Below are 133,171 nucleotides of genomic sequence, written 5' to 3' on the forward strand. Positions count from 1 at the left end.
CAGGCTATTTGTTCATCCAGGCCAGCATTGTGTACTTTGCCTGGCATTGGCTTTCAAGATTCTCAGGCAGACAGAGGTATTTCCCATCACCTGCTGGCACTTGATTCTTTTGACTGGAAATGCCATGGAATCGGCCTGGGACCTTTTACGTGCAAAACATATGCTTCATCTCTGAGCTACGGTCTATCCACCAAACACCTCATGCCACATTCAGAGTCATAAGAACAGAAGATGAAAGCCTCCAAAAGCCCATGCTGCAGTGTGATTATAAATGGAACACTGCATTAGATGCAACATCAGAGGCCCAGATTAAATCAAATGATTGGGAACGACTGTAGCTCAGTGGTAGAGCACCTGCTTTGCATGCAGAAGGTCCCAGGTTCAATCCCCGGCTTCTCTAAGTAGGGCGAGGAAAGAATCCTCCGTGAAACCCTGGAGAGCCATTGCTGCCAGTCAGTGTCGACAATACTAAGCTAGATGAACCAAGGGTCTGACAAGTATAAGACAGTTTCCTATGTTCCTAAGTAGGCATGTGCTCCGCTCCAATTAGGAGCGGAGAAGCAGTAGCAAATTGGCCTGCTCCGCCTTACCCAGAGGCGGAGTAGAAGCGGACCGCAGACCCCTAGAAGCAAGGAGAAGAGAAGCGACCACTTTTCAGAGCTCCTCTTTCAGGCGGAGCGCTCCGATCGCCATCTTGAAAACATTTCGCCCATAGGATTGCATTGCGGGAAATAATCGCGGATAACTGGGTTGTTTTTGAAGCTATCGTTCTGAAAATTCTTGTGCTCAGAGAGTCGTGGATGGGGGTCATTTTGAGACTACTCTCAGCTCTCTGCATCATGCGGGTCGCGTGCTAGAATTTTTTAAAAATCAGGTAAACAAACGGACAGCGCGGGTCAAACGGCGGTTTTCGCCCATAGGATTGCATTGAGGAAAAGAATTGGGGATAACTGGGTTGTTTTTTAAGCTATCATTCTTAAAATTCTTGTGCACAGAGAGTCATGGATGGGGGTTTTTGAGACTACTCTCACCTCTCTGCGTGGTGCGGGTCGCGCGCTAGAATTTTTGGAAAAATCGGCGGGAAAAATACCTTTTTCAAAGGACTGAGGGGCAGAGTCAGCTCCCAGTCATGATGATCCCAAAGTTGGAGGAGGGGATAGGCAAAACGGGTAACTTGGGATTCTGGGAAACTTCTCTTTCTTAATCTGAACGGACTTTTCCCAGTGTTTTTTAACACAGTAGCCCCACCAAATGCACAAACACAACCTGAAATCATATACTAAGCCAAGAATAAGAGATAGAAACACAGCACTGCTACCCACCCTAACTTTGGGGAACAACTGAAAAGATGTGGTGCAAGGGGATGAGCTCCCCTAGGGCATCTCATTGTGGACGTGCCCCCACTCTCTCCTGTACTGGAAGGCCATCAGAGCCTTCCAAAGAGAGTAAAATGGTGGAGCAATGCCTATCATGAGTCGAAGTGAGCGTTTACTTCTTAGTGGTGGAGCAATGTCTTTCATGAGTTGAACTGACAGTGTTGCTTCTTAAAAGACTGGTCACTAGGACCAGTCAAATTGACAGCTGCTTCCCCCTCCCCCGGGCACGTCCCCCTATTACTGGTAAAAGACAGATATAGCCTTTTTAAAAAAGTTCTTCTTGTTGTTTATTCAGCAACACTGCTGCTTTTAATTCCACCCCTCCTTTATTTATTTATTTATTCCATTTTATATGCATTACTGGCTTATCCTTGGCTCACTTCCTTATGCCCCCAGAAATGCCAGCTGCATGCCTGCCTGCCTTCCCTCCCTCCTCCCCTGCCCACCTCGCAGGGATGTTGTGTGTGTGTGGCTTTGACTCAGGGGAGAAGTCCTTCCTGCGCTCACTTGGAGTTTTGGAAGTTCCAAATTTTGCAGGTTTAAGCCCCGCCAAAAAACAGGGGATGATGGGACTGCCTTGAGTCTCGGCGTGCATATGTATCCCTGGATAAGCTTTCATGGTGGTGAGTTTGAGGTTTTTTTTTAACGGAGCTATGGAAAGGGGTGTTGGATTTTCATAAATTCCCCAAAAATCAGGGGATGATGGGACTGCTTTGAGTGTGGGCGTCCATGTGGACACATGAATAAACTGTCATGGTGCCGAGTTTGAGGTTTCTAACATGCAAATTGACGGAACTATCCCAAGGGGTGTGAATGGGGTGCCCGATTTTCAAAAATTCCCCAAAAATCAGGGGATGATGGGATTGCCTTGAAACTTGGCGTGCGTGTGGACACGTGGATAAGCTTTCATGGTGCCGAGTTTGAGGTTTCTAACGTGCAAATTGATGGAGCTATCCCAAGGGGTCTGAATGGGGTGCCCGATTTTCAAAAATTCCCCAAAAATCAGGGGATGATGGGATTGCCTTGAAACTTGGCATCCATGTGGACACATGGATAAGCTATCATGGTGCCGAGTTTGAGGTTTCTAACGTGCAAATTGACGGAGCTATCGAAAGGGGGGTTATGGGTGGTGCGTTAGAGGTTAGAGCCACGCCAAAAAACAGGGGATGATGGGATTGCCTTGAGTCTGGACGTCCATGTAGACACATGGATAAGCTTTCATGGTGCCAAGTTTGAGGTTTCTAACATGCAAATTGACGGAGCTATCCCAAGGGGTGTGAATGGGGTGCCCGATTTTCAAAAATTCCCCAAAAATCAGGGGATGATGGGATTGCCTTGAAACTTGGCGTGCGTGTGTATACGTCCATAAGGTGTCATGGTGCCAAACGTGAGGTTTCTAACTTGAACAGAAAAAAAGTTGTATAATTTTTTAGCTTTCAATGCAACCCTATGGGGGGGAAAACAGAGCTCCGATCCGGATCCGGAGCTCCGAGCGGAGCGGAGCGGAAGTGGGCGGAGCAGGGGCGGGGCGAAGCGGCCCGCTCTGAAAATTGCAGATCTGCAAGTGAAGCGGAGCGGGGGGTCCGTGCACACCCCTATTCCTAAGTATCATCAACAGAGGTGAACGTAGTAGAATTGATAGTGGATTTTTCCATTCGGAAATCCATTGCTTAGGACTAGAGGAAACTCATCTGGCCAATGGCATCTATCGTCTGCATTTTGCCTGTCCCTTTGTGTGGCATTCGGCTTGCCAAGAGAGAATATGAGAGGGTATAGTGAATCCTTACATGCCACTTGCATCTACCCATAATCTCTTTAGCTCCAAATTCCCTGTGAGGGATCAGTGCTGAGCTGCTAATCGCCTTTGAGATTGTGAAGTGATTTTGATACAAGCTGGAGGGTGTGGGTGTTGGGAGAGCAGTTTTGGGAACCCAGTACTCCAAAGGGCTCAAAGAAGAGGCTGTGCATAACCAGTCCCAACACACCACCATGCAAAAGTACCCACTTTTTGTCACTGTATCCCAGCCTCAACTCCCATCTCCACAAATAATGATAATTTACAGCTGTGTGGGGGAGAGGGAGAGGGAGGGGGGAGAGAGAGAGAGAAGTATCTCAATAGAAACAGAACCCTGGTTCATTTGGAATCCAAATCCAGTTGGGATGGAATGGCTAGGCTAGATCAGTCATGCATACTGTTGGTAAAAAAAAGAATTTGGCTCGGCTGAGTACAGGAACTGGAAAGAGAGGCCAGAGAGAAGAGTAGCCTAATGTACTCTATGGTTTGTGAAATCTGAGCCCCACTGTGCTAGGGTGGCCAGATGCAAAAGAGGACAACCCTCCTGCACCCTTAATAGTTGCATAGACAAGGGCATTTCAGCAGGTAAAGCCAGCAAGGCAAGCATACCTACTGAAATTCCCTCTTCTACGCAACCATGAAAAGTTCACAGTAGCTACTTTGCTGCCTAAAGCACAGGACAAGATGCTCTCATCCACATACTGAAGGCAACTGGACATTCAGTTTACCCTTACTTTATTATTGGCCATGGGACTGCTTACTTCACCACACCTGAGGGAAGCAGGTTAGCTTAAGGAGTGCAGGGGCAGGTTGTGTAGCACACCCAGGTCTTTTTGTCCCACAAAGGAGAATGGATGGAGAGGGCTCAGGAAGAACGTCAGGGGGTGCTGCCACTGCTACTCCCCACCACACTCTTTAGCGTCGGCCACCTGAGACAGCTGCCCTACTCTACCTAATGGTAGGACCACTGGTCCTGAAGGTTCCGGAGCCCTGTCCTCTTTTGCATCTGGCCAGCCTAGGCTGTGCTAATGCTTCTTTAGATTTAGAAGTGTCTGTGCTCACTACAACATCTGTATAATTCCTTTTCAGCCTCTGTTTACATAGAGATTTTTTAAAAAAGGTATTATCAGACAGCACCCACTCCAAAAATGACAATGTTAACGATGAGGCTATTTGTATCCCGTGCTTCCTCATGTATGGAGTTATCTAAGGGTAGGCAAAACTTTTTCTATCCCCCCACCCCATCCCATCCAATTTCTGCCTCACCAGAAAGTGACATCATCTGTTTGGGACACTTAACTACAAAAGCAAATATGCAGTTGTCATGACGGTAAGATTTCCTAAGTTATTACTTTGCACTTTACTTTGGATCCTATCACAGTTTCACATTGTTCACTATTAAAAGCATGCAGGCCTCACTCGGTTGTGAATGGCTCTTCTCTGAAAGGCACTAAAAGCAGCTAGCTATCCGTCTTATCTAATTACCATGTATTTTTTTCTTGCTCTTACCCCTGTGTCATGAACAGCAGCCCAACACACACACACACACACACACACACACACACACACACACACACACACCTGAAGCATGGAGATAGGTGGTGGTTAATAAGCTTAACCTGCTTCAGGTCTGTGTGTGAGTGTGTCAGTGTGTTAAAGGCATAGGATCAAGACAGTGGGAAGAGGGAGAAGTGGTCATCCTACATCAGACTGTCAAACCTCTTTCAGTCCAAGGGTGACCATATGGAAAGGAGGACAGGGCTCCTGTATCTTTAACCGTTGTATAGAAAAGGGAACTTCAGCAGGTGTCATTTGTATGTATGCCGCCCCTGGTGAAGTCCCCACTTCATCACCACACTTAAAGCTCCAGGAGCCCTGACCAGTTTTTCTGTATATGGTCATGCAGCTTTAACTGTTGTGATGAAGAGGGAATTTCACCAGATGCTGTATGCATACCAATGACACCTGCTGAAATAGCTTTCTCATCATAACTGTTAAAGATAACTGTTCTGTCCTCCTTTCCGTATGATCACCCTACAGGGGCCATATTCCAGTGATGAGTGGAGCCAAAGGCAGAAAGGGTGGGGCCAAAATGTCAGAAACACCAGTATATTGTAACGTAAACGTCTTACTGCCAGTAACTAAGCCTTAGGAGAGGCAATTTGACCTTTTAGTATGGGGAGACACTGTACAAAATCTGGGAAACCACTAAATGATTAGTGGTTGGGGGAAAGGGGTGGAGCTACAGAAAGGGGGCGTGGCTTCTGGGGAACACTGAAGGGTCAGATTGGGACCCCAGGAGGGCTGGATTTGACCTACAGGCCTGAGGTTCAACACCCCCATATTGCATTGTTGGGAAAACTGAAACGGAATAGAATTTCCAGTCCCCTCCCATGAGCATGCATGGAAAGGACAAAGAATCCATTTTCACCAATCTGCTTGTGAAGAAATGTTTCTTGCTCTCCTTCTAATCTTCCTTCTTCTGCTAATGCTGCTAGCCCTCCCCCCTTGTGTATGTGTGTGAGGGCTCCTGTGCATTTAACACCTGCGTGAGAGATTCAGCCTCAGCAGCCTTCTGCAGCACAGGTGCGAACATGAGGGTTGGGAGCAGGGAGCTTCTCCTGTTGAAATCCTGCTAATTTTACTTTAAACACAGCTATTTAAAGGCACCAGGCATCTGCACGGGAAAAGAGAGATGGTATTCCTACCAGCTGTAGATGGAGGGATCTAGGGAGACATTTTCAGGGACCTGGTTTCTCTTTGGGACGACTGGATACTATGCAACCTGGTGTCCTTCCATTGGCCCCAGCCAGCATTCCCAGTGCTTAGGGATGATAGGGATTGATAAATTTAAAAAGCAGGGGGGTTTATTGCTAGGAATGATAAAAAGCAGCATCTTCGACTGCTAAGGACACCAGGGCTTTTGTACCTCTTAGAGCAGGTGGAGTTTGTGTTCATGAGCAAAGATGCACCTGCCCTATTTCCCTGTTATGCAGCCTTTGAAAAAAAGCAGGGGCCTTTGCCCTCCTTTGTTGCACGTGGTCACCTAATTCCTCTCAGGCTGCTGGACTCTTCATCTTAAAGCAGTGCCGTGACACCTCCTTCTCTTCCATTCCCCGTAGGCCCTGCTGCCCTCCTTTCTCCTGTGTACCACCCACTGTGTGGAGTCAGCGATTAATATTAGTGCTGACTTCATGCTCAGGGCCCCTCTCTCTCTCTCTCTCTCTCTCTCTCTCTCTCTCTCTCTCTCTCTCTCTCTCTCTCTCTCTCTCTCTCTCTCTCTCTCTCATCTGTTGCTATGGCAGCGCCGCAGCCTTCCATCCCTCCCCTTTCCTTGCCCCTCCCTCTCGTATTTGTCTCTCACGTGGTTTTCAGGAAGAGCCAGGCTGGAACGCAGCCTCCCACTTGGGATTTATGAGGCGGAGCTCACTCCGCCCTTGCCTGCCTTCAGCCTTCTCCACAGCTTTGTCAGCAGATCTCTCGCTGGGCTGGGGCCTGCTGCTGCTTGAATCGCTGCCACCGCTGTTGCGGACCCTTTCGTAACAGGGGTGGGGGAAACCACCCCATTGACACCTGTTCTCACTCTCTTTTGCCCCTTGCAGTTTTGGGCTGAATTCCCCATACAGGGTTAGGGAGGGAGGATTCTACCATTCACCCTTCAGCATCCTATGTTGGATCTGTCTTTTGGTGCATTCAGACTGCAGATTCCCCCTCCCCGTGACTATTTCTGTGTTTATGATCTGCCACATGGTAGTAGACCTAAACTCAAGATTTTGGGCCTCCCCCACAGACCATTACTGACTCCCCTCCTGGTGAGGTAATTTCATTCTTTCATCCCAGTCACCAGGGCCAGCCCTACCATTAGGTAGGGTGAGGCAATCACCTCAGGCAGCAGATGCTGAGAGGCAGCAACAAGGTGTTCAAGGAGAGAGCTGTGTGTCTTCCAGCCTACTCTGTGCCCCCTAAGTTTGCCTGCGGCCTTCGACTTCAGTGGAGAACGTCATCCCAACATTAGTGTTAGACAGATTCATCTGCCAGTCCAGTCAGCTTCTGTACATGGAAAGGGGAGGGGGTGCCATCTTGTCTTTATATTCTGCATTTATCCAGAACAATGTCCTGGACAAACATAGTTAAAGCTAAGTAGAAAGCAAAGACCTTGGTTGAGGGGAGGGGTTGTTTCCAGCTTCTGATCTAAATGAGCCCCATGTTAATCTTGGGTCCTAGCCTGTGCTCACTCTCCATAGATGGTGGAAGCTCCAAGGACCTATATCATAATCTGAGTCAACTGAGACCTGTGACAAAATGCTGCAGTGGGGAATGCTCTTACCCTGCTCTGCAGCCAAAATACGTCCCCAGAGTAGCTTCTAAAGATTAATATTAAGGCATCAGTCTTACTAACTAAATGTCACAATACAAAAGGAAAAGGGATTGGGAGGGAGGAGGAATAAAGCAAAACACAGTCACTAGTTCTTAGTTGCAAAGTTCTTATAGGTGTACTTTCTGGCAGAGAAGGGCAAGACAAGCTCCCTGGAGCTGTTCTCTGTTCGATGTATGGGTCCAGGTTGGTCTTCCCCTTACCATGATGTTCTTCCTGGGAGGCACGGGGTGCATCCTCCTAATGGCCTCTGGTTCTCTGGCTGATGTATGAGGCCAGAGTCTTCAGTCAGCGGAACAGTCTTCTTCTGGATATTCCACCCCCACCAGCATGCCATGACCATGAACTTACTCAGTCCTCACTGGACTATTGTGTGGTTGTTGTGTTTTGTACTTCTTCAAACTTTGCAGTTTCCCAGATCCTGTTGATATTTCCCTCTTGTACATGGATGGTGCTGTTTTCACTACATAAGCAACACCCATTCCTAACATCAGAAACAGAAGGAATGATAAGCAAATGATTGACTTGGAGATTATCATAGTTTCCCCAAATCAGACGTGGTGTTTTTAAAAAAAGCTTTCTGGAATCTGAGTGGGTAGTATCCAATGTTAGTCCTACTTAGAGTAGAACCATTAAAATGAATGGATCTTAAGTTAGTCATGACTAACTTAAAATTCCATTTATTTCAAAGGGTCTAGGACTAATATTGGATACTACCCAGTGGGTTGCAGAACTGTCCCTTCCAAGTAATCTTGTTTTGTGGATCCAACTTAATGAGAGTTACAATTACCACCTAGTCTTTGTAAAAAGGGGCAGGTTTGCTTGCTTTGGAAACTTTTTTCAGGCAGTGCTTTAACCACTGGACAAATTCAGCCATCACTCCATCTACATGCCAGGAAGAACTTCATCAGCTGAATTTCCGTTCTGTCACACAGCTGTCAAAGTCACAGAAGCCTCGGGTCTTACCTGTTGCAAGATCAACAAAGGAACACCTGCCTTGTTATCCATACCAGTGAGGGTGACTGGCTGCAAAGAAAGATGAGGCTTGTACTTTAAACAGTGGTGTAGCACAGGCAGATGCAGCTTCTCAAGTAGAGGTCGGGAAAGTTACTTCACCTGTTAACATTTCCCTCTTCTACACAACTATTAAAGTAGTGTGACCATATGGAAAAGAGGACAGGGTTCCTGTATCTTTAACAGTTGCATAGAAAAGGGAATTTCAGCAGGTGTCATTTGTATGCAGGCAGCACCTGGTGGAATTCCCTCTTCACCACAACAGTTAAAGCTGCAGGAGCCCTGCCCTCTTGTATACAGTGACCAGATACAAAAGAGGGCAGGGTTCCTGCAGGTTTAATTGTTGTGGTATTGAAGAGGGAATTGCACCAGGTGCTGCATGTATACAAATGACAGCTGCTGAAATTCCCTTTTTTATACAACTGTAAAAGACATAGGAGCCCTGTCCTCTTTTCCATATGGTCACCCTAATTAAAGGCACAGGAGAACTGACCCTCTTTGCATTTGATCACCACTTAATGTCAGTTGCTGTTTAGACAGATGGGGTTGCTGCTTTTTTTTTTAATGTGCTCTGCTCCTGTGCCTTTAATGTAGAGTTGCAGAAACTCAGGCCCTGGGGCCAAATCTGGCGTTCCTAGGGTCCCAGTCCAGCCCTCCAGGGTTCTCCAGATGACCATGGCCCTTGTACTGGTCCTTTCCCCCCAAACACTGCTTGTTTGATGGTTTCCCAGCTTTTGTGCAGTTTTTCCCCCATTCCAAAAGGTTGAAATGTCTCTCCTAACGCTTGGTGACTGACAGTAAGAGCCCTAAGGTAAAATCTGTTGGTTTTTTGGGCCCACCATTTTGCTTTCTGCCTGTCTCCTTTGTCTTCAACCCTGCCCACCACTGGAATACGGCCCCTGAAAGCTTCTCTGTAATGGAATCCGGCTGAAAGGGGTTCTGTACCCCTCCTTTAAAGGCAGCCTTGCATGCAGAAATGTAGCAGGTCAAGCTTTTCCTGGCATGTGAACAAAGTGGCCTGCTTATATTGTATGTATTGAGGTGCTATTAGACACAGAGGAGCAGGGCAGCTAATAAAAAATAAAAAGGCTGCAGCCCTATTTGTATCTGCTGTGCATTGTGGGCCAACATGGAAGCCACCACCTTTTCCAAGGATGAGGGAAGTTCTTCAGTTTACAATTTGCTTCTTTTGTGAAGGCCTCGTTGGTTGCATGCTGAACTATTGCTCCCCTCTTTCCTCTACCTCTCCCCCACTGCCCCGCAATTAGATTCAGGAGTAGAGGCAGTGCAGTGGAAGTCACCAGGACATGATTTCACCAGGAAAGACCTAGCAGCTGAGAGCTCCCTGCTGTATGGTAGCTCACATTGCGCATCCCAAGGGTCTATAAGGAGAAGCGCCAGAGTAGCGGCCGGTGGGGAGGAGACACCAGACTTGGGCATATGGACAAAGGCTCCTTGGCCCTTCCCATCCCTACCCCCACCATGATGAATCATACCCGGAAACGTAAGCAGCACAATCATCCCTGCATCCCAACCTTCCCTTGGGGGAAAGGGCAGGCTTTTTGGGCAAAGGATGAAGTCATCTCCTAGATGTGATCACATAGTTGACCTTCAGTCCTCTTAAAAGGGAAGCATCATAGTTTGGGGGCCTCACAGGAAGGTAATAATTTGGTGGCCTTGTCTCCTCCTCGATCACTCCTGCCACAGGAAAGGAACAGTCAGAGGTAGATGCTTTATTCCATCCCTTCATTTCATCCTATAGCCCTCCAAAGAGCCAGTGTTATCAATACTCTACCCTAGGGTGACCATATGGAAAAGAGGACAGGGCTCCTGTATCTTTAACAGTTGTATTGAAAAGGGAATTTCAGCAGGTGTCGTTGGTATGCGTGCAGCACCTGGTGAAATTCCCTCTTCATCACAACATTTAAAGCTGCAGGAGCCCTGCCCTCTTTTGTATCTGGTCACTCTAGGATAGCTCCTGCAGCTTTAACTGCTGTGATGAAGAAGGGATTTCACCAGGTGCTGTATGCATAGAAATGGCACCTATTGAAATTCCCTTTTCTGTGCAACTATTAAAGATAACAGGAGCCCTGTCCTCCTTTGAATATGGTCACCCTACCCCATCCCCTGCCCAGCTCTGGCACCTTGTAGTGCAGTTTAGTTATATTGCATGTACTTTTATATATTTTATTTATTATATTTTTATCCTTCAAGGAGCTCATGGTGGCACACATAGCTCCCTCCTTTATCTTGAGCCGTTGTTGTTGTTGTTGTTGTTGTTCTGCTCCTATGGAATTGCATTGTACATATACCCTGTGTTATCCTCACAACTGTCTTGCAAGGTAGTTTGTGTGTATGTTTATGTGTGTGCATACTATAATTCCATGGGATTGCAGAAAGAAGCTCAGAATGTACTATAACACAAAGAACTCAGCTTTTTCAGAACCTCAGCTTTCATTTTAGAAAAAGTCAAGCAAGTTTCTAGTCCTTATGGCTGGAAAGGTAAAAAGTCTATGAGCGATGCCTGGAGACTTTTCTTTCAGTCTCTCTTCATAGGGCTTTGTTTTGGAAACAAAGCCCTATGAAGAGAGACTGAAAGAACTGGCCATGTTTAGCTTGGAGAAGAAGATTGAGAGGAGACATGAGAGCACTTTTCAAATACTTAAAAAGTTGTCACACAGAGGAGGGCCAGGATCTCTTCTCGATTCTCCCAGAGTGCAGGACACGGAATAACGGGCTCAAGTTAAAGGAAGCCAGATTCCAGCTGGACATCAGGAAAAACTTCCTGACTGTTAGAGCAGTGCGACAGTGGAATCAGCTACCTAGGGAGGTTGTGGGCTCTCCCACACTAGAGGCATTCAAGAGGCAGCTGGACCACCATCTGTCAGGGATGCTTTAGGGTGGATTCCTGCATTGAGCAGGGGGTTGGACTCGATGGCCTTGTAGGTCCCTTCCAACTCTGCTGTTCTATGATTCTATGAGAAATCTCCACATTATGTTGGAGCTTCATATTTGCAGCTCCCAATGTAATTTTCTTTTTGTCAAAACAGCTGCAATCCTCTCTACAACTTACAGCAGGGTTAGACCCCCCCCTTTTCCCCCCACACCACAGCCATAATCCAAAGAGGGAGACCCTACAGCTTTTGGGGGGGCAAAATTAAAGTTATAATGGGACTGCTAATGTACTAGGTAGTTTGTTCCTAATATTTTCAAGTAGGAATTATGCAGATTTCCATAATTGGTGTACTTTACAAAATTCAGCTTTGGGGGAGGGGGGGCAGTGTTGAATTTGCATTATCCAGACACAGAATTTTATTTATATCAACATGTGGCACACGCAGTCCTGTCCATAGTCCAATGCATGAAATGAACAATCTCCTAATTACCTTGTGGGATAGTGGGAATCTTAACATTTAATAAAGAACAGCCATTTCCATCAGCTAATAACTCAACTCCATTGCCTTCTTGAATCAGCTTGCAATCTTTGAGCATGAAAGCAAATGCAGCTACTGCCTTGGTTGTATTAGAGTCCTTCGCAGTATCCAATGTTGGTTCTATATAAATTTGGCCCATTAACTTCAATGGGTTTACTCTGTGTAGGAGTACCATTGGATACCACCCCTTAGCTCCGTTCTTGCACACAGTTAGGCTGCTTAGCTCCCACTGATTTGAGTAGGATTTTATTTAAGCAGCCTGTGTACAAGATTACAGCCCCTATCTTTTTGAAAATAAATAAAATACAGAATGAAGTATAGTGAGTCGAAATTGAGTCCTAAAATGTGGGCCTTGTTTCAAGGTAGGCTGTGTAGCTGATCCTCTATTACCTTTGTGCCATACCTGCACAATCCATAGCTAATTTATGGGTAACCTCATGGACACCAAAATGCTGAGAATAGCTATCTTTGGTAAAGTGCAGATCCCACCAGCATTAGCTGGTAACTGGTACTTCCAATAGTGATAAACCAGCATTAAACTGGATTCACATGGCTATGCAGTAGCTGCTTTAAATTAGGGCTGTGCACTGCTTCAGTTCCAGATCTGAATCTCAAACCAAAGCAGGCCAAATTGGACTGCCTTGGCCCAAATCTGAATCAGGCCTGGATCGGGTCTGAAGCATTTCAGCCCGATCCAGGGCAATGGCGAGCTGCTGCCTGAATTTTGTCACATGGCACAACGTTTCCATTTCTCTGATAACTTTGTTGGATGAGCAATAAAAGTAATATTTCCCCCCTCCAGTCAACTGCATTTTATTCCCAGAAAATAAAACCCTTTTACGGATACTCTTATCCGCACTGAAGCTGCACTTTGATTCGCTCTTTTATGAATATGGCAGAATTGTTGGATTTTGAAATGGTTCCGGGTTTTATGTCTGTTGCTGCTAGAATTACTTTGAACACTTGCTTTGGCAAAGATGAGCAGTGACAGCATATTACTTACGAACTGCAGCCTGATACTGACCCCTGCGGTTTCCTAATGCCACACAGAGGTATTTGCTGCAACCTGATTGCCCTTCCTTAATAACCAGCACCTTGGACAGCAACTGAACACAAAGACAGCTGCTTGACTTCCGCTGGTGTCAGATAGAATGTTTTCAGTGATTTCCCTCCAACTGCTTGGTTGCTGTGTCCCCAGTCCAGCCTTGTAAACTGGACTCCCTCTGAAGGATCAGGTTTACAGATCAGGTTCATATAGGTATGGTGCTGCATTTGGAGGCCCAAGTGGATTCTGCAGTGCGAAGCTGAAGCACTTTCCACCAGTGGAGACTCACGTTTGACAGAGATAGGCTAGCCACAGTCATCCCTGCTCTGGTAACATCCTGTTTGAAGGGACCACAATGGTACAAATATTGATTTCCAGCTTTCCTCGTGTAAAGACTTCTACCATTTTTGTCTTCTAATGACCTAAATAATAACATTTCTGACTGGTCACTCTTTTTAAAGTATTATTATATATCGCTAACTGGGCTTCCACTATTAAAGCTCTTCAACAATCTGGTGCCCTCCAGATGTTCTGGACTGCAACTCCCATCAGCCATAATCAGCATCACCAATGGTAATGTTGGGAGTTGTAGTCTGAACCCTCTGGAGTTCATCAAAATGAGGAAGGCTGCATTATTCTCTCTCCCAGCAACATTATTCTCCCGCCTCCACTTTGTCTGCTCTCTTCTCATTTTATCATTGTTGTTGTTACACTTAACATTTTTTCTATGTGCTGTACAAAGTTTAAAGAATGACACAGACTCTATCCTCAGGCTTACAAACTTAAAGACGTGATACAAAAAGGGAAAGTTATGAGGAGGAAAGGGAAGGTCAACGGCAAATTCAGGCACAAAATATTTCCAGTTACATAAATGCCAAGTTGAGGGAGGCAGTTTCAGGTCCAGTTGGTTTCAGTTGGACCAGTTTCAGGTCCAGTCCTGGCTCCAACCTCAGTTCCCAGAAACTGAGAAATCCTATTGCCATCTAGACAGTGTCTAGTTGCCATAGGATTGTGCCTTTAGAGACTTAACTTTTGCGCATACATGTGTGTATGAGAGTGAATGAGAGAGAGAGAGAGAGAGAGTGAACTTAGCCCTCTTCTGCATCTGTTCTCTTTCTCTCACAGCTGCACTCTACACCACTGTGTTTTGGGAGAGAGCCTGAGAGCAATAGAGCTGCTTAAACACTCTTTTCCTTCCCCACTACTCCTGCCCTTTGGGGAGGAGCCATAGCTCAGGAGTAATGGACATTCTTTTCATGCAGAAGGTACCAGATTCAATACCTGGCATCCCCAGTTAAAAAAAAGGACCAGATAGCAGGTGATGTGAAAAAAAACTATTTGAGACCTTGGAGAGCCACTGCCAGTCAGGGTTAAGTTGACAATCCTGGGTAGTGGAGAATGGTGGCTCCAGTTTCGGTGGGGCCATGAATCTATTCCAGGTTTCAGTCAGAACCAGCCAGAACTCTAAAAGAGCTATCCAGGGTGCTGAATCCATTTTGGAGATAGGGTCCAGCACTTTGGATGGCTCCTCTAGAGTTCCGGCTGATTCTGACTGAAATCACAGTCCCTCCAAAATCAGAGCCACCAGCCTCCACTGGTCCTGGGCTAAACAGACACGCCATCTGATCAGGTATAAAGCAGCTTCTTATGTCCTATTTCAGGCAGCAGCAGCCCTCCCCTGGGTGTATCAGCTATCCCTCTCACCTAACCTGGTTTAAAGAGGTGTCGCGTTTCCCCCTTTCTCTGCCATTTTCTCCCCTCGCCCAAATCTGCTCTCCTGCCAAAGATACATAAATAGCCTTTTCCACTCTACTTCACTTCCTCAGCTGTTGTTTGCAGAAAAGGGAAGCAGGATCCAACTCACCTAGACAAACGGAGAAGAAAGAGAGACCGACAGAAGCCCCTGCCCTCAAGAGACTGCTATTACAGTAACTGCAGGTGTGCGGGGATGGCGCCAGGCTTGAGAGGACCCTGTGCAAAGAGCCCACTAGTGAGCCTACTACTACTTCGGTGATCCCTAGAAGTAGCAACACTCTCAATCAGTGTTAGGTGGCTAAGGATGCAATCCTATGCACATTTAAACAGGGGGGAAAGGCTGAAATCCCACAGCATTCCCCAGCCAGCAGGGCTGCCTGAGGCATGCTAGGAACTGTAGCACCTAAACATGCATAGGATTGCTCCCTAAGAGCCATTGTTTCAATTTCCCACACTACCTCTGTCCTGGGCATTATGGGAAATTAACATGGTAGCTCCCAGGCCCAGCCACTCTTTGAAAGAGGCCTGTAGGGCAGATGCCAGCGGTGGGATATGCCAGGGTGCTGGGCTCCAGCACCATGCCTGAAGATGCCACATGCTGACACCAGGCCCGAAGTGATATTCTCCTTTGCATGGGGAAGTTTGGAGGCAACCATAGACCAAAAAGCAGAGAAAACTCACCTTCTCTCCTGCCATTCAGCATAATCTTTCCAGCCAACATAAGGCACTGCTTCCACTCTGCCCATGTTGCTGCTGCAGCACTGAGAAGCCCTGAGCACTCATATCTTTCTGTGAGTGCCGGCACAAAAGGTCTTACACCTCACCCAGTGGTCCTTGATCATCATAGGTGTACGAGAATTCTCATGCGCCTGGCAACACAGTTTTTGCGAGGATGTTCCTTGGAGGCTTGTCCTTTTACATCATTCACTCCAGCTGCTGTGTTTCTCTTTAAATCTCAGGACACTCTAATGATGAATAGCCAGACCAAACGCCTGCCAAGAATGTAGAAGTACCCTGATTAATTACCCCTGGCCAGCTTTAGCCAATTTAATTTCATTTCCGTTTGGTGGGACTTTATTGGCCAGATGAGGTAGATGGCTGTTGCTAAAGCTCAAGAGGAAACCACAGCCCAAGAGATATCTCTGCAAGGGGTGTGTATGTCTTTAAATGTATGCAATGCACGTGCGTGTATGAGGGAGAGAGAGAGAGAGCTAGAACAGGACCACACATATGGGGCTGTTATACATACTATGCAAATGCAAGGCCAGGTTTCCCACCAAGGGTCCATTCAACAGAGAACTGCAATCGATCACAGCGCCCTAATGAGCGTACCTGTGTGATACACCAGAACACGTGTCTTTGTTGCATTCAGCAATTCATTAATTTATCTATACCGCTCCCTATCAGAGGATTTCGGAGCAGTGAACAAATGAGGTAAAAGAATAAAAACAGAATAATAATATAATTAAAAATTACATTTTAAAAGAACAGGTGCAGATTAAACCACGGCCGGCCATTCTGGGAAAACTTCTTGGAACAATGTTTTCAGGAGGCGATAAAAGCAATACAACATTGGCGCCTCCCTGACCTCTAATGGCAAGCAGTTTTATAAGAAGGGGGCCACTACGTTGAAGGCTCTTCTCCTGGTGGACTCCAGTCAGGCCATAGCTGCATGTGGAACCACCAGGAGCATTTTAGGTGTACACACAAAACTGAAGTACACCTCAAAATGCGTTGGGGTCTGGTTCTCTCAGCCTGTTGGTCATTCTTGTGCATTTTTTTATTAGTGCTAAAACGCATTTGAGAAAATGTCCACTAATGTGGACATTTTTGAAATTGCAAATTCAACCAACTACTTAAAAACTGGGGCAAGGGTGGTGATGGAAAGAGGTGGAGCGTTGAAGCTCAGTGTTGATTTCTTGGTTTCAATTCAGCACAGATTTAGAGATTTCCAAAGTTTTCAGAATTTAAAGGTTTTTAAAATCCTAATTTCATCCATGAAATTCACATTTTACTTGGTTAAATCAAGGCCATTGACCTGGATTGGTCTTATACTATTTCAAATGAATAAAATTCTTCAGGCCTGTACAATTTCTTTTCTTCTCCCCTTTTTTCTGGGGGTGGGTGGGGAGATATTGTATCAGTGCTCTGTAGTTTGGTACCACTCGTGTCTCCGTGTAGGACCATTATAGATTTTATTATTATTTCATGGTTGAAATTAGGATCTTAAAATCCTTTGGATTTGCAGTTTCAAAAATTCACATCTGTAGACATTTTCTCAGGCCCTCCTGGTGCCAACTTTTTGATACCAGCTTAAGACTGCCCTTTACTCTCAAGCATTTAATGGCATTTAGTGGTATGCGACGGGGCATTTATGCCAGTCATCTAAACAGGCCTAATATTTCATTAAAACTGTTTTTAGCTGTCTAAATTGTAAATATGTAATTTTTTATGCTGCATTTTATTATTATTATTATTATTATTATTATTATTATTATTATTATTATATTTATTTGTATCCCGCCTTTTGCCCAATGCAATTTTATGCTCTATTTTTATATTGTATTTTATTACTTTATTAATTGTTGCAAACCACCAAGAGAGCTTTGGCTATTGAATGGTGTAGAAATGAAATAAATAAATAAATGATATAATATAATTATTATTCATTTAAATATTATTCAAATAATATATGCTACCATTTTTATAACTTATTTCAAGTGTTCATTCCATATCTTATTGCACCAATCCTTGCAACAGCCCTGGTATTACACCCATGTTGCAGATAGCGAACTGGGAGAGGGAGAGAGAGAGAGACTTGCATAAGGTCAACGGCTGAGGTTGTGGCTAAGGTGAGATTTTAACTGAGGACGTTCTTGTTCGCAGTTCATACTTTTAGCCTCTACTTTACATTGCCTTGTTTTAATGAGCTGCTTTCCCTCTTGGTTTGAAGAAACATCCCATAATGTGCCAACTTTATTATGGTGCCTGTGAGGGGGTCAGTTTGTGTAATTCCAGCCCCAGTCCAGTGAACTGAGTGGATCCCATAAATCACTCTTCCCTTTCCTCTGTTCCTTTCATTTCATAAAATAAAAATGTCAGCCCCACTTTTTTTTTTTTGAAGTGCAAATATGCACCATTCCCATAGCCTCAGCCCAGTTAGAGTCCAAAAATGCAGACAGCTGTGTTGATCCACTAAGAAAGAAAAAGAGTGTGTGGTTTTGGCCAGTAAGATACTTTATTTTTTTTCTCTTAAGAAATTTCAGGGTAAAGGTGAAGGAAGAATGAGCAGTTTTTCAAGGAGTCCTGTGGCACCTAAAGTCTGAACTTTTTATGCGGCATGCCTACCACCCAATGCATAGTTACCTGGGAGTAAGCTCTGTTGAATCATGTGGTGCTACTTTAATAAAAGATCAACCAGCTGAAATGCAACCTTTAGCTTTTAACTAAAAATGCAAACAACCTTGCAAAGAAATGTTAGCAATTAAGCTGCTAGCATGAAGTATGAACTCCATCAAAGTAAAGAGAAGTCATATTCAGCCTCTTCTTTATTATTTTCCTCATTCTCCAACTACCTCTCTCCATACCTTTTGGACTTGAAGTATTCTGTCATAAACAGCAGTCCTCCATCCATTTGCCAGAGCAAAGAGAGTCTGTCAATTATCCTGCTGCTCTGGAAAAAAAAAAGTTCCAGAGCTTTGCTCCCCTGTATTCTCCCTCCAATATATCACTGCTAGCTAGACTAAGTTTAATTTCAATGGCGGTCTGAGGTGAGCCAGGAAGCAGGGCCAGCCCTACCACTAGGCAGGGTGAGGCAGTTCCCTCGGTCTCCAAGAGCTTCTCTGGAATGGAATTTGACCTTGGGCTGAAAGAGGTTCTGCGCCTGTAGTATAGTGGTATTGGTGCCAGCTGAAGGCATAAAATTAGAGTGACCATATGGAAAGGAGGACAGGGCTCCTGTATCTTTAACTGTTGTGTTGAAAGGAGAATTTCAGCAGGTGTCATTTGTAGGCATGCAGCACCTGGTGAAATTCCCTCATAAATCACAACAGTTAAAGCTGCAGGAGCCCTGCCCGCCTTTTCATATAGTCACCTTAATAAAATAGGCTGGGCAGGGTTCTGACCCTTCAGTGTAGAGGAGCAAAGAATGGCCTTGTGGACTGCAAGAGCCAGCAATGAAAGAAAGAAGTTTTGAGGAGAAACCTGAGGCACCCTCAAAGGAAAGAAGGTGTTTGTAATTGAAAAAGACAGGGTGAAAATGGAGTTCTATCAGTTCTGTTAGTATCAGTGGCATATATGCCAGACTAGGATGCTGAGGTAGAACTAAGGTAAGAAATGACTCATAGCTCTTGGTGCTGCCGCCTAGGAAAGGCTGTTCTATTTTTGAGTGTGTCCTTTGGCTCCTGGGATCTTCCCTAGGCAGCTTTACAGAGGAGAGAGAAAGCAAAGAGCAAGTCACTAGTTAAGGTCTACTAGGCCTGGGCAAACTTCCGCCCTGGCAGGGTGGGTGAGGAATCAACTTTGTGTTTACCTAGACCTCCAAGGTCCAGAGAGCTTCGGCTATGGGGCGCCGGCGGTATATAAACTTAATAAATAAAATTTAATAAATGAATAAATGGGAGCCAGGGGCAAAATAGTGACCAAGGGCAACAGAACCAGATGCAAGATGGTGGCCGATGGGACAGCAGAATGGGGGTGACCCCACATAAGAGGTCAGTAATACTTAGAGTGACCATATGGAAAGGAGGACAGGGCTCCTGTATCTTTAACCATTGTATAGAAAAGGGAATTTCAGCAGGTGTCATTTGTTTGCAGGCAGCACCTTTGAAAATTCCCTCTTCATCCCAACAAATAAAGTTGCAGGAGCGATACTAGAGTGACCAGATACAAAAGAGGGCAGGGCTCCTGCAGCTTTAACTATTGTGATGAAGAGGACATTTCACCAGGTGCTGCATGCATACAAATGATGCCTGCTGAAATTCCCTTTTCTATACAACTATACTGTCCTCCTTTTCATATGATCCTCCTAGTCAGTAAACTTTGGGGTGAGCTGCATATACCAATACAAATTACATCTGAATTACTATGGATCAGAGAGAGTAGCTGCCTAATTTAGGGAGGGGGATCCTTTTTGTTGTTGTGATTGTTAAGCCGTTCCTCACCTATTGCAAACCACCTAGCAATCTATCTAGCAATCTGCCTTCTGCTCATCCCTGAAGTATAGGACTAATGCTCTTACACTCGCTTGCTTGCTCTCACCTGTTAGTTGGTGACTTGCCACATCTAGGTCAAATTTGCTGCTGGTTACCCCTCCAACTGAAGGAAGACGCCTGTTTGATATTAAAGCAGCTGTAATATTACAGGAGTGGCAGCCGTGATGGTGGCAGCTGCATTAACAGGGAGCAGAATCGAGGGTTTCCTGGACTGCCATGAAAGGGTGTAGCTGTCCTCACAACCCTCTGCTCTAAACTGCCATGCTAATTATCAACTAGATCTCTAGTTCAGTGGTGGGAAGCCTGCAGCCTTTCAGTAGGACTCCAACTCCCATCAGCCCCAACCTGCCTGGCTGTGGCCAATGGTCAGGGATAATGGGAGTTGTATTCAACAACCTCTGGAGGGCCATACATTTGCCACCCCTGCAAATGTAGAGGAAACATATGTATTTATTATATTTAATTCGTTTAATGTCGTTTTATATCATAAAATCTCTAAGCAGTTCACACTCAAATGCATATGCAATACAATGGCACATCAATATATAGGTAAGGCCTGCCATGCATAAGGTCTAATTAGAATCATCATGGATAGTTCGTTGGTGGAATTTTCTCACACCTCTGCAATTATTAAACTATATGGCCAGGCTATTCAATTTTGACATTTCTATGTGCATGCAATTTTGAATGTTAGTTCTGATACCTGCTGTGGATTCAGAAGTGTAGCATTTAAGAAAAAAAATTAAGACAACCCCAAGGCTTATCTTCATCATTTTAGTTTTATTCTTACTCTTTTTGCATATATCTTACTATTGGGGGCAATTACGGATGTGTATCAGATTTTTGCCATTCTATCTGTTGATATCTGAATACACTTGCCTATTTGACTGGTAGAATACCAATTTTTTCTTGGCATCGGTCTTAAGTCTTCCTGGTTTCTAGTATATACTGAATGCAGATATCCTGAACGTTTTGGTATTTGGGGGATTGAATTATGTAGCATATTGATGATTACTTTTTTAAATGAGTTTTTCTTTCTCTCTTGCATTGGTAGAGATATTCAATCCTATGGGATGACCTTATTCCTACCACTTATTGTCCACTCCATTATAAAGAACAATGTCTTTGAATATCAGGTGCTGGAAGTGAACAGTAGGTTACCTTTTGTCCCCTGTTTATGGGCTTCCCAGATGCCTCCAGTTGGTCATTGTGGGAAACAGAATACTAGATGATATGTGCGTGACTATTCACTCTTAGCTAAAATACAGACTGAACAGTTTTCAGCTGACAATTTTTTCTGGAACTCTTAGTTGGCTTGGGAAGGGGACGTTGCAGATGTTTTCACTTTTTTTTTTAGGTGGGAAATTTTCAGTGACACACCCTAAGTCTACATTGCCCCTTTCTGTGAAGAATCTCAGGACACCTTTTCAATTTTGAACAGACTAGCTTCTAGTCTTCATTACTAGAAACTTGTTTTTGAACCTCCAAAATTAACATTTTAAAAAGAGTCCTCTATAGCACAATGCTATTCATCATGTCTTCTCAGAAATAAGTCCCATTGGGTTCAATGGCGCTTACTTCCAGATGAGTGGGTACAGGATTGCAACCTTATCAATTGGCAGTGTATCAGTATCCATATACATGGGCCATACCTATTGCTTAGGTTAGTAAATATATCAGGCTTTGTGTACCTGCAGGTATGCAGATGAACAAAGCATATGGAGAAGACAGGATAATGAAGGAAGGTTTACATTTGATCATCAATGTTTAGCACAGTATTGAACATCTGATGGAAGACCACAGGGGAATGGATCTGAGGCTGATAGGGGTCCCAGTGTGTGTGCGCACGTGTTAAATGAAGGCCCCATTTGCCCCATAAGCTCTTTCAAATAGATCAGTTTCAGGTGTGTGTTGATGCTGTCAAATATTTGTACAGCTGAGGTCCTCTGCTCCAAGGAGGGCTCCTCACCAGTTCCTTTCTTTCACTGAAACTGATTTTCCAAATGAAATGTGAATCTTGACTAGTTTCTACAATTCCCACTTCACTGGGAAACACAGTGTGCAGAGAGCTAATTTAGTTTTTCCGCGTTGTTGGTGTCTTCTTAATATGCATGTTTCCAAATTTTGTTTCAATGTTTAAACCAAGATTCCAGACATAGAATAGGTGTTGCTTAAACGTTACAGCTTTGAGCATGTGATGTAATACATGACTAACGCATGTGTGTGTGATTGTTGTTGTTGTTTTCAAATTTACATTGCAGGAAAGCTAGAGAAACTCTTGATCAGAATTTAATTTACTATGTTTGCCATTTCTTAAGTCCTACCTGGACCATTTTGAATTTGGTCAGTAGGTGGTGCTGCATTAGGCCCATATCTGGTCAAGAGGGCAGGGCTCCTGCAGCTTTAACAGTTGCGATGAAGAGGGAATTTCACCAGGTGCTGCCTGCATGCAAAGGACACCTGCTGAAATTTCCTTTTGTATACAACTGTTAAAGATGCAGGAGCCCTGTCCTCCTTTCCATATGGTCACCCTATAGCTGAATAAGTCACATAACATACATCATTGTGTTCAATGTCCCCTCATTCTGCTTCATTGGCTGTTCCTTGTAAGGGCACAGAAATGTTGAAAAGTGCCTCATTTGTCTTTTTTCAACTACATGTTACCCAGTAGTTGTGGCAGGGGATGTGGTGTTGACACAACCACCCGTCTCCCATAATGCATAGTTTGATAGTAGTAATGGTTGTAGTACTACTGAGCGTGGTAGTAGTACGCCGTTTTAAGTTACACAAAGGGCTTCTTAATGAAGGTGCGTGTGCCACAAAAGTCTTGATATTTCTATCCCGGTAGGAGAAAATACTACTTTAGAGTAGAAACATTTAAGGCACAATCCTAAGCTTGTTCAGACAAAACAAAAAAGGCCTAAAATTTCCAGCATTCCCCAACCAGCATGCTGGGAGTCATAGGATTTTTTTCCTGCCTAAGCCATGCCTAAAATTGCACCCAAAGTTGCACATTGCAATGTCAAAAACTGAATAACAAATTGGATGAAGCATGCAAAATTCTTGGTAAATCCGTGAACTGGATTCATTTTTTAAAAAAAACATCCAAGCAAACAAATACTTCCATTTGAGTTATGAATTTGAGAGCTAGAACTGTTAGATTTTGGACAGCGGAGTCCTAAGCTCAGATATCACCATGCCAATGGATCCACCGGATCATAAAGTTGTAAACCGCCCAGAGAGCTTTGGCTATGGGGCGGTATATAAATGTAATAAATAAATAAAGTGCAAGTCTCAAATCAAGTTTCCCATCTCTATAATGAGAATTATTTCCCCCGATAATGTTTTGGAAAGAATACATGCCTGGCTAGTTTCATCTCCATTCTCAAGCCTGGTTTATGTGCATGTGTGGAAGCGATGCACATAGCTGGCCCATCTAATGACGAGATGAGATATGTCTCCTGAATGCAGAGAGTGAAGAGCTAAACTGCTAGACAGAAGAGAAGGGTCTGGAAGGTCTCAAAGGGAAGAAAGATTCTGGTTGAGTCTTCCTAGAAGAAAGTACAAGAAGATAGTGCAGGGACCACAATCAGACAAGACAAGAAGGGATGCAGAACCTGGATAAGGCATGCTGGGAATTGTAGGACTTTTTTCTGGTCTAAACATGCATAGGATTGCATCTTTAAGAATGGCTATTGGGACCTGTCTAAACCACTTCAGCATGCCACTTATCTGTCTAGCCATGGTGTACAAGGGGGGAGGGGTTTGGTATGAAGGGTAAATAGGATAAACAGTCCCTGTCAGGGGCAGCGCTAGCTTGCCACCCCACTCGCTGCCCCATTGCTGGTCTGCTGTCATCACTTGACGGAAAGGTATTTTCACATATACAAGTGCATTCCTGTATTAGCATCTCTGTAGCTCTTCTCCAGTTCAGATACAGCTCTGGAGCCAGCAAAGGCTACGCCTTTTGCAGCTACTGACATACCCTTCAAGATGCCCACAGACCAGTGGCCATCCACTGAAGGGAAAGGGGAAACTCCTTACATGCAGGAGAGAGACTTAACTTAATGTGTTATTTATATATGGGATGCCGAATATTTTTTTTAAAAAAAGGTGGAAGGAGGGAAAGAAATTCTAACCACAAATTAATATTTTTCAGAATTAAAATTAATAACCGTTTCCCCATTTATTTCAGAAATAATAGGTTTAGGATGGAAGCTTTAATGTGAAATCTACCATTATTTTTCTTTCAGTGATCTTAACATATGGGACACATTTTGCCCACCTAGAAATGCACTTTGCTCCTTCTGTGTCTGTCCCCCGCCCCCACAAGATTTTTTTTTAGTGCCACCAGGCTAGGCGTGCTTTCAGTGCCCATACATGCTGTTGGCTTATAGTTTCTTTTATTATTACCTGCAGACCTTTATAGTACTTGTAGTTCTTATAGCAGATGGTAACGTTGTCCCAAGGTAAAGCAGTGTTCCGCTGATCTTTATCTGGAACAAATGACCTTAAACTGGAAATAGAAGGGGAGTGGTGGGGGGGGGGGAAGGAACATACTTTAAAGGTAACTGGTAGAAGTTCATTTTTGTACTGAGTGCCCAAACAGCCTGTAGAACTTGGGGCTGGGGGAAGGTTAAAGACACTTGCTGCTTGGCTGTAGCTCACTGCAGGCTGTTCACTCAGCAAACACAGTGACTGAGTTAGGACGATCGCATACGGCAGCCTTCCTCAACCTGGGGCGCTCCAGATGTGTTGGACTACAACTCCCAGACTGCCCCAGCCAGCTCTGCTGGCTGGGGCATTCTGGGAGATGCAGTCCAACACATCTGGAGCGCCCCAGGTTGAGGAAGGCTGGCATAGGGGGAGGAAGCCATCGTGGCATCTCCCCCTGCCCCTGCGCATGCCACACACACAGCCACCGTCCTACAACCCATGATGAGCAGTGGGTTGTAGGACGGTGGCTGTGCTTCCTACCATGATGGGTAGGAAACACTGGGTTCAGACGACACAGCACCCTGCACTGCAGCATAGGGAACAATGCAAATGGTGGTCTTCGCTCCTACACAATTGTCCAAATGTCCCCAGACTCAGCTCAGTGCTCCTTTCAGCTTGGCGTCCTGGGCAAGCGCCCAGCTCACCTGCCTGAAAGACTGCTCCAGTTAGTCTGTTCATCCCCTTGACCCCTGGATCCTTACTGTTCTTCTTTAACACCATCATTGCATCCAGATCTGTCCACTGGGAATGCAGTCTCCGGGATTTGTCCTTCTCCCTTTGCATTTAGGGCTGGATGAGGCAGAGGTTTCATTTGTTTGCTTGCTTGCTTAAACTATTTCTGTACCACCCTTCACCCAAACTGTTTCCAGAGCAGTTTACACAATTAAAATGTGATGCAGAAGCTGGTTTCCTCTCGAAAGTTTAAACACTACAGGGAACCAGTTAGGAACATAGGAAGTTGCCTTATACTGAGTCAGACAATGGGTCCATCTAGCCCAGTATTGTTGACACTGACTTGCAGCAATGGCTCTTTGGGGTTTCTTGCAGGATTCTTCCTTTGCCCTACCTGGAGAAGCCAGGGATCGAACCTGGGACCTTCTGCATGCAAAGAATGTGCTCTATCCCGCTAAGCTATGGTCCCTCCCTAGAGCTTGAGAGAGCACCTTCTTCCTCATCAATCGGCCTGGTCGCTGAGGTCATCAGATGGGATGCTCCTGGTGCTTCCACATAGACCTATGACCTGTTTGGAGCCCACCTGGAGTAGAGCCTTCAGTAGCTACTACTGTTGGCCATATATCTCCTCCAAATACCAGTTGCCTCTAGCTAGCAGTTTCTGGGGAACTGGAGCCGAAGGGTGCTATGGCCCCCATGGCCTGCCTGTCAGCTTCCTATGGACATCTGCTTGGCCAATGTGAAAACAACTTGCTGGATTAGATAGACTGGTCTGATCCAGCATGGCTTTTCTTACGTTATGTTGCTTTATTATTTACAATATTTAAATACCGCTCTACCACATCTAAACAGATTCTGGAGCGGTGAACAATAGTAGATGAAAATAATAAAACACCATATTAAAAGTTAGTTAAAAACAGAATACCAATTTAAAAAACTGGCTGACCAATTGAGGAAAGCTTCTTGAAAGAAAGTTGTCTTTAGTAGGTGCTGAAAACAACACAATGTTGATGCCTGCCTGTCCTCCAAAGGCAGGGAGTTCCACAGAAAGGAAGCCACCACTCTGAAGGCTCTACTCCAGGTGGACTCCAACTGGGTCATAGGTCTATGCAGAAGCATCAAGAGCAGCCCGTCTGATGATCTCAGTGACTGGGCAGGTTGATAAGGAAGAAGGTGCTCTGTCAAGGTCTAGGAGACGGCCACAGTGTCTATCTGATCAGATCTTCCATCAGTTTTTCATAAGGCAGAAGGGAGGGGAGGGGATTCAGACTGCCATGCTGGGTAAGGGGAGAAAGGTCTCTTCACCCCATTCCATCAAGCGAAGGCCTGAGTTTGCTGATCATGATGCATTGATTATTATTTATTGTATTTATGGTGTTCGGGATGGAGGATCTTGCCAAGTTGCTCATTGTTGGACTAGACAACCTTCAGATATTTCCAGAGAGAGAGAGAGAGAATCTGAAGGTTATCTATCTTTATAAATCTTAGCTTCCCAAGGCCCCTCCACAGCCCTACCTTATAAGCCAAGCTTGTTTATTTTAAATAAACCTCCAACTCTTAACAACCTTAGAAATAACAACAAAGAAGAGAGTGCCTCTGAGCTTGTACAAAGTGCTTTTCTTTCACTACATCCTGCTTTCCCATCTCCTGGGCCAGCCTTCTCTGACTGGTACCCTCCAGCATGATGATGGGATTTGTAGTCCAGCACATCTCAAGGGCACCAGGTCGGGGAAGGCTGCTGTGAGCTGCGCCTTCTTCCCCAGCCCCTGCTCCTCCCAGCCCCCGACCCCGGCAGAAACTTTGAAGCCTTCTGAGATGAAAAAAAAAATATTCTAGCTGGAAGCATGAAAGCGGAGCAGGAGGCAGTTTTTCCTTCTGGCTCCCCCCCCCCCCCCATCCCCCTGCCCGCAAGAACTATTACAGAAAAGGGAAGTGAGAAGACAAACCCCCAACCAAGGGGGCCGGGAGAGGGTGGAATGGGTGCTTCTGTCCTTCCGAGCCCCCTCCTGCCTGAGGCCTGATCCTGGGTCCGTAAAACCCCACATGGCACCACTTCACCTTGGCTCCTGCATTCCGCTGCGATGACATCAGTACCCGAGCCCCTGAGCTACCTGCAGCAGAGGCGGCCGCCAACGCAGCCCATTGGCTAGAGCCCGGTTGTGTGAGGAGGGGAAGGAGTGGAGAGATTAAGTAAAGAGAGTGGAGGGGAGGGGAGGGAGGGAGGGACGGAGGGAAGAGAGAGAGAGAAATTGGAAGAGGCAGGCAGCCAGCGGAGCCCAGACTGCAGCAGCGACAGCACATGGGTAGGAGAGGAGCGAGGCGGGAGTTGTGTGACACGGTGTGTGCATGAAAGGAAAAGCGCCGTAGGTTTTGATTTCTGGATGGAAGGATGGATGGATGGCTAGACAGATCGGAGGCACGCTTGTTGCTGAGGTGGAAGCATGGCTTTGTGAATGGCTCATGTAGGTGGTAGGCAGGCCACCCTCACTGACCCCACGCATGTTCGTCCAGAAGGTAAGCCCCACACTGTCCAATGGGGTTTCTTCCCCAGCATGTGGACAGGATTTCAGCCTTCAATTATTAGGTCAATCTCTATGAACAGGAGGGGCAGGTAGATTATGTCATAGATGCACAGTGTTGGGGAGAGCTGAGTGGGGAGCTGGCTCTACCCTGCCGCTTTCCGAAGAGGTTTTAGAAAAAGGGCCAGGGAGAGGCGTGCAGCCCTGAAGTTCTTTCCCACCCACCCCACGTTGAAAAGGAGATAAACAAAGCCGCATGGCGTTGACACCTTAGCTCATGTGAGGGCAGTTGGAGTCCTCCTAAGGGGATGATCTGTCGGAAAGGGGAGATCAAAAGGTAAATTGCCAAAGAGAATTTGGAAGAATACAACTAAGGATAAGCGCTGCTGCTGGCCACGGTTGGGGAGAACTCAAGGGCTGGACCAGCTGGACAAAGCGCAGGTGAGGAGGATGCGCTTCTTTTGCTGAGGGTTCTGACAAGAGGCTTGGAGCTTCGTTTTCCCCACCAGGATTGTTCCCTGGTGGGTTTTTTTAGGCTGCAGCCCAATGCCCACTTACCTGGGAGCAAGTCTCTGTTGAACTCAATGGGACTTACTTCTGAGTAGGGCATGCATAGGAATGTGCTGTTAGACACCCCATCCCCAAACCGGGGGGGGGGGGGCTGGTCTCCAATGGCTTTCGTAAAGGATGGGGGAAATCTGACCACCCATTGGGAAAGCTGAAATGGTGGAAACTGAGATGGTAAAGAGTATTGGAGTGTTTGCGAGGACAGAGCGGGACTTGGCTAAGTTGGCTGGGGGGGGGGGGTATTACCCACCAGAGGAAACTGCACAGGGAGGGCCAAGGGGCTTTTGAAGACGTCGTCCCATTCAGAGATGGCAGTGAGTCTATATTAAGATTTCAGTCCTAAGGAACCACCTGCTCCCTTGCACCCCTTTGTGCTTTCTAAGATCACTTGAGAGCACCATCTCAGAGAGGTCTCCTGAGTGATGGCATCTTCCCACCATTCTCAACTGTGAAACTCAGAGGGACAAAGGGGGTGCAGGGAAGCAGCATCTGTGACAATGGGACCCTTTGAGTGGGTTCAGCACAGGACTTTGGCCTGTGATCACGCCCTCCCTTGTCACAAGTGACAAAAAAGTACTTAATTCCTCTGTCCAAAGCAGCTGCTACCAGCCTTCCTCAACCTGGGACGCTCCAGATGTGTTGGACTACAACTCCCAGAATGCCCCAGCCAGCTGGCTGGGGCATTCTGGGAGGTGCAGTCCAACACATCTGGAGTGCCCCAGGTTGAGGAAGGCTGTGCTAGACCAAGGAGCTGTCTTGTAGTGAGTCAAGACGTTGGTCTATCCAGCCCAGCGTCAGCTACTCGGATTGGCAGCAGACTCTCCGAGGTTTTGGGTCAACATCTTTCCTTGCCCTGATTCCTGAAATCCTTTTTAACTGGAGATGGCAGAGATTGAACCGGGGACCTTAGATATGCAAAGCAGAGACTTTAACCCCTGGTCTATGGCCCGTCTCCAAGAGCAGCCATGCATCAGGTTGAACAAAAATAGGAGCTACAGGGAGTTATTCTCTTTTGCCAATCCGCAGCTGTGGAACTCCTGCAGCTCCGGAGATTAATCAGGTGTTGAGCCTCAGTACCTTTTGGAAATGTTTGAGCATCACTTTAAAGGGTCTGGGATAATCCAGTGTGAGAGTGGGTGTATTTCACATGTATGTACTTTTCAAATTTACAACCTTAATCGCGTGCTCTATACTCCTGTTGTTTTTAAAGTTGTTGGTGCCGACACAGAGCTTTTGCGATGGTCTGAGTTATATATTTGAATGAGTGGATCAATTAATTACTTGGGGGAGTGGGGGAATGAGAGACCCAAGTTCAAGATAGAGGTTTCAGAATTCTGCGTCAGGGTGCTGAGCACAGGGATTCTTGCATCCATACCTCTTCAACGCACAGCCGATTTGCAGGGACCAACCCTGGTTTCTCCGACCTATTGCCCTGGGTTCCATTATGCCACAAGGAAGCTGAAATACTTGGCTCTGCTCCTTTATGGCTGCATTGGCCCTGTTAGTAAGCAGAGGAGGCCCCGTCCCAGTTTTGCTATTACTCTGGGGAAGTGAATTTGGATAGCAATAGAAGTGTCTTTCCAAAGGGTGGAAGCACTTGGACGTATACAGGACTATGGGCCAAGGAGAGGGACCTTTGGTGATGAGAAGGTCTCCACCTCCTATCATTCAAGAGGAACTTGGTCAAATCTGGGGAGTCAGGAAGCAGGGACACTTGGAAAAAAAACACCAGGCTTAGGGAGCACTGCCTGCCTCTGTCTATTTGATAATATTTATGGGTTGGATGCAGACACAGACATACTTAGAGTAAACCCATTGAAATCCATTGGACTTAAGTTAATCATGACTGATTTGTCCCATTGATTTCATGTCAATTGTAAAGACCCAATCCTCTGTCTTTTCCGTTTGTATTTTGCACCAATGGGCAAGCCAAAATGTACTCTATCTTTCTATCTGTCTGAAGGGGATTAGCCAGCCAGCCATGCTTCTCACTGTACTGCAGGGCTAGGCAACATGGAGCCCATGGGCTCCAATGCACACTGGACACCATTCTTGGTGCCCAGGGAGGTACCCTAACACTTATATATATGTCACACATTTTTAAAAGGCAGCTGGGATTTATGTGAAGTCATTTTCTGTTGCTGCTGAAAATTTTGGGCTCAAAGAACTTGTTTAATGTGTTGGGGCTCAGACTTCCCCTCTGCCTTGTCCTCAGGCAGGTTACTTGGCCTTTGCCATGCCTCCCACAGCAGCCATTTTGTGGCAGTGCCCAGGACAGTGACTTCAATTGCCAAATGTGCCCACAGCCAAAAACCTACCACTGTGCTACTGTGTCTTGGCAGAGCTACAGACAGAGGGCTCAAGTGAACCCCATTGTGTTAGGAGGCAGAACTCCGAGAAACTTTTGTGAGTCCTTGAGTGCACCCTCAGATCTTTTGCTACTAAGCTGATGTCACAAAAGGGACAGAAAATCCTATTGGCAACAGCCCTGTATCTCACCATCAACTCTGTAGGCCTGCTATACCGCTCTGATTTAGTATATATGTTTGTCTGAGAGTTAGCAATGTAAGAAGAGCCCCACTAGATCAGACCGAGGGTCCATCTAGTCCAGTACTCTGTTCACACAGTGGCCAACCAGCTGTTGACCAGGGACCCACAAGCAGGGCATGAGTATAGCACCACCCTCCCACCCATGTTCCCCAGCAATTGGTGTATTTAGTCTTACTGCTGCTGATACTGGAGGTAGCACATAGTCATCAGGACTAGTAGCCATTGATAGCCTTCTCCAACCCCCAGTTGAATTTATCCAACCCCCAGTTGTAGACATCTGTCTGACTCCACTCTCACTCTCCCTTATCTCACAATTCTTTCTCCACTAGCAGTGCAATCCTATTGCCATATATCTGGGAGTAAGCCCCTCTGAATTCAATGGGACTTACTTCTGAGTAAACATGCATAGGATTGCCCTTTAATCTACATTTCCATCCTGTCCATCTGTCTGTCCTTCCACCCATCTTCATTTTTTTTACTTCTCTCTCTCACTGCTCTCTGTCCTCTTCTTTGTCACGCCACTGACATCCAGCCATTCGCAACCCCTCCTCCAGTCAAATTTTATCCTCCTTGTTTTTTTCTCAGGGCTGGAGTCTCCCGTAAAGAGTGGGATCCATTTAGTTGCCTCTCCAGAGGTGGACGAGAGGGGTTGGCTGGAACTGCCAGGCGGGGAGGGCTTGATTAACAAGAGGATGTAGTGACTACACTTGGGCTAATGGGATTACCTAAACTAGAAACTTTCCACCTCCAATCCCCATATGATATATTGCCTTAGTGAGAGTCAGCATCAAAAGTGGGCTTCTGTCAGGTTCTTGCGTCCCCTGCCTCATTTGCTTCCATGCTGATGAGAGAGGTGAGATGAGGGCAAGGCAAAATTAATCTAGCGAGTCACACCGTCGCCCTGTGCACCGCCCTTGATGGTTCTACAAACACCAGCTGCAAGGAGGGACCCACAGGGGCACTGGGCTTCATTTGCATACACACAGTTCCAGAGCCAATCACTGGCCTCACCAGCAGAGTACAGGACAGGCGCATCATTGGCGAGAGAGCGTGTGCAGCCCATCCATCCCACAACGACCAACCGGAGCGAGACGAGAGCACTTACAAAGGGGGCTGCTATTTTGGATCAGCCCAGATCTTGGAATGCAATCCAGTCTTCTGTTATTACTGACACAGCACCAAGTTTTCTGCAGCCACCCAGGGGCAAAGATGAGCTGCCACCCCCTCCTGTTTTGTGCATTGTCGGGAGACTGAGCTCTCTCTTGCGCTCGCACACACGGCATAGCCTGTGGTTCTATCAGAATTCTATGGAGAAGATGGACATGGGAGTTATCTACCCCCTGGACCAAAACACACTGCTCCGCCACAGTCTGTTCATCTGACCTTGGGCAAGTCATGCAACTGGTCTGGCCCATGGGATAATATCCCAGGTCCTGCTTCTTATTACAGTACAACAATGAGGATAGAATCATTAAAAGACTATGAGTCAGTCCAGCCTTAAGGAGATAAAGAGCTGTGTAAGCCTATTAAAGAGAGAGTGAGAGAATCCCGTACACTAAGAGGGACAAGCAAAGGAAAAGTCAAAAGAAAGGAGTCCTAAATATTACCGTGCAATAGGAAATCTGACACCCACCCCCGACACAGTAATCAATGTTCTGTTGTCTCTGTGTTTGAACAGGTGAAAATCTTGGCTGTGTTCCAGCTAAAGTGAAACACATGGAATGCTAAGCCATAATGTTTAGCTCAAAATTCTTAACCACCATGGCTTAACGTGCCATCTGAACAGGGTCATAGTTAAACTTGTTCTGTCTACTCTCTCTAAAGTGAATAGAAATGCCAGCATTATGAGATAGCACCACTTTCTATAGAACTCAGAATTAGTGGCCTATACATTTAGCATTTTGAAAATCTCTCCCTAACGCAAAGTCTGCCATGCTTATACACCAACAGATGTTGACCCTCAAACATTATCTCCTTGCCAAGATGCTTTCTTCCAAAAAAATCTTTGAATTCAAAACTGGTTCTGCTCTTTCCTATACTACAGCTGTACAGAAATACATTCTATGTTCTTCTCCCTTCTGCCTGCTGAAGAATTCTGTGTGATGCTAGAAATGCCCATACTGCATCTAGGAAAGCGAGTTCATTGTAATACAGCACCAACAAAGTAGACCCAATAAAATTAATGATGTCACCTTGCTCACTCCTCCCACCCTATCTTCTCTATAACCAAAATGGATATTTTCTGGCTAGGATGCTGCATGAAAAAAACAAATTGAGCAGGGATGGGATTAGAAGGATAAAAATGACTATTTGTCTCCTGCTCTTATGACCTAGTCTCCATCTCAAGGTTTTTCTTCATGGTCTAAGCCGCCTATTTTTAGGCTTAAGCACTGGGTGCCTGTGCAACCTTTCTTTATGTCCCTTCTAAGCTCTAGCTTTAATTGTCTCAAACACAAAGATCTTTCAATCATGTCTACACTTCGTAAGGTTAAGTGCATATGTGTGCACATGCGCGCGCATCACATTTCAAGGACACTAACGCTTCCAGAGACCTCATGAACTGTACCTTGTGTGTGCCTAGCTTTCTTATTATGGGCTGTGCAGCTGTCAGTGAGAGGGAGAGGAGCTTTCCAAGCACAGAGAAATAAAAATGAAGGACAAGTGGAGTGATTAGACTGGCTGGGTTATGCTGATGTCTTCATATCGCCCAGTGACATGATATTGGCCACTAGCAAGGTCTCCTTTCAGTAATGCCTTTGAATCCATGGCCAGCTGGCAGTTTGCTCTGAGAGCAGCCCAAGCTGGAAGGGGAAAGGGAACAAGTTCCATCTAGAGGTTCCCCATAGGTTTCCTAGTTCCCTGGAATGAAAGATAGGGTAGCATGGTCTATTTTACAGGACCAACTTCAGTTCGTGTAGAACAGCCTTCCCCACAACCTCACACCCACACGATGCATTGCACTATACCTCCCATCATCCCCAGCCAGTGTGGCCCTTGGTGGTGCTGGCTGAGGGTGATGGGGGTTGTAGTCCATCTAGAGTTGCCAGTTTGGGGAAGTCTGGTATAAAACTATGGCCCTGTTCAGACAACACGCCAAGCCATGATTAGGCCACTAACCCTTTTGCAGAAAATTGTTAGTGAGCATGTTTAAACCGTGGTTATGTAGCCACCATAGTTAGGAATAGTTCACACAACATGTTAAGCCATAATGTTTAGCTCAAAAGATTAATCACCAGGCTTAGAGTGTCATCTGAACAGGATCAATGTGTGTTTGTGGGTGTTGTTGTTGCTATTCATTTCATTTCTACACAGCCCAACAGCCAGAGCTCTCTGGGCTGTTCACAAAAGTAACAAGTTATAAAATACAGGACAATAAAATTTATTAACATACAAAATTTAAAACAATTTAAACAGCTAAACAATTTCATTAAAATGCTAGACCTGATAAAGACAGCTGACATAAGTGCCCCCTCATATGCCATTAAATGGCCGGGAGTTGAGGACAGTCTTAACCAGGCCTCAGTGGAAAGATTGTACCATAATTGGAGTGCCACGACTAAGAAGGCCATCTCCTTTGTTGTCACTCTCTGAGCCTCCTTCAGAGGAGGCACTCAGAGGAAGGTCTCCAATGTTGATCATAATACCTGGGTAGGTTCACGTCGGGTTCCACAGAACTCTTCATCACAGACAATGGCTAATTCTCCCCTTTGACTTAGCTGAGCTCTGCACCCCTTGCCCTCTTTCTCTTTGTGGCTGCCAATATGTAGAAAATGTGAACAGCGCTTGACTGTTAAATGTTCAGGACTTCTTCTGATTCTCATTGCTTCTATTTGCCCAATTATGCACACATCTTCATCATGTCTTAAGCATGTGTTCAGCTCTGCAGAAGTGTATGTTTCTGACGTTCCACATATGGTTAGCATGATGTGTGTTTTCAAACCTGTGCATGCGTTCCCCTCTGGACAGTCTCTACTTTAAGACGTGAATAGGAAGGAAACATGTATCAGAAGCTGCAAACCCACCGGGAATACTCTGACAACAAAGAAGGCAGATGGTTGATGAATTCAGCACCATGGAGAGAGCCTGTGCCTTAGCAAGGCAGAGAATGAAGGGCATAGCTGCTACACAACAAATTTAATAAACCGGTTTCAAGTGGCTGCCAACAATTAGAGACGTGTGAATACCAGGGGTGCCATTTAGAGATGACCCCACCCCCAGTTTTCAGACCACTTGTGATTCTTTCTCAGAAGCACCTATATTTGTGGTTAAGCCAACTCACGGGTTCTACAAATGGACAGACCATCGTTCCAAATGAAGCTCACTAAAAAAATGCATGTATGTACTGGATAGGCATGCCAAAGGCACACATTCCCTTGCTTTAAAAATTAAAGAAAAGTGGCTGATCTGTGTTGGCAATTTTGTATAGTTGTTAAATATTTAAAAATGCAAAAAAAAAAATCTAAATTTTGAATATATTCAACACGGGGCCTTTAAAACTTTCTAAAAATCTTGTCATTTTCCCCCAATTGAAATCTGAATTGGCACCTGTGATTTTCTGTTTCAATGCATAAACCTCATAGTCGTTTTTGCAGACAAATATCCTGAACATGCAACAGGTTTGAGAGTGGGGGGGGGGCATGGAGGGTGTTTTGCAAAGTTAAACCAATTGTGGATAATAATGTGGGAGTAAGAAACAATTATTCAGATCTACATTCTCCTGGTTCTGGAAAAGTTTGTGTTCTGGAATAGGGAGCATGAGGCACAAAGCCAGTTGAGGATAATAATGTATGTGTGATGTGCAGCAATAATTGTGATCCACATTGTAAAAACTTAAAATCTGCATTTGTGCATAAGTACAGTGAACAGGGAATGACAGGATGCAGGAAGGCAAAAGAATCCACGGAAGTGATGGGAGAGATTTTGCGCATCACTAAAGAGAACCCTTGAAATTTTAGTCTGGGAAAGAAATGAGGAGCAATCCCACAGGAACAGGCTCTGCTGCTGGCTGTTTTAAATCTGAACACATGTCACCTGGCTTTGTGTGGCAAGCCATTTATTAAGAACAACCCACTATGGGAAGAACAAGGCTTTCACCACACTTCCCCAAAGCCACACTTGGGTGAGTTTGCTGAATGAGGGCTGTTCTGCTTATGCTGATAGTGCCTAGCTAGCAGGTTTTTGTTTTATTTTGTTTTTGCTCGCTTGTTTGTTTAGTACAGGGGTGGGGAACTGCAGACTCAGGGGCCAAATCTGACCCTCTCAGGTCCCCAGACGCCCCACCCCCTTTCTTCAACCATCAATCATTTGGTGGTTTTCCTGGATTTTGTGCCATTTTTCCTCATCCTAAAAGGCTATCACTGTCATTCCTCAAACAGAAACAGGATTAGCAGAGTTCCATCATATCTTTCCATTGTGCCAGTGGCTACACATTATGTTTGTGCAAGCAGTTGCACATGCATAACACACGAGTGCTTGCACAACCAGTGGGGCGAGTATGATGCACAACCTATTGTTGTAGGCCTAATGTCTAACTGGTTACACCACCAGATGTACAAGCATGATGCACAACTGGTTACACCCCTGTTCTTGCACAGCCAACTTTAGTTCAATTTTCCTCTTGCGCAAAGTTCAGAACCTAGTTTCTGCTGCAACAACATCATTTGCACTAGCAGAGTGACACAGTTGGATACTGTTCTATATGTTTTTGTGAATCGCCCAGAGAGCTTCGGCTATTGGGCGGCCTAAAAATGTAATAAATAAATAAATAAATGTTTCACATACTGAGATATCTTACATGAAAGTTTTGAACAAGTACTATGTAAATGCTAAAAGATTATTAACGTTTGCAGGAAAGGTCATCTAACTTAGCAGGTGCGTGTTACGTAAAGAAGAGGTAGAAAATCACACTCCTGGAAGATGTTTATTATGATGTGAGTAGCACCATCGATGTGCGCTGTTCAAATATAAAGATATTATCAATCTTTTGTTAGTTCGGTGCTTAGTTTTGGTCCTGGTTCTCTTTTCCTTCTCAAAAGGCTGAGATACATTGTGTCTCGTTTTGTCTGCAACTCTTTAAATAGCAAGGTAGCTTTCTTTTAAAATAATGGCGACAGTCTTGGGGCATAATAAAGATTCAGCGCTTTGGAGTCCATCTAACACCAGACACAGATACAGTGCCTCCTTTATACACCATTGAAGACTGGCCTTGATCTCCCACAAAAGGAAATTCCACAGCCAACAAAACCTACCTCTCTGCGGGCTCTCATCATGCAGTCTTGACACACAGATGTTTTAACCAAAAGGCTGCTCCCCACTGACTTTTTCTTTTCCAAATCTCCCTCTGTTCTCTCCCAGTGCCCTCGCTTCTCACTGCCCAGTGCACTTTGAATTAATTCCCTTCTTCCAATGTATGCCGTCATCTTCTCTTTCTCCTTGGAAATAAAACATCCCAAACCTGATTGTATGTTTTTCCTTACTGCTTTACATCCAGGAAGGTGGTCAAGACATATCTTTTTAGTTTTGCTTTTTATTTTTTTAAAAAAATCATTAAAGTTTTTAGGAATGTTTTTAACTTTTTATTATGTTTTTATTTATGATTTTTTGTTTTCAGAATTTTTTCAAACCGCCTTGGTTAATTCCAGAGAGGCGGTACAAAAACACAAGCAATCATTTCATAATTGATTGATTGCAATTATTTAATGATTAATTGATTGATTGTATTCTGACTCCATCTGCAATCACATACCATTGGAATCTTCTCTTAGGGCTAAAAGCAGCTTCAGAGGAGAGGATTTTCATTGAGTTAAGCCTAACCCAGGCAGGATCTACACTACTGCTTTAAAGCACCTTAAAGCACTTTATAACAGTTTTGACAACTGTTGGGGCCCAGGACAGTTTTCAAAACTGCATATACAGTTTTCAAAACTGTTATAAAGTGCTTTAAAGCACTTTAAAGCAGTAGTGTAGATCCAGCCTCAGTCCCATCCCCATGCGCCACAGTTCTGATCCTGATCCAGTCTCCCAGTGGCTGCTATCTACCGTTTTTAAAAGATCCATGCAATGATACGTGATGCATTTAGCTTTACATGTACTTTGGCCCTCTGCTTTTCATTCATTCTAAATATTAAAATTTCTGCTTTAAATTAATATTCATGAAGTGACAAATAAATGAATTAAAAACACGTGTTTTAAATGGCAACATTATGATTGATTGGTTTTATTTAAAATATTTATATCCCCTTTTCCCTGTTACAGGTGTATATGAAATAGAATTCAGAGATATATTTATTTTAAATGCCACCAGACTAAAATACTTTTTTAAAAAAAACTAGATTCCTAGAAAACTAGGAGAGGAAAGGCAACACTTGCAGTTGAACCAGCATTTTGTTTCAAGCTGCAAAGGTTGGCAGAGTTGCACCCCACAGCTGAGAGATGCGCCACGCGTTCTCCTTTTATTGTTACGTCTGTCTTCATTTTCTGATGCTGAACTGCTTTTTCTTGCTCACTGCTCTGATCGTGTAATCCCTTTGGCACTTTTAAGACCGTCTTTGTTGGCTTTGCCATGCACTATATTACATTAAAGCTTCTTAGTGTCCTTTCTAAAGGTCTCTTCTTGTTGTCTCCCTTTTCTTCTGGCCTCCCATTAAGCTCCCATTTGTTCCAGTCCATGAGTTCCATCTCCTTAATCAATCCATTTGACTGGGGCTCTCATAGATGTCTCTGTGGCTTTTCCCATGTTACCTCTCCCACCCACCACCCACGTCCGTGCCCGCCCCTCCAACTTGTTTTTACTCTCCCCAATCTCTTTTGATAAGATTTCTTTTAATTTGCCCATGTTTTAAGTCCCTTTTAGAGACCTACTTTTGTTAGGCTGCTTCCGGGGAAACTGGATTAGAAGACAATGTGTTTGTTTACCTAGCAGCCACATTTAACTTGCATTCGATTGGGTTGGTTTTGTACTTAGAACTTGCTGCTGCCTCCGAAATCAACACTGTACTACAGGCTGCACCAAAGGGCTTGCAATCTACTTTAGATTGACAAGAGAGGGAAGGTGCAGGGGGACGTTAGTGATGGGCACTGAGGCGTAGGGATTGTGTAAGACTGAGGAAGCATCAGTTAGCTGTGAAAGAGCAGTTAAGATGGTGCAGGAAAGGGAGGAGGTGGTTTTGAGAAAGCACTACAAGAGGGAAACCGCATGATCAATAAAGAGATAGAGGTAGTTTTAGGAGAGAAGGCCAGAAATGGGAAGAGAGAGTGGGCAGCTACTGAGTTTAGGAAGAAGGGGTGAGAAGGGGCATCTGGGGAGGCAAGGGTAGGGGAGAATACAGGGCTTGCACATACAAGCTACGGTGTGTATGTGTGATATAAGGTTTCATTAGTGGAGCCAACATGTACCATGTTTGTCCTGCCCTAAAATAATAAATATTTGGTGGATGGTAAAGGATGAAATTATGAAAATTATCAGTGTTGAGCTCTCTTTGGGCCCATGCATGTATTATTATTATTATTATTATTATTATTATTATTATTATTATTAAAAAAATACAGTCCCGACCAATTATGTGGAAATGACTCTTCTCCTACTGAAGGCTGCACATATGGCAATAAGCTTTAGGTGGAAGAGAGTTAACCTCCCAAGAATTGATGACTGGTGTATGAACGTTTGGGATATGGCCTCAATGATGAAATTAATATGATAAGAATTAGAGAGGGACAATCCATAAAAAAAAAATTATAGAAAAATTGAGTCTCTCTATTTTATATCGGAATGAGAAAGTTCAATATGCAGTACAACTTATTTAGTGTTAGGGGCAATTTAACTGGTATGTTTGATTATATTTATAAGTCTTTGTTATTTTTTGTATTTACGAATCAATGGAAGATAATAGTGATGATGATGATGATGATGATGATGATGATGTAAAAACAAAAGTTTTGCTAATTCAAAAACAGTTCCTGTGTTACAGGGGCCCTAGAGCACCCAGAAGGCTCAACCCATTGGGGACTGGGGAGGGCATAGGTTGTCTAAAATTGGAAGGAGGGAGGATATGGATCAATGTGGCCATTCCTTTAAAAGGAATTTCAGTGTTGCCTTCCTTCTTTGGTTCATGTGGAATGTGTTAACTTTGATAAAACATGTACTTTCTTTTCCTGTTCACATACGCTTGGTGATTTTCCTCCAGTCTCCAAGCTTTGGCATATAAGACTGTAGGTGCTATAACCTCCTGGATCATGACAGGAAGATTTTTGGTATACAGTAATAGGAGTACAACAGGATCTAAATATATGTGGGGTTGGAGCGGGGGAACATGGTCTGAAGTGTTATTTTGAATATTGTGTTCCAAATAGGCAGGGTATTTCAACCAAGATTCTTCCTTCCACAAGAAGAAGGGTTCTGCTCATGTAAGGTTCCTCTGTGCTGTTTTGGGGGATCCCCATTCCCCCAAGCCACCACCCCATTCAACAGGGTCTCCTCATTCTCTGTGTAGCATTTCCTTGGGGCTGGAGGGGCTGCCGTGGAAAGGATGGGGCAGGGAAGTCCACTTCTGCCAGTAGAGTTAATTCAGCTTGAGTCTGGATCCAATCCATCAAGTTTCAATCTCGTTGCTGACAGAGGATAGTGGATTTAACATATCCCCCCCCCCTTTACTTCACAGGCAAAAATATAGGTGGACTCCATTGGCTGTTTGGAGATTTTGTTTACATTTCTTTATAATAGCCAAGTATATTTCTCTTTTCCATCATCAGGGGAAAGGCTTGGATAGATGTTGCTGCACGTGTCGCTGATCGTATATGAAATAAAATCATACCATATCCAAATCAGATATTTAAACTTTGCCTTTAGCTAATTTAAGTTGATACATCCATTTTTCTACCATGGCTGTTTCCCACAGCTCCATGTACCAATACTTCAGTGTTAAAAGTTCTTCAGTTTTCCAGCTTTTAGCTATTACCCTCTTAGGTGCCATCAACATGAAGAGTTCTCTGATACTCTTGGATTCTGTGAGCATCCTCCAGAGTTTCTGCAAAATTTAACAACCTCCCACCTCAGGCATTTTCTTTGCCTTCTTGTGCCAGCCAGCCACCCCCTCCTGATTTTTCATAATATTCCAAGTGATAATTATTAATTTGTACGAATTTAGTTCTTTGGATTTTGTCATTATTGCATAAGTAACTTATTACCTCTTTTTAAGTTTAGTTTCTCCTTTGTGTATAGGGAAGCGGAGAGGTGTAGTGAGAGGGAATTAGGGTTTTGCAGGATATCCTGACATGTTGCAGAGGTTCCACAACCCAAAAAAAGGGGTTGAGAATGATGCATTAGACCACTACCTTTGAGCATCTAATCAAGAGGTAAAAAGTACCATGCTCCTTCTTGCATTTCCAGCAGAGTGGGTTATGGGCTTTTCTACATGAGGCATTTATTGTGCATTTGTCATTCCCTACTCTCTGTTTGGGTCCTTTAGATGATGTTGTGACCCTTCTGTTTCACCTCTGTGCCTAATCAGCACTTTCAGTGAGGTGTTGTTGTTGTAGAGCAGGAAAAATATGGTATTTAACTACGAAAGAGAAAGAAAGCACAATTTCCTCTTGTGTATTTGCAGTTTTCCACAGCAACACCCCATCTCACCCCGCCCACACACATGGTGCCCTACACATGTCTTTACTCTCACAAGCATATACATGGAACCCTATAGGGGAGCAGCTTGGCTGGGGGAGTCACTGCAGAAAAGTGCTGGGTGGGAGAAACTTTATGCACCGCTCCCCCATTACTTTTCCACGGGAAATCACACCCTCCCAAAGCTTCTTTTCACCATACAAAGTGAAAAGAAGCATTTAGGGTTTAAACACATGCACTTGGGTGCAAGATGGAATGTAGCCCTTGAAATGGTCCCAGTGGAAAGTTCTGTGGTTAGTGGGGTAACAAGGACCAGAGCTGGAACTGTTGCAGTAGGCAACAGCTGGGATGGATTATGGGATGTATGTGCAACTCACTCTATGATCTAATTTCCTTTTTGATATGCTACCTCCAGGTATAACTATAACTATAACTATATTAGTAAGTCAAAATGTTGGCCTACAAATCCCACAAATTCTCTAATACTGTTAGTAATCCTCTTCCGGCAGGCCTACCCAGTTGAATTTTAAGATGCCCCTTTCAATAATTTGCTGCTTTTAATAATGTATTAGTTTTAAATGTTTTAATTAGTTATATGTATTTTATGGTTTTTCATTTGTGTTGTACCCCACCTCGATCCAGAGGGAGAGGCGGGTAACATATTATTATTATTATTATTATTATTATGATTATTATTATTATTATTATTATCATCATCATCATCATCATCCATGATGCGCTCTCTCACTCTTTCTCCTCACTCCTTAGGTACTAGCTGCACAATACCCAAAGCCACATCATCATGGCCTGCCTGCATGAGACCCGCACCCCTTCCCCATCCTTTGGCAGCTTCAACACTATCCTGACCGAGAGCTCCCTCCGCAAGCTGGATCCGGACGGCTCGGACTGCACCCCCGAAAAGGACCTCACACCTACGCAGTGTGTGCTGAGGGATGTGCTGCCCATCGACGGGGGCGGGGGTGGGGGCAGCGGACAAAGCCCCACCCCCAGCGAAGAAACGCACGACCAGTTTGCCAACAGCGTGCTGCAGCTCCACGAGAACGAAGCGGGAAGCGGCGGGGGAGGCGGGGCTGGCGCAGGGGCCGGCACTGGGAATCCTGAGGTGCGGCCCACCCGTTACCATGCCGACCAAGTGCGCATCCACTGCCAAACAGGAAGTGGCTTCCTGGAGGGGCTGTTCGGTTGTCTCAAGCCTGTCTGGACCATGATTGGCAAAGCGTATTCCACTGAACACAAACAGCAACAGGAAGGTGAGGAGATGGGAGTCCCTGGGTGGCGGTGGAAGGCCGCTGGGCGTTAAAGGAACTGAACCGCGGGGTAGGAACAACCCTAGCCTCAGGATGTGGCCAATAAGGGAGGAGAGCATAGCTCAAGTGGTAGAGCTGCTGCTTTGCACGCAGAAGGTCCCAGGTTCAGTCCCCAGCATCTCCAGATAGGGCTGTGGAGGATTCTGATCTGAAACCCTGAAGAGCCACGGCCATTCAGTGAGGACAGGACTGAGGTAGATGGACCAATGGGCTGACTCGATATAAGGCAGCTTCCTGTAGTCAAGGTATGTTCCCTCATGTGAGCGTGAAGCTAAATCAGACACAGCGGCAGTGGAGAAGTAGGAACAATTTTGAGCAGAGGTCTTCCGCCAGCCACAGTCATCAGTTTGCACTGTGATCTTCCTACTTCGTCGCTGCCCACAAGAACATGGTACCTCCTGATTCGTTTATCAGGCTCAGTGGTAATATGTTATGACTTGGTACGCTCAGGAGAACAGGGCTCTGGCCGCAGTGACGCAGGCAATGGTGAAAGGTTGCTGCAATATGCTTTGTCTGGGTACTAATGCCTTCCTAAATCAGGGGAAGGCACCACCAGAAGGAAGAGGCATGTGGAGGGAACTCTCTCTGATGAAAAGTGGCAGGTTCCCCAAGCAGGGACAACGATCGTTTCCTCCCTCTTGATTTTCTGATGATACTAAAATTTCTGATGATATTTCCCCTGCCCATATCAGCATGAAATCTTGGGAGGTGAAAGTGAGCTGACAGGCTCAAAGAGATGTGGGATGCTTCCGCACTAGCACTTTAGTGTGGAACTGCCATGCTTCTTCATTCACTCACTTTTTATGGACCACCCACACAATGCCGTCATCCTGTGTTTTCCCTGTGGTTCTTCCACCTTTTCTTAGATTGTGAAAAGCCCGACTTTTATATTATATTTTATATATATGCAGTCTCCACAAGTTTAAATGCTTTTACTGCTACCCTTTCATCTTTTTTAAAAGCTTAGGGTTTTCACACTGGCACCAATATATTGGGAAAATAAACCTGTCACAATGCAGAATGCATTCATTATCACCTTTGTGGTGGGTGCCGTTTTATGACCCCGCAGCTACACCATACACTGGTGTGGGCAGAACACAGTGGAGGATGGTGGGTGTGATTTCAGTGGGTCTGCGAATCCATTCTGCGAATCCATCCAGATCACAAAGGCCGTTTCTACACCAGCCCAAAAATCTAGGCTGGTCACGGCCAAGTCCCTGTGTGTCCAAATGACATGCAGGGACTCCCAGGGCAGGGGAGGATGAGCGCGGGTTTTCCCAGGGATAAATAATCCCTGGGAAAGTCTGATTCTTCCCACGGTCTCAGGAGTGTCCTGAAACCACAGGAGGTGTGGCTGCCCGTACCAGCTTCTTCCCTCCTCCCCGTGAGTAGTGGGGAGCAGTAGATGAAGGAGCCAGGCCAGGAGGAATCGGGGTTGGGGGGGGAGACAGGTCGGGGCTTTTTTTTTAAAAAAAAACACTCACTGTTCATTGGTGCGCACATGCGCTCAGTTCCTTTTTAAAAAAAATTAGCGGGTGCAACACCCTCCTTCCTCCTGGGATGTTGTGCCCACATGTGGACTAAGGGGAGAATCTCGCAGTCAGGATATCGTGAGATCCTCCCCACTTCCTCCCTCTACACCAGGCTGGTGTAGAAATGGCCAAAGTGAGCTATTCAAGGTGCTGAACTTAGTTTGGGGATAGGGATAGTTGGATAGCTCCTTTAGAGTTCTGGCTGAAATCCAGACTGAATTCACAACCCCACTGACATCGGAGCCGCCAGCCTCCACTGACAGAACATAACGGGATATACACACAATTAACGCATAATACTCCCAATAGTCTGGAAGGTTAACTGCAATTCCGCCTGTAGTTTCAGTAGCACTAGGAGCCACCCGTCTGGAAGCAGATGACATTATTATAGAAGATTTGATTTATGTCCCACTTAATCCAAAAACATGCTATGGAGTGAATTTCAAGCAAATCCAAATGACAAAACAGCATCCTCTTAACAACAATGTCATGTCAAATCAGACATATTCATAACAAAACCCATCACTTAAAGGCCTTCCAGAATGAAAGATTTTCCTTTTGCAGACAAGGAGGCTTAGGCTGAGGGTGAACCTAGAAGCCAGTTCTAGATGCATACAGTGATCTCAAGTGAGCCTAAGGAGACTATGTTACAACCTTGAAAAGTATTAGCAGCAGTTCAATAGGCTTTGCTTAAGAAAAGGAAAGGCCCAACTGCCAGATATGGGTTCCAAAGCAGCTTTGTCTGGCCCCCAGTAGTTGTAGTCCTACCAAATTCTAATCAAAACATGGCAGAACATTAATTTAACTTGCAATAAAATGAAACAATGAAACTGTGTGTGTGAGCCTCTGACATTGATTAGCTGAGCTGCTGGAGTAGCATGGAATGTTCAGAGAACTGACCAGTTTGCAATCCAGCTTCTGTGAGAGAAAGGGAAGTTGTCACTTTGGCTGGGATTCAAATGAGGTCCCATAGGGAAGCTAAGGGACAGAGAGCCCAAAGGAAACGTTCCTGAAGGAAGGATGCAGAGTAGGCAATCAGCAGAGAAGTAGGAAATTGAAGGAAGCTGAGTGGAGAATGAGGCTTGAGAAGAACTGAGAAGATAGAGAATTGAGTCAAGCAGTGGCTAATCAAAGAAGGGGCCCTGAGAAACAAACATGCTAAAAAAAAACTTTAATAAAAATTCAGAGAGATTTTGGGCCGTAAAGGAATGAGAGAGGGGTACTAGGGAAGCTGATCAAGAAAGGAAGTGCAACCAAGTAGGAAATCACCTGAAAAACTGGGATCTGAGAAATATTTGGGCGACAGATACATGGAATTGAAGAAAGGAAACATGGGGAAAGTAAGAGCAAAGCAGAACCTCGCATAGGGGCAGGAGGGTCCATGTTCTATAGCAGAGGTGCACAACCTTTTGGTCCCCTCGGGCCACATCCAGTGTCAGCTAGCAGAGGCGGAAGACAAGGATCTCAGAAGTGGGTCGACTGAGGGCTGGGAGAGACTACTACCTTGCCCATCCTCCACCACTCCCCAGTGCGATTGTTATTCCTGCCCCCATTCTGTCTCCCCCACACATGCAGGGAGAAGTGAGAGGGGGTCCCTCTAGATTCACAGGCTGCATCAGGAGCAGCCTAGGGCCCTATGGGGCCATTGACTGCAGGCTATGCACCCTCGTTTTATTGGTAGGAAGGACATGAGTGGGTAAGAGAGGTTTGAGGACTGTGAGCCAAGAGGCCAAATGGGCATCAAGTGGTTAGATTTCTAGAGTCTACAGATGCTAACAGGGAATTCGGCTAGTTGAGACTTCCACAGGCATTGCCGCATCATGATCTGGCAACCGTAAGGGGTGATAACTAGGAAAAACAAAACACCCTGTGGTGGCAGGGTTGAATTTCTTGTATTGATTTGAACAAACCAGCCAGTTCTTTGCCTGCAGGTCTTCCAGCATGAGGGCACAATCTTATGCATATTTAGACAGGGAAAAAGGACCTACAACTCCGAGCATGTCGGCTAAGGAATGCTGAGAGTTGTAGGCGTAGGACTGTGCCCTAAGTGTTGTTTAATTGCGTTGTTGTGCTCATTCTAGAACAGCAAAGGACCACCTGCCAGTCTGTCTCGTGAAGGTGTCTTCCAGGGAACACATGTGTTCCTTAGGCCCTCTCCCAATCCTTGACCATCCAAGCACATGCGATCCATAGATTTAGGGCTTCCATCACTATTGCCCGGGCCATTTTCTCTCAGTAGCTTTCTGCTACCAACAGTGCAGTATTTATTGCTGTGAACACAGCTCAATGCCTTTTCCATCTTTCCTTGCCCTTGGAAGACACATGTGGCAGTATCCAAACCTGCCATTGTGCTTTGGTTTGTGCTGTTGCACCTATGGAACCCACCTACCCCATTCTGGAAACAAGCATTTCCACTTGCTTCAGGAACTATTAGCTTCCAGTTGCCCTAGTGTTAGGTCCCGCTCACCCGGGGGCAGTGTTGGATGATGCCCAAAGATGGATCAGAACACTTGTCAAGCTTGAAATTTTCAACGCCTAGATTTAATGGTTTGTTTGTTTGTTTTCTTTGTTTAATGCCTTCCTTCCAATTCCATTTCCAATTTTCCATTTTTGTTTACCATTTCTATTTTATTTTAAACTCACTATTGTTATTGTGTTTACATTAGCTCACCTTCTTACTTGTATTCTATCTTTCTAATTATATCAAATTGTGATAGCTTATCAGTTTTAGCAATAAAGATTTCATTCATTCATTCATTTTTATTCTCCTGCACACATACCTCCAGCTTCATTGGAACGGCTTTTCTGTGACCATCTCTGCATGGCTGGGATTTAATTGTACCTATCAGATGGCATGAGGTGGGTGGGTAACTGCCTGGGGGAGGAGCTACCAGCTGTGCAGATTACTGGCATCCCAGCCCCTCCCTACTGGAAATCCTCTCCCACCCCTCAGTCACACACATCCAGCTTTTGAGGTTTCACTAGGGATTGGCCACACACTTTCAAGCTATTGTCACACCCATAAGGGCTAGAAACGCTGCGTGTTTGCTTTTTTTTTTTTAATGAAAAGCCAAGATTCTCCGGATGCTGAATGCTGTGTCCTTGCAAGGTTTGTATGCACCACTTTGGTGATTCCTGCATGAATATATGCCTCCCAAGTCCTGTGATCTTGGGGGAAGAAGTTTCTCACTTCTGCGTTGACCAAAAGCCTTCCTTCCTACTTCCCCGGGATGATTCTTGGCTCTCTTTCCCCTTCCAATGCAGACCCATGGGAGGTGCCCTTCGAAGAGATCATGGACTTGCAGTGGGTGGGCAGCGGGGCCCAAGGGGCTGTTTTCCTGGGACGCTTCCACGGGGAGGAGGTGGCAGTCAAGAAGGTGCGAGACTTCAAGGAGACGGACATCAAGCACCTGCGGAAGCTGAAGCACCCCAACATCATCACCTTCAAGTGAGTGTGGGGCAGGGCTGGCAGGATGCCTTGGGGGTTGACCTGGCAGCTTCTGGTAGGGTGGCACCCAAGGGTGGGATTGCAGTGCCTTTTTCAAGAAAGAAATCCACCTGCTGGAGGGTTCTTGGGCTGACCCTGGTGTTTGGCAAGCATCATACAAAACAGCATATAAGCATCGTGCAAAACAGCGTATAAGCATCGTGCAAAACAGCGTATAAGCATCATGCAAAACAGCATATAAGCATCATACAAAACAGCATATAAGCATCGTGCAAAACAGCATATAAGCATCGTGCAAAACAGCATATAAGCATCGTGCAAAACAGCATATAAGCATCGTGCAAAACAGCATATAAGCATCATGCAAAACAGCATATAAGCAGCTGTGTGCACAGCAATACACGGAGTAAAACACCAACGTCTGCAAGTACCATTGAGCTTCGTCTTGTAGATCAGCCTCTGTTCCTTTAGCCACACTGTTTTGTCGCCCATCACAGATATGGGTGAAATATTATGTACTGTAGCCTTCCTCAACCTGGTGCCCAGGACTACAACTCCCAGCATGCTGGTTGAAGGATACTGGGAGTCGTAGTCCAACACATTGAAGGGTGCTGGGTTGGGGAAAGCTGATATAAGGGAAGTAATCTTTATCCCATATACTAAAAGTAATTTTTGCTGTGTGGTTTTATTCTGGTTGTGCTTTTTATATTGTATTTTGTATGTGTGTTTTAAATTTGTTGGTTGTTTTTATGCTCTTCATGGTTTTAATTTTTGTGAACCTTCCAGAGAGCTTCAGCTATTGGGCAGTATAAAAATGGAATAAATAAATAATAAATAATAAACTCAGTTTGTCAGGCATGCATCTTCACATAACCCAAACAGCACCAGCCACATTCAAGAGGGAAGAATCAGCAGTCTTGGGGATACCCCAAGATTTAAAGATGTACCCCCCTCTCCCGAAAAAGCTTTTACAGGGGGGGGGGAACCCCATAAGAGGTTAGAAAACAAAAAAACAGCCCAATAATGACGGAGTATGTACATCAGCTATGGACTGACTCTTGCAAGGCGGTGGGAGGGAAACCAGGTGCTGGTCGTCAGGGAATAGAGCAGAGGTGAGCAACACGTGGCATGAGGGGTGAAAGCTGCCCTCGCTACCCCCTGGTGCCACTGCCTCCATATGGCAGCAAAAACCATGAATTTTCAGTAAACCACTAATGCAACAGTTAGGTGGCCATATGGAAAGGAGGACAGGGCTCCTGTATCTTTAACAGTTGCATAGAAAAGGGAATTTCAGCAGGTGTCATTTGTATGCCTGCAGCACCTGGTGAAATTCCCTCTTCATCCCAACAGTTAAAGCTGCAAGAGCCTTGCCCTCTTTTGTACCTGCAGAAAGGCTCCTGCAGCTTCAACTGTTATGATGAAGAGGGGATTTCACCAGGTGCTGCAGGCATACAAATGACACCTGCTGAAATTCCCTTTTCTATACAGCTGTTAAAAACACAGGAGCCCTGTCCTCCTTTCCATATGGTCATCCTAAAACCTAAAGTGTTCAAATCTCGCATGGTTTCAAGTGAGAGTTGGACATTTTAGGCCTCCATACAGAAACCGCAAACTTCCAAAACTCACTTGAAAACACACAGGATTTGCATGTTTTAGGCTTCCTTAATAATGGTTTGCTGCTGAAAACTATTGGCCAACCAGCATTTCCCCCCGGTGCCTCACAGAGTGTGCAGTGCCCTGCAGAGTGTGGTCTGCAGTGTGTGTGTGTGTGTGTGTGTGTTGTTTTACAAAGGGCAAAAATGCCCCCCCCCCCCAACCCAGCCAGTTCCTTGGAACAGAATATCCTTGAAAAGGGCCTGGCTGGCTGAAAGAGAAGCACTCCACCTTGCAACACCTTGTTGCAAATCCTGCTTGTTACGTCTTTGTTTTGAAGATCTGTGCCCCTGCCTTGCAATCAAATGGTCCTCAAACCAACTTACACCAGATTGCAACAATGCAAAACGGTGGCAACAAACCTCGGCAACACAGCTGCGGATGACGTTTCCCTTTGGCTCTGCAATTCCAGGGCAACCGGCTGTTGGAGCGGAGGATTCTTTCTGGCAAGGAGGGGGAAAGCAAGGCCCCAAAGGATGGGGCCAGGCTGGTTTCCCCCTGGTTTATCATGGGGGATAGAAGGTGCAACCTCACAGTCACCCTCAGGTACCTTAGAGCATGCACAGAATGCCTTTTGCGCATCTTTGAGCAGCCGCCGCCCCCACCCGTCTCACTTAGAATTAAGGAGCGGGGTTTCCTTCTGAGGCACGTGGCGGGGCTTTCAGGCAGGGCTGGACTCTGCACCTCTTTTCAAAAACTAAACGGCCCTCCCCCTCCTGTGGCAGAATTCTGAGAACACAGAGCAGTTTTGTCTTTAAATGTTTTAACACCTGTGGCTTTGGGCAGTATTTCTGTACCACTACTAAACATTGTGCTACAGCACACCTTACCTGAGCGTCCTCACTTGCTCTCGCCACTGCCACCACATGGGTCCCAGTCAGCACCTAACCCTGTGTGCTTTCCCCTCCGTCGTCTTAGGGGCGTGTGTACCCAGGCTCCCTGCTACTGCATCATCATGGAATTCTGTGCCCAGGGCCAGCTGTACGAGGTGCTGCGTGCCGGGCGCAAGGTCACCCCCTCGCTGTTAGTCGACTGGTCCATGGGCATCGCTGGCGGTATGAATTACCTGCACCTGCACAAGATCATCCACCGTGATCTCAAGTCACCCAAGTAAGAAGGGGAGCCGTGCAGCACCGGGGAATTATCAGAGGGTGGGATGAGGAGCCAGAGACAGCGGGGATAGTTTGGGTGAGGGTTACTGGGGTACGGGGAACCCAAGATGGGATTGGGGTAGACAGCTAGATTAGGGTGACCATCTGAAAAGGAGGACAAGGCTCCTGTATCTTTAACAGTTGCATAGAAAAGGGAATTTCAGCAGGAGTCACTTGTATATATGGAGAACCTGGTGAAATTCCCTCTTCATCACAACAGTTAAAGCTGCAGGAGCTATACTAGAGTGACCAGATTTAAAAGAGGGCAGGGCACCTGCAGCTTTAACTGTTGTGATGAAGAGGAAATTTCACCAGGTTCTCCATATATACCAATGACACCTGCTGAAATTCCCTTTTCTATACAACCGTTAAAGATACAGGAGCCCTGTCCTCCTTTCCATATGGTCACCCTAAGCTAGCTCACAGCTTTCCCCTCTGTTTCCCTGTAAAAAAAGTCACCACTGCTTTTGAAGTTCCAGCAGGATCTGGGCTCTCAAAATGTCACAATTGCAAGGGCACGGTGTGCTCTGCCTCCCTGCCAAGTTACCGTCTTTTCCAGTAAGGCAGAGGTGGGGAATATGTTTTGGGCACAAGTGCCAAATGAGCTGGCACATCAGGGAGCTGTATGCCAGCAGTGGGTGTGGCCACAGCCCAGACTGGGCGGGGCCACCCCATTATTAGCGTGCAGACCTCACACATGCACTCACTGACACATGTTCCGTTTGCCCCATTCACAGCGACATACGTTGCACGGAAAGGTAGCAAACAGCCCCATTTTCTTCCCACATGGTCTCTCCCTCCATGGGCAGTTTGCCATCTCTTCTTTTCCCTGCTGCCGGTTGGGTCTGGGAAAACACACATTTTTAAAACTGCCTGAATTGAACATGGTTGAACATGGTTCAGGTCAATGCTGAATCGATATACCCAACTGAAAGTGTAGAGTCCACGGCATGGGTGAAAAGCAGGGCACGATGCCTCCCAGATGGAAGAAAGAACATTGGCCTTGTGCCCTGTCAGTCAAAAAGCAAGACAGGGGCCAGTATAGTGCTGGGTGAGTTGCACAGGTTGGGTGGAGGAGGGTGTCACTTCTTCTCCCGGTTGCGCCGCACAACAAAACTATGTTTGGAGAGGTTTCAGAGGGGAGTGTGGATTCCCCTAGGAAGGCAGCCCCCACACTTTGAGGACCCTGGCTGGCAGCAGAGGCATCTGATACATTCCCCCAGGGTCAGCTTGTCTCAGGGGTGAAAAAAGGCCCGTCCTTCCCTGGCCACCAGGGGCGTGTCTTTCTCTCCCTGCTGCTAAGGAGCATCCTAGAATCAAAGTGCTGCTGCTTCACCTTATTCAGAAAGGAAGTTATATTCTTACACGGCTCCCCCTGCTGACGATGGGGAGCACTGCATCGCTTTCTGATCCTGCCCCTGCGCACCCCGGTGGGGAGGGACACTGCCCCTCACACTTCTTCTCTGCCTGCCTCTTTCCCTAGCATGCTGATCACTTACGACGACGTGGTGAAGATCTCTGACTTCGGCACTTCGAAAGAGCTCAGTGACAAGAGCACCAAGATGTCTTTTGCCGGCACCGTGGCCTGGATGGCGCCGGAGGTCATTCGGAACGAGCCTGTCTCTGAGAAGGTGGACATCTGGTGAGGACAGCCAGGCCCAGAAGAGGGGACAGGGTGCGAGGGACAGAGTTAGCACAGGGACTAAAACGAGGTTCGGTCTCTCACAAAAGCGTCTGAGGACCACCACCACCGCAGAACAGAACGGCCTTCCCCAGCCTCCAGATGTGTTGGACTACCACACCTGTCATCCCCGCCTACACACACATGAAGACCACCACTATGCATGGAACAGAGCTGCCTTCCCCAGCCTGTTGCCTTCCAGTTGTATTGGACTGCTACACACATCATCCCCACCTGCACACATATGAAGACCACCACCAAGGAACAGTTGCCTTCCCCAACCTGTTGCCCTCCAGATGAGTGAGACTACAACACACATCATCCCCACTGGCACACACATGAAGACCATCACCAGCATAGACCACAACCCCCTCCATACCTTGCCAGCATGACCACTAGCTGTGCTGGGTGGGGATGATGGGAATTATAGTTGAACACATCTGGAGGGCAAAGGATCTGGGGACAGTGCAGAAAAAGGAGGGAAAGGGCTAGGGAGGCAAGTGAAAGAAGAAGCGGAATGGAGGCAGTTGTGCATTCACATGCAGCCTCCACCCCAGGTTGAGATTTCATTCCTCCACACCTGCAATAGGTCCTTTGGCGTCGTTCTCTGGGAGCTGCTGACCGGAGAGATCCCTTACAAGGACGTGGATTCCTCCGCCATCATCTGGGGTGTGGGCAGTAATAGCCTTCACTTGCCTGTGCCCACCAGCTGCCCCGATGGCTTCAAGATCCTCCTAAGACAGTGCTGGTGAGTCCGTAGCTATGGATCCTCTCCCTGCATCTGTAGTGAGGCCTCAGAACTTGCATGGGCCTCCCGCCCAAGTTGGGGGCCAAAAGGTCCAAATCAGCCTCTGAAGCGAGTTGGGAGATCCCTGCACTGTCCTATGTGCTACCACCCCCACCCCACATACACACACCTCTCGGAAAATCACACAAATCTCATGAGTCATTACTTTACAAATTTCATTACTTTACAATTAAGCTGAATATGTCTAATAGCATGGTATCAGTATTAGTATTAGCATTTTTTTAAAAAAAAACATGTCTGTTTTCTTCCACTTCCTGGATCCATCAAATAAAACGAAGAGCTCAAAATCAGGCCTGGGCAACCATAAGACCAACTTAGAATAGACCCATTGAAATGAATGGGGACTTGAGTGTCATTCATTTCAATGGGTCTACTCTAAGTAGGACTTATGATGGATTTTACCCTCTGTGTTTGTTCCATTCTGAATACACCATGTTCACGTCAATTATCTCCGGGGTCAGGGAGAATGGGCTGTAGTTCAGCAGTAGAGCGCCTGTTTTGCACACAGAAGGTCCCAGGTAGGGGTGTGAAGGACTTTTGCCAGAAACTCTAGAGAGCTGCTGCCAGTCAGTGCCGACAATACCAGGCTAGATGGACCCTGGATCTGACTCGGTGCAGAATGGTTTCCTGTGTCCCTATGCTCCTAGTTTGTCTTCCTTCCTCAGGAACAGCAAACCCCGGAACCGGCCGTCCTTCCGCCAGATCCTGCTGCACCTTGACATTGCATCTGCCGACGTGCTGTCTACACCGCAAGACACCTACTTCAAATCCCAGGTGGGCTTCCTTGGGGCTATGCCATCCCCCAACACATTAACAGGGTCACCGCTTCCTTTTCTGCCCTTCATGGTACCCCCTTCTTTTTAAAATTTATTATTGTTATTAATAATAATAATAATAATAATAATAACAACAACAACAACAACAACAATAATAATAATGATAATATATATACTGCTTCATAGCCAAAGCTCTCTGGGCAGTTTACAAACATTATTTAAAAACAAATATACAAAATTTATAAGCATAAAAACAGATTACATACAATATCCATCTATTCTGGGTCAGTTTTTCCTCATGGAGAGGGTCTCTTCTCTTTCTCACTGATCTATGTGATACAATATGTATTGATCTACTGCATTTATAAAACACCTTTCCTCCAAGGAGTTCAAGGGGGGGTTTAAACTTGCTTCTCCCTCACCACCCCATCTTATCCTCACAACAAGCTTGTGAGGTAGGTTAGGCTGAGAGATGCAGTGATTAGCGAAAGTGAGAGGACGCTCTTTGCCCCACACCAATTAAAGCCCCAATGTGTGAAAACACTCTTGCAAAGCTTCTTTACTCAGAAGTAAGTCCTCTGGAGTTGAATGGGACTTCTTCTCTAATAAGTGCACTTAGGATTGCCATCACTTTTGCCAATTCTCATGGTAGGCATGCTCATTATTTTATTTTATTTTATTTATATCGTGTCTTTCTTCTGTCAAGAAGCTCACGGTGACGTGCATGGCATCCCCAGGGTAGGGGTCTCCCATCCAGGCTCTGACCAGACCCAGACCTGCTTAGCTTCAGCCAGGCGGCTGCATCATGTGCCCCCAGACCATGCTGAAGCACCGATGTGTCCTGTGCCTCCACAACAAAGCCAGCCTCCAATAAGCATGGCCAACAGAGCTGCAATAGATGCTTGTGCCCTTTGGTGGGATTTTCACAGCCATCATTCATAACACCCATTCCAAGAATTACACACCTCATGCCTTGATGCAGTTGTGGAACTATTTTTTTCACATTTTTCAAATTCATTTAATTTTCAGCGCATTCGAGGATAAAGTGCTTATTTACCTATCCACATGTGAGCTCATGCCACCTTTTAAGAATTAAAATAAAGCACAAGGCAACTTTGTCCTCTCCTCAATGTCCTCTCATTCTAGAATTTTAAAAAAAATAGTTCTCAAGGGTGAAATTGACTAGTCCTGACAGGGTTGCTCTCTGGTTCAGTCAATTTCATTACTCCATTTTCTTGTATGGGACTAGAGAAAGTAATCTGCATAGAGACGCTGATTCCAGCTTTCTCCCTGTTCTTTTTCCCGTTTTCTCCACTGGCCACACTGTTCTCTTAAACTCCTCTTTGAAGAGATTTATGCCACTCAGGCTGGGGGAGGAACTGTCAGATGCCAGGTGGTTCATGATCCAGAAATGCTCTGTGTGTGTGTGTGTGTGTGTGTGTGTGTGTGTGTGTGTGTGTGTGTGTGTTGTATATCCGTTACATTGTGTGTACACCTTTCCTTACAGAATACTGTTGGAAGGACAATGTGGAATTGTTGCTTGTTCTCAGTGGGTTTGAATTGTGTTGGTTTGGTTCAGGATCCAGGGCAGAAGCTTATGGCTCTATCATCTCTCTCACAGGCTGAATGGCGGGAGGAGGTGAAGCTGCATTTCGAAAAGATCAAATCCGAGGGGACCTGTCTGCACCGCTTAGAGGAGGAGCTGATCCACCGAAGGCGGGAAGAGCTCAGGTGAGGGGGACACGGGAGGGTTAATGATAAAGATACGGAGATCACCTCCCTACATGCTGCTAGTGATGGGCGCTTCGAAGGAGGGCTGCCTATTCTGGGTTGGATCCCGCTATGGCGTTCCACCCCCAGAAGAGATGCTGCTGGCGGAACGAGAGCTCCCCATCCTCCCCTACCTGCTGTACACCCTCCACGTCTGCTCCAGAGGGTTGGGAGGCCCACCAGAGCAGATTTGGAGGGTGCACCAGAGCTGCAGGGGCAGGGTGAGGATGGGAGAAGTCCCGTTCTGTTCCACTGGGAGAACAGCGAAGTTGGATCCTACCCGTTCTGTGCAACTGCGGTAACTTGACCTCCTGAAAATATCAGCGTTCATTTTTTTCATGCACACCCCGCCATGTTCCTAGCCCTCATGATAGCACAGAAAATGTTGGCAATTTCTCCACACCCCTCCCTTCATTTCCCCACCACCCCTTTATTTAAATAAAAAACTAAATGTTTGAAGCCTGTAATTTCGGAGGCCTGAGTACATGCAACTGCCTCCCTCTCTGGAGCCTCAAATGCTGCAATGACATTCCCACCGATGCTGGGGGAGCCTGGGATGTGCAATTTTGCAAGGGCACCCAAGTCTACGGCTGTTAGCCACCTTGGAACCAACATCGTCCTGGGGCTCTTTAGGCCAGGGAAGCTGATCAACACGGAGTTGGGGAAACATTCAGACAGTGTTAATGTGACCGGGAGCACAGTTTCAAAACTGGACTTCGAGCTGGGGGTGGGGAGAATAAGCAATTTTCAGATATTTGGGGAAATTGCTTGGGTTGCTGACCTGAATTCCAAATCGAGCCTTGGAGGAGTTTACCCGTCACTTGGGAAGGCAGAGAGAGTGAGAGAGCATTGTTCTTGTGGCCTATCTTGGTAAGTCAACCGGCCACTTCTTTCCTCCTCTCTCCATCCTCAGGCACGCATTGGACATCCGGGAGCACTACGAGCGCAAGCTGGAGCGGGCCAACAACCTCTACATGGAGCTCAACTCCCTCATGCTGCAGCTGGAGCTCAAGGAGAAAGAGCTGCTCCGGTGAGAGGAAAGGGAAGCTCCCAGCAGAAGCTGCCAGGGATGCGGCACTTTGTGACGGAAGTTGAACAAGCAGCCTTATCTTTTTTCATTGAGCAGGGGCAGAAGGGCTAGCAACTGTGTCCCTGTGCACCACTTCATTCTGACAACAAGCTCTTTCACCCCTTCTTTCTCTGGTTTGAGTGGCAACAGAGAGCCATTGTGGTGTAGTGGTTACAGCGTTGGACTGGAACTTGGGAAAACCAGGTTCTAGTCCCCGCTTGGCCATGAAGCTCACCGGGTGACTTTGGGCCAGTCACTGACTCTCAGCCTAACCGACCTCACAGAGTTGTTGTTGTGAGGATAAAATAGAGAAGAGGAGGAGGAGGAGGAGGACCATGTAAGCGGCCTTGGGTTCCTTGCAAAAGGAGAAAAGGGGGGATATAAATATAATAATGGTGAAGAACAGAATGTCTGGCAGAGCCCCTTGCTCACCCTTGTCTTGACCCACCCATGAGAGCGAGCAGCCGCCAAAGCGCATAAGCCGCCTTGAGTGCCATTTGGCAGAAAGGCGGGTCGCAAAATTAACAGGTAATGAGACAACAGGAATAGATGGGAAAGCTCAGCTGAATCTTCTGTTGCTGTTCGCTCTGGGGAGGTGTGGGTTTAAGAGCCCCTTTGCCTCTATTTTGGCTTAGGGAAAAGCAAATGAGGTGTCTAAGAAAAAGAGACCCCTCAAAAAGGGAGCTAGGCTGGGCACACTGGCTGCCTATTATTTATTTCATTTTATTACAGGGTTTTCTTTAATAAAGGTTTTATTCATTTTCCAAAACAAATTCAACCAAACCCACAAGAAAAGAAACAGAAAAAGAAATGAAGTAAATAAATACAAATAAATACACTGAATTTAAATCAAATTATTGACAGAACATATTACATTTATATCCTCCTGCAAGGAGCCCAAGGTGGCTTACATGGTCCTCCTCCTCCTCCTCCTCCCCATTTTATCTTCACAACAACCCTGTGAGGTTGGTTGGGCTGAGAGCCAGTGACTGGCCCAAAGTCACCCAGTGAGCTTCATGGCTGAGTGAGGCCTAGAACCCGGGTCTCTCCAGTCCCTGTCCAACACTCTAACCACTACACCACGCTACACTACATCAAATATATACACCACGAAGCTGTCGGCTGCCCTTGGGGCGGTTTACAAACAACAACCCCCCAAAACAATACAGTAGCAACCAAAACAATAAAAACAACACTAGAAATATTAAAACATTAAGGAGCCAATAGTAAAGTTACTAATCAGAGCAATAGATTGAAAACCATAGGCCTGTTGAAAGAAGAAGATCCTAACTTGGCACCCGTATAATGAATGTCTATATTTTCTCTCGCTCTCTGCATCCACTTTTGTTCTCAACCTTCCCGCCCGCATCCACAGGCGGGAGCAAGCGCTGGAGAAGAAGTACCCCGGGCTCTTTAAGCACCATCCGTCACGCAGCCTCCTGCATGGCAACACCGTGGAGAAACTGATCAAGAAGAGGAACGTGCCTCAGAAGCTTTCTCCGCACAGCAAGAGGTGGGAGAGTCTACGAAGGACCAATGGAGTTGAGAGTGGGGAGGGGGTGTGTCTTAGGGAATGATTTTCATTGGCTGACAAAAAAAACGTTGTGTGGCCTAGTGCGTATAGCATGTTTCCACGGGAGTGCAGACATAGGGGGAAATGTAGGCATTGGGTGCAGAACTCAGATTCTTGAGAATATCAATTTTCTTTCTTTAAAAAAATACATGCAGGTTTCTAGCCCTTATCGTTCTGAAGATCTATTTGGAAGTGTGTAGGCAATGCCTCATGAAACTCAGAAGCTAGAGGGGGCTACTGCTTACCATGCCCTGTGGCTGTGGCTTCAGTGTCCTGCATAGCTGCTGGACTCTTTGTCACCCCTAGCAAAGCCAGAATAAATTATGCACAGTATTTAGAAGTGTGGAATAAATTTGACAAAATAAGCCAAATTATGCAAATTTGGTTGGTTTGCATAATATATACAGGTTGCAGATTTCAGCTTTTCTGGTGGCAGAATTTAGATTTATTGACCACAGAATGTACAGATATGGCTAGGGTGACCATATGAAAAGGAGGACAGGGCTCCTGTATCTTTAACAGTTGCATAGAAAAGGGAATTTCAGCAGGTGTTATTTGTATGCAGGCAGCACCTGGTGAAATTCCCTCTTCATCACAACAGTTAAAGATACAGGAGCCCTGCCCTCTTTTTTATCTGGTCACTCTAGTATAGCTCCTACAGCTTTAACTGTTGTGATGAAGAGGGCATTTCACCAGGTGCTGCCTGCAAACAAATGACACCTGCTGAAATGCACTTTTCTACAAAACTGTTAAAGATACAGAAGCCCTGCCCTCCTTTCCATATGGTCACCCTAAGATATGCAAGACGTCTAAGTTAAGACCCGATTTAGGGAATATTATTATAGCCTAGACCAGGCTCTAATGTATTTATTTTATTTTAGGCCTTTTTAGATATGTTTCCAGGTGGCTAATAATATAAAATTCAATAAAAACATTAGAAAAAGTAAAAGTAAACAACCTTATTGTGAAATCAATAAAAGCAGGGCAGGAGCAATGAAGTACGAACCGACAATGGAAGCCAATATCCTAAAAGGCTAAATTGAAATATAATAATGCTAATTATTCTACTACTAATAAATTGTTGTGCTTTTTATCCTATATTTTATAGCATGTTATACTGTTTGTTTTATACTTTGAATAGTTTTAATTTTTGTGAACCGCCCAGGGAGCTTCAGCTATTGGGCGGTGTAGAAATGCAATAAATTAATAAAATAATTGTTGTTGTTATATTTGCTGCTGTCGTTATTGTAATACATATTACTTCCCTTCTGTAGCCCTGACATTCAGTAATAATTTAATATTGATGATGATGATGAAATCTATTGTAGCCATTGCTGCTGCTGCTGCTGCTGCTGCTGCTATCGTCCGTGTGTCTTCTCTTCTGTAGGCCTGACATTCTGAAGACGGAGGTGATCATGGACCCAACCCTGCCCCAGCTGGCCATCCCCGTGTGCCAGAAAGGGCCCCCATCCCCCGGGCGCAGCCGCCGGGCCAAGTCGCGCTACCGCAAAGTCAGCACCCGCGGCAGTTGTGGGGAGCTGGCCGAGCCCGGGGCAGCCAAGCACTTGGAGCCCTGCGCGGCCTTGCGGGGGCTCCAGCACGACCTCCTCCTGCGCAAGATGTCGTCTTCCAGCCCCGACCTCATCTCCACCACTCTGGGAGCCGAGGGCCGCAAGGGGGCCGCCGGGCCCGAATCCCCGCCGGCGGAGCAACCCCGCAGCGAGACGCCCAGCGAAGACGCGGCCTCCGTGCCCTGCTCTAGCAGCCCCGAGTCACCCTCTTCTCGACAGGGTGCAGTGGGGCCGCCGGGGAAGGCAAGGCTGCAGCCAGAAGAAGAGGCGGAGCGGGAACAGGGCAGGGGCAGCCGGGCAGGAGCCACGCCCCAATCCCAGCACCTCACGCCGGCGGCCATGTTGTATCGGGCAGCCGTCACCCGGAGCCAGGTAGGCCAGGACAGGGAGTGGAGGCCCTTCCTTCCTTCCTTCCTTCCCAGGGCCGGTGCCAGACTATTTTGCGCCCTAGGCAAGGTGAGCTACTTTCACACACACACACACACCCAAAAAACTGCCAACTTTGATTTTTAAGAACATATGTTTCCTGGAAAAAATAAGAAGCACAAAACTTGAAACTGCTAAATTTATTTTAAAGTGCAAGAAATACATCATGCCAATTATAGCAAACAAATTGGAAAGGAACGTCTATGGGTCTAAAATGCATTATTTAATAGGAATATCACCTCCAAATCATCCCCCCAACTCACACGCACACACACACACACTCAGCATCACTCACTCCAAACAAACACACGCATGAACACATGCATTCACTCAAAGACCCCCTGCACCCCATTCACCCATACATTCTCTCTCTCTTCCGGGCGCGTTCCGGAAGTCCAAATGTGGAGCCGCCCCACCCCCACCCCAGCCTCCCTGGCTTCACTTTGGCTGGGCAGGTGCGGGGCGCCATCTCACCCACCCAGGCCCAGCTGAATCCTCGGGCCGGGCCGGCTCACAGCCAACACGCGTGAGTGCTGCACCCGGCACCCCTCTTAGCTTGGCGCTCTAGGCGGCTGCCTGAGTGGCCTCTATGGTAGCACCAGCCCTGTTCCTTCCTTTTATTTTTTTGATAGAACAGGTTTTAAAATGTCTGGGCATTTCCTAGTGGCATCTAAAGTGGCCAGGGATCCTCTTTTACAGAGGACAGTCCTCTATTTGCAAGGCTGCCAAGGGACCATCCTCTATTTTAAAGGCTCCTCTGTCCAATTCCAGTTTAAAGGAAAAGAATAATCAGAATTGGCATTGCCCTTCCACAGCGACCACCTGGACAGCAGAGGCAACGGGCAGGCAGACGAGTCAGCTGGTCACATTCTTCCACACAGTGCTGAAATGCACTATACTTCCATTCAGATTTTAAGAATTACTTCTAAATTTGCATCTGTACAAAGAACTTAGCCTATGCAAATGTTGCACAAATCACTGTCCTCTTTTGACCTCTTTTTTGGTGATGCATTTCCTCTTTTGGGGTGATTCATAAGCATTTAGCACCTGGTGAAATCTCCTCTTCATCACAACAGTTAAAGCAGCAGAAACCCTGCCCTCTTGATCAGATACAAAAGAGGACAAGGCTCCTGCAGGTTTAACTGTTGTGATGAAGAGGGGATTTCACCAGGTGCTGCGTGCATACAAATGTCACCTGCTGAAATTCCCTTTTCTATACAACTGTTAAAGATACAGGAACCCTGTCCTCTTTTCATATGGTCACCCTACCTTAAACAATTTAGGGTAAGCAAAATATATTAAAGCGAAAGCTTTTGGATTTTGAATGTTAAAGCATAAGAGATGCTTTTTAAAAAATCTCAAGGCCTGTTGATTAATAGTGTTGATTGCTAAATTCAGTTCTTTTACACATGGGTCCTGGCTCCTTCTGATTTTTATTTTATTTAAATTGTTTATTCCCTTTTAAACTGGGGGGGCTGGCATGCTGCCAAGCAAATTGCTGCCCACCCTACACTGTCTTTAATTGGATTCAAAGGAGAGGTTTTCCCTTTCAGAGCTCAGACCTTCCACTTTTGCCTTTTACTTCAGTGCTTCGGGCAAAGTACTTTCCCTTTTAGCCCTACCAGTTTGCCTTCTGGGAAATGAGTGCCTTGTGAGTGGCCATGCCTACCATAGTAGCTGCTTTTTGAACAGGCAAGCCTTGTGAGTGGCCATGCCTACCATAGTAGCTGCTTTATGAACAGGCAAGCCTTGTGAGTGGTCATGCCTACCATAGTAGCTGCTTTATGAACAGGCAAGCCGCCACCCCACCCCAGGACAGCCATTTTGTGAGAGCACTATCTCAAAATATCTCAAAAAGGTAGGGGGGTCCCTGTTTTGCACCTTCTGAACATCCCCTCCCCAATTCAGTGAGGGCCACAACTGTGTATTTAAATAGGAGCCTTGTGTAGGGTGACCATATGAAAAGGAGGACAGGGCTCCTGTATCTTTAACAGCTGCATAGAAAAGGGAATTTCAGCAGGTGTCATTTGTATATATGGGGAACCTGGTGAAATTCCCTCTTCATCACAACAGTTAAAGCTGCAGGAGCTATACTAGAGTGACCAGATTTAAAAGAGGGCAGGGCACCTGCAGCTTTAACAGTTATGATGAAGAGGAAATTTCACCAGGTTCCCCATACTGTATATACAAATGGCACCTGCTGAAACTCCCTCTTCAATACAACTGTTAAAGATACAGGAGCCCTGTCCTCCTTTTCATATGGTCACCCTAGCTTTGTGTCTGCTTTCCCTTCCTGAACCATCAGCCAGAGCTGTATGCATGTAGCCCTGAGTGGAGATTTTGAATGTTGCCAGTGAGAGCGTGCATCCAGAATCACCTTCCCACCAGCAGTATCTGGATCCAATCTGGATCCAAACCCAGCCATTTCAGGTTTCGATTGGGGTGTTTTTTTGGTTGACCTTTGATTCAGCTGTGATCTTGACGGCGCTCCTTTTTCCTTCTTGGCTTAGAAGCGTGGGGTCTCCTCAGAGGAGGAAGAAGGCGAGGTGGACAGCGAGGTAGAGCTTCCACTCCGGCAAAGGTGAGTGTTTTGCCTGGCTTTGTGTCTCACCTTGTTGAGCATCTGGAAGGGGGATAGGGATTGCCAGGTCCTTTTGAAGGCCTCTCCAGGCAGTCTCCTTTTGCGCAATTGCTTTGTATAAAGGTTTGTTGATCTTGTGCCATTAAGAACATAAGAAGAGCCCTGCAGGATCAGATCAAGGGACCATCTTCTGTTCGCGCAGTGGCCAAACAGCTGCCCATGGGAAACCCACAAGCAGGACATGAGTGCGAGAGCCCCCTCCATTAGTATACATTAGTATACTAGTGTACATTAGAGTACACAAAATTGACAGAGCAGCAATCATAATTTGGGTCACAGGATTTTTCAGAACACTGCACAAACTCTGACAAAACCTTTTAAGCAATTGCTGCCTGTGAAAACTACGCTAAATAATACATTGAGTAAAACTGGGGATTTGTCTGTGTCTTTCCGTTCGAGGAGCATTCATATGCGAGACTGCTTGGGAAACCATGTATCCTGCCTTCAGCTCCTTCATAAGGGAAAGATGGAATCTGAACAAATAAAATACATCCACACTTCCTAAAGTCATTTGATACTGGTTGGTTTAAGCTATACCTTTTTAATTAATCACTCTTTTGTTGGTTGGAGCATCATAACAAGAGAGAGTTTCTCTTCATTCTTTCTATACATATTTACAAGTGTGTTCTCATAATTCTGTTAATCCCATTGTTGTTGTTTTTAAATGGTGTAAATTAATTTGGATTAAGGTTGATCACTGAAGCAGATTGTCACTGAACTGTCAAAGGCTTTTTAGAAGAATGGAAAATAATAGATACTTTTACTTAGGGGCCAAACCTCAGCACTGCTTAATGTCAGGAACCTGGGTTTGCACATAACACTAACCCATGGTATGGGCTGTTGAATTCTGGGTTGTTGTGACGTGGGAACCAAGCCACACTAACAAACCATGGTTTGTTAACCACAAACAACTCAGAAAGTTAGCCCATAGTTTGTTGTTGGTTTGTGAACTCTGGGTTGTTTAAATGATGGGTTGTCTTTACATGTGAACCCAGAACTGTGGGGTTGTTCATGGGTTGTTTCACCAGGCTACAAGAGCGCTACATGCCAGTACTACAGCACTGCAAAGGCGTTTGGGATGCAGGGAGGGAACTGGCAAAGGAGGAGGGAAACAAACAACACAAGGATTGAGAAAACAAATCATGATTTGTTTGATTGTTTGCCAATCAAACTCTGAGTAGCAACAAACCATGGTTTATATAAACCATGGGTTAATGTTATGTACAAACTAGCCTTCCCTTCCTTGTCACATCATCTGGCCCCAAGGTAAAGAGAGTTAGACTACCCACTGTCCCAGCTGCCATTCTCTGCCCTGTAGTCCACCACAAAGCCAGGCCATGATCCAAATTCCAGCTGCCCTCACCTTAGTATCAACTAAATACTGTGAAGCCCCCTTTCTAGATAGGGACAAGACCTGGCCCCCTCCAGATGCATCAGATGACAACTCCCATCATCCCCAGCCAGCATGGCCTTTGGGCATGCTAGCAGGGGGTAATGGGAGTTGTAGTTTGATATATCTGGGGGCAGGTTGGAGAAGTCTATCTTAGACACATTTTAATGGTGTCTAGAGCAGAAGGAGATTTAGAGTCAAGTGATCGAGTTTCTTGAAGGGGGGTGACTTGGACAGTTTAATAACCCCCTATTAATTTGGGCATGTTGCTGTATCTCCGGAAGGGAGGAACCCAAGAACCCAGATTACTGGGTTCCATGTTTGGTCCTGCAGCCAACGTCCTGTGTGATGCTACATACCTCCCCAGGCAGGCCTGTGCGTTGGCCACACATGATGGTGGGAGGGTCTCCACAGCTCCCCACGACTGACAGCCATCTCTCTTTCTCTCTCTGCCCCAGGTGGCCTCAGGCTATGAGCAAGCGGCAGTCGCTCTCCACCTTCAGCTCCGAGAACTTCTCTGACGGGGACGGCGAGGAGGGCACCGGCAGCGAGGGCACCACGGCTTCCCACAGCGGGGGCACGCCTGATGTGGCCAGCACCAATACCGATGAACGGCTGGACGCCGAACGCTCTGACGACGACATCCTGGGGCACTCTGATGGGCTGTCCGAAAAGGAGGCGGCCATTCGGCTCGTCAAGCGCCAGCTCAGTGCTGAGCAGAATGTTGGAGAGGTGGGCGCAGCATAAGAACGCAAGGAGGGTGCTGACGCCGCTTTCGTTGCCATGGGTACCCCGGGGGCTGTGGGCCTACTTTGTTTTGACTCAGGATTATCCCCTGGTGGCGAACATAGGCAATGCAGGGACTTTGGGAATGCTGCTGGGCAACCTAGTTCCCTATTACTGTAAAATTGGGTTAGGGTTAGGGTTCACACAACATGCTAATCCACCATGGGTAATCGTGCTGTCTGAACGTAGCAAATTTCCCGCAGGGTAGCTTGTTAACTCTGCAGTGTGGTTTATTTGTCTCGAACAAACCACATTTGAGAACCCATGGCTTGTTGAGAGTGGTTAACAAGTCACACTGCATGGTTAATGAGATACCTGTGAAAACCTCGCTGTGTTCACACAACGTGATAACCCACAGTTCAACAAAACAACCACACTGGGTGGCTTAGCTGTTGTGTGAACCCAGCCAGTAAGAACATAAGAGGAGCCCTGCTGGATCAGACCAAGGGTCCATCTAGTCCAGCATTCTGTTCACACAGTGGCCAGCCAGCTGCCCACAAAGAGGAAGAAGCCCACAAACAGAAACATTAGTCAACATTAGTCAACATTACCTAAACCTGCTGAGGAGGCCATGGCTTGTGCCTGCACCTCTTGCTCTTAATGTGTGTGTGTGTGTGGGTTTTTTTAAATATTTTATTACAAGATAAAAATATATTTACAGTTATTTCTACAAAGCGTGATTACAGTCATTATTAAAATACTAAAAGGTTTATGTATGTTAATGTATAGGGTGACCATATGGAAAGGAGGACAGGGCTCCTGCAGCTTTAACTGTTGGGATGAAAAGGGCATTTCACCAAGGGCTGCATGCATACCAATGACCCCTGCTGAAATTCCCTTTTCCATACAACTGTTAACGATACAGGAGCCCTGTCCTCCTTTTCATATGGTCACCCTATTAATGTACAGTACCATAAGCAAACATGGACGTGGCGTGCATCGACTTGAGGGAACTGGCTTTCTTTTTTTAATTTTCAAATTATCAGGTTTCTAGCACTTGAGGTTACAAAGACAGTCTTAAAAGTATATGGACAATTTCTGGCAAAATCTCCAAAACCAAAGAGCTCGATTTCCCATGGTCAAAGGGCACAGCATTCATGGCCCTTTCCCATGACCGGCAGAAAGGACCTAAATTATGCGACATAAGCAACTGAGTGGCAAAACTCCTTTATTTGCAGAATGTCTTAGGTCTGTTTTCAGCTTTTTTGGTGTAGAATGTTTGCTTTTCCAAGTGCGGAGACTTCTATCTTGCCATGTAAACTGGGGCCTAGTTTTTGGTGGCGGATCGGGCTTCATTTCTCGCTTTCTCCCACGCCTGAGTCCTCTTTTTCTCGCTCTCTTCTTCCCTTTCCAGGACCCAGCTGCCTATGAAGATTCGGACTGCGACAGTGCCGAACTGGACCATTCAGGCAGTGGGGAGGTGCAGAGACTTCCGGACATGCCCAGTTTGTGATCTCACCCGCTTGGCGTTCCCTTCCCTGGGTTGTACAGCTCCCCGCCCCTCCTCTGCCTCCCTGCACCACCACCTTCTCCCCAGATATTTATATAAATAATCTATAAAGCTCTATATAAATCTCTATTATCTCATAATCTCTGGAAGGAGAGCCAGCACGCCTCGTCCTCCCCGCCCCCTTCCACCCCTCTCCTGTTCCTGCATTCTCTCGGACTGGGGGGGGGTGGCAGTTAAGGGTCACGTCCTGCCACCACGGCTTGCCGTTTTCACCCGGGGCAGCCGGAGACGTAGAACACATGAACCTGCAGGCGTTGGCCCCGCAACGAAGCAGGAAAGCCTCCGACGTATGACGCGCAAGCAGGCCGCGATCCCTTCCCTTCTGCTTCCTCGAGAGTCCTGAACATTGCGGGATCCAGCAGATGACCAACCAGCATTAGCCAGGCCTGACGAGCCACCGACGGGCCCAAGGGGCGGAGAGCTCGAGAGAAGACTTGGGCTGGGAAGCCGGGCTTTCGTCTGCCAAGGGAAGGCGGGCAAAGTGCACTCACTGGCGGGACTCGTAAAGCCCTTCTCTCTTGGCTGGACGAGGCCACATCCCATGCACCAGACGGTCTCCGTGATGGACTCAATGCATGCTTGGGCCGCAGTCAGCACGGAAACGCCCTCCCCCGCCCACACGACCCATAGCTTGAAAAGAAGTTGTTTCCCGTCCCCCAATATAGCTCTTCCCACAAGTGACAACCAAAGCCAAGGTGCAACAACGCCCTCCTCTTCCCAACACACAGACGCGCCACCCTGAGCTTGGGACCTGAGTTCAGAGCCCAGCAACTTTGCACCATGCTCTTCCTTCCCTCACCTCCCTGCACTCCTTCGCTCTCTCGCTCTCTCGCTCTCTCTCTCCACGTGGCCCCACTTTAATTTGAGAGTTTTGGGTGCGGGGGAACAGCTCCATCCTACTCTCTGCTGGCACCAACATGCACTGCACTTTTTTTTTAATTTATGTATTTATTTATTTATGTTTTAATTTATATAATGAGGAATGTTTACATTTGCACTTAACGTGTGTCTGTATAGCAGGGGGCGGGGACTGAAGGGAGGGGGTGGGAGGGGGCGCACGCAAAGGGGCAGGAAGTGGGATCTGCAAGGCCGATCCCGATTCTGCCAGACTTCTGTAATGCTTAAAAGGGGGAAAGGGGGGTCCGTGGAGTTCACACTTGCAAGGAAAAAACCCCTTTCTCTTGGTTTCTCAGGTGAAGGTCTTGGCTTGGAGAAAGATGTTCCCTCCCCTTTATATTTGTTGCTTCTTTGTTTGACAAACCCTGGGGAAGTGAGACTGCAGGTTAGGGTTAGGTACAGGGGCAAACATCAACGGTCCTAGGAAAGCCCCAAGGTTTTGTTTTTTGTTTTAAAACAGGCAACAGTGGTGCAGGCCAAAGGTGATCTCAGTCATGAGTTCTGGGGACAGTGCAGCTTGTCTTTGTGATAAACCAGCCTGTTTGGCACGTGCCCCCCTGGAAACATCCCCCCCCAGATGTTACGAAAGGCAAAACTCCTGAAAGGGAGGTGAACTTGACTCTATGGGTAGCTTGTCCCAGATGTGTGCTTGGCTCCATCAGTGCTACAGGAGGGGGAGGGAGGGATTCCTTCTTGTGCCCCCTTTCCGCACCTCTTGGAGCGTTGTTCATGGGCCCTGCCAGAACACCCTTGGAAATGGTAACAGCACACCTGAACATGTTCACAGGTCCGGCTTAATTTGTGGAGAGCTGCAGGGCAGGGGATTGCCGCCCTGCAGGAGCCAGCTCTGGCTTGCTCCTTCACATCCATCGCAGCCCTCTCACCTTTTGTATGGATTCACATTTTCTCAGAGGTGAGTCCTCGGTCCCCAAAAGAGGTTCCACATTAAAACCGTGGTCTGGCTCAGGCTCCAACGTGAAGATCTTTCCGGATCAACACAAATATTGCCCTGGTGCTAAGTCCTTTCAGGCCACAAGGGGGCAGGATTGCCTCAGGTGCTTAGGCAGAACGATGTGCTATCATAGCCGTTTCCAACCTGGCAGCCCTCTCTAGATATGTTGGGACAACACCTCCCAACATCCCCACCCAGCATGACCATGTAGGCTAGGGGATGATGGGAACTGCAGTAAAAACACTTTTATCTAACCCCCCTTTAAGGCCACTAATTTGGATGGCTTTAAAGGGGGTTAGATAAATTGCTGGAGAAGGCGGCTATCAGTAGCTACTAGCCGTGATGGCTATGTGCTACCTCCAGTATCAGAGGCAGTAAGCCTGTGTGCACCAGTTGCTGGGGAACATGGGTAGACAAATGCTGTTGCACTCATGTCGTGCTTGTGGTTGGCCTCTACGTGAACGGAGTGCTAGACTAGATGGACCTTTGGTCTTATCCAGCATGGATGTTCTTATGTAGAGGGCTGCCAGGTTGGAGAAGTCTACAGCAGCTTTAGAGAATTCACTGTAATCACAAACAAGCTTTTGTGTGGTGCTACAGCCTTACAGCCTATGTTGTACATGCATTAAGACACAACGGCCCTGTTCAGAAGACACCTTAAACCATGGCGGTTAAGCCAGAAAGCCAAGCCGTGTTCAGAAGACACCTTAAACCATGACTTTAACCACAGTGAATAAGGCTTAGACACCATGGTTAAAGCTATGGTTTAAGGTGTTTTCTAAACACGGCCCAGCTTTCTAGCTTAACCACCATGGTTAAAGCTGTGGTTTAAAGTGTCTTCTGAACGGGGACGTTCAGTCCATGCTGAACTTGGGTTGGAGGTGGGGAGTTGCCTAACTACCCTGGATTTGCGATATCCTGCCAATCAGGGTTGGTGGTGCTAGAACAGATAGCCTATCGGCATATGTTGCAAGGCAGCTCATCAGAGTCTCATGAAGCTCTGCCTTATACAGTACTTGCTGCTCAAATTCTGTGTGATGTTGGCAGTTGCGTACTGGTAATTTCCCCCCAATCCAACCTAAATCCTTAGGCCTCATTTCTACATCACCTTTGCTTTAGGGACCAGCAATAAAACATTGTTTTGCTACACCGCTTAGCCCTTAGGGATAACCCACTCCTTAGCTGGGCTCATGGGGCCAGCTTCTCCTCTCCCAGACTCCTAATCCCAAGGCAGATGTGGGCATTTCATCGTGCTCTTTGCTTCATTGTATGTATTCTATGTAGCTGTGGCTTTACCATGCAAACACTGAAACTGGTGCAGAATTGGACATCTTACAAAACCTCACCTTTTATTGAAGGGAGGAGAGTTTTACCTTGCAGGGTTGCAGAGAAATAGACATGAAGGGCAATAGAGGTGTGAGGTTAGGTAGGTGGAACTGGTAGATATAAAGAAATCCAAAGCTCTCCTCCCTCCCAGTGTTCACTACAATATAGTCACAGCTGTGAGGACTAGTGACATCTTCCAAAAAAACCTGTCCAAATTCTGCACCATTTTCTGAGCCTAAGTGGCTCCCGTTCTCATAAGAGTTACTGCCTTTTGGAGAGGGCAAGAAAGGCAATGTCCTGCTTAAACATTCGTTGATGTATTGAAATTTGCTGGGCTTACAAAAAGCAGGACGCAAAAGGAAAGGAGGAAAAACCCACACTACAAAGAGCTGGCCAGGCCCCTTTAAAACTGCCAGCCTGGGGGATAATGTGGACAGCAGAGTTCCAGCCGGGGTCGATTAGGCCATTGTGCCGTGTTTTCATGCATCCACCCAGCAGATGGTGTAAGCAGGGAATGAAAGTATAAGGCCTAGCAGTTTTGTGTGATCGCCTGGGCCTTCAGGGACCATTTTCCCCAACCAACGTGAGGGTCCAGGGAATGTGCTCCGTCTTCCAGGCCTGGGCTGAGTGACAGGCCGTTTAAACAGATGGGTGCAAAGGATTCTGCCAAAAAGCCCATTAATTCCAACAGCAGGTAGGAAGAGCATAAAATCTGCCAGCTCTGCAGGAGGCACACAAGACATTGAGCAAACCAGCCTCTAAGCTGCTAGCAGTTTCCACTGGGTTAGCATTCAGTAATACCAAGTTGCTCTAGCCACAGACCAAAGGAGGCAGAATTCTCCTCCCCAATCCCCCCTGGCCAGTAAGCATAGTGCGCCAGCAGCTCTTCCTAGGCCCACAAGAAGAGCCGTCTGTTCTTTTGCCAATCTTTCAAGCAGGGAGAGAAAGGAAGATCTCACTAGAGCTGGCGGGAGCAGGGAGGACATGAAAAAAGAGAAGAAAAATGGACTTGAAAATGCATCTGCCCATGGAGCAGTGGGAGCTTTTGCAAAGACCCAAAATCAAACTCCCATCAGGTGGCTCAGAACCTCACTTTTGTTTTTGTGAAATGTATGGCCCATCACCTGCAGAAGACTTGTAGCAGGCAATAATTGTGTTTAAATGGTCTGTTAAAATGCAATGAAAAATGAGTTTAAAAATCACTCCGCACCATCACAGTTCCTTGCCTTTTCCCTCATGACTAGCCTGAAGAGAATAAATTATGTGATTTAGGGAAGTGCACATAATTTAGACAGAATTCCATGCACAATTTCCTGTGTGCAGAATTTAAGGTTTTGACCCACTTTTAACATAGAGTCCAGTGCACCTTAATCCAAGTCCCTAAAACCCTGCCCCCAAAATTTTTACAGCTATCCCAATACACTGAAGCTCCGGCAAATCTCCAGAGGGAAAGCAGGAAGACTTTCTTTTCCATGCCCATCCAAACATGGTACATTGTTGTTAAAAGAATATTCTTGGCAAGTCTACAACACAGAGGTACCATTTTGAAAGACAGGAGGAATCAGGCAGGGAAGATTCTCATTAAACGTTCTTGACAAGGCAAATATTTCATCTGATCCAGCCAGGGTAGTTCCTAGGTTCTAACCACAGTGAGAAGTTCCATTTTTTGACACAAATCTCTTTCAAAGCCAGAGTTTTGTAAGGAACCCTTGCCACATAATGCCATGCTTTGCAGGGACTGAAGACTAACTGTTTTCCTCCATTTTTAATGCTAGAAAATGTTTCCTTTTGAACTTGCATTTATTTCAGCACTAGATTTCACATCCAGTTACTGGGTACGACTGAAGAGGCCACCTATGTATAAAAAGACACTTGCTTTGCTCTGTGGGTCATGTGGGGTTGCAAGCCAATGTTGGAAACTAATTAAGATAAAGGATCTTGGAATTCCTGCAAAGAAAGAGCCCTCCCCCCCCAAAATGCAGACTGAATATCTAGTTGTGGCCTAGGCACTTGGTGAAGTACATGGCAATGGAACAGATTAGCATGGCACCATAATTTAATGATAAACCACATGCTTCTGGTGCCAATTTTAAGCACTGGCACTTCCAGTTCAAGGACATCAGGATGCACAGCTAGGAGACAGATCTTGGCCTCAGATTTTGAGAGAATTGCTGCCAGTCACAGCAGATAAATACTGGTTTGAGAGCAGAAATATGCATTTTAAAAAAAATCAGCCAAAAATCAGCTAATTCACATTGTACTGACAGTGAAATCACAAATTAAGAATGAATGAAGCACTCCTTAGAAATAGCCCACCTCCCTTACTGAGGACCAGTCTCTGTAGACGCTGCATGCTCTTTGGAATCAAGCTGGCTAGAGCCCTCCATTAATCCTAACGGTTTAAGCTATTTTTGGGTTGACTTCGGCCTCTCGTATCATCTTCCAAGGGCTCCGTTCAGGCTCTTCATGGCTCCATTCATTCCCTAGTCCTCGCAGACAAGCTCTCACAGGCTCAGCCCCCTAGAAAAGGTTGCACTGCAGTGAGCATGACCTGATCCATCCCAAGACCACTCCCAGCCCAGTTTGTCATTCTTCCTGTGGAAGGCAAGTTCTCAGTCCCTTAGGTGAAGCCATACTTCCTACCACTTTGGATCTGTGCGCCCTCTACACTTTGTTTTAACATCCACCCTTGTAAAATAGATCATGTCTGTATGGTAATAACATTGCTAGATGAGTAATGGCACTGCAGATTTCAATTAAAGACCATTTTGTATTCAATGCTTGCATGCTCCTTAATGTAGCCCTGTACTTTACTCAGATTTCCAAACACAAGTGTATGTGTGCAAGGGAGCAGGATGAGAACATCAGTAGACTTGAAATGAAATGTTCCCCGTTTGATTGATATGCTATTTCTGCTTAAAACAGCCAATGAACAGTTCATTTCCTAAAAACATTCAGCTTTGCCCCTCCCAATAAGAAGAATTAAGAGCAATTTACGCAAACCCACATTTATTTCCGTAGCAGTATACACAGCCCTGAGTAGAACTTCAACCTGTTTTATCATCCAAATGAATACTCAAGAATAGTTACTTAAACACACCTAGTCTGGGCGATACTACTTCCTATAGTCCAGTTCAGAATTTTTGGCAAGGAGTGTCAAAGAAGAGGGAATACAGCAACAGCATGAGGACTGGAGTTAACCAGCTGCCACAGGAAACAGGAGTTGAGAGAGAAGGCAGGGATTTGAGGAAAATACAGAGCCCAGGCCAACTCCTTCTAGAACCCAACTAAGTTGTTGGAAACACTCCCAGCACCAAGGAGGTACCAAGGAGGTCGTTTCGAGCAGGTGACTTGTGCCTTTGGTGCGTCTACGGCCTGACAGAGCTGGAAGGACCTTATTTGGCACCACTAGGCTATCAGTTCTGTGTACAAAAGTGCAAGATGTTTGCCAAAACTTTAGGAGGCAGCTTGAAGGGAGGGACAGTCTTCCAATTGTGCCAGAGAGAGAAGCTTAACTTGGTGTGTGTGTCCTGGTCTCTCCTCACTTTCTTCTGGAGATGTTATTACCACTGCTACTTATTTTCCAGTGCTTAACACTGCAAGAGGTTCAGAAGCTCTACGCTGCTACACCCTAGGATTCCATAGACCTGGTAGGGAAGGAGATGGGTCTCCGCAGTACCAATGGGAGAAGAAAACCAGGTTCATGCTCTTCAAGACCCTGGCACACTTTAAATTGCTTGTGACAACTTGCACCCGGAACAAGGAATCCATGGAAATGCAGAGGTGTTGTGTGTGCTTATTGGGCACAGCAGCCAGCTTCCCAAGCATCACAACATCCCATAACTGGGGGGGGGGGGGGGGGGCGGCGGACCTTTAGTGGACAAGTATGCTTGAGTGGTATGGGCAACGCATGTTGAATAAGATTTGTAATTGTCAGTGTTGAGTCCTCCATAGCTCCATACTTTTCTCATGACTCAAAGGAGCAGACCGATGTAACCAAGATGAATCATATAAGTTTTATGGTGCAAAAAAATTCTGGTCACAAAACTTCGGTTTGCTCTGGATTGGAATCTTGCTCTTTTTGCACCATGCACAAACAGGCCGGCTTATAGTACCAACAGGTCTGCAATACAGATGTGTCTTTCAAAATAGACACGTTAATCTTTTCAGATAGAAATATCACTGCTTTTCCAAAGTAGGTCTGGTGAGAAGGACAATAAATAGTTTTTATCATGTTGTAAGAGCACAGAGAGCTCATACCCATGCTATAGGTTCCAGATGTCCTTCAAGGGAAAGCATATCAATGACAAATTGACATCTACTGTCCAGGCAATTTTTGTAATCTTGTCGAACTATCAACATGACTTCAAGGTTGTACCTGCAGCCATGAGATTTCAAAGTGCTTATGTTAAAGCCCTAGTTTTTATGGTAGCTGCTGGATTTTACTTTCCCAGATATTAGGAGGTTACATGTCACACTACTGCAGCACCTAGATTTCCAAACTAGGGTGAGGGGGGAAACCTCACTTTCTATCATGGGTGCAATCCTCTTCCTCTAAAAGTAAAGCAGCAAACAAGGATCTTCCCTGCCACCCACACAGGACTGCAAATAGTTTGAAGAACAAGCTCCCTAAACAATGCCCCTTGGTCAAAGCCTGGAAGAATGACGTAAGCACTGTAAAGTCTCCTTTTCTTCTGCTACCCTCCTCAGCTCCACCTAACAGATCTTTCTCACATTTCCAGACAGAGTGGGCAGGCCTATGCCTCTCCCCCTGCCATTAGTGTCAGTCCCACTTAGCATCAATCCCTCTCTCTTCTAGATCTATCCAGGGTATCGTGGAATTTTCACAACAGAAGTCCAATATTTGGCCCTGTGGGTGACATCAAAGAAACCCCCCACTATTAATACAAGGCATCCCAAGAGTGAGACTGCTGTGTCTTTCAGTGTTTTGCTTCGTGTCATAGCTACAAAGCTGTGCCTGCTGTGGTAGAATTTATCAAGACTTTTGGAGTTCTCCTTAATTTCTCTGAGTAGATGTTTATTGTAAAAGGAAGGTGGTAACTTACTTCAATTAAAGTGGTAATTTGTTCAACATTAGAGATTGTCTCAAAAACCCCGAGAGGTAGAAGTCTACATAAAAGACGTGTAACATGCATTTCACTTTTTACACATCTGGGATACGCCAAACTAGAGTCAAACAAGCATCTTACGCATAGTCTACAGCAACCTTTCCCATGGATGCTGGGAGTTGTAGTACAACACATCTAGAAGGTGCCAGGTTTCCGAAAACTGTTCTACATTCTGAAATTGTTTTACACGTGAGTCTGATCTAGAAAAAAATAGTGCAATGTGGACTCCTATGGAATTACTTTTTATGTTTAGAATACCCTCTGAAATCAATTGGACAAGTTTCAGTGGGTGTATTCCAAGTAAGACTAGTTTCTCAACTAGCATTCTGTATTTATAAGCTTTTAAAACAAAATTTAAAGTTGAATTCAGTAACATCAATGGGGTTAAGAGTATCCCCACCCCCAAATGAAAGTCTGGACCCTATGAAAACATTTGGGTGGCTTGAAGATTTTTAATGTCATACAAACTGCTCGCCTTAAAGGAGTTAAGTAGCCACCAAGTTACTGCCATTATACAAGCTTTATAAAAGTTCTTTTTGTCTGTTTATTAGGGGAGAGCAAGGCTTTTAAAACACTTCAAGGGAGGGTGTAGGCTGCAAAGTCATCCAGTAACATACAGGCTGTCGACATCTGAACGCAACAGGCCTTCCTTTTCCCCCTAAGCAGCCAAATTTACCCTGCTTAAGGTTAGAAACACTCCCCTCCCTAACCCATATAGGCCATAACAGCGAAAGCTGTTTAAAGCATTTCAGAATAGACAAGCTTCTTGAAGGTTCGAGGAGTTAGGAGTTGCAGGTGGTTAATATAAAGGCCAAAGATAAAGACTCAAGAGCACCACACATTTCTATTCACAAGGAAAAAGCTCCAGTCCATCTTTTTATTTTTTTGAAAAATTTCTGACATTACAGAACTAAACTGAAATGTATTAATTCCACTCTTACATTTCATGACATAACAGAAAAACTTCATGAGCCAAGAAGGGGGGAGAAGCTTATAAACTAAAATATGAATCAGCATTTTAACAGCTGAACAGAGAAAAGGAATTAAAATGCTGCAATTAAAAAAATCATGAGTGGATGGGTAAAGCATGTAGAACTGAAAATTTACAAACTAGTTAAAACCTGGAATCGCTGACTGCTCAGAAACTACACAGATGGATCATGGGGATGAACGGCAGAAACGGGTAATGAGTGAGGCGGTTGCATTGTCCTAGCTGCTTCCCATTCCACCAGTCTCCGAAGAAAGCCTACAACGAGAACAGAGGTTAAAGGCCTTTTAGCAAATGCAGACCGGTTGAGGGCCACAGTTCTGACACGAAACCAAATCCTCCCCAGCTTTATAACATAACGTTTAAGACACCCAACAGTCTATTGTTTAATCAGAAGCTGGTACTGGCTTGTAGTCCTCTTTGTTTGAGCTTCGCAGGAACAGATCTGCTCGGCTACCCAGAGGTTAATGGCAGCCAGCCCCACCCCACTTCACGCCAGAGTGCCTTGTTGTCACTTAAGATGCCCAGAAGGAAAGTCTGTCCCAGGCTGCAGCGACAGCTTCCCCTGCCCAAGCAGACAATCTGCTCCCTCGTGTCAAGTGCAGCTGCAGTAACTTTAGAGTGCCCTAAATATTCAGTGCCTCTTGCATACGTTCATGCTAGGCCATGCAGCCTCCTCCGCTCACTCACTGAGCTTTGTTGGCAGCAGGCACAGAAGAGTGGCCCCTGGTTCGATTAGCACTGGGCAGATATGCAGCCACTAAGCTGTGGCTCAGCTGTCCTACAAAATGAGTGCCCTGCCCCTGAAAGAAGTCACTAATACACACAATAATTATGCAATTATGTTCTGGGGTTAGGAGGGAAGGGAAGAGTTAACTAATCAGATCATTAAGAGACAAGCCAGATACTGACTTGGCTTAAAGGCTAGAGTAGGAATGATCTCTTCCTTCCACCATCACCAGCTACACCTTGAGGACTCAGGAGCCCTGTACGATCAATTCAAAAGCAATTATACACCTTTTATGGTCACCTGATACTTAAAAAGCCCAAACCCAAGCTATATTTATTTTTCCTGCAAGGTTTTAACCTATCCTAAACCAAGTTACTTGGATCAGAAGAGTTCACCGTTCAAGGAGTGCTGATTTAAGAGCCCTTTACTCAGGATTTACATTTGCTTTAACCAAAACTGTGCCGCTGACACCACCACAAAGGCACAACCTTGGTTCATTGCTGAAAATCCTTAGTGAACAAGGTATCCTTAAAGGACCTCATTAACAAATTTGAATTGTATAAGCGTTATGTCCATGGAAAACCCTGCAGAAAAGGCCCAAGGCCCAACTTCAATTTAGACATTTCAATTCTTCAAAGATTTGGGGTCTTTCTATCCAAGAGGTGCAAGCTAAGCTATTAAAAAAACCCTTACCTTTTATGTTTGAGGCTCCAACACTGCTGGGAAAAATGTTTAGATGAACCAACCACATGGGTGGGGCCTAACTGTGTGGGTTTTCCCCACAAAAACATGCTGGGCAAGGAGTTAAAAGAACCACGTTAGACTCTGCTCATGTGGTCAGATCACTGGAACATTCTCCCAGCCCTATTAGAATAAGACGAAGTATTACTGAGGTACCCTAAGAGACCTAAAATTGAGTCCATTGACAGAAGGTAGAATTCCATGCTAGATGCATTCAAGTGTGTAAAGGTAACAGCTTATGCAAACTAAATAGATGAACAAGTTTGTGCACTGTGTTGTGCTGAACTTTGGGATTTTGTGCATCATTCTCCCAGAGAGGAAAGGGAGAATAGCAAATGGAAGATTGTAATGTTGTCTCACCATTCTACACCCATCCTCAAAATGTAGTTTAGCAAACATTGCAGATATCCACAACCAAGGACTTCGACTTTTTTTTAAGAGAAAAACAAATGACTAGATTCTGCTTTAGTGCTGTCTTGCTTTTAAGCAGCAGGACAAAACATATGTTTTGTCTTTGACCCCTTGTCTGTGAAGGTGGGTGGTGAGGTGGGGATTTTTTGAAAAGAACTGCGGAGAAAAACCACTTCCCTACTCAAGCTGAACACCATATATGCCCATAATATCAGTAGTGCACTTCAGTGCACAGAATAGCTGTTTGTGTATGCCCTGGGATGGGTGACTGTCAAGTGAACATTTCTCAGGTAAGGCCTTTGGTACTTGGACCACATAGTGATAACTTGCAGACAAGGGCATTGTCCCCCAAAAAACAGGTACAGTTGAGGTAGACTTGTCATTTTAAAGCAAGTTTACTGGCTTTAAAGTAGTAAAAAAATTCCAGTGTTTTTATCTGCAGAACATGCAGCTAGTTTACTTGGGGTCTTGAAGCAAGATGATGGCAAATCAGGTTAAAGCAGAAGATTCCCACTGCATGAGTGAGCAAGTCGTGAACCCGAGGAGGAGGCTGCCAAGCGTAATTAGGCTGAGAGAGAACAGCATGCGGCAGAGCCTCACTGAATGAGTCTCTACTGGAGCTCAAATTATTTGCATTTCTCTGAAAGGGCCAGTTCTCATAAGCAGACCCCAAGCCCTGGAAGTATGTCTGCTCTGCATTATCCTCCAGCTATGACTAAAGCAATTGCTTCAAAAGCTCTAGTTCTTGCATATGGAATGAAGATGGGCTGGAAGTCAGCTGAGAGCAAGGACAGGATTCTAAGGGATGTAGTGATTGCACAGACCTTTGGGAAGGCAACCAGTACCCTCCAGATGTTTTTGGAGTATAACTCCAGTAAGCCCTGACCATTGACCATGCTGACTTAAGTTGTAGTCCAAAATATCAGGGTGGGGGGCACCAGGTTCGCCTACCCAGTTTATCGCATTATTGGGCAAATCATTCAGCAATAAAGCATGCTTAGTGCTTCTCCCCATTAATAAAAGTGAAATACCTCTCTCCTATTTTAACACAAGGATTAAAGGATGGTACAGTAGTTAAGGCCCATATGGATGCCAGTTGGACAGAAAACAGGGAGCAGAATTAAGCTCAGATTTCCCATTTCCCACCTTTCTGAGCTCCGTACGGTTGCTACTATTGGTCAGGGGTGCTGCATGAAAAGGAGGAGATTTTGGACAACACACAACCACACTTGTCAGTCCAGAACAAGTGATAGCCCATGGAGTCAGCTCCTATAAGACACTATGAAACAGACGGCCAGCCCAAAAACTTGGTTAAGAGTGGACAAATTTTACTTAATGTGGTTACACTACAGAGCAGAACAGTTTTTTAAAAAAAGTTACAATTGTGAAAGTCAAACTGCAGAAACAAGTACTAAAAAAAGACTCCTGCTACTTAAAGAAAAGTGTTTGACAGAACTACATAAGTCAGCCAGTTGACGGCTGCACCCCTCCCCGCACACACGCGCAACAGGATCAGATCCGACCCTCCATCTCCCTGAATGCAATGTGTGAAATTGTGCAGCCCCCAGAATCTAGCAATCAGCCACCATTTTCAGATTTGTTCCAATAACTTTTGTTTAAAAAATACAAAGAATAAACACAAGATTCTTAGCAGTTCCAACTGTCACCATTTCTTAACTCAATGTTGCCTCAGTTTTTGAAAGTTTATAAGCACCAGAGATTGCTCAAAAAAGAAAAGAAAAAAGGAAGCATCTGCAGTGTTCATGTGGCAACCCCAGGCTAAAGATCAAGTGTACTCGGGTACAGACAGGAAGAGTAAGAATGAACCTGCACCATGCTAAACACCAGAGCATGCCACCCATCCCATTGCGTTTTCCATGTTGTCTGCCCAGCTTTCCAAGAGCCCTTAGTGGGAGGGGGGGGGGGGGAAGCAGGCAGCTGCTGGCCTCAAAGACCAAGCAGAAAGACTGGGACAAGCGGAGTTGACTGGCCAGCCTCTACCAATGACCATCTTTCAATACAAATTACATGCGCCAAAAAGCATCTGTTAAGAAGTCAAAATACTGCCATTGGTAGACAGGAGATTTTAAAATACATCTCTAGACTACTCAACTACCGACACCAAAAACTAAATATCAGACAGCTGAGCTCCAGAAATGTCATTTTAGAACGTACTATATTTGCTGCTGCATGGTTACAGCTGTTCATTGCAGTGTGTGCTTTCCTCCAGGTGCACTCACCTCTTTAGCGGCTAACATAGTCCTGGGTGTGGAAAAAGCCAGGTAATTGAAGCACCACAGCTTTTCAGAGGACTGCCCATTTGCACAAAGGGGAGGATGTGTATGCAGAGAACATACCCCATTTCTGCTGTGCAGAGGAGTTATAAAGCTGGCTGAGAGGCAGTTTGTATGAGAGCAGGGCAGGATGCAAGAACTAAATCTCTCCTCCCACCGCAACACACACAAATCACCATTACAGCTTGCATCTTCACATTTGTGTATTAGGTATCAGAGCCTCTAAAGATGGAATTTATATACTTAGTCAACTACTAGGGCAGGTTACCTCAACCTGGTGCCCTGCAGATGTTTTAGACTACCATTCCCATCAGCCTCAGCCAGCATGGTCAATGACTAGGATGATCAGTTATAATTCAAAAACTCCGGAAGGCACCAGGTTTGGGAAGGCTGTTTGTTCTAGGGCAATGGTTGGCATCTCTTCAAAGACTTTAGCCTGAGGGTGCAATGCAATATTCAACCAGCTTGTGGTCACATAGTTGGGTCCCAATTCAGGCACACCTGTGCATGTTTTCACCGTGACAGCTTTATTACAAAGACAGACATTGAGACAGGTTTGGCCAAAGTAGCCTCTTTGCACAGCTTAAACCAAGGAATCGCAAGTGAGTACTTTGTTAACAGACCCTAGCATTCCCTGCCCACCCACTCTCCCTCCCTCCCCACCCACCTTATTCCATGTAATAATGCAAACGAAACTACTAAAGCAACAGCTACAAGCTACATAATCAAGATCACTACTGGACTCCAGAACTGATTAATACACTTGGCTCAATTGTCTTTGACCTAGTGGAGGTCGCCAGCAAAAAGAAACTCCATCCTAAAGGAATCACAAGCTCACTTTTGTTTTTGAAGTTTTAAAAAAATCTCTTCCAAGTCTCCTCTACAGGATCCCCATTGCTGAAAAACAATCTGCTGTTCCTCTAAGGCCACAAGCAGACACTCAGTAGGGAGAGAATCTCTGTTTTTCCGTTTTCAGTTTGTTAGTAACACATGGCACAGCTGAGGTGGTGGAGGCACCCTTAGCAGCAGACACAACATTTAGAGCCAGGAGAGGGACGGGTTTCATGCCAAGCAGACTGGAGACACAGGGGGCGGTCGGAAGAGGGTTGGGGAGGCTGGAGGGTGCGTCGGAGACCCCTGCTGTCGCAAGCGAGGGGGTGGTGGTGGAGGAGGAAGAAGAAGAAGGGGTGGAGGGTTGAGAGAGGTTGATGCTGAGGTGGTCGGGGATCGTGACGGAGGCTGCCTGGGAGGAGGGTTTAGCGCTTTCTAAACTGTAACAGAGGAAAAAAGGAACAAAAATACGGGTGGGTGGATGGGAACACCACACAAAAAGCACAGGACACAAACAGCTTAAATAGCATGAACCTAGCCTGGAAAGGTTTGGAAACAGCATAGCCAGAAGAAAGGTGGGATGGGGGGAGAATGCTGGCTGCAAGGGAATCTCAACATTCTCTAGGTGTACCAAGGTCCACTAATAGCCCCCAAAACAGAGCCCACCATCGCCCCAGTCCCCAACCCATTACAAACAGTAGTTACAGCTTTTGCTTACACAGAAGCAGCGATTTGGTGGGCTTCTGTACTAAACTACGGAGCACATTTTGTTGAAATTGCAACAAACTACTTTAGATAAAACATAATGCAGGCAAGTGTTCCTATCTGTTCTACGGAAGATCTTGCAAGGCACCCCTCTCCATTTCCTTTTCCCTTCCCCCTGCAGCTGTTTCCTTCAGCTTTAACACGGGCAGCCTGTACAGTGCCTGCTAGTATTCAAAACATGCACTTAAGTAGCAAACCAAGTCTAACAGCGTGCTGCATTCCACTCAGAGGTGGCCATAATCAATTGGGGAGCCTTGATGGAACAAACCCTCTGCGCAACTATCAAACGTTTAATGCAAGCCAGTTTTCTCAGTCCTAATAGAAGAAAAGTCACTGAACAGAGAAAACTGTTCCTCATCTAGCTAGAGGGTCTTTTTTTTTAAAGAGATCTGATTCAGAAAGTATAAAGCCAAACACCAGAGGAAAGGCTTAATTTACTGTGTTAGAACAAGGAAGGGATCACTGAACTTTTCCTGGCTGATGTTCTCAGCTAGGCTTTTCTAGTTATGGTTATGACCATTATTCGCTTAGAAGAATGCCTGCACTGACTTAAGTTTTACAGATGTTACAACATTTAGCCCCATGCGAGTTCCTCACGAGGTAGAACATAATCTACAAATGTCAAAACAACACACATCTCTCCCCACCCCCCTCCCCAACCCGGATTCATTTCTTCTAATGCCACCCAGGGATAGAGATTAGAAGTAGAAGGATTGTGCCCTCTCCCAGATCTGCTGCTTAGTGACTGATCACTATCACTTAATGTTAGGCCAGCTCCATCTAACTGGGAGCCTTGCAAATAAATCTAGCAGTTCACATCATGTTAACATGATTTAGAGGGCAGCTGTAAGGATGACAGAACACAAAACACTATAAGGACTGTTATTTATATAGCATTTTCCCTTTCTCTCAATATTTTATATTGTAATTCTCTTTTTCAGTATTTTATGCATAGCACTTGGTTATAGGCACTACATAAATAATATTCCAATTCCTTGACAAGTTCAGACTGCAGTAGTTTACACCATTAGCAATCTTTGATTCCCACAATAGCCATTTGCAAGTGTTAAAAAGCTATCACAAAGCAGCCTTCCTCCTTGCAGGGTTCCCCCCACCCCCGCCCCCACAGGACACAATAGGCCAGTCGTGGTATAGCTTAGTTAGGTGGTATTTGCCTCCCACAATAAGAAATACAATGTCTGAGCCTCTAAGGAGGACCTCTCAAATACACGACTGCCTATTTGTAACTGGCAAGGCATCTAAAAGATGCTGCACAGCATTTCAGCTTTGGCGGAAGAACATTTATTTCAAATAACTTCCTATACCAAGGTTCTGACTGTTTCAGCAAGATGCCTGGGACAGTGAGATAAACTGAAGCAATTGTTTCCTGGGCACTCTAAAATGGCCACTTCTGTTCCAAGAGTCTGGAGGTCACCTTAATTCTTCAGGGCAAGGGATCAAGGAGAATGCAAACAGTGTTGCTTTACGTGTCCTAGCAGGTGCATATTCGGGTACACCTACACAAACAGCCCATGTGCTTCTATGAACCACCAACTCTTCAGTGGGCAGTTAAGGTGGCTGAGGGAGACGGGCTTCCCTGCTGGCTTTCAGATCTAACTTAGCTACAAAGTTAGGGCAGGAGAAAGGTATTCATGTAGGGGCAGAAGGTAACCCACGGATTCTAAACATTAGCCTGCCATTTTGCAATGAATGCTTAGCTATTGTGGAGATGGAAGGGAAGAAATCTAGGACACGCAATGCCAACAGATCAGGCCTGGGTTATTAATTATTGAAGTCAACGCTCTCCATTAAGCTGATGCTTTTACTTTTGCCTTATGAGATCATCGGATCCGCTCAAAAGCTGCAGATGGCCACTTGCCAAGTAGGCTCTTTAAGGACAGGGCCCAAGGAGCAGCCACTGCTTGCTGCAGAGCACTGCTGCAGCCCATAACTGAAGCTTTGCTGCTAGCAAGAACACTCAGGGAAGAAAAGAAGCTGCACAGCCTTTGCAGTGCACAGAGCCACATCCCCTGGAGCACTGCTAGTTCTTTATTTTCCTGTCAAGCTACAATCAACTGGCCTGCAGAGCTTCCAAAGCTCTCAAAAACGCAGGAGCTGTCTTTTTAGGAACCCAGTTAAGTATCTTATCTTTGTACAGGCTCAGCTTAGCAATAAGACTTGCAGTTTGCTCTACCTCCATGTAGGAACAGGTCTTTTAAGAAGCATTGTTGGCTCTTATCTTTTTCCCGAGCCAGGAATAGTCTAGTAAAAAAAGCCTCCCAAAAGCTGCCAGCTACAGAGAAGTATGTGTTAGGTATTCCGTTTATCTCCTCCTTACTCCAAGTTGATTTCTAATGCCTTCCTGGCCTTAAATATCACACTTGCAAGGACAAGAGTGGGGTCTGGTGCACAAAACAGCAGCTTTTACACTCTGCCCAAGGGGACAGTCATGGGTGTTCTATTTCAGCTCTGAGAAACAGCCTTTCAGAGAGCTGCCTTGGTTTTAGAGATCCTTCATGTTCCCCAGTTCAGCCAATTGATATAGGCATTAACAAGCAGCATGAGATTTGAAGAGACTTACCTGACATTAATTAGATATTGAGCCAGGCTAATGCTGGCTGCAGATCCAGTTATGGTAACCTGCCTGTCAGTAGATCCTTCCACTGGATTGGCAATTTTGATCTGCGCCCCAGACATCTGGCGAATCTCATTGATCTTGGCGCCTTGACGCCCAATGATACAGCCAATCAGCTGGGGAACAAAAGAAGTTACTGGTCAGAATGCAGCTTAAGATTCCAAGAGTATCTATGATTTTAGACCACCATTTTCTTTCCAAATCAAGGACAGGAGCAACGTGAGAGAAGCTGGGTAAGTGCCAACTCACAGAACACACATTTGGTACATACCCCTTTCCTACACTTTCACTATCAGGGAACCATACCGTTTGCAGATTTGAACAGCTGCTCCAGCAACTCTATATTCTCTCATACTGCAGACACTAGACTGGTTTGCTTGTTGTCTGTGAAACACCAGGCATCCTCACAGTACAGCTTCAGCATGAGAGGCAGCTTGCAAGGCTTCTAACTTTCTTTCTACACTCTCAGCACAGCTGTACTGAACACACGGAGCAATCCAAAAGAGTTGCAAGGCTTGTGCATGCTTTGTACCATTAGGACACACTCTGGATAGTATTCTTTGGTACAGATTTGAAGCCATTCATCAATTTCATCCAGAAAAGGCAATAGAACTCATTGTACCCATGATCTAAGGTACCTGAAATTGTGACCATACAGCAGCTGAAGTATCAATCTAGTCACATTCTCTATACACTTAGGAAATGTTAAAAAAACAACCACATTACCTAACACTGGGGGTGGGGTAAGACATTAAAGAATCCTTTAACTCTGCAAGTTTAATCAGCAGCCTGCCCATTAAACAGGTTAGTCCATATGATCTGCAAGTTCCAGAGGCAACTATTAAAAGTCCCTTTTCTGGTACTGAAGTTCATGTATTACTCAGTAATTTGTTTTCTATTCCAAAGGTGGAATTGCTTCAGTTTTGCATGGAGGTTTTTGTTTAACTAGAATTCCTGACATCCACCGATATCTTGTTTTTAAGAAGCAAGGGTGCACTCAGGAACTTTTCAGTTAAATCTTAAATAATCTGGAGTACAAACTAGTCCAGCATATATATATATTGCAAGAATCCCAACAGCAACTAGGCAACACACCAATCTCGATCTTCTGCTCTACTGGAATGCCATATCAACATTACCCATGGGGAACATAACAGAGAATGCTGTTTGTAAAGAGTAATATAAGCACTACTGCAGCTCTAAAGTGAGCAAGCAAAACACAGGTGTACTATGGACTAAATAAGCCCTTTAAAGACTTGGGTTGACCAAATAGCCTGCCCAGCTTCAGCATTTACTGTTGAATACATTGCGATGGACTGAAGTCACCCCAGAGAGTTGGCTGCAGAATTCTGACAGTGAGACAATTGCATTGTCTCAATTGTTCTCTTGCCTGCAACACTCTCCCAACAACATGAAGAGGCCCCTGCATTGTCCTCAGCCGCATGCGGCTCTTAATGTATTTGTATGCTCAAGGCTTCACTGCGCAAGATAACCATATAGTACCCAGCAAAGTATTCAACATCCCACAAGCCTCCACTGCTATGTTTTAATTCTTATGGGTGAAGAGCAATACTGAAGTGTCTGGGGAACACTCAACTTAGTACTTCGCATAGCTCCTACCACCTCCTCTCCCCACTCAAGTATCTCAGTTTTCTTCTTTATTAGCTTGAAATAAAATGATGTAAGCTAACCTGTATCCTTAACTCTACACTGCAAAGTGTGTATTAAAATGAGCTTCAGATGGATTGCAATGACAAAGCACCATTGTCCCCTCTAATTGCAGTAACCAAAAGCTTCTTAACCAAAAGCTTCCTTAAAAAGAGGGAAGAGCTAGAAGCTTTGGTGACATAGTTCAATTGCCTTCCCCTCTCCATTCCTAACAGTGTCCTCAACTCAAGCTCCTCTCCTCTAGAGGACAGCTGTCCAGACTGTATCACAAGAACAGTGCTGCAACTCCCGGTGATGGAACTCTTGGAAGAAGCATGGGCACTCAGGACCATCTGGGAAGCTGGAGCGGTATCCTGTCTGCAACCAAGGTTTATTAGAATTCTGTGGCTCTATAAAATACTCACATCATTTGGAATGGTGAGTTCATGAGAAGTAGTTTGAGCTGATGCATCCAAACCTGCTGAGACATGGAAAGAGACCAAGACAAGTTTAATGCATGGCCGTGAGAGCTGGCACAGAACAGAGGCCACACCAGTCAGGCTAGCATTTGCTGCTGGAAAGACTGCTATCCCGAAGAGGTTCGAATAGGAGAAGAGCAAGATGTAAGATGTTAAATCCAAGCCCCTCCTTCCTCTTCCTAAACATCTCAGTTAAAATCTCTGGTTATAAAGCAGACATGAAGAGAATGACTTTCATTTGGCCAGAGTAGAGGGAAAGTAGTGACTCTGTTTGTTCAAATGTGCAAAGGATGAATGAAGCAGCATCACCCTTTACATAAACTCTCCCACAAAGCTGTAGCAAAGACAGAGCCAAAAAACAGACATGCATTTCCCTCTTTCCATCCAAGCCGCAGGTCGTATCATCCATGTTCTTGTTGCCTCAAAACACAGTGCAAAAATTGGAGGTACCGTCTGCAATGACCAAACAGAGAACTACTGCCACCAAAAGCGTATGGGTCCAACCTTCATGTCAATCCAGTGTAGCTGTTAAATAAACACTTGTGGCTGACCTATCACCTTCACAAGCAAACAGCTTGGCTACTAAATGAGAGATTAGGTACTTCATTCATTCTACTATGCTCTGCTCTCCAATAAAGGTTCCAGCCAGACTTCTTTTGCAAGAGAAGAGTGGTTCATCAAACCTAGTCAAAGAGCCTTGGCACCTACACCGCTTTCTAGTTTTGCAGTTCTTTGCACTATATGTGATTAGCAGAATTTGCTGACTGGGAAAGAATCTCCCACCAATATGAACACACAATAGAGTAACTACAGTTTTTTTTTTTTCAATCATTACCCCAATAGCCTTTCACATCTGGAGAGCTGGATTCAACGCCTGTCAAGATACAAGGGACAATAAGTGTGGTGGTCCTAGCTGAAGCCCTATCAGACTTTCAGCCACAAGACAAACTTTATACAATTTGGCACAACTGTCAGGATCGCAACAGCTGGAAGGCAAGAGGTAACTGACAAAACTGGAAATGTTGAGGGGAGCAAGCAACATGTAGACCCTGCCTAATAGCAATCTGCTGCCTTGTTTTCAAGAGTAGTGAAGTCCACCCGCTCCCCCAAGATTATTTTACCTGTGGATATTTATTTTTAAGTGAGATCATGGTACTCAAGCCAAGCATCTGTATTAAAAGCCAAGTGGTGATTCTTGGACCGCTAGCATATACAAGAAAGAAGGGATTTTCATACCACTGAATCCAGTGTTGCCATGAGACATTGGAAAGTGTGACTGTTGCATTGCCAACTGGTGCAGCTTGGTCAGCTAGAAAGGGAGAGAGAAAGCATGACGTTAGGAATTTTGGAGGCTTACTCATTCAGCACACAATTTAAAGGAAAACAGACACTGCAAGCTGAGCATGAAGTGCTGCCCCTTGGGGCAGGAGTTCAGGAGAAGGAAAACGGGGTTAAGGAGCAAGCGCTTTCCTGAGCAGAGATGGGTGCAGACAGAAGGAAAGCACCATGGGGCGTGAGGCCAACACCCATCTCAGAGTACCCTGGCTCAACAGAAGATGGCATCTGCAGTGAATTGTGACAAACACTAGGAGACAAAGCACGAACAGGCAAAGTAACACAGAGACTGGTTTGCAGTGGTGCTTGGGACTACACCATGCAGGACTCTGTCAAGCATTTGGAGGGGAGAGGTATATCATGAGGAGTGACCAGAATGGAATCAGATGCTCTCCCCAGTATTTAACAGTGCAATTTTCTAGCTCTCTCCTCTAGACCTAATCAACCCAGCTCCACCCTTTCCTGCTCTAAGCATGCTATGAGCAGAGACCAAATTCCTAAGTGCCCTTCCATGAGAAGTGCTGCATCTAGCTCAAACACCAGAAGGTATTAGTAAAGAAGGAAAGGGAGAAAAACCATCCTTCCACATCAAGTGACAATAGCTAATGCCTTCATTATTAGCAGGAAGTGTGCAAAGGAAAGGCATCCCAAGCGAAAGCCCCACAACCTTCCAGCCACGCCTGCACAGTAACTACATGATGCACTGAGCATCATGTTTGGAGACGAAAGCAGAAGTCTGAAGCCAGCCTCCCCTCCACCACCACGGTGAAGTGCACTACACCAAATGCCCTACACCCTTTACCAAGAACCACAATGACAGTATACCATGGTGTTTTGTTTTGTTTGTTTGTGGGGGGGCTTTACATCAAATTGGGGGGGGGGGGGCGAGGCAAGGGAAACTGGAACTTGGAAAAGTGTACCAAGCTTTGCTGTGCAAGTGTGTGTCACAGGCCGGCAGAAAAAGGAGGACAGATTAAGATTGGCTACACGAAGAAGTGCTGAACAAAATTTGAGGATCATTTTAGGTCAGATTGCGGTTTCAGATCAAAACAGACTTCTAAAACTGCTTGTCGAGAAAGCATGGAGAAATTTTGAAGGGAGAAGTGGGGTGATTTCAAGACAAGAAGTGTAAACAAAACTTACATCTGGCTGTGGAATGGCATACTGTCCTTGAATGGTATAGGCCTACAAAAAGGAGGAAAACAGTCCTATTAAAAACCATTGGACAGCCACCCAGTGACAGATAGATTTCAACTAGCCAGGAAGCCAGAGAGCTGAGGGGGAGAATTGTTGGTGGGGAGCCTGAAGGCAGGTCTCTTAAGGGGCTGCTTGAATTACCTAGGTGTATAGTGTGAGAAGGGAAATTGGTCCCCACCACAAAAAGGATTAGAATTAACAGCTGGTTATTGGTGAAGATTTGTTGTGTAGTGGAGGACTGGACAGTGCTGCAAGCCCTCCTGCCCTATGCATACTCCAAACCACACCCCAAAGGGAAGCTTAATTACCTCCTATGCCTCCAACTGCTTTTAAAGCTAAGAGGAACCAGCTGGGTGTGTTCATCTCCACCCCACTAAATTGCCCCATCACTCCATTCTCCTAAGAACCTGCAGTGGATAAACTACAGCCAGGTACTGGATGGCAGGAATGCCATCTGGAAGAATAGGGAGAGAGAACAGCAGCCAAACATGATGGTTCTGGGAATTATTACCCTACTGAAGCAACCCAGTGAGGCAGTCACTATGTAGGGTCTTGCTTAACACTAAGTGAAGCTTTGGGGGGTACAAGCCTCTCACTTGTAGGGCATGGGGAGAAATGCAGCCCAGGCTGGAATTGACCAAGCAGTTGCCACCTGCAGGGCTGCCTACTGGCCTGCCAGGTACTCTTTGGTGGCCTTCATCCAGTTCCCAATGAACAGGAGTTCACAGCACAAGCCGCCGCCACCACCAGTCTTGCCACCCTTGTTGGCAGTCTCAAAGAGGCCAAGGATTGAATGGGCCATGGAGACTGAACTCCCCTCTCACCTCTTGAGGTGGTCCCTCCAGGTCAGAGTTGAGGCACATTGATGGGGCGGTGTGGGGGTAGCTTGCACTGCCGCTGCTGTACCTGTCCTGTGGATAAATAGAGGACTTCAGTCTCCAGGGCTGTCAATCCGAAACCTTTCGCTAACACCAAAATCATAAAAAACTTACTCTGATCAAGGGCTAGCCTGTACTAGACAGATGTTGGCTTACTCCGACCCCTGTCACACCAGTAGCACAGACGACAATATGAGATTTCCCAGAGGGCAAACCCCAACCATCTGCACCATCACGGGGAGGGGAGCCTGCATGGACGCAATGAGTCTTGCTTTCTAATGGCATAATAGGGCTACCCTGCCACAAGGCCAACCTCTAGGATACAAGTGAGCTCTTGCAAATATCGCCAAGTAACCTCCCATGTGCCTTTCCACTGCCAATTAACTGCTTAACAAGCTGTCTAGAGCCTCTGGAGGGTAGGTCACATGAACAAGGCAAGGAAGAAAAGGGAAGGGATTGAGGCAAGAACAAGACCACGACAGCACCTTTCCCCCAGCAAGAGGTTATCAGCCAGATATCCCAATAGAAGTGGCAGATGAATGTAGAAGAACTGGGTGCACTGCAGCCAGGCCTGTCCAGCTGCTGCTACATTTCTGTTGCTGACTGAAACTATCCATTAACACCCAGTGCCACCATGTCTCATCTTCATGCTCTCTGATTTGCTTAGTTCGTCCTGTCACCCTGCCCACTATGCCAGATCTACTTCTGAAATGCTAATGTAGCCCTCTTCCAAAAATATTTTTTAAAAAGCTTTCAGGTGGGCATTGAGGCACTGTGCTTAAAGAAAGAAAAACAATTAAGTCCTCAGAGTATTCCAACTCCACTCCACATACTCATGCAAGAGTCTTCTCTGGGCATGAAGTTCTAAAAGACTTTGTTTCTCAGATCTGCATGCCTGAACCTCACACAAAATCTATCTGCCTAAAATGGTTGCAAGTATCTGCAAGTTCAGTTACAATTTTACAATACTTTCAAGAGCTACTTGAACTCACATAGCCCACATTCAACAAGCAGATTCCATTGAAAATCCACAATGGTAACAGGATTCCAGCCAGCTGAGAGACTGAAGTCCCATCCTGCAATGGCCACATAACAATGCTTTGTTTTACCAAAAATTTTAACAGATCTGTGCCTCACCATCTAGTGTGCTTCAAGCAACTTACATAATTGTATTGGAGAGCAAGTCAGATTCAATATCATTTTACATGTTTGTAAGTTAACCATGTCTCAAGGAGTACACGTGGCTAACAGGGAAGTGACATTCAAATTGCCCTTTAGGCACTTTCAACTTGTTAAACCAAGTCATTCCATTACGTTCTACATTTTGGCCTCAATATCATGGTGGCATCAAGCAAGCTCTCCTCCTCACTTCCCCAGTCCTCTGGGTTCCAGTTCTCCCAACACCTGTCCCTCTCAATATTCATCCCCTGCTGCTTTAGAACTACTGTTCTGCATAATTCAAAGACTACTGCAATCACTTCTTTGAATGTTGCCTCAAAATTGAGGGCCAGGAGACAAGTTTAGTGCTATGTCTGGACTGGATTCCAAATTCCAGCTACTTCCCCCAACCCACACTGCTGACTACATCAGTTCCCAAAGGACATCAGAGCTTGTTGAACATTCGAGAGCAGCCTCCAAAGAACAAAACCAAAGCAGCAGAGGTAGCACTGTGCTGGCCAGGTGGGCAGCACAGGTGATAAAGCATGCAGAGTGGTTTGATGTGTGCTGGCAGTGTTGAAGCTTAGTAGGCTACTATTTCCTTGCCCCCACCCATGCCCAACAAGAGGAATGGCCTTACCTGACCGCCTGCAAAGATGACAGGAGAACTGGATGGCTTGGGTCGGTAGGGGATGGTGACACCCTTTGGGGGAGACTAGATTACAGAAGAGTCAAAGGAAAAATACAGTTACTTACTAGGGACTCTAGTCACAAGACTCTGAACTTAGTATTTGTAAGAAGGCTGTACAGGTCTGTTAATTATCTGAGCTAATTAACTTTCCTATTCATGACTTTTACAGTTCCTCCTTTGATCAATCTCTGAACAGTAGCCCACATTAGTTTGTTGTAACAGAAAGACAAAGTCCTCTGGCAGCATGAGACTAATTTGTCTTGTGGCATGAGCATTCAGGCATGAACAACCTCCTACAACAGCTACAGATATGACAAGGCAAAGGCTGTTGTTTAAGGAGCATCATCTAGTCAGGGCAACTAGGAATATCTGGAATACAATGTTACAGTGAAATGAGATCAAGTGCACGTGGCACCTCTGTGACAAGGGGCAGCACTGGCATTTGATACAGCATTGATTTAGATTTCTCCATTATTCCTATATATCAATGGTTCTGGACATGAGACAGGCTTCCCTGAGGTCATAAATGCCATGGGAAGGGAGACACAGAGCCAAGCTACCCTCATCAAATCAATGTAACAGGAGAGCTATGCACCAAATCATCTTTTATGGCCTTGTGTTGAGTATCAGACAGTTTTATTGGCTTCATAGGGTTTATTCCCCCAGGTGCACTGCTTCATGTTCACAATTCACCACCCCCTCCCTTTTTGCAAGCTGCTCACCTCAGACCAAGGACGATCAACCTTCAGGTGCACCTACAGTTATATTGTAGATGATGCCTTCAGGCACTCTCAACCACCTTTATACTATTTGATTCTAATGAATCTCTGCCAGGGAATGTTCTGGACAGACCTGAAGAACCCATGGTTTCTCCACCACCAAGTCCCCACAGACTCTCCCAAACACTTTGTAACTCAGACAAGCAAGCTTCCTGCTGCTACGTTATGAAGCAAAAACATACAAAGGCAGCTGTCAGCATGAGAATTCTGTATCAGCTGTTCGAAATCTAGAAAGCAGCTGGCCACAATCCAGGGACAATGCCCCCTTTGCCCTTCGGCTGCTGTCTCAAATGCTTTTAGCAGCTACCCCTCTATATATAAATGCTAGGTTGTTTTTTTTAACTTGGTACCGTAAAGAAAACAGGCTGCTCCATCCTCATTACTTACCTCCAGCATGACCACACAGATCTGTTTGACGCACTCTATGATCGACTGTGGAATCCCAGCAATGGTGATCGCTCTTTCAGTAGAGTTGGGTAACATGTCTCCTGCCACCTGGACCTGTGCCCCTGTGCTCTTAAGATTAAAAATACCAAGTCAGGTATTCTGCTTCAAGATGCCCAGGCCTTACAGCTTGATTGCTGGTTTGTTACACACATGAACAGCATACCATTTCCCTCCTCTTCAAAGAGATTCAGCACAAACCATGAGCAGGGATGTATGCCTGGTTATTGTTACACAATAAATCACAGGATGCTTTAGCATGATATCCACTGCCTCACAATCCTTGAAAGTCCAGTTTACGTTGTGAGGACTCTTATGTTTCTAGTTTTGCAAGTTGCATAAATAGACTTTTGGGGTAAAGGCCAAGTCTTGCAGGCAGGATAACATTACAGTGATTCTAGAATGGACTTATCAAGCAGGCTCTTTCTATCCTGTACCACAGGACCAATAACCTACAAGATCATAATTACTTACTTTTTACTATTCCGCTACCCTCACCCCTTTTCTACAACTGGGGAAAATCCAGTCTAGCACAGGTAGGTTTCAACATATTCTTTCACATGTTTGGCTTATTAGACAAAGTTTGATGTTGCAAACCTTTTGATCAATATAATCAGTTTATTTATCTCACAGTGAGCTTGACGGAAGAGCATTTTGGTTTGAGGCCTGAGTAACAGGAGCTAAAGTTCATTGATGATCAATACCATTTCCACAGTAATAATGCTGAACTGACAATCGTTCAGTAGGAGTCCTGGTCAGTACGGTATACTTCCCAGAGCCCTGTAGTCTAGACAAGGCTAAATTCAAATGGGTGGCCTGGGGCAAGTCTTTATTCCTAAGCCAAGCCAAACCTCAAAGAGGGGCAGAAATTATTCAGAAATTATCTGAGCACTAGGGGGTAGGACTGAAGGACCCAAATAAAGCAAAAGGGCAATCTTTTCTGCTTTTGGGAGCACAGCCTTTGGTCCAAAGTTTTACCCTGACCTGTGCCGCTAAATAGTTCATGATTCTCCTATAACAAAGGGTTTGATTATTCTGTGATGTTTCAATCCATGCACCCCACTTGTTTTATTTAAATTAGAGTATTTGTTGAAATGGCGTTGGGTCACCCAAGAGAACTTAAAAGAGAAATGCTGCATGAGCAAGGTTCTTGGAAGGAGGGAGAGAAAGCAAGCATGGTAAACAATCAGCTGTTTTATATAGATACAGCAGTTGAGATGTTAACCATTCAGTCCTCCCCTCCCTCACCATTTATATCTCCAGATGATCACAGTGGGGGGGGAAACCTAAGTAAGGTAACAAGGGTCAATACAGATCCCAGATACCATCCCTGATCATTGTACTTCAAGTAAACTTTAACTGCCGTTTTTGTTGATTAAATTCAGTCAAATCAACTTTTTAGATAAAACTGAAGTCTATTTGACTTCAATACTAGTGAAATACTTTTTTACAAACAGAAAAGTATGAAGATTGACTTTTGACAACATATAAGAACAGTCTCAGCATTGTCCAGTTAAGAGACAGCTAACCCAGTGAAAGCTTCTGCATGCCCTAATGAAGTTCTGCCTGCCACTCATCTGACAACAAATTGATGCTAGAGATAAAGGACAGGAGATTGAGAGGGGAGGGCAAACTTACAAAAAGCACCTGACTACATTGCGCCAGCCACCCTCGGTCTCAGTTTCATGAGCACTAAATATAAGTAGCTGTATTAAGCAAGATGACGCAGAGTCTATGTGTGGCATTCAATCTCAATACATTTGGCACAGGGTGGGGTCATGATGAAGGGGAATGAGTGTAGCCATTTGCAACCGAAGCAAACAGCAAGCAATCCTCACAATCCTAGCAGAGTTCAGTACACACCTCTCTTATCTCCTTGATCTTGCAGCCTCCTTTCCCAATGAGAGAGCCACATTGGCTGGCAGGTACCACAAGTCTCAGAGTGACGGGGGGCCTGCTAGAAGCCGTGCTGTTGGTCATTGAGCTGCTGATATCCTGAAAACAGAAATTAACAAACTTTAAGCTATTGGAAGCTTCAAATGGAAGCCAAATTTAGTCATTCATTCTCATTCTTCAGCAAAAGAATGTTAACAAAATACAAATGCTAAGGAAGCAAAAAGAAGCCTTCACTTTACACAGGCCATAATCCGAATATGCATTCCACCACTACAGCCTACTAATTCAACCTCTATGTGACACTCATGTTTATAGTATCTTCTGTTTAGAGAACTGTTCCTCAATGAAGTTAATAAAGCAATTACAACATGAAGTTCTGTGGAGCCAGTAGGTAAAATAAATCAGCTTGGCCCTCCTTAGCCTGACAACTCCATTCTCCTGCATCAATAACTCCTCAATGGAGTGTGAGCAGAGTGCACACATTGTTAATAAATCATTTTGGAACCACCAAAACTACAGCATGTGCACTTCTGCCAAGCTCTTAGGTTATATTCCTAATAAAGAGACACAAGCCTGGTTCGTACAACATATTGGGCGGGCGGGGAGGCGAAGAGGCAACTGAACGTTCATTGTTTTTCCAGTACTCCCCACACAACATGTTGCCCCTCCCCGCATTGCACGGCTGAAAGTCCTGGTGTTCTTCCGGGCGGCTTGTTCTCCTCCCTCCCTCAATCCTCCCGGCCCTATCCCATCATGCATTAGAAGTTCAGCCAGCTGTACAGGAGTGACCGGGATGGTTTCAGCCATTCCTACCGGAGAATTCTATAACCTGGTGGAATAGTGCACTCGGTGGGGGAGGGAGCCGACCACACCACATTTTAATCAATGGCTCTCCGGATAAGCAACAGAGCAGCCCGTTGTTTAAATCAGCAAAATAATGTACTGTGTGTTCTGCGCCCCCGACACAATAATCAACACAACAGATGGTTGCCCCTCCCCCATTGATTATCGTGTTGTCCGAACCAGGCCATACTCTATTTATTTTATTTACAATATCTATATACCACCCCCCATTCAAAAATTTCAGAGTGGTGTACAAGATAAAATAAAAACAGAACAGAACACCTTAAAAGAGATTTTTAAAAGAAGCAAAATGGTATCCTTGCGCCAATTTCACCATGTCCTTTTCAGAAACTGTACTTACAGCTTGAACCGAAAACACAAGCAGCCCTGCTGCCATATTTAGAAGCAAATTCCTATTCAACATAAAATCATAGTATGAACAGACCACCATCTTTTATCTCAGAGTCTGTTGAGGAATAATCACAACCTGTGATATGAAAGCAGGAGGGGAACAAGATGACTTCAGCCAAATATCAATTCTGAACTGTATCAATAAAATAGAACCTTCTTATCCTTTTTTAAGTGCCTGGCAATTGGACACAAAAAACATCCGTTTGTGCCACTGCTTATAAACAGTATGTTTGAAATGTTGGCCATGATGTAAGCCTTAAAACAGAAGTCTGAGAACCTAAATTTAATAACTGCAGCAGCTATTGTGTGTTGACCAAGGTGCAAATCCCCACACCAAGAGCAATGAGACACCGTCTTCTACTAGTCAAGGGCAGCAGCTCAAGCTCTTCAAGAGGAGGCAGGGCTAACAGAAAGAGTGCTCTCAGGTTACCAACATTCTGCTAATGTTTGGGCAGTACATTTCAAAGTTAAGAGCCACAGCTTAGGACACCAAACTCTAGGGTTCCATGTGAACAGCTATTTGGCTTTAAGGGAATACTCACTTTTGGCATTAATAGATTCCATCACAGAAGTACCCTACCATGGTGGTTTTTTTAAAAATTTATTAAAATGAAAATACATTCTTATGTCTGATAGAACAAAACAGTTTGGATGTGTTCTACTGAAACAGCAGAGCCAATAAACTTGGCCAAAAGAGAAGAGAAGCTCCTAAGAGAGATTATGACTTCACTCAGCTACTAATTTCCAAGGCAACTCATCGCTGGTTCCCCCAGACTCAAAAGTGCAATGCCAGCTTTCTTTTACATTGAAATTTTACTGGTGATTTGAAACCATTAGTCTTCAGATTTGCCTGTACACTTGTAACAAAGGCAAAGATGAAAGAATGAACTGGCCAGCAGAAACTGTTCCAGACAGTTCAGTGAAAAATGATAGCAGGACCATAGGAGTACACTCTTAAGTCCCACGGTTTGGGAGGCAGACAGAAACCTAAGCAGAAAAGAATTGTTGTATTGGCCCTAGCATCAGTAAATGTGGAGAGGAGCACAGTTTTGATTACTGTTACACTTTTAGAAGTTACAGATTGGGATAAGTAGCAAGGCAGGTCCATACCCTATGCTGGGAGACACATTAGACAGAGTTATCAACTGAAGATACCAAGGCTTCAGGGGCAACTACTCTCATCTCTGCAATGGAGGTTGGCCTCATACTTCAAGAATAATGTCTAAAGAGCAATAAAGATCTTCATGTGATAGAGGATTAATGTGGAAACTCTATGGAGTACCCAACTCTTAGCCCAAGTATCAGCTTCACACTGATTTGAGACCCCTTAGGAAGAGCCAGAAATGCTGTCAGAATTATAAAGAAAAGGTTAGAGAAGCAACCCAGACCATGCAGTTTAAAATTGCAGCTCTTCGTTTTTATCTGAACATGTTCTCAACGGCTTGCAGCCTAACTAGAATTCCACAAATGGAAAGGCTTTCTGTTCAGACATGACTGAGATCCAGTAGGGAATCTAACCAGCTGAAGAGGCAGTCAATTTTCTCCAATTCCCCCTTCCCATGTAGCATCCATATACATTCCCCCAAACCTCTGGAGCAAATTCTAGGGAAACTGGGGTGTGTGTGTCAGATAAAGTCATCTCCCATCTTCTGATAGCAGGAGCTTTCCATGACCAGAACATTGCTCAGGGGATATTCCCATTTTCTGGAGCAAGTGCAGGATTCTTGAGTAACAATTAAAAAAAACTGCTCAACATATAGCTGGTTGTACTTGGCCATATAAGAAAAATCATTCTTATGCTGTACAAGAAAAAAGCAACTGCCCCCACTAGTGTTTACTGTATTGAATTGTTTGAAATTTCCAACAGTAAAGCTCATTTAGGTTCATCATCCTCACATCTGATACACCAGATGGAACACACATTATTCCAGGGTTGTTACAGGAGGAGTGTACCAAAGTATTTCGTCTGTTCAGGTTCTGAACCCACCAGGTCTACCTAATTAGCGCTCACACACCTCTTCCAGTTTGTCAATGATCATAGCAAATGCTTTGAAGATGGCATTAGTGGGTCCAGCGAGAGTGATAATCCGTTCTGGGCAATTCCCTTCTGAGATGTTAATGCGAGCACCACTCTAAAAAAGAAATACATGGAGTTGCAAGTCAAACTGGACTGCCTTTTATGGTTGTGTCCCCTCCTTCCATTTGACTATCTAGTTAAGACTGCAACCCTACACACATTTATTTGGGATTAATTCCCACTGAATTCAGTGGGATTTGCTTCTATATTCACATGGTCAAGCTATTGGTTTTACCTCATTAGGAAGACTAAAAGAATCTATCATAACTGTCAAATCTGTAATCATGGATGTAAGAAGTTAAAATGCAAACGGCTGCCACTCCTTCCTATAAAGGTTTCCCTCCTCCACAGCTGGTTCTTTCGAAAAGCCATCCATAGCTAAATCCAAGCTAGTATTGAGCAAGAATAACCTCACACCTTTCATAACGACTAATGCCTGCTGAGTAAACTATTTCTACCATTTGAGTCCCTTCCAGCGAAATTTAACAGCCCCTTGATTTTTTTCTGCTCTAATCCCCAAGAACTTACCTCTTCACGCATCTTCTTTACAGATTCTCCTTTCTACATATACACACACACACACACACACAGAGGGGAAGAAAGAGGAGATAAATTGCTTAGTACTGTCATTACTCTGAATTGTGGAAGAAAGTAAAAATTAAGTGGCATCACATACCTTCCCAATGATGCTTCCAACCTCCTGCAATAACAAACATAAGAAAGTTGTAGTTCTCAATCCTTCCGAGAGACCCATACAGCCACACCCCATCACTGCATATTCAATACCATGCTTGTAATGAATTACATGTCCCCACACTCTTGAAAACAAAGAAGTCATCAGCTTTACAACTAATGGGGTGAATTTGGACATTCAGAAGTTTTAATATAGCATCCCCACAAGATGATGCTCAGGGCAAATTTCTAAATGTAAAGGGGAAGGGCTTATGAGTTTTCTAAGACACACCCAATCAAATTAATAAGAAATACTTATTTGTAGATATCCTCCACTGGGGTCGACAGAGCACTCCTCTGCAAAGAACATGGCACGCCAAGAGCAAACTAATGTTTTAATTTGATCAGACAACTGGGTTTTCCAAGACATTTACTGTGACCTAGTTTCAGTCAGAAGGCAAACAAGATGAGAAAGAGCAAGTACCTTCCCATGCATAAGTAGGCGAATGGTAAGCGTGACATTTAAACCTCCTTCGATAACACCGGTGTCCATCTTGAGCTGTGTTCAGTTAAGTCAGGCTTAGTCAGTGGTCAAATCTTTGGTCGCTGGGAGAAAATCAAACTATAACAGAAAAAAAGACCATCTTGTACCATTTTCTTACTATACAAGAACCAACTCATTAGAACTGTTTACCCACACACATCCTTTTAAGGTACTATCTGAACTTTAATGTCATATTCCCAAACTCTTCTCGGTATTGTACAAGCTGTAACGTTATGTATTTTTACAATAGTCTTAGTTCAATCTGACTAGAGAGGAATAACCAAAGCTAGCCATCATTTGCAAGAGCTTGCCGCTAATCAGTTGATGCCCAGAGATTTTACACCTTCTATGAGTTTATTCACAAACTGATTAGTTGGTACTCAGTAATCAAATGTGTTAATGCTTATTGGAGACTACTGGTTAAGTCAATTTCTGGAACATGCATGGCGGAGTAGATAAATCCTCCTTGAACTAAACCTCCCTTCACTCCCCGCCCTTTGCTAAAAGGGGAAAGAGATTGTTACTTTTAAGTTTCCAGCTCCATTGCTCAGCAAATTACAAGTAAGTTCAGCAGAGGCATTTCCCAGTTACATGCACAGCTTCATGTATATTAGATTTTTTTTTTTAAAAATGTCTAGGGTTGACATTCCAGGGACAGATTATATGCCTATAAAAGTGTTGCTAAACTTCATGATAATGCCCAACTAAATAGCAGAGCTCCCATTTTCAAGGCCAAGGACCTCAACCTTGAAATTATGTAGCAAAGTAACTTTCAGCACGTGAAGAGTGTGTTTCCTATACTACTGAAAAGCCAGAGAAAATCACTGCCTAACAGAATTAGTGATAATGGATTTATGACAAGAATGACCTAAAGTCAGTAGCTTAATTTTTAAGATATGTATCAGTATTAAATATAGGGAAGAAAAATAACAGCAAGGGACTTCTAATACTAAAAAAGTTTTGTTTAACTATGAAAGGTTAAGAAACAATTTTGTTTAACACTAGGCTAAACAGAAAAAAGCTACAACCCCAGAAGATAAAAGACTATGTATTTAAATGATTCTACAATTTAAATTTACCATGTCTACTACAATGTACAAGATAGTCCAGATATTTGAAGAGTGTATTATTCAATGCTTCACTATTCCTGCTTATTTATTTCATCCATTTAAATTCCAATATTGGAGGAATGCATCGATTGGCATTTCTGCTTAAAGCAACACCTTGAACAATTCAGATTGAAATTAGATGCTTTGGAAAGAAGACTGTTCACAATGCTTGGGAAAGAAGACCGTTGTCCCCTATCATATTTCAGTTTTATAAATAAGCTATACAGTGTAATCTTCCAACTACCACCCTTCTAATTATCATAATCCAGTGAAATTCCTATTTAAAGAAATTCATCTGACCCAAAGATCTGACTACCTCCCATTTCAAAGCTGTCCACCTAACAAGTAGGATAACTGGTTAAACGGTGCTTCTAGATTAGCATTCCCCAGCCAGCAAGGCAAATGGTCAAGGATGATGGAAGCTGCAGTCCAAAAAATCTGGAGCACTACTTTGGGGGAGGCTGCTCTATTCAGTCTGTTACATATAAATTCGTATATACAATATTTCATACTGCATATTTTCTACCTCAATTCGGGGGGGAGGGAGGGGAAAGTGTGTTATCAGTAAACCATTCTTAATCCACCCGTCTGATGAAAGGGCGGCCGAGAAAAATACTACATCCTTGCGTTTAATCTAAATTTCGCTTTTAAAGAACTCTCTTCACTGAGGCATTTCATATTAACAGGACGCGCGCTCTCGCTATATAGAGATATATTAATTGAAACTCTCGCTATAAAGTTCTCTGGACGACTTTCTTCCCATGGAAAGCTATGCGGGTTAAAAGGGAATCAGAAGAAAAATGAAGACGGCGCTGTATCGCTGGCGGGATGTGTTTTGAAATAACACGACGCAACTAACTACCTCTTTCCCCCTCCTCCCTCCCTCCGCCTGCTCCAAGAGATCCGCCCGCCCGCCCGCCGCCGGCCTTCCCTTGTGCCCGCGAGCGGGCCTCCTCCATTCTCCTACTCACAGCCGACCGCGTTGGCGTCAACCTCTCCTTCCCCCTCCCAGAGCAGAATCTCCGCCCTTCCACTAGCTTCCCCCTCCCTCCTTCTCAATCTCTCGCGCGCGAGGCCCAGGCCTAGCTCCCGCCCAATGTGACGCAGCAACAGCGCCCCCCCTCTCCGGCCCACTGCGGCCTCCCCAATCTACCCCCCCTCGCAGACACACACATGCCCGTTCCACGCGGGCCCCACTCCTCCCCGATACGCAGGTGGAATCAACAGCGCCACCCCTCCCCCGCTCCTACTCCAGCGTCCGAGTGCCTCAAACACGCACTCGGGCAAGACTAGGCCGCAGTAGGCCGCGAACGCATCCTCGGGCTTGCTTAGAGACCCGGTCGGGCTTTAGGGACAGACTCGAAGGAGAGCGAACCTACGCGAGGCCGGGGATTTGGAAGGGGGGAAAGGTGGGAAGAAAAGTCCAGGGGTGACGGGAGGCCCTTACCTGGTTGGGCCCGGCCGCGCGCGTTCGCTCACTCACTCGGGCGAGGGGGAAGGGGATGGGACGGGGGGGAGCGGGAGGAGGGAGGGCGGGTGGTGCGCGGGTCTCCGGGGCGGGCGGAGGGAGCGGGACGGGGGGAGGGGAGGAGGAGAGAGCCGGGGCGGGCGGGCGGGATGGCGGCGGCGGGAGGAGGGCAAGGGCAGCGGGAAGGGGCTGCGGCAGCTGCTCTTGCGGCGGCGGCCTCGGCGGGTCTGGGAGGGGGAGCTGGAGAGCGGGGCGATTTCAACCCCGCCTTGACCCGGAAATGATAAGATCCCTCCCCCTCTCCTCCCCCGTGCAGACCTCTTGCGCGCTAGAACAAGCGAGAGGTTGAGGCCAGTGTGGCTCTGCCCGGCGCCGTTGTAATGTAAACCATAGAGAAGAGGCAATGGGAAGTGAAGCAAGAGCGCTGGGTAGAGCGTCTCCAACGGAGCAGCGGCAAGGTTCTCCCCCTTCAGGCCGTGTGCGGCACAGTCTTCCAAAAGCAGCGTGGCTCTATGTGGGGAACTATGGAGAAGAGGCGCGGGGAGGAGAGGGACGGAGAGAGAGAGAGGAAGAAAGGAGGCAGCCATCTATCTATCTGACTGTATATCTGTATTTGAAAATCCTGTTCCCAGCATCCCCGCCGCATGACTAAGAAAAAGAAACCAGAATGAGAGAGAAGCGGGAGTGGCGCCCGTTAAGTTTCATGAGACAAAGTAAACAGACAGCTTCCTGGGACACATCTCAAGAGGAGGCTAAATATGCCCCTTTTCCAGAGACACCGAGATAGGGATGACCACCCCCACCCCACGCCAGCAGCGTTCCTCAGTGCACCCTTCTGCTTCCTTCCTTGTAAATGAGTGCTTCCCACTTGCTTTGGGGTGCTGTTGTGATAGGGTAAAACCAAGACTCCTGCTAATTCCTTCCCTTGCAACATACACCCCAGCCCTCATAAGGATGAGCTTTTTGCTAGTCTGCTGCTGGGATTCTCTGCACAATTTACCTGGGAGCACGCCCCATTGAACGTACTGGTAAACTTGCCTAATTTTGTGCTGGCAAGAGACAGAAAGAAAAGGAGAAAAACCAGAAAGAAGTGAACCGAGAATGCAAATCCAGAAACAGATTGGCTTTTAGGGTGACCATATGAAAAGGAGGACAGGGCTCCTGTATCTTTACGGTTGTATTGGAAAGGGAATTTCTGCAGGTGTCATTTGTATATATGGAGAACCTGGTGAAATTCCCTCTTCATCACAACAGTTAAAGATGCAGGTGCCCTGCCCTCTTTTAAATCTGGTCACTCTAGTATAGCTCCTACAGCTTTAACTGCTGTGATGAAGAGGGAATTTCACCAGGTTCTCCAGATATACAAATGACACATGCTGAAATTCCCTTTTCTATGCAACTGTTAAAGATACAGGAGTCCTGTCCTCCTTTTCATATGGTCACCTTACATAAAGCACCCACGTTTCCTTAAAAATGTGCACTACATAAAGTAACTCTAGAGCCTGCCCTACCCCAGAAAACACATCCCAAAACATAAAATATCCAATTAAAATACAATATGGTAAAACCATAACCCTCCCATCAGCTAGCCTAATAAAGCTGCTCTCCAATAAATGGCCCTTCCAACAGTTCTGCAAAATGCTCATACTTTTGCTCATCTCCAGAGGAAGAGTTTCACATGAAGGGAGGTTACCTAGCAGTGGGTAATATTTAGAAGGATAGGTTTTGCCAAGCATCAGGCCGGCCAAGAAGCCACATTCTCTGATACAGATATTGGAATCTTCCCATAGTCCTGAGGTTGACAACGGAAGTGGGTTTTGCAGATTATTTTAGGCTGAATCCTGTCATTCAAAACAATTCCAGCCAGTGCCTTCTGGAGCCCTGAAGGTCACCTAGAATACTTCGCTCTGATATTCTGCTGTCTTGATGCATTGGTGGTAGTATTTTCAGGTTCACACTAGAAAAATATATAGTTAAAGACATAAGCCTATGTAGACATCAGGCCCTTTGATCAATAATTGAAATCACAGGAGCAGGGCCCTTTCACAGCTGTGGGAAGCCTTGTGTTGGAAAGCCAGCTAAGATACAGACAAATTGAGCTTACAGAGAGCTGTCGAAAGTTGAGTATTCTGCCAAGTTTGGGGAGATAATTCATACTTGCTGCTGTGTCTTATGTAGCTTTTTTAATTTTAGTGTTTAAATGTTTATGGAAAGTATAATTATTTTATTGTGTTTTCATTCAGTCTGTACATCACCTTGGACAAGTATTCCAAATAGGTGCTGGTTCTAATCTATAAAGCCTTATTGGGCTCGAGACTGTAATACCTGATAGAACGCCTCTCCCAACACAAACACTTTGCCCAGCATCTAAGGTCCTTCTCCAGATGCCTTCTCTGAGGGAGGCTCAGAAGATGGCAACAAGGGAGAGGGCCTTCTCGGCGGTGATGAGATTTTAATCGATCCCAAATCTGTTGTTTAGGTTTGGCTGATCCTCAAAGTTGTTTTGGGATGTATGTTGTGTTTGTGTATATTGTCTGTTATATGTTTTTATGGTTTTTAAATTTTGTATATAGTTTTTAATGTTTTAATCTTTTGTAAACCACCTAGAGAGCTTCAGCTATGGGGCAGAATAGAAATAATAAATAAATAAATAAATAAATAAATAAATAAATAAATAATAGATTTGATGCAGGAGCACTGTCCCAAATCCCAGATGTATGAAGGGCAGAAATTATTATCCAGTGACTTACCAGAGGGAGTGTAGGGAGGGAAGATTGCTAGGGACCAATTACCAAACTAAAAAATTGCAAGGAAGCAAAGCAAAACCCATGAAGAAGCTATATGAAAAATGTGTACACACACTACTGAGACAATGTCCAGGTTCAGGCAACACACTGTGGCTTGTCAAGCTGCAGGACCCTACACTTACTGGGTTCACATGTCACTGGCTTGCATATTCAAAATGGTGGCCACATGCACCATATCTTCAGGTGGGCTGTTGTGTTGCGTAAACATGCCCACTGGAACAAATGTCTATTTGAGTTGAAACAAGTGCTCAGTTAGCCATGTGTTTGCATTGGCACAGTCTGCTAAGTCTTGGGTGGGTCAGGGCCTTAGGACATTCCTTGAGGGCAGTAATGAAGAAGGGCCTCTCTCTGGTTCAGCATGCTGAACACCTCCCTAATGGACGGTTGCAGAAAAATAGGTACCTGTGTATGATCTTTAAGTTACCCAAGCTAGTGTACACATTTGTACATTACATGAACTATATCCATATAGGAGACAGTCATGTGTGAAGCAGGCCTTGCTTGGGATGCTTCATTGCCCAAAGCCGGGAATGCACATGTAGAAATCCATTGGGGGAGATGGCAGTGGCATAAAACAGATCAGGGGAAGATGGGTGTGAATAGCTCTCCTCATTTTAACAGGTGTTAACTCACACGGTTGCTGCAGTGTCGTGCGTTTTCAACTTGCTAATTTATTCTCACAGGAACATTTAGCTATTCAAGGCCATGGGGTAAATCCTGCTGTTTTCACCATCCCTGTTGCAAAAGAGAGGCCATACCGGGCTGTACGGTGAGGATTTGGAAGTATTCCCTAAAAAAAACAGTAGAAGGCAGCCGTTGTTTCAAGTTGTGTGCATAAACAAGTCCTTATTAACTCCTCAAGGAACTAAAGTATTTAACAAGTCCTTATTGAATACTCAAGGAACTAAAGGAATCTAAATAATAAAATTACTACAAATGCAGTAAAATGGCAATCAAAGCCAACTAAGACATAGATTAACTGAAACCAACCCTTAGCAGCATGAGAAATGGCAAATGCCTGCCTAAACAGTCACATCTTCAGCTTTCTGAAAAGCAATACTGTGTGAACCTGATAGCTCTTCTTTGGAGAGTGAATTCTACAAAAAGGGGGCAACCACCAAAATGGCCCCTATTTCTCATAGCCACCCCCCCCTTATTTCAGAAGGCCAGGGGCACCCTGAGAAGGGCCCCTTGTGAAATCTTAAAGCACATGACAACAGGCATGAGAGGAGGCATAACTATTGTTTATCTGCTTCACATCTGCCATAGCTACAGTTTACTAGGGCTGGACTTATGGAGTTGGATAGTACTCAAATCAGGTTTTATTTTCAAACCCCTAAACTGGTTCAGGAATTTGCACACATGACAAAATCTCTGCTGCCAAAAAAATAGCCATGATGTGTTAAATTCCAATAATGATCTGCAAACCCCATCTACGCAGATCTACAAATATAGGGTGGCCATATGATAGGGTGACCAACTGTCAGGATTTCCCCGGATTTGTCCTGGTTTTTGTTCTTTCCATGGTGTCAGGGGGGATTTTCTATAATTTTCAATAATGTCCTGGAATGACACACCTTCCTCTTTAAGGCTGCCATTAGCATGGCAGGAGGGAATGACATGCTTTCTTGAGGCACATCATTCCCCCACCCCGAGCTCCAATTGAGGTCTTAAAGGGGAAAGTGGGTCATTCGTGGACATTATAGAAAAGGCCCCAATTGGAGTGGATGGTGGTGGTGCAGAATGAAATCCTTTCCCCTCCTCCACTCCAATCGGGTTCTTTAAGGTGGCGGGGGAATAACGTACTTTCTGTAGGACTCAGAAAGCTGCTTCCCCACACACACACTAGGTGTCCTCTTTTTTGGTTTCCCAAATATGGTCACCCTACCATATGAAATGGAGGACAGAGGGCTCTTGTATCTTTAACAGTTGTATAGAAAAAGGAATTTCAGCAAGTGTTATTTGTATGCATGCTGCACCTGGTGAAATTCCCTCTTCATCACAACAGTTAAAGCCGCAGGAGCCCTGCCCTCTTGACTAGATACAAAAGAAGACAGGGCTCCTGCAGCTTTAACTCTTTAGATGAAGAGGGAATTTCACCAGGGTGCAGCATGCATATAAATGACACCTGCTAAAAAACCCTTTTTAATATAACTGTTAAAGTTAGAGGAGCCCTGTCCTCCTTTCCATATGGTCACCCTATATTTGACAAATACAGCTCTAAAACTATGCAAGATATTGCAGAGATCCTAAGAGGTAACTCTGGATCTCCAGAATGTTTAGCTAGTACTCATACAGCTCAATCCTATGCATGTTTACTCAAGAATAAATCCTACAGCTAGCTTACTCCCAAGTAAGTGTACATTGGATTTGAAGCCAAAGTGGTGTCAGTCTTGATCATGAGAAAAGGGAATTTTGTTGGGATAGTTTCAATTAGTTCAGATTCCAGTTTTATTTTAAAGGATGGAAAAAGAAGAGGAACTGTTCTTTTCAGGACATTTTTGAAATGAATTATCCCATCCTTACTTTAGTCATTCTACTTTCCTGTAAGTACACAATTTTCTAAAGATCCGGGACTGTGAATCAGAAGCTGCTGTCAGATTCTGGGCTGAGCAACAGGGGTGAGCGCAAACTACAAAACATCAGAGAGATTACCTCCATTTGCAACATCTGGCACATCACAAGGGTGTGGCTAGTGGGCTGCATTCAATGACTTTAAAAGAGGATTGAGTAAATATAGGGAGGATAAGGCAGTCAGTAGCTGCTAGTCATGATAGCTATATGTTACCTCCAAATCAAGGTACACTGTGCCTCTGAGTACCAGGGTGGGCCTGTATCCTTTATAGAACAGTCTATTTGAACAGCTGTCAGAGCGGTCACCCCGGTCACATTCTTCTACACTGTGCTGAGACACACTATATTTCTATTTAACTTATAATAATTCTTTCTAGATGTGTGTTTGTGTGCACATGTGAATTAAGGTGACCATATTTGGGAAACCAAAAAAGAGGACACCTAGTGTGTGTGTGGGGAAGCAGCTTTCTGAGTCCTGCAGAAAGTACGTTATTCCCCCGCCACCTTAAAGAACCCGATTGGAGTGGAAAGGATTTCATTCTGCACCACCACCATCCACTCCAATTGGGGCCTTTTCTATAAAGTCCACGAATGACCCACTTTCCCCTTTAAGACCTCAATTGGAGCTCGGGGTGGGGGAATGATGTGCCTCAAGAAAGCATGTCACTCCCTCCTGCCATGCTAATGGCAGCCTTAAAGAGGAAGGTGTGTCATTCCAGGACATTATTGAAAATTATAGAAAATCCCCCCTGACACCATGGAAAGAACAAAAAACAGGACAAATCCGGGGCAATCCTGACAGTTGGTCACCCTATGTGAATTAGCATATGCGAATCACTGCCCTTTTGTCCTCTTGGCTATTCATAACTGGTCACCCTATGGGGAACCGTAGGAGAGGGCTATAGTTGGGCTTCCCCCAGACATTTGGTGGGCACCTCTGAGAAACAAAGTACTAGGTACCTTGATAGGACTTCAACCCCCATCAGCCCTAGCCAGCATGACCAATAGTCAGGAATCCTGGGAGTTGTAGTACAAAAGACCTGGAGGGCACCAGGTTGGAGAATGCTTAGCTTTTACTATGATCCAATAGGGCTTTTTTGTGTTGGACAGGCCTGATCTGAGCAGGGACAGAATGAACAGAATTGCTTTACCATTAAAATAGTCTACTTTTTTCTGTCTATTTCTTTTAAGATTATGTACCACCAGGCCTTTGAATTATTTAGGTTACTAAACCATTTTATAATTATGTACTTCATGTTTTGGCTCTACAAATGAGCCCAGTAGGTTTGTGGGGGGTGGGTGGGTTTGCATTTATTGGGTTTGTTTTGAAAGACTGACTTGGGAAAAGGTACAAGGTGTGTGGGGGGGAGGGGAGAATACGTCTTTTGTTTGTCAGCAAAATCAAGCATGGAGATGATGTAAATATATGAAACTGTATTTATTTTACATCAGTGTAGAATCAGGCCCAGGATTAGCCAGGTCATTTTGTAATTGCCATTATCCAAGTATTGAATTATAACAGCAAAATGTCAACCTGAAATAAACAAGAAGATGATTCATCCCGATACACAGTAATTAGCACGTTGACAGTGATGATCTGCAAATGAGCAATGGATATGAAACTGCTGTGCTCTCCCGTGCTTTGCTGTGGAGCGGAGTAAATCCCTAACGCAATTCAACACACTCTTTATGCTCCGCAAAGCTTTTCCAGAACATAACAAACTTACACCAAGATATTAAAGAACAAGGAGGAGCTTTAAAGGAAAGCTGTGTAAATCCATTTATCATGACTCAATGAAGTCTTCATGTGCAACAGAGCTTTAAGGCTGGTTTAACATCATGGCAAACCTATGACGGAGTTTGTTATTCTCCCCATGTTACAGATGGGGAACTGAGGCTGCAAGCAATTTGCTCAAGACTGCACAGCGAGTCCCTGGCAGAGATGGGATTCGAACTCTGAGGTCAGAGACCAACATTCTACCACAGGGGCTGGCAGAAAGTGGATCTCTGTATGTTTAGCTCCAAGTATCCATGACTATTGGCCATGCTGGCATGGGTTTCTGGGAGTTGAAGTCCAAAACATGTGGAGAGCTACATTCTACCCATCATCATAAGAACCAGAAAAAGTGCAGAAAAGGGCAAGTCAAATTATCAAGGGACTGGAGCATCTTTCCTATGAGGGAAGGTTGCAACAGGTAGGATTGTTTAGCTTGGAAAAAAGGAGGCTGAGCTGTGACCCTACAGAGGCATACAAAATTATGCATGGTGTGGAGAATGTGGACAGGGAAACATCTTTTCTGCCTCTCATAGTACTAGAACCTCGGGTCATCCTATGAAGCTGATTGTTGGAAGATTCAGGACAGATAAAAGGAAGGACTTCTTCACAAAGCGCATAGTTAAACTATAGAATTAACTACCACAAGATGTAGTGATGGCCACCAATTTGGATGGCTTTAAAAGGGGGTTGGAAAAATTCTTGGAGAAGGCTATCAAAGGCTACTAGTCCTGATGGCTATGTACTATCTCCAGTATCAGAGGCAGTAATCCTATGTACACGTGTTGCTGGGGAACATGGGTGAGAGGGTGCTGTTGCACTGTGATCTGCTTATGGGTTCCTAGTCAACAGCTGGTTGGCCACTGTGTGATATATGGGGTACTAAGCAGATATGGGGAGACCATGGACAAATCTCCACTCTGTAGAAAATGTAGCTGATAAGCACCAAGAACAACCTACATCTGGGAATGGATTCCTTGCGAAGTCTTATTATTTTCACATGGTGTATACACTTTTCCCCTATATTAAATCTCTTGATTTTAGAGGTTAAAGTAGGGGAATAAGAGAGTCCTCTGTAAAAACAACAAGGAATCTACTCCTGGTAAGCAGCAACACTAGCCCAAATCATTTCAGGGTCAGGATGGGAAAATATGCTGTACACTCTCATCTTCAGAGCCTCGTGTGGCGCAGAGCGGTAAAGCAGCAGTTTCTGCAGCTGAAACTCTCCCCATGGCCTGAGTTTGATCCCAGCGGAAGCTGGTTTCAAGCAGCCGGCTCGGGTCGACTCAGCCTTCCATCCTCCCGAGGTCAGTAAAATGAGTACCCAGCTAGCTGGGGAAAAGGTAATCATGGCCGGGGAAGGCAATGGCAAACCACCCCGCTATAAGGCCTGCCAAGAAAACGTCAGTGAAAGCTGGCGTCCCTCCAAGAGTCAGTAATGACTCAGTGCTTGCACGAGAGATTCCTTTCCTTCCTCTCATCTTCAGCACACTGGCAATATTTCTAGCAGTGATGTCTGAATTTGGGCTACATTTTACATAGCCTTGGACGCTCCAGAGACCTATCCAGTTTCATAAGACCTTGAGTGTCATCAAGGGGGCGGGGAGGAATCGTGTTTCCTTACCATTGCTTTCCCCCTGCTTCTGTCCCACGATACTTCCTATTTCTTCACACGGGGGAAGAGAAGTAAACAATAACCATGTGGCCCCTTCAGTGGGCATTATTGTGCCGCTTTCCCTGCATATAGCAGGAAATGGCAGAACATTTCATTTTTTTTTAAAAAAAGGATTTATTCTGTGATGGAAAGAAGGCCAGAAGGAGCAGAAGACACATGGGAGGTGGACAGTGTTGTCAAAAGGACCCGTGAACATACATAAGTGGGCAGTAACGAGCGTGTGATAAAACACTCACCTGATGACGCTCCTTGTTTCCTCAGCCAGCAGTTCTCTGTTCATATTAGCTCTTCAACATTCGTTGGACACCTTCCAGTAGGCATGGAAGGAATGCCAGTCAACCATTGACCTGCAACTATGGTTGACATGACAAAACCTTAAGTTCAGAGCATACTGGACCCCTGCGACATTTGTTTTGCTTTTGGAATTAACCTCAGGAGTGGCTTGAGTTGTAACAAACCACACAGGAATCTAGTACTCTTTTTGTGTGGGGGTGGGGTGGGAGGGATTTCTAGTGGTGGTTCAGTTTTGAAAGGAAGTTTTCTGTATAAGAACACCACAAAAAAGACTTCATAGAATCATAGAGTTGGAAGGGGCCTACAAGGCCATCGAGTCCAACCCCCTGCTCAATGCAGGAATCCACCCTACAGCATACCTGACAGATGGTTGTCCAGCTGCCTCTTGAATGCCTCTAGTGTGGGAGAGCCCACAACCTCCCTAGGTCACTGATTCCACCGTCACGCTGCTCTAACAGTCAGGAAGTTTTTCCTGATGTCCAGCCAGAATCTGGCTTCCTTTATTCCGTGTCCTGCACTCTGGGAGGATCGAGAAGAGATCCTGGCCCTCCTCTGTGTGACAACCTTTCAAGTATTTGAAGAGTGCTATCATGTCTCCCCTCCATCTTCTCTTCTCCAGGCTAAACATGCCCAGTTCTTTCAGTCTCTCTTCATAGGGCTTTGTTTCCAGACCCCTGATCATCCTGGTTGCCCTCCTCCGAACACGCTCCAGCTTGTCTGCGTCCTTCTTGAATTGTGGAGCCCAGAACTGGACGCAATACTCTAGATGAGGCCTAACCAGGGCCGAATAGAGAGGAACCAGTACCTCCCATGATTTGGAAGCTATACTTCTATTAATGCAGCCCAAAATAGCATTGGCCTTTCTTGCAGCCATATCGCACTGTTGGCTCATATTCAGCTTGCGATCTTTACTTTTGAAAGTAAAACCCTGATGTGGCTGCATCATTTAAATAACGTAGCACCACTGCGGAGTTAACAAGACACCCCCCTTGGAGAACATATCTATGACTAAAACAATCATCTTCCAGAACTAAATGGGTTTTTTTGCCAGTGGAGTATTTATTCAACAACCTCCTTGGCCTAGACATCCTGGAGATTACATATGCAATAAGGCGACCATTTCTTTCGGAAAAAAATCCAAGGAATGTGGGCTGCATATCAGCGCCGACACTGCTATGTATACAGTTCACCTTCACTGCTCCTTGATGCTCTGGTCTCCTTCCCTTTATAATCATTTTGGGAGGGTGGGGAAGTTTATATGTATTTGTGTTGTTTTTAAATGTCAGTTTTTTTAAAAGCTGGGTAAGCCAAACACACACTTGCCTCTCCTTCTGGCTGTCAAGTGCCAAATAGTTGCTTTTTAAAACTGGAAAAGCCACTTGATATGAAATATAGCCATTATTCTGGACATCATAATCCATCATCTCATATACAGGAGTTTTCTATGCTTATTTTCCAAAGTGAGAGGCAGCTGGTGGGCAAGCAGGACTAAACGAATAATCTGTTTGCATCCAAAAGAAGACAGATGAAGGATTTAAAATACAAATACTCTTTTTTGCATTACTTTAATTGGATTCTAAATCTGGCAGAGGCCAATATTGTGGCTTCTTCACACAAACATGCATTTCCTGGTTTAGATACAGTCTTGAAGTTAATGCTGAAGACGGAACCAACTACAGCTTGAAACTAAAAAGAGGGAAGGATCTATTGAACCTACATCACAGGGAAAAGATCACTTTCTACAAACACACGTTTGACTTTTATTCCTTTCGGTTTATTTTTGCATTTTCACATAAATAGTAACACACCAATTCCAGCTGAGTATTAAAACCAAAATCTTTTATTGAGACACAAGAACAGGGACAGGTAGAATTGAACATCGTGTGGGGGAATAAGAGTTTAGAGCACAATCAGTCATAACAACAGATGGTCCTCTTAGTACTCAACATCCTTTCCTATGGACCGCACAAGGGCAGATCATCCCAGAATGGTACTTCTCTGCAGCCTTCATTCACTTTAGCACAAACAGCCCAGATAAAGCATGCTGATGCATGTAATCTGTACACTTTAAAACTTTTTAAAGGGCGCCAGCAACCTTGTAAGAACATGGTCCCTCAAAATGCAATAGCTTGGAGCATACTATCAATATATAAAATTTATATTCTATGACCACACATTCACCATGGAATAATTCAGTAAGATGCTCTTACCCACCACAGATCAGATTCCATTTTGGGTGAAACAAAAATTTCACCCATGAATATAGCATTACAATTAAGCACAAATATGAGCTACCAGCTTCATGTCGTTTTTCCATGTTGAAGCTTTCTAGGACACCTCATGCAAATGTTTGTCCGCTATACATAAAAAGAAATCAGTCCCCTAAATCATATAATAAAGCCACTAAAGTGGTCGCACAAAGATATAGTTATCCCTGATCAAGCTTGTTTTATTTGCAATCTTAAGGAGACTATTATTCTAGCTTGTATTAAATAAGCCATAGGCATCTTCCAGAAGCAGTTCAGGTATAGGACAGTCTCTCCTTTCATTTGCACAGGAAATTGGGAGGAAGGGGATAAATTTTAAAAGCACTCTGGATCTATCATCTTGCAATCAAGTCTCAGCCTAAAGTGATCATTTGATTGGACCCACCAGCTGCTTGCAGAAAGCTTCATAGCTCGATCTCACCAGTTGTAGGGACACACAGTCTACATTCCAGAAGGCTACTGGGAGCCAAGCGTTGTAGCTGCACTGCCTTGAAGTGGATGGGTGGTCTCCCACTCTGATTTGTTAAGACGCAGCAGCCAATCACACCAAACCTGTTTAATCAGAAACGCCAGAGTCCCCATCAGGCTTTGCAGGAGATTTCACGTGCCTTTGGAATAAATTTGACATTTGGCCCAAATCCGGTAATGTAGGATGAGCAGCAAGCAGGCGTCATTTTTTTATTTATTTAATCTGGTGACAAATTCAGTAGATTGGCATTGGGATGGCAGCAGGAGGAGCAATGCGAGGGTTAGTACTGGTGGGAAGAGCGTACAGCTGGAAATTAAGGACGAGCCTCAGTCGGAGTCACTGCTGCTGGAAGAGGAGGAATGCTGTAAACAGGAGAAAACAGAAAAACTCATGAGACTTCAATATCAACTCATTGTCACTGGAATCTAATCAGGGCTTAATCCAGCGGTTCCCAATGTAGCACCTTACTCTCTCGCTCTCCCATCCACTCTTTGCCTTGCTATTTCCTCACCTTCCCAGCCGCTAGCCTTGCAATTCCCCCCTCCACTTCAGCTCAGTTTCTGCCCGCTCCTAGTCTCTTGCTTTTCTTTCTTTACCTTTGCCTTGCTGTTTTCACCCCCAGCCTCTATCATTGCTGTTGCTCTCCCCACCGCTTTATCCCGTGCACCCAACCTCCAGCCTAGCTCTTTCTCTCCCCGCTACCCCTTTTCCTTGCTATTTCCCCCCAGCCTCTTGCCTCACTATTTCTCTCCACCCACCTCTTTTGACTAGCCAGGCTCCCATGGCAGCCATTATGTGACTAGCCACATCCTCCACAAGAGCCGTTTTGTGGTGGTACCCAGAGCAATTTCTCAAATTCCCAAGTGTGCCCACAGGTTCAAAAAGTTTGAGAACCCCTGGCTTAACCTATCTCAGGGGTTAGCTCCAGAAAATGTCAACTGGGGATATGAACACCATATACCAGCAAAAATATTGTTTCCAATATTTATTTATTTATTACATTTTTATACCGCCCAATAGCCGAAGCTCTCAATACCTGCGGGTTGGTTGAAGAACAGACAGACTCTTAACATATACAGAATATGTGTCCTTTCCCAGAAAACCACTGTTACCAAGTTCCAGATATCAGAGACTGAGGTTTCCCTGAAGTCCTGAACCCCCAAATCTCTCCCAGGGCCAGCATGAAGGGCCAGTGCCCGCAATACCTGATGGAACACCTCTCCCGACATGAACCTACCTGTACACTGCGCTCAACATCTAAGGTCCTCCTCCGAGTGCCTACTCCGAGGGAAGCTCGGAGGATGGCAACAAGGGAGAGGGCCTTTTCAGTGGTGGCCCCCCGACTGTGGAATGATCTAGGGCCCCCCGATGAAGCTCGCCTGGCGCTAACATTGTTATCTTTTCGGCGCCAGGTCAAGACTTTTCTCTTCTCCCAGGCATTTTAACAGCATTTAACAACGTTAAGTTTGTTTTTAATGGACCCCAGAATTGTTGTTTTTAACTGGATACTGTTGTTTTTATACTGTTTTTTATGGTTTGTAATTGTTGTAAACCGCCCAGAGAGCTTCAGCTGTAGGGCGGTATATAAATGTAATAAAATAAATAATAATAAATAAGGGTAAGCAGCCCACACCCCAGCTTGTTATAACAATTTGTTATAACAAGCTTGGGTATAACAATTTGTCACCCAAATTGTTATACCCAAAAAAGCTGCTGACTGAGTCACCAGCTCAAGGAGTGCTCCTCAAGTAAGTGACTCAGTCAGGAGCCCATTTCAAAGTCCTGAGCTGGTTCCTCAAGGTGCCAATTCATTCTAGAGCCAGCTCTGCCCATCCCTCACTTTCCCAAATCAGGGAAAGTAAGGGCCCGGGAAAGCCCTGAACCCACCGCTTCATCAGAAGATGATTTCACACACACCCGCAGCTTTCCCTGAGGGAAAATGAAGACAACAGAGGCTGCTTGAGGTTGTGTCCCTGGAGGCCATGGCTCAGTTGGGAGCCCTTCTCCCACCTCCTTTCCCTTTCTCTGGGTGGGGGTGCTTTGGAGAGGATCCTCACCTGAGGCCTTCACAGGCCATTTGAGCCAAATTCAGCCTGTAGGCTGCAAGTGCCCCATCCGGTAGGCCACAAACACTTTAGGGCAGTCAAGCTAAGAGTGGCAGGCACAGTGACCCTTGATGGCAGGCAAACAGGCCTTCTTTGCTCACCCTCCATGGTAACAAGTGAAATAAATCCAAGATTTCCTTGGCTCAAGCTAGGCCCACGTTCCCCTCTCTTCCCTTCCACAGACCTTCCCATGATGCTTATGGAGTTTGTGTGGTTTGCTCATCTTGTGGGCCTTCTTCATCTTCTTCCTCATCTTCTTTTCTGCCTTCTTATCCATCACATGAGTCCCCATGGCAACAGCCCCAGGCATCAACGGATTAACCCCCATTCCTCCAGGCATACCCGGAGCAGGTGGAGGGTAAGGGCCAACAGGCGGAACCGGATAGCCAGGCTGATGCCCAGGATATGGTGGTGGCTGAATAGGATGACCTGGTGGGTATGCAGGCTGGCCTGGCATCCCCGCTGGGGGGACAGGATATGAGCCAGCAGGTACAGGGCCTGGAGGGAAGGCAGGGTTCATTGAAGGATGGTGTGCAGGATTATAGCCAGCTGGGTAAGAGGGGTTGGGAGGGTAGGCACCTGGCTGGCCTAAAAAGAAAAAAGAAGAGGGGAAGGGAAGATAAGAGACAAGAAGAAAGAGTTGCGAAGTGAAACAAATCTTGCTGCAGCCAACTTTTAGTACCTTACCTTTCAGTAGCTAATTTCTAAGAGACGTACTGGGACCCCAGTATACTTACACTTAGCAGCCTTATAGGAACCAATATTCTCTATAAAGCGTCCCTCCCTCCCTTAACCTACCTACCACAACCACACACACTAGTCCCAGCCCCCACGCGATCATTTTTAGAAGCAGCAGAAGCAGTCCCCCTTCTCCCACGTTTGCTCATTGCCTAGAGTGACACCCATAGAATCCATCGTTCACAGGATACCTTCAGACACCCCAGTTCCAGTGGATTCCCACCAAGTGATAATGGCAAAGGCCACGGCTCTTTGGACAACAAAGGCTTTTCATCTGAATCCACCCAAGGATTTCCATGTTATTGACAGCAAGTCACTACTACCTAAAGAAGTAAGTTCAAACTGAATCTCTTAGGCAGATCTGGTCATCATTTGGGTGGCTGTGGGCACAGAGGAACGTATCCAACAGTGTCATTCTAAAGTGTGTGCAAGGGGAGAATCCAACTAAAGTTCCACCTGCACAACCCATTGCAGGTCTTAGGTTTGCAAAGTGGTCCACTAGCACTCGCACAACAGGAAAAGGCAAGGGAACTAGTCAATGCACACAATGCCTTCTGCTGAGTCACGGAGGACAAAGTCTCTTATGCAGTGAGACCAGAGCGTGCATAGCGTTCTTCTGCAAACATCTTCAGGCAAGCTAATTCTGCTACAGAAAGTGGGCTGATCAGTTTAATTGTGACCAGGCTTAGATGCCTGTTACTTGCCTCTAAGGAGGATTTCCTTCCCAAAATACTTACAAAAGGTATGCCATCAACATGAACTTTAAAGCTGGCGAGGCGCGTCAGTACAACAGTGCCTTGACAATTACCAAGTCACCTTTAAAAAAATAAAATAAAATAGCAGGGCAGCTATTAAAGACCCTGGCTACAAGCAAGTGACTCAGTAAGTAGCATGTTCACAAAACCCTTCTTGAAAGAAACCAATGCCCATTAAAATGCCTCCAGACAGGACACCAACTATGTCCTTGTGCTATATATTCTCTACAGAGACATACCAGGGAGAAAACCATCACATCTGCTTCCTATTTTTACCTGGATTGGGATTCCACATGGTCCTCAAAGAAAGGAGAAACTGTCAGCTGATGGGAGAAAGACACTGTTAGCTCAAAAACATAAAATTAGAAGACCATTAATACTGCATAAATCAATTCAGGAGGACAGCTGGGTGGAACCGGTTGTTTTCGTTTTAATCAGAGCAAAGTCTATTCCATAAGGTCAAATTGCAGGCAACAGGTAGAGATGTGATGCGGCCCGCAGTCTAGAGGACCTGAAAGGTATGGGTTTGGGATCATTACAATGCCCTCAGCCCCAGCCTCCGTGACGGACGAAGAAGCCCAGTCATTTACCTTATGCTGCAACCTTAGGTACCCTTACTCCCAAGTCTATCACAGTTGGAGCTTACTTCTGAATGACATACACAGGATAATTACTACTACTACAGCATTTAAATTGTGTGGAGGGAGGGAGTATGAACATAGAATCATAGAATAGTAGAGTTGGAAGGGTCCTATAAGGCAATCTAGTCCAACCCCCTGCTCAATGCAGGAATCTACCCTAAAGCATACCTGACAGATGGTTGTCCAGCTGCCTCTTGAATGCCTTTAGTGTGGTTACTGGACAAAGAGTTTTACGATACTTTGATCCTCATCAGAAAATGCTGAGAGACAAGTCACGTATTTCCAGAGATTAATTTATTTAAATAAGGGGCACAGGGGAGATCTTGGCCATCTAGCCCCAGATAAGAAACACAGTGAGCCGACTGAGCTGATAAACTGCCTTTATAGCAGGAAATGGAGCTTTGCAATGACATTTCCATGTAACAACAGCCCTTCTAGACCTGGGTTCAAGTTCTTTCTCGGCCACATAGTGGCAGTGTGACCAAGACGCTTTCTCAGCCTCAGTTATCCCATTTTATCTAAAATTGGAACACATACTGCTTGTTGAGAGGGTGAGGCATTAAGGAAACACTCTTTACCAATTAAAAGGCTTAGAAACAGAGCAAGCTATTATATTAACACCAAAAGCAGAGCTAAATGACATGAGACTTCTAAGTATCCATATCCCAAACAGAAAGATCAAGAAGTTGTAGCATTTTAAAAAAGTCAAAACCACATACATAACTAACTTTAAATCAATATTAACCATTAAAGGATATTAACTTGATCCATTAAGATTTAATATAATCTGCTAGACATTACCAGAACTACAGGCTGGATGCAAATCTAGCTCAGTTATCAAGTGAATAAAACAAGTTCTTTGTATGCAAGCCTCAGTTTTCCCATCTGTAAGATCGGAACAATGAAGATGGGGGGGCATTCTTCAGAAAATTAGTGAGATTTAGAGATGTACATTACTATAACCTTCTCCTTTGTCCATCCTCCAGATCCAGTGTCTTTCAACACAGCCCAAGTCTCACCCCCACCTCTATCTTGTCTGTCTCAAATACAGTTCAAATTCTCTCAGCAAGGCCTTCATGATTTGCATAGCGTGTGCAGATACCATTTGAATTATACAAAGTGGGCCCTGCAACAAAGCAGTGCAGTATGGAGAGTTCCTGTTCAAGATGCCAGCCATGTCCTCTTCCAGGATATTCCATTCCATCCCCTCTTCCCACCCCAGTTTTCAACTCCCACAACTGTCAGTTAGCATTCTGTCTCCACTGAACATGCTCAATCCTCACAGCAGTTTTGGGCCCATCCACCCTCCTACTCCGGATTTTCCCCCTAAAGGATTTTTGAACTGCTGAAAACCTTGGGCTTTCCCTGAGCCTGCTGTTGGCACCTCCCTCTTCTGTATGGAGAGTGCCATTTTGGCTACATAAAAGATCCACAAGAGATGAAACAGTTTGTGATTACTTCCTCTAAGAGGTTTTCTAGAACAATGGTGGGCAAGCAGTAGAACTCCAGAGGTTTTGGACTTCAACTCCCAAAGTTCCTGACCATCAGCCATGCTGGCAGGGGTTTCTGGGAGCTGAAGTCCAAAACATCCACATATTTACCTTCTGACCACCCCTGGTCTAGAATAAACCAAGCCACAGTGCCACCACTATGGGGATATTGACAGGACTGCACTGTGGGACTTACTTGCAAGTAAACCTTCATAGGATTGTGTTGTCTTTGTATGTGAAATGCATGAACACTCAAAGCAGTATATAAAAGCTAAAATTTATTTATACTTTACTAAGAGAATTAGAGTGCAATCCTATGCATGTTTAGACAGAAAAAAGCCCTACAACTACGGGGACGGGGGAGCCCTACAAGCTTCTAGTTGTAGGGCTTTTTTCTGTCCAAACGTGCATAGGATTGCACCTTAGTGTCATTGCCCGTCTTAACTAGTACACAGATTTGCTTCACGCCGCCCAGGTTCTCCTGAAAGTTGCGCTTTCCTTTAAACTTTCGGAGCCCACTCCCATGGCATATTTACTTGAAAATAAGCCCCACCATTGAGCAGGAGGTTGGACTCGATGGCCTTATAGGCCCCTTCCAACTCTACTATTCTATGAGTTCAAGTGGGATTTACTCCCTGGTGTAAGGCTACAGCCTCCTGCGCACATGAAAAGTGCGTTTGGTCACGCCCCAAACGGAGGCAATGGGCTCTACAACCGCAGAGGAAGACGGCTCCCTGCTCCCCTGCACAGAAGAAGGCAGCGTCCCCCAGCCCCAATATAAAGACCGTACCTAGCAAGAGTCGAGTCCCACCTTCCCCTCCGGAACTTCTCCGCACCTTCGCCTTCACTCCGTTCAGTTCTGCAGCGGCCGCTTCCTGGACGCTTTCCTTGCAGCTCGCTCCATCTCCAAGTCCCTCAGCCTTATTGGCTCAGAGACTACATGGCGCACTTTCGATAGGCTAGGCAAGCTGTCTCGCAGCCCGGTTAGGCGGGCTTTCCAGTCATGGCTCTTCGGGCCGGGATTACCAACAAACTCACACGAAATATTAAAGGGACCGAGCAGGTTCACTGCACGGGTTAGGCTGCGATCGGATTGAACTCCATTGCACTTACTTCTGAGAAGACATGAATAGGATTGTGCTGTAAAGGTAACATGCAAAAAAGGCAATCTTGCGTTCAAAATAAGATTTATTATTATTAAGGTTATTGGCCTTATTATTCTTAAATAGATTTATTTACCACTGAACATATTTTATTTTTTTATTTGTAACTATATATCGCTGAACATAACAGAATCTCTCAGCGGTTCACAACACATTATTAAAACACAGTATTTAAACTCAACATTAAAACAAGTCCAACTATAATAAAGGAGCAGTAAAATGGAGTGGCCTAATTAATTAACTTACAGGCCAGGGAAAGCCTGGGTGAATAAGTGGGTCTTCAGGAGGCGTTTTAAAAATGTCACATTTTCTGCCTCCCAAACTACACAAGGGAGGGTTTATTTATTTATTACATTTTTATACCACCCAATAGCCGAAGCTCTCTGGGCGGTTTCCCAAATGGTGGGTGCCACTACAGAGAAGGCCTATCGCTTGGATACTTCCTGGTGGCGTTCCATCCATTTCGGACTGACTAGCAAGACCTCCACTGCTGATTTGAAAGATGGCCTGAGTATGTATAATACCTCTAAGAGGTTCACATAATACATTAAAATATACATTAAAATACATAAATATTGCGGATCTTTCCATAAGATGGGTGCCACCACAGAGAGGGCCCACTTCCTGGCTCCTATGAGATAGCCGTGGTACAACCAGATGTTACCACTCAGTGTTAACACATCTGTTGTACTGGGGAAGGCCATTTCAGGGAAATTGGCGATTTCCTTGTCAGCCAGGTAAGCTGATCCCAAACTGTTCAGAACTTTATATACTAAGAGCAAGACCTTGTACTTAGCTTGGTAGATCACAGGTAGCCAGTGCAGTTACCTGTGTAATATATGTACAGCCAGGCATTCCACTCAGCATCCCAGCAGCCACATTCTGCACCAGCTGGAGCTTCTGGACCAGGCACAAAAGCGCATTACAGCAATCTAAACGTGAGGTTACCAATGTATGGACTACACTCCCTGTCCAAAAAATGGCATAGATGAGTTGGTAATAGGAGCTCCTCACCATAGAAGACACTTGGGCCTCTAATAACCGTGATAATTCCAGGAGCACCTCCAAACTATGAGCCTGTTCTTTCCAAGAGAGTGCAACCCTGTCTAGAACAGGCAAACCCCCCAATTCCCGTATCTGGACTCCACCCACGCATAGAGTCTCCATCTTGTCAAGGATTCAGTCCTAGTTTTTTGACCTTCATTCAACCCATCACCGCATCCAGATACTGGTTCAGAACATGCCAGGCCTCGCATGATTCAGATGTTAAAGAGAGAGAGAGCTGGGTGTCGTCAACTTACTGATTAGATAGGCCTTATACTTTGACTGGGCTTTGGTTATTTATTTATTTATTTATTTATTGCATTTTTGTACCGCCCAATAGCCAAAGCTTCTTGGGCGGTTTTCACAAGTGAAGCTAGCTTTGAAACTCCAAAAAGCAGCAACAGTAGTGCTTGAGGGGATGTACAAGGGCTGGATGGGAAAGAGGACATGAACATCCAGGCCAGCAGCTTTAAAAGTTGTGTAGGAAAGGGAATTCCAGTAGGTGTAGCTTGCTATGATCTTTTCCCTGTGAAAACAAAGTGATATCAATAGGCTACCAGCACGACTGATGGTAGCTAGGAACTGGAAGGTCCAAGGGGAATATACTATTGAGGAATGGTACAAAGAAGTATGGGACATAGCCATTAATGATAAACTGACATGTAATATTAAGTGGAGAAAAGGCGTAACTAAAATAAATGAGTTCGAAGGAATTTGGAAACAGTTCCTAGTGTTTGTGTTTACTAAGGGAAGTGGGAAACCACCAGCAGAAGAAACGATTAGATTTTGGACTCAAGAATGATCCCGAGGTGGGGGGTGCACTTTTATGTTAAGAACGAAGATGTTGTAGTATGATAAGGTATATGTAATAGTTTTTGATATTTGTACTCAACAATCATTCAATATGTATGCAGCAGATATTTGATGTTTTTCTTTTTCTTATTGTGTTTTGTTTCAGTTATATTTTGGTAATGTTTATCTATGTTTATATAGTGTTGAAAATGAATAAAAATTTAATAATAATAAAAAAAAAAGAAACTCCAAAAAGCAGCAACAGTAGTGCTTGAGGGGATGTACAAGGGCTGGATGGGAAAGAGGACATGAACATCCAGGCCAGCAGCTTTAAAAGTTGTGTAGGAAAGGGAATTCCAGTAGGTGTAGCTTGCTATGATCTTTTCCCTGTGAAAACAAAGTGATATCAATAGGCTACGTTGACAAGAGCGAACAAAGGCCGATAAGTGCTGGTTAGGTTCTGATAGAACATTGGCTGAGCAAAATGTACTTGTAGATACGGATCTTTATGTCCCTCGACAAGTAGCTTTATTTATTGTGGCTGGGGTGGGGTGGGGGGCGGGAATTGGAGCAAAGGCCCTCAACTCAACTGTAGCTGTAAACTGTGCGCATGATTAATTTATTTGATTGGTATGTTTAATATTGTGTGTATGTGTGTGTAACTAAAACTGTAAGAATCTATGGCTTTATGCAATAAAATTAGCTTACAAGGGCTTGTAGTGTTATGGACTGGGATGGACAACTTGTGGTCCTCCAGATGTTTTGGCTTACATCTCCCATCATCCTTCACCATTGTCTATGAGGGCTACAACTGATGGGAGTTGTAGGCCAAAAGTTGGGAATGCCATTTGTTAAAAACTGATGAGGGGAAAAAGGTGACCTATTTTGTGTGCATTTTGTGCAAGGCTTTTGAAAGCCCTTGGGGGAAACGCTTTGGGGGGGGGGGGGCTTGGCAGTGTGTCACCTGGTGGTGGTGGGCAGCAGTACTCATAACAGAACTGAGTCTGAGAGCTGCCATTTTAATTTCCCACAGTGCCCTGGAGCAACTCTATGATGGGGGCATTGTGGGACATTAAAACGACAGTTTCCAGATCCAGCCACCTGGTGCTGATCACTGTGGCACTAGAAGGGAGAAGGCTACAGTGACAACAGTGTCAGCTAAGGATAGTGCGTCTCCTCTGAATGAATGCTTGAAGGCAGAAATGGGCTGGATGAGGAAGCTGAATCCAGACAAGACAGAGGTGCTTACTGTCAAAAGCCCTAATCTTGGTTTGGAGGTGTGTCAACCAGTTCTGGATGGGGTTACACTCCCCCTGAAAGACTGCATTCGCAGCTTGGGGGTGCTTCTGGATCTGTCACTCCAAATGACAGTCCAGATAGATGCGATGGCCAGGAGTGCCTACTATCAGCTTCAGCTCATACTCCAGCTGCTCCCTTTCATAGAGTTAGAAGACCTAAAGACAGTAGTGCACGTGCTGGTAACTTCAAGGCTTGACTGCTGCAATGCGCTCTACATAGGGCTACCTTTGTGCCTCGTCTGGAAACTTCAACTAGTTCAAAACATGGCACCCAAGTTGGTCACCAGTACACCTAGGGATGATCTTATTACACCAACTCTAAAATCACTTCACTGGCTTCCAATTAGTTTCCAGGTGACATATAAAGTGTTGGTTATTACCTTTAAAGCCCTACATGGTTTGGGTTAAGGTTACCTGTGGGATTGCCTGCTCCTGTACAATCCACCTTAGGTCCTCTGGGAAGAATTTACTACAGTCAGCCAAAACTAGACTGACAACTGTTACCAAGAGGACCTTCTCTTCTGCTGCTCCCAGATTGTGGAATGGCCTGCCGGAGGAGATTCGTCGACTTAACAGTCTTTCTGAATTTAAAAATGCTATAAAGACCGATCTCTTTCGGCAGGCCTACCCAGTCGAATTTTAAGATCTTTGACTGTTATTTTAATATTATATTAGTTTTACATGTTTTAATCACTTTTATGTATTTTATGGTATTTATATCTAATGTTGTTCCCCGCCTCAATCCAGAGGGAGAGGTGGTTAATAAATTATTATTATTATTATTATTATTATTATTATTATTATTATTAGCTGTACCCGGCCACGCATTGCTGTGGCTCAGTCTGGTTAAATGGAAAAGAAAGAAAAGAGAAAGCGCACATTTCTAATATGTTTAATTTCACAATGCTTGTGGGTATACAAATTTTTTTGTTGTTCTATTGTCTGTGCAGATATAGAGATTGTCTGGTTTGCCGACTCTAGAACACGCAACATATAATTGTCCATGTGAGAACCAATCCGTGTCTAGATCTAAACCGCACAATTCTAAAGATTGGCCCTGAGCTTTGTTGATGGTGATTGCAAACGCCAATCGAATTGGGAATTGCAATCTCTTAAATTGAAATGGCATATCCGTTGGAATCATAGGAATGCGAGGAATGAGGACATCTTCACCTTTGAAAGGTCCTGTCAAGATTGTTGCTTCTACGACGTTGCTTAGTAATTTTTTTACTGCAAGCCGCGTGCCGTTGCAAAGCTTTGGCTGGTTGATATTTCGCAACATGATAATTGGCATGCCGATTTTCAATTTCAGTACGTGCGGTGGCATCCCTGGCAGATCGAGTGAATTCAAAAATTCTGTTGGATAATTAACCTGTTCATCTGCTTCCACAACAGTGTCGACGGACTTATATGTGACTGCCTCGTTTTGAATGTTAGACTGAATAATATTGTTAAGTTCATAGACGTCTTTGTTCTTGGCCGCAAGAATAGCTCGTTCACTCAGCCAATTGTGATTCTTATAATTGGTTTGAATATTGGCAAATACTTTTTGAACCAATTCTTCTTTTGAAGTCACTAAATTGCAGAAGTTATGAGGCAATGAAATTCGTCCTGAGGTCAGATCAACCGGCACCTTTCCGTTCCCAATTTCCAGCAATTGATGTGAGAATATCTCAGCTGATCGATGTTTTGCAGCTGGACACGCATATTTGTAGTTAATTTTAACGTCTTTACGTGTCGCCACAAAGTAGAGTATTTCAGGGAAGCATTCATTTCGTCTGCTGGTGTCGATCGAGGAATTACAGGTAATGTTTGCCTGAAATCTCCTGCAAGCAATATTAATGCGTTCCGAAATGGTCTGATGTTTCCACGCAAATCTTGCAATGATCGATCAAGAGCCTCGAGCGATTTTTTGTGCGCCATTGTGCATTCATCCCAAACAATAAGTTTGCATTTTTGCAATACTTTTCCCATGCCGGTTGCTTTGGAAATGTTGCACGTGGGAGTTTCAATGAACTGCATGTTCAATGGCAATTTCAAAGCGGAATGAGCAGTTCTTCCACCTGGTAGCAATGTCGCAGCTATTCCGGACGACGCAAGAGCTAAGGCTATGTCATTTTGGGATCGAATTGCTGCCAGAATCAATGTAATTAGGAACGTTTTACCAGTTCCTCCTGGTGCATCTAAGAAGAAGATTTCTCCAACCCCATTATTGACAGTTTGCATTATTTGATCGTAAATTCCATTTTGCTCAAGCGTTAGCTTAGGAATATTTGATTGCACATACGACAAAAGATCACCCGTGTTGTAATTTTGTTCACGACGCAATTCTACATCGAACGAAGCACGCGTCATTTTGACATAACGTGAAGAAAGCAGTTAATGTTGTAGCCAGTGGATTCAGGGCTATTTGTTGCACATTTGCAGCTGTGAAATAAACGCGTTGTCCATTTTCTAGATGTACTGCTAAGTGAACAACAGCTGGACTTCGTTCATGTATGGGAAATGAAAGAATTCGCCATACAGCTTCATTGCTGCTTATGTATCTTCCAGCCTGACCAGCATGTGTTCCTTTTATGGTGCTGTTTTTTTAAAAAATCATGTTTTTACCTGTCACAGGTGTGACATCTATATAATATAGGTATACAAAAACATGCGCGTATTCGAATGCAACGTTGTGTCAAAATTTCAAAGCAATCGGTGAAGAACTTTCGGAGATTTTAGATTAAAAAGAATGTTTTTACCTGTCACAGGTGTGGTGAGGAGGTTAGTGGGTTTTGGCCCCTCTGCTAGGCCGGAATCTCCTGGCAGTTACCTTTCTTCAGAACTTGGAACTTCCATAGAAGGCCGCAGTTCCGAGAAACATCGCTAGGTGGCGCCAAATAGGAGAGAACATAGAAATAGGAGAGAAGGCAGAGGCAGTGGATTGGCCTACTGGTTGGTGATAGCACAATGACTTCTCTCCTATTTGCATAAGTGGCTTGGAGGAGGCCTCTGGGCTTTTATATACCCTATTTCTTCGATTCTAAGACACACTTTTGTCCCCATCTGTAATATAGTTACATAAAAACACGCGCGTATTCGAATGCAACGTTGTGTCAAAATTTCAAAGCAATCGGTGAAGAACTTTCGGAGATTTTAGATTAGGAACAAACGAACATTTACATTTTTATTTATATAGATAGATTATTATTATTATTATTATCGGGGGTGGCCCCATAGAAATCTACCAAGGGCTCAACCTGTGGCCCATGGGATGAGAGCTGCCCTTATATTGTGTATGTCAGCAGAGGGCAGACTTCAGTCTTGTGAGATCTAGTTTTATTTATCTATTTATTTATTACTAGAATCCTAAGATCCATTCAATCGGAGCCTGGTGAAAAGACATACACTTGAGTAAAGAATTCTGAGCCTCGGAATATGTTTTGAGTTCCAGAACTGAGTGGAGTAGCTCACCGTTCTCCCATGGTAGCATCAAGTTTTGCTTGGAAACTAGTTCAAAATATAGCAGCCAGGCTGCTCACTGGTGCACCTAGGGGTGACCACATTACATCAGTTTTAAAATCTCTTCACTGGCTGCCAGTTAGTTTCCGAGCGAAGTATAAAGTCTTGGTTATCACCTTTAAAGCCCTACATAGTTTGGGTCCAGGCTACCTGCGGGATCGCCTTCTCCCGTACAATCCGCCCCGCACACTCAGGGCCTCTGGGAAGAACTTCCTTCAGCCAGCAAAACTAGGCTGACAGGTATTACCAGAGGACCTTCTCTTCTTCTGCTCCCAGACTGTGGAATGGCCTGCTGGAGGTGACCAAGATGGAGAGGCAGGTAAGAAATAAAATTATTATTATTATTATTATTATTATTATTATTATTATTATTATTATCATCATCATCATCATCATCATCAACAACAACGAAATGATGATCCCCTTCCCCTCCCCTAAATTACAATTGCTAAAGTGAAGAAACCTCAGGGTAATGAAGAGTGGATTTTTGAGTTTCTTCATTTTGGCAGTATAATTTAGGCAGGGGAAAGGTTTGTCATTTTGTTGACGCTACTGTTAAACAATTGGGAATCAGAAATCCTTGCCAATCACCTAGAGGTCTACTGCCCACCCGTGGGTTGCAATATAATTCCTTAAACAGTACTAAGCACAAACGTAATTTAGGACATAATCCTGTGAGTTCTGCCCTTGATACTCATAAGCCTCTGAATTCCAGTGCAGAGTGAGAGGAACAGCTGGGCCAATGTTGCCTAGGCTGCTCCTCCCACTCTGCATTTTCACTTAGATGGGCTTTTTACCCATCTAGCTGAATCATTCCAGAGGGGAAGGGGAGGAGGCTGGAGATGTCTCAGGATAGTTCATATCCCAGCCTCTTCAGTCTCCACTGCAGCCCGCCCACCAGAACACCCCCTGTACCCCCATCCAAGGTTGAGCACCTTGGTGTCAGTGGTGATGAAGGTAATGTAAGGTTAGGCTGGTTCAAGAAAGGCACTTACAGCCCCATCCTTTTAGAACTCCATCACACCAGCGACTTAGTGTACTCTCACCATGCCTGGTGTGTGGATTTGTAGCATGGTACTCACATAATACTGTGCCTGCCCTGCTGATACCCCGCCTCTTCCTGAGCCTTTCCCGTCTTTTCCTAGACCGCCTAAAGTCTGGATTATTTTCCCTAAGTGCATTTTCCTTTGTTGGGGGCATGTGTTGTGACAGGAGCCTTGCTTTTGGCTTGAATAGATTGTATCAGGTCCTGGCAGGGAAAAGTGATCTCTCTCAGCACCCGGCTCCAAGCCTCACCAATTAACTGGAGGGAGCATTGGAGGTAAAAACAACAACCATGTGGAGACAAAGCAGGGGGGAAAGCTATTTGGTAATGGACCTCTTAGCTAGGTGTACCTAAGCCAATTACTAGGGTGACCATATGAAATAGTCAACCGTTGGTTATTTAACCTACCATGGGTTATCGTGTTGTGTGGAGGGAGTTTTTCAACCAACAGTTTGTTATTTGGCCAAAATAACCAATGCAAATAACCAACGTTGTGCAGAGCTGGCTATTCAAACCACCATTGGTTATCGTGTTGTGTGGAAGGCACCGTTGGTTATTTCGAGAGTCACAAGGCAAGAGCAGTCAAAGCAGTGGCTGCCATTCTAGTCCAGCTGGCAGGATAAATTTTTGGCAGCAATGGCTGATGGGATACTAGTGGGAGGACTGAAGTAGGAGAGAGGGCAGGGGATGAGTGAATCAACACAGCATGGACTGATCAACCGTTGATCCTAATCCACACCACGGTTGATTATTAACATGCGGTGTGGGGAGTGCTCACTAGATAAACGACTGTCGAGTTGATTATTACCCCACCATTGACTATTGTGTTGTCTGAACGCAGCCTGAGCCGTGAATAGCTGTGGTGAGATGTATTTCTAGTTTAATTATAGCTATTCTAAATTTACATTTATGGATCTAAATTAGCATATGCAAACGGATGCCATCTTTTTGTGTGTGTGATGCATTTCCTCTTTTTTGGCAATGTATAAAGTGGCCACCCTCCAGGACTCCTGCAGCTTTTATTGCTTTTCGGGAAAAGAGAATTTCAGTAGGTGTCCCTTGTCATGCAAGCAACACCTATCGAAGCTCCCTCTTCACCACAACTATGTAGGGGGCACTAAAAAGAGCACAAGGTTTGGCCGCTCAGCTACGTTCTCCTTTTAACCTTCAGCTGTCAAGCAGAATTGCGTTCTTGCAGCCTCATCAGAAGCGAAAGGATGCCTTGTTTCTGTATCATGCACCAAGCTGCTTGGCTGGATGCCAGTATCCACCAGAAATGCAGGACCTGTGTCCTTGACGCAGGTGCCTACTCAGACAGGGTCTGCTCTCCCTTCTGGTGCCTGGAACCTTATTTATAGTCGGGGCCTGAGATCGATAAATTCCTTTCAAAAACGTAACTTGAATGAGGACATTTCCAAAGAGTAGTGGGTGGGTTGTTGTTTTTTAAAGTATTATTATTCTAACACAGTGTTAGGCAAGCAGCATTTTAAGTGTGCATATGAAGATGTGCGGCAAACTGTAGGAAGGTGATCAAGTATGATACATGGAGCATATTCGAAGGGCAGGACTAAATGCGATGATGCGATTTTTAGATGCTACTAAAAACAGCAACCTTGTGTCAAGCTCTCCCTCCTCTCTCCCCGCAGTGTGTATTTACGAAAACATGTGATTTGACATGATCACGTCACCCGTTCCTCAATCCCTGCCCCCACACCGGGTACTGCAGCCAATAACGTGGCGTGAATAAATGGATGCCAAGATGATGTCATGTCGTTAACAGGGAGGAAAAAGGGAAGCTTGAAAATAGGATTGCTTTTTCAGCATCCGTCTGTGTTCCTCATCGTATCTAATTCCAGTCAAAGAAAGTGAGTCTTCATCCTTGTCAGAACTTGAGCCCAGGATCAGCGACGTGGGTCGGCATGGCCGGGCACCTGTGAAGGGCCCACACCCCAGCACGGGGCCTGCTCACCTGAGCCAGCTCTTCCTCTTCGCTATGGGAGCCTGTTTATTCACGCTCCTCTCACTCTGGACCAGACAACAGTGGTGGTGTGAAGGAAGAGCAATAGATGCTACTGCCCACTGACTCATTGTCTCTCTGCCCAGCAAACATATTAGCAATGAGAAGGAGGAGGAGGACAGAGGGTGGCCACTCGTGCGTGGCTGAGAGAGAAATGCAGCACCAAAGAAGAGGACCAAAGAGGGTGCGGATTTGCATAAAAAACTGCATATGCTCATGAATATGTGTAAATGCAAACATAGAAATAATTATTGTAGTTCACATTCCCACCCTAGTGAGGAAGATGGTGACCAGAGCTGCGTGCCTGCACAGTGTACTGCCCAGGTGCTCCCTGGTGATCAGCAATTTCAAGGCCCCTCCCTGCACTCCCTTGTAGGATCCTTTATCGTTAAACTAAAGTTGGACTGGACGGCCCTTCAAATAAAGAATGATGCTTTCAATCAGAGGACTGACAGCCCTTCAAAGAGAAGACTGCCCTCGTAAAGTAGGACACTGTAGACAAAAAGGAGGCCCGTCAGTTTGGGGAAAGTCCAATTAAAGGAGCAATTCCTTGTCTGTTGGGGGAGAGGAAGCTATCCAGATATGGAGTGGGGGAGACTGAGAGCGTCACCAGACGAGCGTTTTATTGCACGCTCGTTGCTGGGCACTCACGGATTTTTGCGAGTCCCTTTCACAATGTGGTCAGTCTCCCGCCCCTTCTAGTGACAAAAAACCCCCCAGTAAGTCCAATTTATTTTTTGAGATGGAAGTTGCCACTATCTACTGCTGTGCGCAGGAGAAGCAGTGGGATCAAAACGGCCCACTGAATGGGCCATGCGGACGTTGTATACTTCCTCTTTCAAAAGAGGAAGTAATGAGAGACAAACGTGGCAGCGGAGAAGCAACAGTAAGCAAATGTGATTTCCCCCTGAGTGGTGATGCTCTCAATTAATTCCAATGAGAAGGAAACAGAGGAAAGGGGAGCATATAAGAAACTTTCTAGATTTGCTTGCCTCCATATTTACCTTGTCGTGGTGCTTGAGCTTGAGCACCTCAAGGATGCCATGAGCTAAACCGTGAAGGGACACCCAAGACGGGAAGGTCATGGCAGAGAGGTCAGACTAAATACGATCCCTGGGGAAGGTAATGGCAACCGTGAAAACTAAATGGATCAGTACAACCAGAGATATGTCGGTATACCATCGGAAGATGGGACTCCCAGGTCGGAAGATAGTACAGACATGACCTTGTGGGGAGCTAGGGGTGGCAACGGATGACAGAAAGCTCTGGCGTGGGCTGGTCCATGAAGTCACGAAGAGTCGGAAGCGACTGAACAAATAAACAACAATATTTACTGCATGCTAGAGGCTGGGGTGGTATCCAGCAAAACTTGGCAGGTGTTCATCTAACTTTCTCTGTCCCAGTCCTACAAATGCTGACTCTCCCAAAGACCACACACAGTTCATGCAAAGCTCTCCATCAACTTCCACTGATAATGCAATCCTACCCACGCCTTCTCAAAGTCACATTGCATTCAGTGGGGCTCCTAAACGGGGATAGGATTGTAGCCTGAATGTCGTTATGGGACTGCAGCTGATCACATGCTCTGAGTATTTCTTTTCTTATCAAGGTTGGCAAACAGGTTTTGTTTTGTTTGCTGTAACACTGTCAGGAATTTGAAACCAGTTGGGAAGCATTGGAAAGGCGGTGAAAGTGGAGGGGGAGAGAGAAATGTGAGTTGTATGCTTCACGACTGAAGTAATACATGTGGCCACAGTAAAGTGTGTGGGGGTCCCATAACATCATTAAGTCCAGAGTCTAAAGTGGCCCACCTGTACCCCCCCCCCCCCCGGCTGATGTTATTTCAAAGGCTTCAGTCTCTCAATTCAGAGTGAGAAACCTTTTTTCTATCGAGGGCTATACTTCCTCAGAGGTAATCTCTTGGGGGGGGGCAGAGGCTGGAGGTGGGTGAGTCCAAACTCAGTGGGTCAGTAAAGCTGGAGCCACACCCTCTCTCCCCGAAGGTCGTCACTACCCACCCACCCCACTGTTCCCACCCACTGCCAACACCAGCTGCCATGCTCCACCCCGTCCACCCGAAGACTATCTGTTTGACGTTCTGCAGCAGGAGTGCTCTGTGCGTATATTTGCCTATGCAGAAAGCTTATGCGTGGAGGAGACCTGGCCAAGCAGACGCTCTCCTCACTTCTAGGAGTGTTCTGCACATGAGAGCCAGTATAGCATAGTGGCTAAAATGTTGTACTGTGAATCAGGAGATCTAGGTTCTAGTCCCCACTCAGCCATGGAAACCCACTGGGTGACTTTGGGCCATTCACAGACTCTCAGCCCAACCTACCTCACAGGGTTGTTTTTGTGAGGATAAAATGGAGAGGAGGAAGAGGGTTATGTACGCCGCCTTGGGTTCCTTGGAGGAAAAAAGATGGGGTATAAATGCAATAAATAAATAAACAAATAAATGTACACGTGGAGAATACTTCTGATGAACGTGGACAGGACTAGCCTGCAGTCCCCTCCACAGGTTCATTCAACAGGGATGGGTGTGTAACACACATGCCCCCATAGAGAGGATGTGTGCAGGGTGCTGATGACTTTAACTTTAAAAACATCACCCCACACTTTCTCATGCTCACACACACTTCATCCACACACACACATTCTCTCCTTTCCCCTACCCATCTTTTTCCTATCCTCCATGCCAAGGACTTGCCACCTTGCTGGATGCCTCCATCTCACCCTTCAGTAGCCATTGCACGTAATACTTTCAAGCCGGCTCACATTTTGTTTTAAGAAAACAAGCATTCTTAGCTGAATTCTGTGTCCAGTACCTCTTTCTGCACCTGGGCAACTCGCAG

General features: G+C 45.3%; 3 protein-coding genes across 23 annotated transcripts; 1 reads left to right on the forward strand and 2 right to left on the reverse strand.

Annotated features, from left to right (window-relative positions):
- The first annotated feature begins 27,440 nt into the window (after positions 1 to 27,440).
- Positions 27,441 to 66,785, forward strand: MAP3K12 (mitogen-activated protein kinase kinase kinase 12). The gene is made up of 14 exons (XM_063119691.1): positions 27,441 to 27,479; positions 42,196 to 42,698; positions 47,552 to 47,735; positions 50,307 to 50,498; positions 52,023 to 52,181; positions 52,810 to 52,968; positions 53,694 to 53,802; positions 55,426 to 55,535; positions 56,488 to 56,604; positions 58,019 to 58,156; positions 59,604 to 60,159; positions 62,724 to 62,794; positions 64,703 to 64,976; positions 66,385 to 66,785. Exons 2-14 carry the CDS (start codon positions 42,230 to 42,232, stop codon positions 66,481 to 66,483), a joined length of 2,637 nt encoding a protein of 878 aa, XP_062975761.1. The 5' UTR covers positions 27,441 to 27,479; positions 42,196 to 42,229; the 3' UTR covers positions 66,484 to 66,785.
- An 8,900-nt stretch (positions 66,786 to 75,685) lies between these two features.
- PCBP2 (poly(rC) binding protein 2) lies at positions 75,686 to 101,953 on the reverse strand. 19 transcript variants are annotated; one of them, XM_063119649.1, is made up of 15 exons: positions 101,847 to 101,952; positions 99,231 to 99,368; positions 98,751 to 98,774; positions 98,603 to 98,635; positions 98,013 to 98,129; positions 94,711 to 94,842; positions 92,791 to 92,919; positions 91,574 to 91,648; positions 89,722 to 89,808; positions 88,844 to 88,885; positions 87,602 to 87,674; positions 87,201 to 87,239; positions 86,312 to 86,364; positions 84,186 to 84,355; positions 75,686 to 76,090 (listed from the first exon to the last, which is right to left on the reverse strand). In XM_063119649.1, the coding sequence occupies exons 2-15, from the start codon at positions 99,297 to 99,299 to the stop codon at positions 76,054 to 76,056; spliced, it is 1,080 nt and encodes a 359-aa protein (XP_062975719.1). In that variant the 5' UTR covers positions 99,300 to 99,368; positions 101,847 to 101,952; the 3' UTR covers positions 75,686 to 76,053. The 19 variants fall into 19 exon arrangements, with proteins under 19 accessions (XP_062975719.1, XP_062975718.1, XP_062975721.1 ...); XM_063119648.1 differs by having other exon boundaries at positions 86,312 to 86,367; XM_063119636.1 differs by lacking the exon at positions 75,686 to 76,090 and adding an exon at positions 79,022 to 81,279 and having other exon boundaries at positions 101,847 to 101,953.
- Positions 101,954 to 112,809: 10,856 nt separating this feature from the next.
- Positions 112,810 to 120,369, reverse strand: PRR13 (proline rich 13). Of its 3 annotated transcripts, none has more exons than XM_063119658.1 (4): positions 120,293 to 120,369; positions 117,602 to 117,648; positions 116,017 to 116,420; positions 112,810 to 114,089 (listed from the first exon to the last, which is right to left on the reverse strand). In XM_063119658.1, exons 2-4 carry the CDS (start codon positions 117,618 to 117,620, stop codon positions 114,054 to 114,056), a joined length of 459 nt encoding a protein of 152 aa, XP_062975728.1. In that variant the 5' UTR covers positions 117,621 to 117,648; positions 120,293 to 120,369; the 3' UTR covers positions 112,810 to 114,053. The 3 variants fall into 3 exon arrangements, with proteins under 3 accessions (XP_062975728.1, XP_062975727.1, XP_062975726.1); XM_063119657.1 differs by having other exon boundaries at positions 120,268 to 120,369; XM_063119656.1 differs by having other exon boundaries at positions 120,247 to 120,369.
- Positions 120,370 to 133,171: the final 12,802 nt, after the last annotated feature.

Source organism: Elgaria multicarinata, chromosome 3 (assembly GCF_023053635.1).
Source record: "Elgaria multicarinata webbii isolate HBS135686 ecotype San Diego chromosome 3, rElgMul1.1.pri, whole genome shotgun sequence".
NCBI lineage: Eukaryota > Metazoa > Chordata > Lepidosauria > Squamata > Anguidae > Elgaria > Elgaria multicarinata.

What these genes read in the sequence shown, in the direction of transcription:
- MAP3K12 (XM_063119691.1), top strand. Translation starts at nt 42,230, where the DNA reads ATGGCCTGCCTGCATGAGACCCGCACCCCTTCCCCATCCTTTGGCAGC. An exon ending in ACACAAACAGCAACAGGAAG is followed by an intron (nt 42,699 to 47,551) that starts GTGAGGAGATGG and finishes CTTCCAATGCAG; the next exon opens with ACCCATGGGAGGTGCCCTTC. An exon ending in CGTGATCTCAAGTCACCCAA is followed by an intron (nt 50,499 to 52,022) that starts GTAAGAAGGGGA and finishes CTCTTTCCCTAG; the next exon opens with CATGCTGATCACTTACGACG.
- PRR13 (XM_063119658.1), bottom strand. An exon ending in TCCATAAGCATCATGGGAAG is followed by an intron (nt 114,090 to 116,016) that starts GTCTGTGGAAGG and finishes TCCTGTTTACAG; the next exon opens with CATTCCTCCTCTTCCAGCAG.
- PCBP2 (XM_063119635.1), bottom strand. Translation starts at nt 99,299, where the DNA reads ATGGACACCGGTGTTATCGAAGGAGGTTTAAATGTCACGCTTACCATT. An exon ending in GCCTACTTATGCATGGGAAG is followed by an intron (nt 98,775 to 99,230) that starts GTACTTGCTCTT and finishes TTGTTATTGCAG; the next exon opens with GAGGTTGGAAGCATCATTGG. An exon ending in TCTGTGTGGTCATGCTGGAG is followed by an intron (nt 91,649 to 92,790) that starts GTAAGTAATGAG and finishes TCTGTAATCTAG; the next exon opens with TCTCCCCCAAAGGGTGTCAC.